We start from the raw sequence: 144179 nt of genomic DNA on the forward strand, positions 1-144179 counted from the left end.
GTAAAGTTTTAGCTTCTGGTTACCTTTTCACATGAATCTCATTTCCCCCTCATTCTCTAATTTTTCCTGTCTACAGACAGAATTTCCAATTTTCTATTTCCCAATTTTCTATTTTCCTTCTGTGAAAGAGTCAGGGCTGTCCTAAGAGCAGAATTAATTTGACCAAAGTTCATTTGGTGTCACTGGGTGATTAAGAGAAACCATTTATTAGGAAATTTCATGCAAACGAAAAAAGGATTTTTCCAAAATTCAAGTTCATTTTATTATATTCAAATCCTTTAACTTTATTTTTTGTGTATTTAAACTCCACAAAAATCATCTTTTTTTTACTTACAACTAGGCTAAGTCCCTTTGCAAAATCACTAAACCCATAATCATTTCTACTACCACACATTAGCCCTTTAATAATTAGCAAGTCCCATGCCCAACTCAATAGAGACTTCACATTTATTTGAGAGAGAGGAAAGAGGTGGCAAAACCTCCGTTTCTGAAGCAGCTGGATCTTGTAGGTCAGAGGGAAAGGAGGGAAGCCACAGTAGAGAAGAAAAACGAAGAATAAAAGAACAAATCCAAAGAGCTGCAAGTTTTGCTGTTCGAGGCAGAAAGACTGGGACTGAAGGCAACAATATACTTCTTGAGAGACATGCATGGAGAGAGAAATTTGCCTAACCAACCTTTCAAAAAAAAAAAAAAAAAAAAAGACCAGGGATCCCAGTAGTGTTTTCAGAATGGCAGCTAACAACTTCCTGAGAATAATTTGAGACAAACCAGTGTGCTGTTATGGAAGGGTCTGCACTAACCACACATGAATTCTTTCAAAAACTATTAAGTTTGATGGTGGTGGATAGAAATAATCTACTGGAAAAATTTTAAGGAGCTATAACCACCCAGTATTTGTTAATTCAGGATGACTCCAGAGAGCAATTCACAAGCTTGTACATTTATATTTTTAAGGAGGTCATAAAATGTGAACTTTAGTAACCGTTACAGCCAATGAAACTGCCATCAATCCTGGCTCGGACTACTGTAACACCAGTAATTACCTACTAGAATTACTTTAAAAAGCTTATCTACACCTAGCACTTAAGTATTTAATCTTATAAAGATCTGCCACTGACATCCCATACACTGTCAGTTTTTAAATATTCCATACTTTGTTTTCCTACGTTACTTGCTTAAGCCCTTACTATTTAAAATTGTACATATAAAAAACAAAGTTCTTTCTCTCTCCAAGTTCTTTTATTTCTCTAAGATAAAAAGCAAACCTTGTAAAACTCAGTATATAATTTAGTGGTTTTGGGGGTGGTGGAGGAGAGAAGAGGAAGAGAAGAGGAGAAAAAAGGAAGACAAATCAATCAGTATCTCCTGAAGGCAAGGTACTCTGTACTAGTAATGAAAAAAGTCCCGAAAGATGTAGTGACAAACCAAAGACATATGTGGACACACTATATAGGGGACACAGTTATACTTCAAAAATATACAGCAGAAATAGTTACATAGCTTTTAAATATTTCTTTAATATAAAAAAGTAACAAATATCCCAATATAAAAATAAAGTAATACAAGCATTTTTGTAGTAAGTTTTTAATACAAGGTTGAAAATACTAATTTATAAGTAAATGATATTGTAGTAACAAAATACAATGGTGATTTCTCATGTAAATTACATTTTGGGATTAAAAATATTGAACTATAAAAATGTTATCTCTCATTTTATCATGTTTTAAAGATTCTGTTGAGGATAGCTTCTTACACCAAAATTGTTTTTCTGTAATTCAGAGCAGGAAACAAATCTCTTCCTACTACTAGGTCTGGCAATCAGCCAAAGTGGCCAGCTTCCCACTACCTCCATCACAAAAGACAGAAATCAACACCACTCCTACTGCTCTGATCTCTATCTTTCATGCCACTTTATTTTTAGAAAAAGGAGGAGAATCTGGTAGCACTCATTTCTTCTATCAGTAAAAAACAAGCATAACTACATAATATGAGGCTCAGATTCTGAAAAATGGGAAATCCAAATTTCAAAGCAAAAAAGTGCCACTTCTAGGTTATCCGATTCAAAAATCCATGCAGGTAGGCTTTATCAATTGACAAAAGTGAAATTTTATGAGATGAAAAGCAGCCAAGGTTCAGTAGTTCATAGCCCTGTGTGCAGGTTTCTTTACAGCAGAAAGAGACTCACCAAGATTTTAATGGAAATTTTAATTTTTCAGAAACTAGATGAATGAATCTCTGGAGACAGCAGTACTAGCCTCCTCCTCCACTCCATATAAATATACCTTACTAATTTTGAAAGACTAACAGTAGGTCTAAAGACTAGGCTCGGAACCCATATTAATTGAATCCTTGGCCTGTTTACTGACAGTGTCAACAAGAATCTCAATTGTGTTTTTTAAGATCACAGTAAAAGTATGACATAATATTGCTTTGGTCAGTGATTCTCAACTTTTTTCATATTGCAATCCTACATCAAAAGAAGAAAAAGGCTTCTGTCCATTTAGCCATGGGGTGGGGGGGAGGAGATGGTCATGACCCCTATGGACCTATTCTCATGGCCTCCAGGTTGAGAACCCATGGCCCTGGGTATCAGATCCATACAGTAAGTTATCAGGCCAGTAGACAGTCTTACTGCAGTTGAGCACAGAATTTGGGCACTGTGTTACCTTGATTTTATCCTGAACTGGCAAAAATTAAGGCTGCAAGATTTAAAGTATGACCCAACATTCTCCTCGACTGTATGTGCATGAGCAATTTATTCCCAGGATACGCAACACTGCAATTACTGAACCATGGAGAGTCTAACCTTTGTTCATGGGAGATTATACAGGAAGTTATTTACGTTGCATGAAAGAGGCTCTTAAGTAGGAACACAAACACTACCATAAGGAATCGCAGACACACGTGTTAAAATGGCAAGACCATAAAATGACAAAAATGAAAAAAAAGAAGTGTGGGCAACTGATGAATTGACCTCTGAGAATTCCAGCTGCACTGCACATGACGAATTTTGTTATCTGTGGTGGGTCTTTGGGAGCAACTAGGGCAAAGTCAAAAACTCAAAAACATATCAGTGTAGCGAACAGAAATGCTTTGTAAGCAGAAATAAGAATTACCAGGGAAGCTCCTTATTCTGCCTTCAAAGAGCTACATCATTTTTATCTATTATATTCTCAAGAGGACAGAGATTATACATTAAACATTAAAGCAAAGGATGCATGAGTGTATATGAACACAGGATATCAGAGAAGTTCAGAAACAAAAATAGCTAAGAAATCTGTTGAAGTTTCAAATTTTACATGGTTGAGTAGCTTTTGCCTTGCATCATGGAAGTTGCCATCTCACAGAAGAGAGAGAAAAGTGGGCCATAGCTTTTTCCATACATGGCCTCCCTTTTGATCGGTCTACTCATACCCCTATTTTCTATCAAGTTACATTCCACTCGTTACTCTCTTTGCTACCGAAGTTGAGATCACTTTTTGCAGCACAAATTTTATTAGTAGTAATATACTACTGAGACACCCAAACACTGTGCTGGATGCTGTAAAAGAAAGGGAAAAAAAACAGATAAAACATACTGAAAGTGCCTTACAATATAAACTGGAATACTGAGCACAGTAGTCTGACTAGTTTAAAGACATTAACTAGTCCCTTAAGGAATCTCTGAGCAAAGTTAAACTGTGGGGAAAAAAATCCTTAGTCCTTTTTATATTACAGCTTCTATCCCTGCTATCACTGGTGCAGTTCCACTGGTGGTGTATTATACATTCATTTTTTGCTGTTGGCTGCCAGAAAGGGCACTGCTTTTATAGAAGTTTGCTGAAGCTGAGTGAAGCCTGGGGGGCATATGGAGAAACACAGAGGCCATGTTTCTAAAATACTGTTAATGCTCAATGAATGTGTACACCAAGCTCCACATACCTGATTTATTTGGATCAAGAGAAATATCCTGGTAATACACCAACAATTTCAAGTCCAACAGCAAAAGGTAAGAGAACAGGAACTTAAAGGTGAGATCAGTCATGACTCCTTTAAAGAGATTCTCTGTGCTGTAGATCTAGTCATGTTTTCAAAGGTTCTGAGTCCATGTTGCACGGTACATATTTGGAACTCCAAAAGGTAGAGATCAGTGGAGAACCAGGTTACATAGAACAGCAACATCTGAATGAATTTATGTCATATTACTGCATAGTGCAACATTCGCAGAAGCGTCACTAGAGTTAAGAAATGGTTACTTAGCGTAACTGTAGTTCTCTCTCTACCACCTCTGTTCAACTGATGGTAACTGATCTTCCAGAGCCTGAATGCAGAGTCCTCAGGCTTACTGGTGGTAGAGGTACTTGAGAAGCCTTCAGCCTCGTGGGTACTGAGTCAGAGAGCAGTGGGTGCTGAGGTGGTAGATCTGGCCTGAGATTGTCTCTGTGGTAAATTCTCTACCCAAGGGATTTGAAGCCCGCTTCCTAGAGTGTTTTTGAGAGGATTCCATTGATTTCATCTTTGAAGCTATAGAGAAGTGTTTTGCCAAGGAAGTTGACATGGTCAACCTAGCAAGGGGCCGTTGTGCACGAGGGAGGTCTCTGGGTCAGAAGTTGGTCAGAGCAAACTCTCCATCTTAAGTAGAAGCGGTTTCAGTTCTTGGTTCTTTCTGGCTCTCGACTTTCATTTAAGGCAGAAATTAGACTTCTGAGGGACATGTGATTCCCCAAGAGACTATAAAGTGGGAATGTCCCTCACTGACCGGGATAGCCTCTTGGCATGAAAGACAACCTTTAAATCCGCTTTCAATTCCCCTGAAGGGAATAAATTAAAAAAAAAAAAATAGATGAATGGGCAACAGCTAGTATCCTAATAAGAAAAAAAAATTTTAGATTTTGCCGTACTTTTGTTCATAAACTAAAGAAACAAAAGGATTACTACCACCAACTAATGGAAACTCTAGGAACTAACCCTATCATGAACAAGAGGAAAAAAATATAGCTGATGTAATCTCAACTTGGGCGCTGCTCAAGCTCTGTCTCAGGCTGGGGCAGTTGAGAAAGAACGAACAGTAGTTCATCCATGCAGCGTTATATAGCCCTGGTGAAGGGCACAAGATGGGTAGAGCACATGTGTGGGCCAAATGGACAGTGCTATCTAAAATCTCCAATCTGAGGAGCACAGGATGCAAACGCACCTAGAGTGGAGCACCCATAGGGACACTACTCGAAGAAGAATCATAGTAATAGTAAGTAACTGTGGTGGTTTCTTTTTCGAGTAGATGCAACCATGTATTCCACATAGGTGATGCACAAGCAGTACCCACCCCAGGAAGCAGGGCTTAGAGTCTAACTAACCAAGGATTGCAGGACCATCCTACCAAAATTTGAATCCGCTCTGGCAGATATAGTAATGGCATAGCGGTTTGTAATGTATGGATGGCTGGCCACGTAGCAGCCCTGCAAATGTTCAATATTGAGACGCCACTGAAGAACGCTATTGACAGTGCTTGCATTCTCATAGAATGAGCTCACACCTGATGAGGTGTAGCCAAGTGATTTCATATACAGTCTTGATACAGAATGTTACCCATTTTAGAGATTTGAGAAGAGACCACTTGTGCCTTCATGTGATCTGCATATGACAAAAAAAAGGCAAGGCAAAGCATGCAACAGTTTAATCCCGTCCAGATAAAAGGCTAGAGATCACAAGCACTGCCTCAACCATGCCAGGGCAATGATAATGAGCGCGACCCGATCCACCTTCAGCTTGACCAACAACCTGTGGGATGATAGGGTTTGGGGGGAAAGCATACAGGACAGCCAACTGCCAGCTAAGGTGGAAAGTGACAGACAGGAAACCCAGACTCAGGCCCCCCTTGAGAGCAGAATGGATGACATTTCTCGCTGTTCCTTGGAGCAAACAAGTCGATCATCGGAATGCCCCAAGATGACCCAGAGGACACTTGGCTTCAGGGACCACTTATGACACAGGAGAAAGTTCCTGCTGAGATGGTCCATAAGATGATTCTGTACCCCAAGCAAGTGATCAGTTACCAGAGTGATACTTTCCTCAATGTAGAACTGTCACAACCTGATTGCCTCTTGGCAGAGCACCCTGTAGTATGCTCTCCTTTGCCTGTTCATAATACATCATGGTGATATTGATGGTAAGTATGTGAACCACTGAGCCCAATATGGCCCAGAGAAATGTGACAGGCATTGTGGATGCCCTGAAGCTCCAGCATGTTGATATGCAGTGAGGCCTCCTGTTCTGACCATGAACTTTCAGCAACCCCAGATGTGCTCTCCAGCCCATCAAGGAGGCATTGGTGACAACAGACCTAGTTGGTAAGGGCTGGACGAAAATAGGTGTCCTTAAGGCCCAGAACAGCAAAACAGTCATTTTGAGGCAATGTTGGGAGGACAGTCAGAATCTCATGTATCTGATATATTTGTTGAGGCCGTGAAGGTCAAAAGTTGGTCTTATACTTCCCTTGGATTTGGACACCAGAAAATATCAGGAATAGAAGCTGTGACCCTGGTGTTCCAGCAGAACCTCCTCCACTGCTCCCAAAGCCAGTAGAGAGCAGACCTGCTTGAAGAGAAGTATCTCATGAGCGGGGTCCCTGAAGAGGGACAGGGAGGGAAGGAAAGGAACTGGATGGCATAGCCCAATCTGATGGTGTTTAGGACCTAGCTGTCCGTGGAGACTGAGACCCAAGCACTGTGAAAGCAAGCAAGCCAGCCTGTCCCCAAACAGAGGGGATGGGGAAAAAAGGAACCACGACTAGACCACTGCTCTGGATCAGGGAGTCAAAATGGGCACTTGGGGAGTGCCGGTGGGGAAAGCATGTCAATTGGCCAAACCCTGTACCCAAATGCCTCTTCAGCTGGGACCTATGCACCTTTCTGGGATAGTCCCATTGTCTTGAGGGAGGGAAATGCTGCCCAAATACCATAATGCTGCTGCTGACCACTATAGTGGCATCTCTGCACTCCTGGCATGGACACATCTAAGGACTGTAGGGTAGCCCTAGAATCCCTGAAGGAATGCAGAGTCCTATCTATCTTGTCCAAAAAAGCATTCAGACATCAAAGGGCAAATACTATCTATTTTGCTGCACATCAGGAGCAATACTCAAATTTTGCAGCCAGGATGCCCTTCTCTTGGTCATTGCTGAGGCCATCATTCTGGCCAAAGTATACACGATGTCCAGCGTAGACTGCAATGACGTTAGCCACCAAGCAGCAATTGGAGATAACCATCCGATATTCCTCCCTCAAGGTTTTGGACAGCTGGTCTGCAAAGTTAGACACTGCTGTCCAGTTCACAAAGCTGTATTTGGATAGCAATGCCTGGTTATTTACAATCTGCATCTGAAAAGAAGAGGTGGTGTACATCTTCTTACCTATCAGATCCATCTGTTTAGAGGCTTTATTCTTAGAAGTTGACTTAAATTTTCATTGCTGGGCTCTATTGTTCACCATTATTACAGTCAGGGAATCTGGGGTTGGGTGCACCAGAACGAAGTAGTGTTTCTCCAACTGCTTCACAGTAGATGGTATTGAAGCCAGCATGCTCCACAGAACCTTAGCAGGCTCTAGGAGCATATTGTTAATAGGGAGGACGACTCTTCCAGGACAGATGGCTGCAGGATACCCAATAATGTACGGGTATTGTCCTGCAGGAACTCCACTTGAATACTCAGGGAAGCAGTCACATGCTGCAAATGGTCTTCATATGCCTTGAAATCCTCCTGTACGGAAGGAGAGGAAGAGCCAGCCATTGCAGAATTGTCTAGGGATGAAGACAAAGCTGTTAACTGTGCCTGAGCTGGATCCTGGTCCAGGACTGACAGATCTGGACAGGAAGACTCTGAAGACTCGATGAGGGAAGGTTCAGCAGTGCCTGGGCCTGCAGCAAATTGACAGACACAGACCTGCTCGGAGATCTCGCCTTAGAGCAAGATGAGGAGTGGGACTTCCACAACCAAGGAGTGTCCCCTGGATGCCATGGGGATCACTAGTAGTGGCCATTAGGCACTGGGCCAGGGACCCCTGTCCCAAATGCTAGACGACTGTCAATGCTGGTACTCACAGAGCTCCATGAATAGCCCTCAATGTGGGTCAGGTGACGGAGAGCAGAAGGAGGAAGATCCCAACCTGGACACCAAGGAATCCGATGCTTCAGAGGATAAAGAGTGGAGCCAGCCCTGCGGGTATGAGCAACTGGTCTGCCTCATCCACAGCCTAGAATGGAGAGATCCGACACTGATGGTGGAACTGGTACTCCCGGCACCAAGTACACAACCATTGTTTCTGGTGCCAGAAGCAGTTGACCCCGAAATCAGCAGTGGTACTGACGTGACTTGATGTCAAAATGGTAGGTGGTGAGTGCTGTCACAGTAACATCAGCAGCACGAACAGCAGGGTGCTGAGGAAGTTCCTGGTGCTAAGGTGGTCCTTTGGGCCTGGCATCGGCATCACTTTCACTGACTGGAAGGGAAACACTGGTGTGCGGTGCTGACAGACCCACTGGTTCAACAGTCCATCCAGACAATGGCGCTACAAATGACACCGCCCTGGAAAACTCCTGGGCCCAGGGAGGGGTCAGGACATAAAAGCAGAGTACCATTGCTTCCTGATACACTGCTAGCACAGAAACAGCCAGTGCTGGCATGGCCCTCATTGGTACGGGACTGAACGGACACCCCAGAGCCGGAACCAGAGACCACATTGATGGAGATTTCCCTTATATCAGTAGCCTGGCTCGTTGTTCCTTCCGTGTGGTTTATATAAATACTTTGCACAAAGCAATCATTGTATATGTGACCTCTCAGTCCTCATCCTCAAAAGAAACCTGCACACCTTCAAAAGATGAGCCAGGGAGCCTAAATTCATAACTTTGCTAGCCACCAAAAATCATGGACTGAATAAAGACGCTGGATTTATGGTTTATTACAATCTATAATCTCCTTTCCCAGCCTTCCCCGCAACCTTTTTCTCCTCTCCCCCCTATGACTGGAGAGATGTTAACTGGCCACTTCACCTGGAATGATCCCTTGAAATGTGTGTTAATTACTTAGCTGAACAATCTGTTCCACCTTGTATATAGCTGTGGTTCTGAGCACATTCCCCAGAGCTGATGAAGAGCTCTGTGTAAACTCAAAAGCTTGTCTCTCTCACCAACAGAAGTTGGTCCAATGAAAGTTATCACCTCATCCACTTTGATTCTTTAATATCCCGAGACCACCAGGGCTACAACAAAACTGCACAGACAGACAGATCGTACTTCTGGTTGGGATGTGACTTTTAGTTCTGTACTCACTGCATATGTATCTACTCCAGGGCAGGCTTACAGCTGATTAAATAATTAGTTTACAAAAAGCCTTGACTAACTGGAGGCAATTGCCTAGCCTATTATCTTACTGCAGTTTTCATCATGGTCTCTTCAGAAAAAGACAAATTCATTTACAGAAAGGAAGAGGGTAAGTGTCCTGCAAGATGGGAATATTTCTCAGTCTTATCCAGATTTAAATATGTGGGGCCACATTTGATCACTGGTGTTTAAATAGAAGCAGATGTAACCAGTGTCCATTCACAAAAATAGAATTTCTGTTTCCCTGGTAGCAACGGACACTATCTTCTGCAAGAACTGCAAATATTAGTATGAGCAGGAATAGCTTGAAATGACAGCATATTACTTCCAATTTTTGGCAGTTTCACTTGTGTACCTATAGTGCCCTCTAGCATTCAAATGAGAAAACACTGTGCCTTATCCGAGCCTTAATAAAAAAAAAGTTTCACAACCTCAGAGGAAGGAGACTTGAAAATGTTTTGAAAGGACATTCTTCCCATGTTAAAAACAGGGTGCTGTAATGGAAATACTTTCCCAGCTTTTATACAGCACTGTCCTGCAGAGTTTAGAAGCTCTGCAGGATGAATTCTTGTGCCCTTAAGGCATTTCTGCACTTTTCTACACCCCACTTATAGCAAATGTGAATTAAGATGATGCATTCTCTTGGCACGAGACTATGGACTTTTACATGCAATCCAAATGGACTGCATATCAAGATACATATTTGTCAAATGTCTTCTATTTCCACACACAGAAAACAGAATTTGGCTCAAATATTTTTTATTAAATAGAATTCTATATAAACTGAATAATTTGTGGTCTTTAGTGAGATAAGACAAGTTTCATAGATTGTAGAGAGCAAATTTTTGTACAGAGAGAAGTCTTAGTTTGCCTCAGAGAAAAGAGACCTTCCACTTAGCTGAAGATTAGGAAAACATTTTGGAGAAATCTCACAGCACTTCCTTCTTCCTTTACAGTTCGAAGGGCACTATGGAAGTCTATGAAAAGCATAAGTCACCATTTACTGATAAAACAGAGGAACTGCTTTGATGCCCATCCAAGACCTGAAAAGAACCAGCATCCAAATGATTGAATATTACATGTGCAATCCACTTCAAAGTGAGTTGTTAAAGATAGTCCTACCATTGCTTATCAAGAGGGGTAATACCTCTAGTTTAATGTCCTCCTTTTTCTTAATAGATTTGGTGAAATAAACAGATCTACTTTTTATAATAAAATTAATTGCTGACAAGCTTCCAACAAAAATTCACATGTGAGTCAGCAACCTACAACAGAGGGGTGGTCTGAGGATTAGTCTTTGTAAAATGGATTGAATAAATGAAGTATTATTAGTGACTTCATGAGAAACATTTTTTCAATATATGTTCCAAAAAAGGCTGAAGAATGAGGGAAATTGCTGCAATAGATACTTCCTTCTTAAAAGAGAAATCATGTCTGAAGAATGACTTCCTCAATTTTGTCTCTCCCCATCTGCTGATAGGAAAGGGTAATATACTGTTCATACACCTGTGCAGCTAATCTTGCACAACCTTGGTCAGAGAAAGGCAAAAAGCTGAATTACTCTATTGGAGTACGGTGGAAGTCAGGAACATGTGACCACGTCAGTAACAAAGTAATACAGGATCAGGTAATATGCAGTTCCAAAGACATCAATAGGCTCTCAGCAGTACAAGACCACTGGAAAAATGAAATCCTGACTCATCTGAACAAAGAAAAGAAAAAAATTCAATATTAACATTCAAATAACTTCTGATTATCTAATAAATGCTAAAAGCTCAGACAGCATGAATTTCAAAGCAATTATCTATTGGGAAAAATATACAAAGATGAATGACTTGCAAAATGTTTGCTTGACAATTAGGTCTAAATGATTAAAGTGAAATTTATAAATGCAAAATCCATGATACTTGGTGGATACAAATTCAAAATGCGGTTAAAAATAAAATGAAGGATGCAGAAAAAGACATTAAGGATAAAAGCTGAAAAATGATCTATAATACTTATATAGCACCAATAAACATAGTATCCAGGCAGCAATCCTGCTGAGCATATTAAAAATCCTATGAAGATACATGCATAAGCCATACCAGGGGTTCACAATGCTTAAAGAGCTAATTTCCACAAAGAATCAGATAATCAGTTTGATTTTTCAAAGAAAAGCTAGTAAACCATATTGATCTTGAAATTTGTTCTGAAGAAGTACAAAAAGAAATCTTTTTTCTTTGTCTTAATAAAATAGCTGCATGTGAAGATGATAATGGAGATGCTACAGCAGCAGCACACTTGCTGTAAAAATCAACATCATTCCAACTCAAGAAACAGAAGGCTAAATATCAACCAAAATTAGGGTAATGATCTCTAAATTAACTCCTGTATTTTCTGAAGAAACTTCAAATTCCTGTGCTATTTATTCCATTTGTTTTAACCACAGTAATTTAACTGGTTAACAAGAGTAACCTAGGATCTGCTGTACTGGGTTACATCTAATATGCTGCCTTCTCCAGTGGCCAGTAGCTGATGGTGGAAGGTGGAAAAAAAAATCAATGCACCTGGACAATTCAGTAATACATCAAATGAGGTGTACTGATGGAAACTTATGCCAGTTCCTGCGATCACTTTGTGGCCGAAGCGGGAGAAAATCTGAAAATCCCAGTCAATGATATCAAGTGAGCTAACTATAAAGAAAACAAAAGCAAATTAATAAGAGGTTTTGGAATAATTTTTATTAGATCCTTAGTGGGATTAAAAGGGTCAGGGAACTGGTAATAAACTGTGTGACATTTCACTTCCAGGTCATTGATTCACATCAGGGCCATATCAGTGGAGAATGAAAATTCTTTGTATCTGATGGCTTTTTGACGTGCATTGCCTCGTGGACAAATATCCATGTTACAAAACCAACACCACAACTGACGAGAGGAGCATTATTGTTTGCAACCAGAGCAAAGATGCAAAAGGCCAATCTATGAAGATTAAGCTACCACTTCACCTTTAGAAGTGGGTCCTTCACAACAAGGTTAAGATATATTAGCAGATCTGTACAAAGAGGCTTCCTCTGATGTTGCTCATGCTGTACATACAAGATCTTAGAGGATAAATATGTTCATTAAACATTAAAACGTTTAAATACTGAAAAGATTTCAAAAGGTCATTCTTCAACATCAACTATGTTTTCTCCCCGATGCTTTAAACCAAGTTTTCACTTGTTAATTTTACTCCCCTTCTGTGACTCAATTTTTATAACCCTGGCTTTAAGAGCTATTTAAAAGAAACTCTCACTGGAGGTCTTTTGTACATGGCTTGTGAGACAAAGACAAGTTACAATTTCTTGGATTTTCTCTTCCTGCTAGGAAACCTATTGAAGTTGTGGGGTATTTTCTTTTAAATCAACGTTTTCAATGAGTTATAGCTTTGTATTTTTCTGTCTTAAGTCCTTCGTCATTGAACATCTAACAAAAGAGCACCTTAAAGAAAGAAAAATTTACCTTTTTCCTTAGAAGTTGGGAAAAGCTTTCTGGAAAAAACAAGGTAACCTTTCTCGGTGTTTCAGATTAGCAAAATTCATTTGCAGAACTGTTGGATACAAAACAGAGCAATTTAGCTAAGCACACGTGCATACATGAGCAGAATCACATTCAGGAGGATCAACTCATAGGGGAATGAAAGTTGTGAGATGTATGGCTTCTTAGATAAAAACAGAAGGATGCTCCACCAGAGAGAGACTTCAAGTGATGACTCTTTCAACAGTATTCAGACGGTGTGAAAGGAAAGGACAAAGAGGACACTGGTGCTAGGCAACAGGAAGGAACCAGGAGGATGGCAGACATACACAGCATGTCGGTTGGAGCAAACCATAAGGTGTCAAAAAGCAAAAAGGGCAGCTTGAAAATGGTTTAGAAATAAATGGGAAACTAGTTTAGATTGTGAAAGGGTCTATATTCTTTTATGCTGCACAGAACTCAATCATTACTATTATAACTGGGGGGGGGGTCTCTGGGCACTAAACACAAACAGTGGCACACTGGTTGCAGGATGAAATGGCTGTGCTTCTTTCTTTAATGTGTGAGAAAGTGAGCTGAAGCATTGTGATTCTGGTATCCTTCAGTAACTGGAAGAGATACGACAAACAGACAGAGTACAAAATATACTACAGCAACAATTTTTTCATTTTCACCCTAATTTTGGAGGCACATAATCCTAAATTTTTCATAGGATGACCACAGGGATGAACAGGAAATGGAATCTCACACAGCTGTGTCACTAGTTTGAAGTCAGTCCAACTGAGCAACCACCAAAAGTTGCGACCATTTGATATCTAGGTGAAGTGACCTAGTTTCAGCTTCTTTGGACATGGACCCATATAAAAACCTACACCCTAACAAGCGTCACTAACTTTCACTTAATCTGGAAGTCAGTGAAGAGGAAGATTATATCATCACAGAACAAACTACTCAGTCTAGGGAGCATGCACAGTCCTCATCTGCAGTACCTGATATGTGGAAAAACACAAAACTTCAGTCTCCAACATTTCAGTCTGGCAACCTTCAAACTGGCACCCTTCAGAAGTACTAAATAATTAAAAAATACAAGTTGAAAAGTTTTTATTTATTCAATGAACCAGAATAGCTCATCTAGAACACTGGAGAAATAGGATCTAAAATTAATTTATTTTGCCTGAAATTCAGTGTAAAAAAGTCAATTTCCCTAATAAACAGTTCAAGTCCCTATGATAAACATTAGAAGTTACCATACAAGCAGACAATTGTGAAATTTCAATATAAAACTAAGCTCTATACAAAAACAGAGCACATTTTTGCAACAAGGTGTGAGCACACACAGAGAGAAAGAGAGCACACATACATAAACTGAAAAAGAACTGGGATTCAGGTCTACAGAACTAACATGAGAAAAACCTCATACCACAGATTTAGAAAGCTGAGGGACACTATAACCTCAGGGATGATACTACTTCCATTTCCCTTCATCTCTTATCTTACGAATAAAAAGCCTGCCAGCAGAGTAATGATGTTCCAAGCAAAGACTTAAGGGGTGGCGGTAATTTGCTCCCAAATAAATGAAGAGTGCACAGTGAAAAATATTACGAGATCCAACTACCACCTCTGCACCTGTCTGATGAGAGGTGTATTGGATTTATATTACATTTATTTGTGGGTTAGGGGATACACCAGGCTCCAACAGCTGATATGCCTACCAAAGACCTGAGGAGGAGACAGAATGCTACTTCAAGGGATATGAAACACTTTCTTTTGGGCATAGGAGTTTCCATATTTCTACAGGGCTAAGTCTTAGGGTTTTTTCCCTGCTAAGAAGAGAACCACCACAAACCTAGGAAACCAATGCAGAACATAGTTTCCTGTGAAAAAGTGCATATTTAGTATTTTTGCAAGCTCACAGTTCGATTAGCATTTCCCACATTTATACATGTTAAGAACTAAATGAACAGACCATAGTATGGACTGATCATTTTGCCAAATGTAGTTTTAAAATGGGAAAAAAAAAATCTTTGCAAGGACAAAGGAGATATATTAATATATAGGCTCAAAGTTCTTAAGACTATAATACCTACCATTCACTTTTCTTAATATATTCTTCTGTTACGTTTCTTTAGTGCATATATCTTCGTGGGATCACGTTTTCTTCTATAGGTCCACAGTATATGCATACAAATGCTCTTCTTATTCATTAAATGTTATTCTATTTGAAGCAGTTTTGATTTAAATTACGTTATGAGTTTTAAAATTTAAAATATGTTTCCAAGGCTTTTATGCAGCAAAACCATACACTAAAATACAATTGTATATCACCTAAAAATGAGACTTCACAGTTCAAGTTATCAGTTTTTTATATATTCAGTATGACACTGATGTAAAAAAAAAAAAAAAGACAGTGATTATAGCTCCTTTTGTGAGTATGGGGGTGGGGGGGTCACCATTTGGAATGGTCTTTTTTCTTTCCTTTTTTATTTTTTTCCATTTTCAAGGACCATTGTCTTAGCTTTTTTGGTTATTGCTTTTTTTCTTTTTTTTTTCTTTTTTTTTTTTAAGACCATTCCATTTCTTTATTTTTTTAAACATCTTAAAGTCATAAGGACTTATATGCAAAGCAGTCATACACTGTATCATTAAAACCCATACGTAAAATACGTACACAAATCCAACAAAAGGCTAGTACATAGTAAAGCCTAAGCATACTACTATGCAATATTATGAATACATAACTTTAGAGACTTCAGTTTAGTACTGTTATCTATTCATTTCTGAAAACATTCACAAAGATTTTAAATGCAAATTTTCATTCCATATCTGGAATAGAACAAAAATTATCTATGTTATAACAACTCTTGGTCTTTTTTTTTTTTGACCAATTCATTAAATTACAAAGAATCCAAAGAATTCTCTAACTTTCAGGAGAAGTATGTAATAAAAACATTGCATATGTTCCTAATAAGATGTCTTTAGCAATCATTTACTGAAACTCAAACATGAATCTGGCAAAATACAGGATTGATCAGCTGCTTTTTAGTCTATTTCTGAAATCCAACTTCATCACATTTACCAAAAAACTTTTTAGTACAAACAAGCAAAAGTACATTAGGTAATACTAATGCAATGTAGGTACAGTTCCAGCACTTTCTCTGATCAGTTGAATCATCTTCTCCATGAACGAGATTCATTATCCTCTTCCTCTTCATCATCATCTTGAAGCAATGAATCATCCACCAAGGATTCTTCCTGAAACTTCAAAAGAAAAATGTTAGGCTCCATTTCAGAAAAGTCAGAGAATGTAAAAGATCAAAACAAAAAGTAGACTTCTGCTACACAGACTTAAATGAGGAGAAAGATTATATGTGGACATTCCCTTTTATACGTGAAACAGAAAATGAAAGTTACTTCTAATCTGAGTTCTTCAAGATTGACTTCATATTCACACTTATGGTACTGTACCACTTGGTGGCACCAAAAGGTAGAACCTTTTGATACAGTATCCCACAGTATTCTTCCCAGCAAGTTAAAGAAGTATGGGCTGGATGAATGGACTATAAGGTGGATAGAAATCTGGCTAGATCATTGGGCTCAACGGGTAGTGATCAATGGCTCTATGACTAGTTGGCAGCAGGTATCACGCGGAGTGCCTCAAGAGTCAGTTCTTGGGCCGGTTTTGTTCAATATCTTCATTAACGATCTGCAGGATGGCGTGGATTGCACCATCAGCAAGTTTGCAGGTGACACTAAACTGGGAGGAGTAGTAGATACACTGGAGAGTAGGAATAAGATACAGAGGGACCTAAACAAATTAGAGGATTGGGCCAAAAGAAATCTGATGAGGTTCAACAAGGATAAGTGCAGAGTCCTGCACTTAGGACAGAAGAATCCCATGCACCGCTACAGACTAGGGACCGAGCGGCTAGGCAGCACTTCTGCAGAAAAGGACCTAAGGGTTACAGTGGACGAGAAGCTGGATGTGAGTCAACAGCTTGCCCTTGTTGCCAAGAAGGCCAATGGCATTTTGGGATGTATAAGTAGGGGCATTGCCAGCAGATCGAGGGACGTGATCATTCCCCTCTATTAGGCATTGGTGAGGCCTCATCTGGAATACTGTGTCCCATTTTGGTCTCCACACTACAAGAAGGATGTGAAAAAACTGGAAAACGTCCAGCAGAGGGCAACAAAAATGATTAGGGGGCTGGAGCACATGATTTATGAGGAGAGGCTGAGGGAACTGGGATTGTTTAGTCTGCGGAAGAGAAGAATGAGGGGGAATTGATAGCTGCTTTCAACTACTTGAAAGGGGGTTCCAAAGAGGATGGATCTAGACTGTTCTCAGTGGTACCAGAAGACAGAACAAGGAGTAATGGGCTCAAGTTGCAGTGGGGGAGGTTTAGGTTGGATATTAGGAAAAAGTTTTTCACTAGGAGGGTGGTGAAGCACTGGAATGGGTTACCTAAGGAGGTGGTGGAATCTCCTTCCTTTGAGGTTTTTAAGGTTAGGCTTGACAAAGTCCTGGCTAGGATGGGTTTCAGAGTAACAGCCGTGTTAGTCTGTATTCGCAAAAAGAAAAGGAGTACTTGTGGCACCTTAGAGACTAACCAATTTATTTGAGCATGAGCTTTCGTGAGCTACAGCTCACTTCATTGGATGCATACCGTGGAAACTGCAGCAGACATTATATACACACAGAGATCATGAAACAATACCTCCTCCCACCCCACTGTCCTGCTGGTAATAGCTTATCTAAAGTGGTCATCAAGTTGGGCCATTTCCAGCACAAATCCAGGTTTTCTCACCCTCCACCCCCCCCCCCCCCACACACACACAAACTCACTCTCCTCCTGGTAATAGCCCATCCAAAGTGACAACTCTCTTCACAATGTGTATGATAATCAAGGTGGGCCATTTCCTGCACAAATCCAGGTTCACACACAAACTCACTCTCCTACTGGCAATAGCTCATCCAAACTGACCACTCTCCAAGTTTAAATCCAAGTTTAACCAGAACGTCTGGGGGGGGGGGGGGGGAGGAAAAAACAAGGGGAAATAGGCTACCTTGCATAATGGCTTAGCCACTCCCAGTCTCTATTTAAGCCTAAATTAATAGTATCCAATTTGCAAATGAATTCCAATTCAGCAGTTTCTCGCTGGAGTCTGGATTTGAAGTTTTTTTGTTTTAAGATAGCGACCTTCATGTCGGTGATTGCGTGACCAGAGAGATTGAAGTGTTCTCCGACTGGTTTATGAATGTTATAATTCTTGACATCTGATTTGTGTCCATTTATTCTTTTACGTAGAGACTGTCCAGTTTGACCAATGTAAATGGCAGAGGGGCATTGCTGGCACACGATGGCATATATCACATTGGTGGATGTGCAGGTGAACGAGCCTCTGATAGTGTGGCTGATGTTATTAGGCCCTGTGACGGTGTCCCCTGAATAGATATGTGGGCACAGTTGGCAACGGGCTTTGTTGCAAGGATAGGTTCCTGGGTTAGTGGTTCTGTTGTGTGGTATGTGGTTGTTGGTGCTCGGCAGCTCTCCAACACCATTTTCTACGAGCCATTACCCTATCATCCCACTGAGAGTTACCAAAAGCAACTACAGCATTTGCTCAAGAAACTTCCTGAAAAAGCACAAGATCAAATCCGCACAGACACACCCCTGGAACCCCGACCTGGGATATTCTATCTACTACCCAAGATCCATAAACCTGGAAATCCTGGGCGCCCCATCATCTCAGGCATTGGCACCCTGACAGCAGGATTGTCTGGCTATGTAGACTCCCTCCTCAGGCCCTAGGCTACCAGCACTCCCAGCTACCTTCGAGACACCACTGACTTCCTGAGGAAACTACAATTCATCGGTGATCTTCCTGATAACACCATCCTGGCCACTATGGATGTAGAAGCCCTCTACACCAACATTCCACACAAAGATGGACTACAAGCCGTCAAGAACACTATCCCCGATAATGTCACGGCTAACCTGGTGGCTGAACTTTGTGACTTTGTCCTTACTCATAACTATTTTACATTTGGGGACAATGTATACCTTCAGATCAGCGGCACTGCTATGGGTACCCGCATGGCCCCACAGTATGCCAACATTTTTATGGCTGATTTAGAACAACGCTTCCTCAGCTATCGTCCCCTAAAGCCCCTACTCTACTTGCGCTATATTGATGACATCATCATCTGGACCCATGGAAAAGAAGCCCTTGAGGAATTCCACCATGATTTCAACAACTTCCATCCCACCATCAACCTCAGCCTGGTCCAGTCCACACAAGAGATCCACTTCCTGGACACTACAGTGCTAACAAACAATGGTCACATAAACACCACTCTATACCGGAAACCTACTGACCGCTATTCCTACCTACATGCCTCCAGCTTTCACCCTGACCACACCACACGATCCATCGTCTACAGCCAAGCTCTGCGATACAACCGCATTTGCTCCAACCCCTCAGACAGAGACAAACACCTACAAGATCTCTGTCAAGCTTTCTTACAACTACAATACCCACCTGCGGAAGTGAAGAAACAGATTGATAGAGCCAGAAGAGTTCCCAGAAGTCACCTACTACAGGACAGGCCTAACAAAGAAAATAACAGAACGCCACTAGCCGTCACCTTCAGCCCCAACTAAAACCCCTCCAACGCATTATTAAGGATCTACAACCTATCCTGAAGGATGACCCAACACTCTCACAAATCTTGGGAGACAGGCCAGTCCTTGCCTACAGACAGACCCGCAACCTGAAGCAAATACTCACCAACAACCACACACCACACAACAGAACCACTAACCCAGGAACTTATCCTTGCAACAAAGCCCATTGCCAACTGTGCCCACATATCTATTCAGGGGACACCATCACAGGGCCTAATAACATCAGCCACACTATCAGAGGCTCGTTCACCTGCACATCCACCAATGTGATATATGCCATCGTGTGCCAGCAATGCCCCTCTGCCATTTACATTGGTCAAACTGGACAGTCTCTACGTAAAAGAATAAATGGACACAAATCAGATGTCAAGAATTATAACATTCATAAACCAGTCGGAGAACACTTCAATCTCTCTGGTCACGCAATCACCGACATGAAGGTCGCTATCTTAAAACAAAAAAACTTCAAATCCAGACTCCAGCGAGAAACTGCTGAATTGGAATTCATTTGCAAATTGGATACTATTAATTTAGGCTTAAATAGAGACTGGGAGTGGCTAAGCCATTATGCAAGGTAGCCTATTTCCCCTTGTTTTTTCCTACCTCCCCCCACCCCCCCAGACGTTCTGGTTAAACTTGGAGAGTGGTCAGTTTGGATGAGCTATTGCCAGCAGGAGAGTGTGTGTGTGTGTGTGTGTGTGTGTGTGTGTGTGTGTGTGTGTCCCGGAAAAAAAAAGGGGGGGGGGGGGTGAGAAAGCCTGGATTTGTGCTGGACATGACCCACCTTGATTACCATGCACATTGTAGGGAGAGTGGTCACTTTGGATGAGCTATTACCAGCAGCAGAGTGAGTTTGTGTGTGGTTTTTGGAGGGGGATGAGGGGGTGAGAGAACCTGGATTTGTGCAGGAAATGGCCCACCTTGATTATCATACACATTGTGAAGAGAGTTGTCACTTTGGATGGGCTATTACCAGCAGGAGAGTGAGTTTGTGTGTGGGGGGGTGGAGGGTGAGAAAACCGGATTTGTGCTGGAAATGGCCCAACTTGATGATCACTTTAGATAAGCTATTACCAGCAGGACAGTGGGGTGGGAGGAGGTATTGTTTCATGATCTCTGTGTGTATATAATGTCTGCTGCAGTTTCCACGGTATGCATCCGATGAAGTGAGCTGTAGCTCACGAAAGCTCATGCTCAAATAAATTGGTTAGTCTCTAAGGTGCCACAAGTACTCCTTTTCTTCTGGCTAGGATGATTTAGTTGGGGATTGGTCCTGCTTTGATCAGGGGGTTGGACTAGATGACCTCCTGAGGTCCCTTCCAACCCTCATATTCTATGAGCCTTCTCTAAGCAGTGCCTGCTGAAGCACACGTGCACCCCTCCCCCACTTCTATCCCACCCATTGGTGTCTCTGATCATTGAGACAGTGAGGCCACATAAAGTGCATTCAGCCCTCTACTACCGCAGTTCCTTCCACCACCAACCCAAACAACCGTAACAGGACTCTGAGGATATGACTACACTGCAATGTAAGCCCAGAGTTCAAACTCAGGATCAAGCCTAACCCCTTTTATCATCAACACACAAATTGTGCTAATCCAGGGCTTGGACTCAAGGTCACAAGACCCCATGAGGGTGGAGGGGTCAAGCCTCATTCAAGCCAGGTCCCAGGGTTCAAGTCCTACTGCTTTGCATGTAGACAAAGACCCACTGGACTTGCGCTATGACAGTCTGCCAAAAACATCCCACAATCCCACGGGCCAACTTTATTTGTCCTTTGGACAGTCAAGTTTGGGGGACAGTCAAGTCTTCTCACACTAAACCATGAACAAAAGGCTAGAACAGCCACCTTTTTGGAGGGTACTAGGAAGTCTTGGATATGGGTGGCTGACCTAGGGTCCCAACCTGGGGCTCCCACCTCTGCACTGTTTTGGGGACCCAGAGTTCAACATTTCCTAACTTGGGATTACCAACAAATATAAAACAGTCAAACCCTAAAACAACAAATCCAGGGTCTACTAACTCTAATTCTACTAACCTTGGGTTTACATTGCAGTGTAGACATACCCGGAAAAAGAGGAAAGGTGGGCAAGAATTGTGAATAAGCAGACTCATCTCATAGAAGTCTGGTAACAAGTAACCAACCTTCATTTCTTTTTTGAATGGCTCTTCATATTACTACTTAGCAGAAGTTTAACAAGTAACGCTGAAAAATCCTAGACATAGGAATGGAGTCTTAAACAACGATTGCAACACTGCTCTGCCATATTTGGCATGTGCTCCAGAAGAAAGATTCAGCATGTTTAGTGAAAGTGTGCACTGACTTCCAAGTGGCAGCCTTACAAATTTCCCTGATAAGAAGATGTCTGAGTGAAGCAAAAAGACATTGCTACAGCTCTAGCAGAACGAGACTGCACAGAGGGATCAGGAATTTCAAGTAACTCATAACACTGCACAATGCATTGTTTAACTCATCTGGAAACCCAACTGAGTGGACACACTATGGCCCATATGATAATTTGCATAAGAAACGGTCTAGATGGCCTCTTAACACTTTTAGGTCTATCTAAATAGTATGCAAGAGCCCATGTAGCATATAAAGCATGTAACAGACTCCCATTTATTAGTATGAGGTTTCAGAAAGAAACTGTCTCATTGAAATGGATCTCAGACACTTCCATAAAAATCTGGGAGCAAGTTTAAGAACTGCCCTATCTTTGTGAAAATTTGTAAATGGCAGCTCAGCTATCAGGGCATGCAACTCACTCGCCTTCTGGCTGTGATATCAGTGATGAAGACCATGTTAGTAGATGAGCATAATAAAGAACACTTCGTCATGGTTCGAAGAATGACCTCACAGGCATAGATGAACAAAGAGTAATGGTCTCAATTTGCAGTGGGGGAGGTTTAGGATGGATATTAGGAAAAACTTTTTCACTAGGAGGGTGGTGAAACATTGGAATGCGTTACTTAGGGAGGTGGTGGAATCTCCTTCCTTAGAAGTTTTTAAGGTCAGGCTTGACAAAGCCCTGGCTGGGATGATTTAGTTGGGGATTGGTCCTGCTTTGAGCAGGGGGTTGGACTAGATGACCTCCTGAGGTCCCTTCCAACCCTGATATTCTATGATTCTATTGTCTCGGCCAAGCTGGAACAATCAATGTAATTTTTTTCCTCTCTTGTCTAATCTTCACTACTTTCTGAATCAATGGAAAGGAGAGAAAAGTATACAGAAGGCCCTTTCCCCAACGTAGAAGAAAGGCTTTTTGTTGATTTCTGTCACAAACAAGTCTATTTCAGGTTGATCCTAATGGGAAAAGATGTCATGACAACCTGATCCTTCAGGGACTGTTGTGAATCTGACAGCTGTCCCTGCTGAGATGATCTGCTAGCACACAGCCTTCCCCTGCTAAATGTGGGGCTACTGGATAGCGCTCGTGACAAATGCATCAATCCTATAACCTAACTGCTTCAGCACATAACTGAAGTGAGTGAGCTCCCTCTTGTTCAGTCATGTAAGACAAAGCGGTTGTATTGTCCATTGCTACCTAGACTACCTTCCCTTGTATATGAAGAAGGAATGACTTGAGAGATGAATGGCTCTTAATTCCAACACACTGATGTGCAAACTTTTCTCTTGAAAAACACAGAGTGCCCTTGGATTGTACACTGAGCTGTATATGGGCTCCCCCATCCAGTGTTGGAAGCATCTGTTATTGTCAATGAAAGCGAAGGAGGACTGAACAGAGCACCTCTGAAAAGACTTGTTCCTCCATCACCTTCTGGTACTGACAGGCTTGAATTTAGGAAATCACTTGCTCTATTTTTAAAAACCTGTCTTCTGGAAGAAAAGCTTTTCCTGCTACTGAGATGTTGTCTACACTAGAAAATTGGGTCAGACTCGAGTGTGAAAAATCCACAACCCTGAATGACACAGTTAAACCAACTAAAACTTTGTCATAGACAGCTCTAGGTCAACGGGAGAATTCCCCCGTTGATCCAGCCACCGCCTCTCGGGAAGGCAGATTACCTAAGCCACTGCTGTGCCATTGCACCATTTTAAGTGTAGACAAGCCCCGAATCCAGTACGGAACCTATAAAGGTAATCAGCCTCCCTCAGTTGATAAGTTGGGCTAGTCAGTGTCTGAACCACAGAGGAGAATGATCCTCACTGACTAGTCAACAACTCTTGATCCTCATAAAATCTGAGGCATGGTGTTAGCTGAAGATGAAGAAAAGAGATCTGGTTGCCTCATCTTAGGTCTAGATCTGAAAGACCTTCTTATGCTCAGTCTGAAACAAAGACTGGGATTGCTGCTGCTGACACCTCTGGCTACATGCAAAATAAAAATGACGACTGTGGGTAATACTGTCTCTAGTATCTAAATGATGGAGTAGATGGTCTCTTCCTGATCGTGAGACTCAGACCCAGAGTGCGAACACTAGAGCTAGTCTCCTTCAATTTTTCCAAAAGGTCATCTGTCTCAAGTACTGAAAATACAAAAGTCCTGTTGCAGCCACGCTGGTCTCAGAACTCTGGAGACACACGGTGGGTGAGGTAATATCTTTTATTGGAACAACCTCTGTTAGAGAGAGAGAGAAGCTTTCAAGCTTATACGTTCTTCTTCAGATCCAACGTAGATACCTCACCCACCATAAGCTCTGCCTCAGAGCAGTTAGCTTATAGCACTGAACATAAATGCAACTTTAGAAGTTACACACTATTAAAAGTTGTTTAATATCCTTCATTTTGTACTCTAAAGATCTTCTTTTAAAAATATGGTGAAAATATAAAAATCAGCACCTTGCTCTGTACAGCAACTCCATTCTGCAACATTAATGTGACATCTGCATAGTTCATGAACAGAAACTTCATGAGATTTAAATTACCTTTCCTTTTCATCTAAGTGTATTATGCTTAATGCTCACCTTTTTTGGTGTTACCAAATGCATTTTAAAAAAAATAGCTGAAGATTCCCTTTAAATTGATAATGTATCAAAAAACATTACACATGAAGTGCATTCTGGCAAGGTAATTGGAACAGTGTACAGAAATTGAAATAGGTTGTCAAGTTAGACTTGTGCTACAGAAAGTAAAAATGAATTTGGGATAATTAGACACTGTAAACAGAGAGAATGGGTTGAAGAATGAAGAAACAATGAAAGAAAGTAAGCTTGCAGTAAGCATAAAGACAATAGGTGGTTTGGGACATATGTTCATTCCTTCCCCATAATTTTTCTCTAGTGTTGAATTCATTTGTCTCAACTGCAAAAAATACATAATTCTTAAAGGAAAAGCTTTTTAGACATCCTAGTAATTATTTTTAGGTATAGACATATTCACCATGCCTATCTAGTTCAATTTTGAACTTGATTGTAAATTGTTGAAGTGTAAAGTCTCATTTTAGACACATTGATTTGAGGGAGGAAAAATATAAAATGGGATAGATTAAGTACCTTTTGTTGTAAAGAGGCAAAGTGACTATGAACATATGAGTTAACAGATTATTTTTCAGTATACTGTCTTAAAGCTCATGGCAGCATAATACAGTAACTCCTCACTTAAAGTCGTCCCGCTTAACGTTGTTTCGTTGTGACGCTGCTGATCAATTAGGGAACATGCTCGTTTAAAGTTGTGCAATGCTCCCTTACAACGTCTTTTTGGCAGCCGCCTGCTTTGTCCACTGCTTGCAGGAAGAGCATCCCGTTGCAGCTAGCCAGGCTGGACCGGGTGACCTGGCAGTCCCCCATCAGCTCCCCGCTCCCCTAAGTTCCCTGTGCAGCAGCCACCCAGAAGGCTATCAACTGCCCGCACTTCAGCTGTCCCTCCTGCCACTGCCATGTGCTGCTCCTGCCCTCTGCCTTGGAGCTGCTCCCAGGAGCCTCCTGCTTGCTGGGGGGTGAGGGGCGGAGGGGGCTAATGTCAGGGTGTGCCCCTCCCGCCTGCACCCCACTTACCCATCTCCATAGAGCGGGGGGCACACACGACAGGGCTCAGGACAGAGGGACCTTCCTGGCAGCAGCTGCTCTGGTCTTAGTCTCAGCTTGCTGATTAACCTAACAAGGTAGTGTACTTAAGAGTGGTATCAGTGTACTTAAAGGGGAAATGCACATCTCTCTCTCTCACACACACACACACACACACACACGGTGTGTCTCTGTCTCCCCTCCCTCCATTCGTGCTGCCTTATAGAGTGTGAGATTACATTAACAACGAGTCAACCCTTGAGGGCTCAGCTAATTGTTAGTTCATCATTTAGCAGTAAGGCATTCCCTGGGAAATATCCCACCCTCTGACTCCACCACCTCAACCAAGCTTCACAATCATCATCACCACTGTGTACAGTATTAAATTGTTTAAAACTTATAGTGTGCGTCTGTCTGGTCTTTTGTCTGGCAAAAAAAAGTTTCCCTGGAACCTAACCCCCCGCCCCCATTTACATTAATTCTTATGGGGAAATTGGATTCGTTTAACATCATTTTGCTTAAAGTCGCATTTTTCAGGAACATAACTACAACATTAAGTGAGGAGTTACTATAGTCTGGACACATGTAATATGTTGAAGAATCATAAGAACTATTAAAACACGAGATGTACATCATCTGGTCCTCAGAGAGTCTCCCATTTTTATGTTGCCCCAACAGAGAAAGTTCAACTTCATTTGCGCCTCCCCCCCCCCCCTTTTTTTTTTTTAAATAAATTACATTGGAAAGCTTTTGTTCAAGTGGCTCTGCACATTTCCATGTATGGATATTTCTCCATACAGTGCCTGCTGGAGTGCACATGTGCTCCATCCTACCGCTCCTCTCGGTGTTTGTGAACGTTCTGAGGGGGAGGCTATGTGAGCAGCACTGTGCCCTCTAGCAACTCAGTTCCTTCCAACCACCATGGAAAACAGAAGCAAGCTGCCCTGGTCCTTTAGATATGGGGCATTTGAAGTGCCTTGTTAGATTTATAGTAGTTTATTCCTAGTACAGTTAGTATAAGGCAAGTGTATAAACTATCCGTATATAATACTATTAAGGTAGGTTCTTTTGTGTTATGGCAGAACCTCAGAAGAAAAACAACTTGAGCTTTGAGATTTTCTGGGTGTCAGACAAGCATGAGAGACTTTTGAAATGTCTGTGCGAGGTACATTTGCCTCTGGGTGTTCCGTTTGCCAGACTAGCTTCCTGAATGTGTAAGGATAGGCAGACCAGGCTTCAAGTACTCTGGCTCAAAGAAGGTCTGGCCGCTAAACTAAGTTCCGGAGGTTCATCGTGACTGCAAATGAAGAGGACTGATTTGGCTTCAGTAGCTTCCTTAAGTAAGGAAACCTCAAAGTAGTGCAGATTGCTATCTGTGCAGGGTTCTGATCTTTGGAGAAAGCTACCAATGCTTCAAAAGGCACTGGAGAGAGCCTGTCAGGAAAGTCACGGAACCTAAAGCTATGTTGGTTCCAGCTACATGAGAACAGAAGTAGCAGTTGTGGGAGAAGGCAGCCACTGTTAGCAGTGCCAGATCCCACTTGTCAGACTTATCAGACCCCTCCATTGCTACTCCAGTTACAACAGTAAGCTTAAGTCTGTTCCAGGCTCTTTCAAGCCCAGTGCTGAGCGATGGAGTGTTTTCCCGGATCAGTTAGTTTCCAAGTTTGTGGAGCTGGGCCAATCCTCTGCTCCGGTTCCCAGGGCCACCATCAGATCAGAAGAGGATAATAGTAGTGGCTGATGTCCATTTTCCTCTGCCTGAGAGTCCCTTAACTTTGACTGGCAGGAACTTGGCAGGGGAAGAAATTATCTTTATCAGTTCCACAATCTGCTTCATCTGTATCTAAATCTCAGCCAACAGACTAGGACTATTAGAAACTACAGCCTATTGCCATTGTGGGGTGTTGGTTCAGTACTGCCTCAGAGGAAAGAGTGTAATCTACTGAATTATCTACCCACCCTCTTTGTCTCTTAGGGTATTACTTGTGCCCATCCAAACACACACCCTGCCTGACCCTGTTTAGCCTAGACTTCCTTAGATGAGCTGAAGTGAGTCATGAGGAAAAAAGGGGGATTCTCCATATCTGTTATGGACAATGAAGCTTGTAAACAAAAAGTCAAATACTTAGGTGAATTTAGTGGCCATAGACACTACTAAGGCAGTCAGGTATTTTCAGTTTATAAGAGATAACAAGCATGAAAGTCAGAACCATTTATTACAGAAACAATGAAAAATTTTTGATATTGGCTGGGATAAAAGCAAAACTGAAAGGAAGAAGCTGTGGACTTCATGCAGTTTGATGACCACTGCATTTTCTGAAATGTTACTCTAGACCAGGGGTCGGCAACCTTCGGCACACAGCCCAACAGGGTAATCTGCTGGCGGGCCGCGAGACATTTTGTTCATGTTGACTGTCCACAGGCACGAACCCTGGAACTCCAAGTGGCTGCAGTTCGCCATTCCTGGCCAATGGGCGCTGCAGGAAGTGGTGGCCAGCACATCCCTGCGGCCCGCCACTTCCATTGGCTGTGAACTGCGAACTGTGGCCACTAGGAGCTATGGGGGGGCCGTGCCTGCGGACAATCAACGTAAACAAAATGTCTCGCGGCCCAACAGCGGATTACCCTGATGGGCTGCGTGCCAAAGATTGCCAACCCCATTCTAGAATTTGTCTACTTAAGATCAGCGTATATGTTTCAAATACTCAGGAGTGCATGGGCTAGAAGTAATACAGAAGTTCTCTTCAAGGAAAAGCTGACATTTAAGAAATGCAAAATGCTCTTAAGGAACTTTGATTAGAAATTCATTATGTATGGGAATTTATTGAAGGAAAGAGGGGACTAGTTCAGTAATCATTAGAGAGAATGTAAATTAATGCAACCTGGTTAAATAAACAAGATAAAAGGAAAAGATAAGCCTATATGGTTGAGAATATGACAGGAAAAAATAGCATAAGAAGTTAGATTGCTTGAACATACATATACCAAAATCATCCTGGTAAGAAGATAATTAGGAAATTTATAAAAGATCCACCCAGTTGGAAAAATTATGAACAACAGAAGACACAATGTAAAATTTCAGAGAATATTTCAGCAATGTATAGCATAAAGATTTTAGGAAGCATACAAGAGCAATGATCCACTAGAACTTATGAAAGAACAGATTTGATCCAAAACCTGCTGCTACCCTCCCTCCCACAAGCACCACCATTGTACTGATGGCCACAACAGGACTCAAAAACAAAAGTCAGACCCGAAGGGGCTATTGGGGGGAAAAAAAAAAGCTTAACAAAAAGTTAACTCCCAAGCTACAGTTTCAGTTCCAGAGAAACAAATATTCTGCATCACACCCTCTTCACTTTCAACTATGAAAAGTCAGGGAGAGTCTCACCCATTCACCAGGGTTTCACACAGTTTGTGAATTATGTTCACAGGGAAAATGCCAACATGTAGCTAGCTGGTCCCTAAACTTTTTCCCCCTTACATTAAGAAAACCTGACCAGTATTCCCACTCGTTATGTGGATAAAAGTCTGTAGACAGAGCTTCTCTTCCCCTCAAGGAAGCCCCATCTGAGGTCCCTTTTCCAGGCAGGCAGCGGTTCTCTGGTACCTAGTTCTTTCCAGGACTATGAAGGGTTTTCCCCTCTACCAAGGCATTCACCACATCCAAAAACCTTCTTCTTTGCTCCCAACTTGTGTTTTCCCCCAACCCCACATCACTCTCGAGAGGTGAAGGCCCTGATTTCCAGGCTTGATGTTTCAGCAGGAGTTGTAGAATGAAACTGACTGCAGCCCATCTACAGGACAGATAATTAATCATTTTCCTGCCTCTGCTCCAGTGTTTGTAAAACCTCATTACACCCCCTCACTATGTAAACTGTAGATTACTTTACTTGCCTTTATTCTTTTTCTCAGAAGCGACTAAAATTACTGTTGATCTACAGGGTAATATATCCAGACAACTTCAGATTTCACTTTTCCTCCTTCAAGAAATTTCCTCAGCAGATCCCCACTAATAAACTAGCAAGCACTGACTGCTTTCAGGAGAAAGACAGAGAACCAAGACTGAAGCCTTGCTTTCCATATTCAAGCATCTGATCTGGCTTTAAGAATCAAGAAAACAATGCTTCATTAAAATATAAATTGAAATCTAAGTGGCTATTTGCAAATTTCAATTTTGGAGGCTCCAAGAAAACACAGTCTGAACTGAAGTGGTCTCGCCTACCCCTTTTTCTAAACCTCAAAAGATTTCATCTGTTTAAGTAATGAGTACATGGGGAGACACCAATATGATATGTAAATCTGACTTCTCCTGGAAATGGAGAGATAAATGAATTAGTATCTGTCAAACATACAGCTAAGAGTATCATAAAATTCCTCCTTTACCTATAAGGGGTTAAGAAGCTCAAATAACCTGGTTGGCACCTGACCAAAAGGACCAATAAGGGAAGTAGATCCTTTCAAATCTGTGGGGTGAGGTTTTGTTTTGTGCTCTCTTTGTTCTCTCTTGAACATAGAAGGACCAGGGTAGGAAAAACCATCTCCTAAAATTCTACCTGAAATAAACATCCAAGATTACAAAAATTGTAAGTATAGCAAGGAAATGCGTTAGCTTATCTTTTGTTTTAGCTTGTGAATTTTCCCTAGGCTAAGAGGAAGGTTTATTCCTGTTTTTTTGTAACTTTAAAGTTTTGCCAAGAGGGAAATCCTCTGTGTTTTAAATTTTAGTACCCTGTAAAATTACCTTCCATCCTGATTTTACAGAGGTCCTTCTTTTACTTTTTCTTTATAATAAAGTTCAGTTTTTAAGAATCTGATTGGTTTTTAGTGTCCTAAAAACCCAAGGGTCTGGTCTGTGCTCATCTTGTTTACCTATCTGGTTGGTATAGGATTCTCAAACCTCCCCAGGAAAGGGGGTGAAGGGACTTGGGGGGCGGGATATTTTGGGGAAACAGGAACTCCAAGTGGTCCTTTTCCTGAATCTCTGTCTAGCTCACTTGGTGGTGGCAGCAGTACCATCCAAGGACAAAGTAGGATTTGAGCCTTGGGGAAGTTTTTAACCTGAGCTGGTAGAAATAAGCTTAGGGGGTCTTTCCTGCAGGTCCCCCAGAGTTCAGAGTGGGGAGGGAACCCTGACAGTATCAAATGAAAATAGTAGAAATGCTGGGTACAGCCATAACTATGAAACAGTTTATAAGAAGGTCTAGCCATGAGAGCTTCGATCTCAGACTGCCCTAGCTTAAGTTCAATTTACTTGGAAACACAGATCTTGTGGAATCTTTGAGAAATATTTCTTATTAAGGTCTTAGGCCTATGAAAAAAAATCTAAACCTAGAAAACAACCAAAAGCTGATTCAGTGATTGTACTGGTTGATAGAAAAAGGAACCACCTGATATCTAGGGAGCAGGATCTTTCTTTTATCCTCTAGGTCCCAGAAGCAACGTGCATTTGGGCATACCTACTGCTCAACAAGTTTATTGCTATCAATGGTTCTATGACCCATGAAACAGAACACATGACTCAAGAAGGTGCTTTTTATCCTTTAGATTAGTTGGATTAGATTTAAAACTGAACCAGGAAATTAAGTGGAATTAAGAAGGAAACAGAACTGTTACAACCACAGTGAAAACCGCTGCACAGCAATTGTGTAGACCTGGAAGTACATAATGCAGGAGGAAGGGTCACGAAGTATGGATATGTGACAGTCGATTGGACTGAAGAGAGGAGATTAGGTAACAGTTTACTGACTGTTACAAGTCCTTTACGTGGAGAAAGATCACATTAATGTTAACGAATGAGCTAGCTATTGGTCACGATGTAGGTAAAAAAACATTTACGGAAAAAAAGTACACCTTTACGGTAGGTAAAATTCTAGCTCTGCACAATAAATGAGTTCGGTAGGAAAGAAATTAGTCAAGTCTCAAATAGTCATTTTTAGTTGTGATTGTAAATCCACTGAATTATAAAATATCAGAATACTAAAGAAAAGAAATGGGAAATATCCAAGACAAAAATACCCGAGTTTGTGGAAATGTTGAGACTGATTCAATTTGAAGGGAAAAAAAGTGTTGCAGCTTAAAAAAAAAAACCCAAAACATTGGAAAGCCAAGGAATTTACAAGAGACTACTTAATTGTAAATCCACTGAATTATAAAATAATCTCCATTGATTGTCCTGGGCATGACCCCTGGGTTTCCCCCGCACCTTAGTATGAGACACTCCTGTTTTGATAAATTACTAAATGGACCATCGAAGTTTTGTTTTTTGCTGTGAAAGAGGTACAATGCTCCTGATAGGATGTGATGGAAGATTTGAACCAATAATAGGTTCACAGTGGCAGAATGGAGAAAGCAAGCTTAGTAGTAGCACAGACAAGAAAGTACACATTATGTAATCAAACTACAAATTCACGCCCCAATGTCAAGTCACCGAAAGTATATGGTACGGGAACAAAGTGGGAATCAACAGATGTTACCTACTTTTAGAAAAAAAAAAATCTATATTCTTTCATCTCGCCAGAAAATCAAAAGAAACAAACTTACTTCCTCTTCATCTGGTTCAGCTTCTTCTGTTTCAACAGCAGACATATTAATAACTGGCTTATTCCATGCCAACTTCAAATCCTGTCCTTTGAATCGAGATCCGTGAACAGCAGCCTGAAGCAAGTTAGAAAGTTCTTAGTTTCACATTTCTTTGTGAAAGGGAAATAAAATAATCAACAGTTGATCAGAGACCAAAAGTAAACCGATACTAAGCTTTTACTGGGGGGGAAAAAGGTGATTTTTACACATTTGTGAAACAGATTTATGAGTTATTACGAATAGCTTAAAATTAAATAGATTTACTGAATATACCATTTCAGCATATAATAGTTCAGGACTTGATAATCAAATGTATTTACCTAGCTGTTCAGGTAAGAGTTTACAAAAAGTAGTAGATACAGTATTAATCAAAATGCAAGAAAAGAAAATAAGCTTAGCAAGTCATGGATCAATTCATGACATGGATAACATACGGTCATGAACACCTTATTGAATTTTGATCAGTGTTTCACACCCTTGAAAGATTGACACAAATTGAAACAACACTTAATACATTTACTTACTACAAAAACCCAAGCATCCCCCAAATACAAATGATTCAGTGTAACAAAAATTAAACTTTGTGATTATAAAACTTATTCTACTGGAAAATGCTCCACTTCCTGCAAACCCTTTGTAATTGAAATGTAAAAATTTTAACTTATGGGATATTCATGCCTTTCTAAGTACCAGATGTATTAAGTGGCTGCTTTGGAAATAGTATGTTCAAATTAAAGTAACATGAACTAGCATAAATCAGCGTTAGCAACATTTCGAAATAACTGTCACAGTCACAAAAGATTTATAGTACAATCTGAAAGTACAGCATAATGTGAAATGTAGAAACAATTACATGTTCAATGACATCTGAACATGAATTGTGTGATATTAAAGTCCCCAGGTATAAATTTTAAATCTGTACATATAAATTTATGATAAATTTAAAAGATTCCATGCCTATTAAAATGCAGCTCAGGAGTTTTTTGTTCATGGTCTCATCACAATGTCACACAACTAGAATTTTTATAAGTACTTATACATGACATTTAGGTTCAGAAACAACTTGTAATCTTTTGAAGAAATTACTGCTACATAAAAGTGCAACATTTTATAGCTAGGGAATCCTCCTCTCCCTTCCAGACTAAAATGTCCACCATCATAAAACTTAAGCTTTTTTCAGCCAAAGGTAAAATATTACATTTTCTTCTGAATAAGCCCCAAAGAAAGCTTTCATGATTCAACTAGTTCTGCAACTAATCTTCATTACCAATTACTATTCTTAAAATCTGATTTACTAGCAAGCACCAAACAATTTGTAATCCAACATGTTTTGAATTATAAAATGAATCTGATTTCTTTGAAAGTTCTACATTTAGTTTTACAAGTCATACTAGAATGTGTGAGGGAAACCATGTAATAGCAAATTCCTATTTCATCTTAAGTCCAAATGTCTTCTCTCCATCATTATGAAAAAATATTGCCATATGAGCGTGGAGTGAAAAAGGCGCCCTCATGACATTTACTGTATAGGTGGAGTTTCTCTTCAGTTAACATTATATATACTTCGTATTGCTTACATGTAAAAGTTGTGTTAAAAGAACATGAACATTGCAAAGTCAAGCACTCAAAAGTTATGAAATGCCAAAATTAAGGCTGCAAACAATTCGGCTCCCTTGTGAGTATGCTTTATGATACAGTCTTTAGTTACAAGATGATGTGTCGCCCCCCCCCCCCAGAACACATGACTTGTTCAGTGGACAGCTTGGAGGGCACTCAATACATGGATAACCATTCAATATTTACTTTTATTTGAATCAAGTGGTTGTACACACTGTTATTGTGCATAAAAATATATCAAGGTCCTTTATGAAAGCTTGTAATGTTCTGACCTTGGTGGTCATTAGGAGATACGTATACAGACTGTGGTATGAATTTATCTTATTGTGTATATATAAAGCTGTGCTCATAATCTATGCTGCAACATTCAGTTCCACCTCACAACGGGGAGGGAAGCACAGAGTACCTTTTAAACTAAGCTAAAAACAAGTGATGGGCCATTACATTAATGGGAAAACACTGAAACAACTTGCAACTGAAAAGAAAACCCCAGTCTTGAAAACTAAGAAAGGAAGGAATTTCCCCCATTATGAATCACCATAGTCTGAGAAATTTAACAAACAACCAACCACCCACCCCTGCAAACATTGTTAAAAGAAAAGGTATTTGAAGTGAAAGATATCCAGAACTGAGGGACAGTCTCAAAGGTGGGGGACTGTCTATGAACTCTAGATCCCTCCTCAGGGCTATGGGATAAACCGGGAATCTGAGCAAAGGCAATAGGTAACTTGTCTTAAAAGGGATTCAAATGTGCAAGTGTAAAACCTGACGTTGCATCTATGTTTATTTTCTCCGTAACTTGTATGGTGTTTGCTTTCCTTATTAATTCGTCTTTGAATCTGTGATTTTTCCCTCAAACAAACCTTTTATTTATTTTTACCCCGAACAGGTCTCTGTTGTGCAGTGTTGTCCCCCGCAAAATGAAGTAATAACTGGGGTGCAGGTTTCATTCCTTTGGGAGTGACAAACCAAAAGGGAAAAGTCAGAGTGTCTGGTACTTAAGAGCTCAGGGTAGATGAATTTGGGGAGACCTGAGACTGGAAAGGCTGTTGAAATCATCCTGCAATGAGTATTTAGGCAGGCGGAAGCCAGGATGAGACCTTTATGCTTGTAAACTGGCTACTGGTGTCAAGGTTCTGAGGCTTGAGAGCATAACATTAAGGCACACAAAGTTATACAGCAGATGGTAAGAGTGCCCCGATCCCCAAAACATCACAAATTGCATATACCAAAGGGTCCAAATCCAAGGGTAATCTTAATGCTGGCATTTCCTAATTTTTGAGTGCCTGACTTTGCTTAAAGTTATTTTGTAGGCAATTTCCTAAATTTTTGAAAAAAGTTAAATCCCATCACATGGAACCATATTGACACTACACGGATCATTACTCTGAGTAAGCGTGAGTTTCCTATACATTCTAACATATTTACCTGTCCTATGTATTTATATGACCCCCATTATAGCATCTGAATGCCTCACAATCTTTAACGTATTTATCTTCAAAACCTGTTAGGTAAGCATCCTGCTCAGCATGCTGTACTGGATCCACTGGAAGGCGTTCACCAGCGAGTAGAGGCTGAACATGGCCAGCCCGGGCAGCCTGCGCCAGGAGAGGAGCCCATTGGGCTGCGGGGCATTTCCCCCTTTTCATCTTCCTCCTCCGCCCCGTCCCCAGCCATGGCCGTGCCTTCCCCACCCAGCTTCCCACGCCTTATGCCCGCTGTGCCACTTGCACAGCCCAGGCCCCGCCAGCTTGCTAGGAAGGATGAAGTGAGCTGTAGCTCACAAAAGCTTATGCTCAAATAAATGTGTTAGTCTCTAAGGGGCCACAAGTCCTCCTTTTCTTTTTGTGGATACAGACTAACACGGCTGCTACTCTGAAACCTAGGTAAGGAAGTGTCATTCTCATTTTACATTGGGGAACTGAGGCACAGACCACTTGTTCAAGGGCAAACTGGAAGTTTGTGACAAAGCAGGGAATTGAACCCAAGTTTCCCTGAGTCCCACTTATTAAAGCACTGCACTGGCATGCTTCCTCCCATTTAATTAACAAATTAACATTTAATAGTTTCATTAAATGTTTAGAAAGCAGTAATATTTAGGGAAAAGTTTCATACTGATACATTATACCTTAAGCAAGCACTCTAATTTCATTTCAAAGTGAACTTGATGCTCTGAATGTATTAAATGTAACTGCCTAGTAAACACAAAGAATAATGAATTAGTTCCCAAATTAAATTTCAGTAATCACAACCTGTATCATCTGTTAGAAATGTTGGTGAATTGAGAAATTAAAGATACGTAGTCAAAACAAACTTCTAGAACCTACAAATTCCCAAGAAATCAAATGTCTATAAAAATAAGGGACATGGAAAAATACATAAAGAAAACCCTTTGAATAACTTGTTTCATGATTCTGCATTTCTGATGTAAACTACAACGAAAGGGAAAACAATCAAGCCGTGGGGTACTGAGGTAACTCTTATGGGCAAAAATAAGGAACAATGAACAGGTAGGGGGGTCCTGCCAAAGCCAGACATCCATTCATGAAATACCACTGGGGGGATGTCTTGTTTTGACTCATGCAAGATATACTTTAAACTAGCTCAGAATTTCCTCCCTTTTAAGGATTTCAGTTAATAGGCTGGTTTGAAAGATTTTTTGGGAAAAAGAAAAGGTTACTCAATAACCTAATTTAATCTAAAATCAAACCTATTCCTCTTTGATAATCAACTCAAAAGCAGTCAACATAAGATTTAACTGTTCTGAAATTATACTTAATTCTTAAATTTAAATTTAGTTCAGATTACATATGACTAATGAGATATCCTCTTAAAGTACTTTTAATATGAAGAATATACTTACAGCTTCAGCTTCTGCTCTTGTCTTAAAAGTAATCACTGCATGGAGAGAAGAGTCGTCTATCTGGCAATCTTCAATTTCACCATATTGCTTTCAATAAGAGAAAAATGTAAACTAAACTGAAAGATTCCTCTTCTATGCAAATGCTGTACTAAGGGCTAGTCTACACAGGCAACGCTAAAGAGCTGCCGCAGCAGCGCTTTAATGTGGCTTGTGTGGTTGAGGCGCTATGAAAGAAAAAAAAACCTCCAAGAGGGGCGTAGCTCCCAGTGCTGGTGCATTGTCTACACTGTCGCTTTACAGCGCTGAAACTTGCTGCGCTCCAGGGAGTGTTTTTTCACACCCCTAAGCAAGAAAGTTGCAGCGCTGTAAATTGCCAGTGTAGACAAGCCCTAAAGAATCACACGGACTTGAAAATTATATAGAACTGGAAATGATGCACGCTAAAGAGACCTTAATGGTTAACTTGTCTTTGTGAGAAATACTATAGAATTTTTATATGCACTTTAAAACACTGAACACTATAGTATTTGGACTCCCCTTATAAAAATTTACTAGTGCATACTATAAGGATGAATCATGGCTCTCCTCTTCTCCTTCAGAGCCACTGACTCCATCAGTCTGCCAGGAAAATGTCTGCACAAAGACTAATCTTGCAATGTGCCAAGACTCAAATTCAGTCTTATCTCAGCAAGTTCAAGTGACAGCAAGTTCCAGAGCTGAAGGTCCTCTACCAAGAAAGCTCTGCTCTGGTCCCTGTGGAGCATACTTGGCTACATCACCTACAACATCCCTGACAATCACATCTGTGTAGTTAGAGTGCCGAGAGATGTGGTCTCAGAGCTCACAATTAGCTCGAGCTCATGAGCTCTAGCTAATTCAGGGTTTTACAGAAGTGGACCATAAAATATTTTAAACTGTAGCAGATAATATACATATTAATACAAACTGCAAGACAAACTTTTTTCAAATTGCTGTGCAAGAGAAATCTGATCTCACCATTTTTTTCCTCAACTGGAAGTATTTTGGTCTGAAATATAGTTGCAAACACAGTAAGAGCAAAGCTACTAAAAACAAACACTGATGTAGAAATCCATAGGCTACTGACAAAGTACCAGAGGACTCTGCACCAATTTTTTGATGTGTCATAATATTGATGTTTATGTTCAAGGTGTGGTTGGTTTTTTTTTCTATTTTTATCCATATTCAGTTGCACAAAAGTATATATTTTAATCTTTTCCCCCAAATTGTTATCAATTTGAATTGTCACAGTTGCAGGAAACTACAGATGGGGATGTCGTCAGAAAATTATTTATTGACAGTGGATGTTGAGGTTCAAAAAATTAAAATGTTATAACCTTAAAATACAAACTGTCAACATTGCTTGTTAAAATATACAAAGTAAATATCCTTATATCAAACAAATTCTCAAGCAGCATTTTTCTTACTTTGCCTATTTGCACATTTTTATTACTATCGAGGGAAGTTCCCCCCCCCCCTTTGGTTGGCGCATATATGATGAAATCGGCATTTACCAACATTTACAGATAATAATCGAATCCTTCCAATCATGTGTCATCATGGGCCACCAACCCAGCACCCACCAGCCAGCACCTGCGCATTAAACTCAGCAACCAAAATTAGACCAAAGTATTCTAGTCCACAGGAGACTAACCTATTGTGTGTGACAGGCAGAGAATAGTAGGGCCCAAGGTGCACCAATACCAGAGACCTCTGCAATGGCTGGGAACTGGATAAGTGAGATATATCAAGACGATCTCGGCAAGTTACTCACACCCCATGCCGCGAAAGGAGAAAAAACATCCAAAGTCACTGCCAATCTGATGTGGGGAGAAATTCCTTCCCATCCCCAACCACACTTATTAAGAAAATAAAATTAGTTAAATGCAACATTATCCTCAATTAAACCCTTTGAAACAGGGAATAGCCAAGTTATGGAAGATGTCATAACCATAAACCAATGCCCACACAGCACGTTTCCACTGACAGATGGAGACTCTGCCTCTTCACAAGGAACTTCCTTCTGTCTCCAGATAAGAGACAATAAACACAATATATTAACTTCCCTCATACTAGAATGCAAAATCTTAAAGATGACCTTGCAAAATTTTTTGGAAATGTTTTTAATGGTGCTAGTGTGAGCTTATGTTTTTAAATCCTAAAAGATATTTACAAAAAAAAGTTGGTGTTTTTGAACACACACCTTTGCTTCTGCAGTTTGTGTAATTAATTTCTGTGAAAGTGACATGCCAAACCCAGGTTTAAAGACATGTTAATTACTGACTGCAGTCTGAGTTCACCCCCTCTCAGTCTCTCTGTACAAAGAGGCAGCTATTTAGCTGTATTAACAATATAATCTAGCATCATATAAATTAAAGGGGATTATTATTTGCATCCACTTGCCATGCAAATAGCACTGATATCAGAAAGGTTGGAGCTCAAGTTCTTCTCACCCTGGTTTCTTCAGAGGAAGGGGGCAGAGCCACTATTTAGTTTTTTTAAATATGATGAAAACAGAGATTGTCAAAAGCAAAAGCAGCTCTTCATGGATCATAAATTAGTTGAAAAAGTAAACTCAAAAAAGCTTTAGAGGTCCACTTTAATTACAACTTCAGTAATATCAGCAAATATTCAGCCTTGACATATATGCACAGATTAAATGTGAGGTCTAACTTTCCAGAAACTTAACTCTTTACACTAAAAGTGGTATAATTATTATGAATTCTGATTTACATTTATTTTAATGCCTAGCAGGAGTTTAAAATATTGTTTTAACTGAAAATCTAAATGTAATGTTGGCTGAAGAGTCTTACCAATATCCTTATAATAACTAGACAAGTTTCCCAATAATAATAAAAAGTTATTTCAATACACCTATTTTTATAGCCATATTCTGCTGCTGGAAATGTGACTGCTATAGAAGAATAAAAACTGACATAAGACGATATGTCTTATCCTCTAAGTCAACCACATCTTGAGAATTGTTGGACCACAGTTTGTTCCTGTTCCTGGTACACAGGCTGTACCTGTTGTGGTGAATGTTCAAAGGCAAACAGAAGGCAGACCTGACTGACTGCTCCACAATCTCACTTGTGACACTGCCTCAATATATCTTTGAGAGCTCTGTACCATCACCAGTATCCACGCTACAAATTCAATAGGTTTCTCCTTCATTGTAGGCTTCAAGAGAAAACACATAGATCAGACAATTTTCCCTTCGTTTGATTTTCAGTCCAACTAAATTATATGCTGATATTACGGACTGCTGACAAATATAATCCCAGTACCAAATTTTGAACTGCAGCCCTAACATTAAGAAGTTAGGAAAAGGGAATTCTGTTTAAAGGGAATTCTGGCTTTGCGTGTGCGCCATTTTGGGGACGCACAGACTTCTGGGAGTGGTATTAAGATCCTGCAGTTGTTGTACAGTTCTGGCCTCTACTCTCAAACTCAAAAAAGTGGGTATAATTCATTGAGATAGGACTGTCAGGCATAAAGAAAGTTGAAGCAAGCGTATCTTCAAAAAGGCAGTTTGTTCACACATTATCCTGTTTTGTTACAGGATAACAATATGGTATTCTGTGGTTTAGAAGAGTGGTCCAAGATTTCTTTTCGTTCTTATACTCCTCCAGTTCTGGCAAAAGCCCATTACCAGTTGTTCTGCATGATTTCTACCCAAGGACTTTCTACTACCACCACTTTAACAGTAGCTTGCTAGGATATTGAATAACTGACGATAGGAAATTTTACCTGCAGATTCTCTCCCTGGTGTACACAACATCCATGTAAACACATAGGGAACAATTTAGCATCACTTATGGTTCTTTCACCCTTTTGCCATGCTCCTTTTCTTTGGCAATGACTTTGGATGGTTTTTCTCCTTCTACAGCATGGAGTGTTAGTCACTTTGCAAGATCATCTTAATACATCTCACTTAATCAGTTCCCTGCAATTTAAGAGGCCTTGGCGTACCTTGGTCTGTATCATTTTCTGTCCGTCAAACAGCTGTTTCTAAAGAATGCCACTAGAGTTAAGTAAAAGTTCACTTTTTTCCTTTCCCTACCTTGTATGAAATCCTTCTATAGTTTAGAAACAGAAAGCTCTTTTTAAAGGTAGAGAACCTACTTTAGGACTCCTTGGTTAATTAAATACTGGATTCTAGTTGATTGGAATCACCCCTTGGAAGTTTTTCCCTGCACTTCCACAAAACTACTAAATACAAGGAAAAGAAATGTTGAAGTTACTACATACCGCAAAATGAGGAAGAAGATCTTCTCTATCACTTTCTGTGAATGCAGAGATCTCCAGTGCCCTCGGTCGATGATCCACTACTGCATGACCTGGAACCCCTCTTCCACGACCCCGGCCTCGTATTCCTCTGCCTCTGCTACGTGATGCACCCCGACCTCGTGCATTAATTCCTCTACCACGACCTGAAGAAAGAATCCCTCGTTTGGCAGCCTAAAAAATTTAAACATAACTTCAGTCCACAACACATATGATCTAAACATTATTTTCACAGAATTAAAATAAAATCATGTTCCAATCACCATCTTTGTTTAATGTCAAATTTTGAGACTTCTTCCTAGCAAGAGGAGCAGATGTGGGTTTTGTTTCAAATAAAATTAAGCATTTTAAGATTTCGCCTTCAAAATTCAAGTAAACTAACTCTCACACTTGTCCTCAGGAACCATTGTGAATACCTTTATGATTCTGAAAAAAAAAAACCAGTTACCTTTGTTATATGAGACAAGAAAGTATAATCTCTAACCAATCCTATTTCAGATTGAGTATGACCTTGTGTATGAGTGGTACTTGAGGAAACTCATACATCAGAGTTGACCTCCAGGGAAGGAGGAAAGCATCTGAAAGAGTACCTGGGCTCAGACTTGCTCTGGAACAGAACTGATGGCACGTTCTGTTCTGTCTTGTTGCAAACTGGTTCATACCGATAATCCTGCACTTGCAAAAAAAAATAAATCTGAGTATACTGGCCTTCAATGGCCAGTCATGATTCTCCCAAAAGTCCTGCTGAGGTGGTCTGATAGGACATTCTGAGCTCCCAGGTGAAATGCTGACAGTGATTTCATTCTTGATGCAAGAGTTATATAGGTGGATGGTCTTGTGACATAACAGTATGGATATCGCACTTCCTTGCCTGTTGACATAAAACATGGGCGTCATGTTGTCCTGGAGGACTTGGATAGTTTGGTCTTTGATTTAAGGTAGAAAGACTTGACAGGCTTTGTGTATGGCTCATAGCTCCAACACACTGATGTGGAGTGATGATTCTTCCTTTGACATATAGTTTGTGTTTGAGGCATCTCTAAATTAGCTCCCTACCCTAGGAAGGATGCATCAGTAGCCAAAGTCATGGATGGAAGAGGAGTTGAGTAGGGCAGCACTACTCTATAATCACTAGTGGGATTCTTCCAGCTGTCCAGTGAGGCAAGTGCTCTGGCAGTTATGCCAACTGTCGTGTCCAGAAGATGTTTGATTGGGGGGTAAACAGGCTTCATCCATCCCTGCAAACATCTGAGGCAAAGTCTAGCATGCCAAGTCACATAAGTGCAGCATGTTATGTCCTCCAACAATCTCAAACAAGATCTCATTGATGTGTTGGGGGTAAGACTGTAGACTGTTGAACAGGTCCAGGATGACCTGAAATCTGTCCTGAGGCAGATATGCCACTGCTGTTATAGAATCTGTATCCTCTCACCATTAACTAGGTTCTCTGAATGGAAGTAAAAGTTGACTTGACTTTGTTTATTAACAGGTCCTGCTGAGCAAATAAGGGTTGAATCTGCGAGATGCTCATCTCCATTTGCTGCCTGGAACTGCGGCAGACCAATTGTCCAGATAGGTGAATATCTGGATGTCCAGCCTCCTGAGGTGGGCTGCTACCATCCATTTGGTAAACACCCCTGGGGCAGAAGGAAAGACAGTACACTGGGGAATGCTGGTCCGCAATCAAATGTCTCAGGTACTTTCTGTGGCCTGGATGGTTTGCCACACAGAGTAAACATCTTGGAGAGCCAGAGACTGCTAGGAGTGCATGTGGAACCTGATATTTCTGATTAATTTGTTTAACTTCCACAGCCCCCCTGCCTTCTTTTAGAAATGAGAAAACGCACAGTAAAGCCCTTTCCCCAGCATGAACTTCCTGAGCAGCACCCAAATGAAGAGTTTGCACTTCTTGTAAAAGTACAAGCTTGTCCTTGAAAAGAAAAGAGGAACGAGGGTGGGTATAGACTTGAACTGTGATTTGAGACCCTTTTTGACAGAGTAAGAATATCTAGGCTGGTAGAAAGGTTGTCATAGTTGTTGCTGTGGTCTGTATTGCTTCTTTCAGGGAGCTATCATGTAGATCCCTAGTGAACAGTGTGGCAAGTGAGTCCTCTAGGCTATGTCCGGCCTCATCTCCTCTCTTATCTGACAAAAACGACCACATATCCCTCGAAGGGCAAGTCCTCAATGATCTGTTGCACTTCTGCAGGTATGCACAAGTTTTGAAGCCACAACAATCTTCTTATGGTGATCACGGTAGCCATTACCACAGCTGCAGAATCTGGAGAGTCCAGAGCAGCCTGAAGAGCAGATCTAGCAATGAGACAGCCTTCAGGAACCAGAGACCTAAAAGCATCCAGAAATCTGCCCATGAATTTACTCATGGAGTCCCAATAAATATCATATTTAGACAGAAGCGCCCCATGGTTAGAAATGTGCAACTGTAGATTTGAGTAGAATTATATTTCCTGCCAAATAAATCTAGTTTCATTAGCATTTTTTCTTATGGTGTAGTATGAAGATGACTTTGGCACGATCATCCATTTGCAGCTGAGAACCAGGGAGCCCAAGGTTGGATGTGAACACAATTGCTCATAACCCTGAACAGCTACCTGATAGCATCTGTTTGTTGTCAGGGTAAGGGTGGCTGGAGTCATCCAAAGGGACCTTCAAAATCTTACAGTCATTCAAAGGGACCTCATTAATAGGCAGGCTACTCCGCCTGGACCTGAGGACTGCAAAATATCACAGAGTTTGAGGACAGACTCCAGCACAAGCTTGGCTTTCACTCTTACAGCTGCTTCCACCCATTCTCATAAGATCTTGGTAAATCAAAGTTGTCTGGTGCTGGTGACAAGGACTCAAAGAAGGACCTGATCAGGAGAAGAGAAAGTATAAATGGGGGACAGCTCTTCTACTTGATGAGATGGATTCCCATGTGAACTTTAGTCTGCAGGTTGGATCAGGACAAACTCAGGAAGGTCTAGCTGTTGAGAGGCCTGAGAAACCATAGAAGCCCCTTGAGCAGGATGGGGTGGAGAAGATCTGTGCTGAGAGAGATAAGTAGCGCACTTTTGATGGACTCCTCAGGGTGCCCAATAGGGCCACAGAGCAAAGCATAGGTGGCCAGTGAAATGAGTCCCAAGAACAACTCTTGCAGTAAACACAGCTATAAGTCCACTTGGTACATGATCTTGACATCTCACCAAAGATTAAGTAGACCAATAAGATTTTCTGGATCTGGTACGGGGGGGGATCGCCCCAGATATATTCAGAGTCAGACACTAGTCAATCATGTACTCCCTCAATTTTTGAGTCCTCTTTTTAAAGGAACGACAGATGTCACTCCTTTCCCTAATATGACCTTCACACAACCACAACAAATAGCAGTGTTAGGAATAGAAAAGTGTGGCAGTGCTTTAACATCGTTGCCCCTTTTGCCCCCTCCCACCCCCCCCCCCTCCTCCCAACAGGAGGAGAAGAGGGGCAGCTGCTCCGGGGCCAGCAATTTAAAAGGGCCTGGGCCCTGAGTCCTTTTACATTGCTGCCAGAGCCCAAGCCCTGTCCCTTCCGCGGGCCCCCGTACTGGTAAGTGTTTAATATGACTTTCATCCCTGGCCTTTGTCTCTAAATAGGTCAATGGCGTATAGGCTGATGAATGGGGCAAACTATAAGATTTTCTATTTATTCCATGAACCCAGAGACAAGTAGTTTGCAGCCTTTTAATCCAGTTTCCTAGAGAAGCTGAGAGAGTATGTCATTGAACATAAAAACACAAGAAGATAAGAACGGCCATACTGGGTCAGACCAATGGTCCATCTAGCCCAGTATCCTGTCTTCTGACAGTGGCCAAGGAGAGGTGCTTCAGAGGGAAGGAACAGAACAGGTAATCATCAGGTGATCCATCCCATGTTGCCCATTCCTAGCTTCTGTCAAATAGCTTCACACTTCATAGCATAGTTTTGTATCCCTGCCTACCCTGGCTAATAGCCACTGATGGTCCTATCCTCCAAGAACTTATCCACAAAGTTGTTACAAAGTTTCCAAGACTTATTGTCCTAGGACACCTCAGATACTATTGTGACAACATCTTTAGTACAATGGCCTTTACCCATGGCTTTACACTTTGCACTCTTGGTTGCTCAATCTCAGGAACTACTCACACACAGCTGATCACACGCTGGAAATGGAAACATGAAGCATTCCTCCTATCTTGGGTTTTCTACTATCATATCGAAACTAAGATTAGAATCTACTCTGGCTCCAGACAAGAAGCATAAACACAGTAATCCATTTCAATACCCAGTAAATGCTAGTGAATCCTCCTCAATAAGAGACCATGGCAAGTCAATCTAGTGAGTTACTGACCACACAAGGAAACCCATAGAGATTCTGGCTCTGAAACATCTACTGCTTCTTTACTAACCTCACAGCTCTCCATAATTCTTTGATAACTGCAAGAAAGAAGGAAATTTAAGAGTTTGTTGCTGCACTCTGTGGCAAGGTGGGCTGGTGCCAAAGTAGGGAGGTACATGTCATCTATCACCCTACCATAGTTTGGGAACCTTGTTGCTGAAAATCCATCAATTATGTCCTGCACATTGCTGAGGGAAACTATTAATGGCCTTACACACTTGCATGAAAATGACCACCACTGTGGATTTTCCAATTCCAAAATGATTTCCCACGGACTAGTAGTAACCCAACGTTGCAAGGTTCCAGAGCGTGATGGCCACTTGCTTCTCCCCTGTCAATGAATCTCTTTCGCATCCAGAAGTTCTGCAGCCACTGCTCATCGTCAAACTTGTATTACAATGTAAGCCCACTAGTCAATGCTCATTTCTTGGGCCCAGACGTGGCACACCATCACCACAACTGCTCCATGAACACAACAACCTTGAATTATTTGTAATTGTCATGTCCTCTCATTGTTGGAGAACTTTCTGCAGGTCTGCAAATACAGGAGAAGCATGAGTCCTGCATTTGCAACGCTCATGAGAATTTATACCTCTTCAGGTTCCATGCTCTTTGTCAAAGATACTGGACACTGAAGTGCCATGCAGGTTTGTGGAATATAAAAAAAAGACAAAAATTATGGTATATGGAGGACATTATGGGATGGAGAAAGTTGCATGCTGAGAACTTGATCACTAGCTCTCAGGAATGCCTGCATGACTCATTTCTATTCCACACTGTGAATCCAGATGACAGCATGTTGCACACTGGGTTGGTTACCTATCCATGGTGCACCGCTCTTTGCATCGACACAAGCACTCCTAGTTTGTACATGCAGGGCTGATGCAAGCAGCTAAATACGCACATACACAAGTGACATACTAACTTTGGTAGCTGTACGCTGATGAAACTTGTGTCAAACAGTTTGTAGTGTAGACATGGTCTTAGATACTGCCAACATGCTACAGCCCTGTTAATCATGAGTCAGGCCAAGACATGGAACAGAGCACACTGGTGACTCTACAGAATGTTCTCCTGGTCACGGGCATAGGTCAGACGACTACTCTTTGCTGGACACCTACAGTATTTGATACAGTTGACTACGCAATGTGCTCCTTTTACACCACTCAACCTGAGAATAAGGGGGGATTCTGCTCCCCAGCCTCCAGAACCCTCACCTGTGGGTCCCAAAGTCATAAAGGGAGATCATGAAATAGCAGGGACTAAAATGTGAGCAATATGCAGAAGACATCCAGTTCTACTCCACATGCACATAAGATGCAAGCAACATCCCTCCACACGAGTTTTCCAAGGAAAGGGCCTGTCTGCGATCAGCAACTGACTTAACTGCCTAGAACTGAATCCAGAAGAGCTTAAATTAAGGTAATGATGATGGGATGAAGGAAGCACTCCAAAAAACTTGCCTCCGCTATAATATCACCCTCCACCCTACTCTTCTGCTTTGGTGTTCACCTCGATTCCTCATTTCTATAAACCCAAACAGCCACAGTCATACAAAATGCCCTAGTCTATTCATGGATACCAAGACAAATGCCAGCTCCAGTCAATTTTAAATTTAGCCACAATGATTCATTTACCCCTGGCCTCTAGGCATGATTACTCTAAGTCCCTGTACCTAAGAATGAAACCTTGAATCTAAAAAAATACAGATAAACACAGGACACTAGAAAAAAGTCCTCCACTCTCCACAGAGGCTTCAAACAGGGTCAAACTCGAAGTTCAAGTCCTTATCTTCAAATCTCTCCACGCTCTGGCCTTCTATGATCATGACCTCCCAGAACAGCTGTGTTCCACTGAGACAACGGAGTTATCTATGTCAAGGGTGAAACTAGTGTGTAAAAAATTACAAATGGGAAGTACAACTCTATGGGCCAGAAGTCACGACCATATGAACACCATTGTCTTTAGATTAGGCTGCAACACAACTCTTTGATTTAGCCTTCCTGTATTAAACACTAATCTCCTCTCTTGAACCTGCAAAACAGAGTCCAATTTCTGGAGACATGAAGGAAGAGACTGACAGATTTAACAATACATTTGTGTATAATTTATAATTTTGTGAAGTACTCGTAGCACAATGATGGGTGCCAGAGTAAGAATTTGCACAGATCAATCTTGTAAGCACCATACTGAAGTCCCAAGATGGAAGAGATTCTGAAGCTGGTGTATACACATAGAATCATAGAATATAAGGGTTGGAAGGGACCCCAGAAGGTCATCTAGTCCAACCCCCTGCTCGAAGCAGGACCAATTCCCAGTTAAATCAACATCAGTGCTTTCAACTATCTTGTAATCCTACAATGACTGAAGGCAGAAAAGCTTTGTACTAATGGATGGTAAGCAGAAATGGCTGCCAAGTGCACTTAACAATAGCAAGACTGTCTTACCTTTTTTTTGCAATCCAAGAAAGGTGACAATTTGACAGGCAAGATCCATAGCGAAAATCTCATTCAGTTTAGAACACATTTTCTTGTAAATGGCTTTTGAGAGTGTAAAAATATGTTGTGCACTTCCTCAGAACACCTTCATTTCTAACAAGGTACCATGATCCAAGCAGCCCAATGATGACAGAGAATTTGTCCTTATTCTTAGACAGAAGATGCAGAAGTACAGGAAGAATTAGAAACTGAGGACAGGCCCGGAAGATCTGAATACCAGAACTGATACACCCAGGGAATCCAGTAAAGTATCTCTCATTGTTAATATTTATATTTCAGTAGAGCCCAGAGGACCCTTACCAGCACTGGAGCCCCATTTTACTAGGCACTATACAAACGCAGAAATAGACACAGCCATTGCTTCAAGCATCTTGAAGTCTCTGTGGAAATAGGGATAATGGAAGATAAACTTTATAGAAAGTCCTGATCCAAATCAAACAGGAAGATATCCTTCAGGAAATCTGGATCCCTCTTCACTTAAGTCATGAACAGTATATACATTTAGTAGTCCTTGAAACATCAGTCTATTTACCAATCACTCCACTTTCTGAATAGAGACTATACTACCAAGTCTTTTAGGGACCACAATGCCGCTTGTGACTCGGCCTATAAGAATGCCTTTCCCTGACATCTTGAGGACTATTAGATAAATCTGAACTCTAATATAACAATCCTAAAATATCACTGCTGAGCAAAGACAACGTGATTCCTTGTTTCCTCCTGTAATATTGGAATATTGTTAACAACTGCATCACAAATCCTCCTTTTCCCTGAAGGAAAGACTTCAGAACCACTCATATTGATTGAGATTCCAAAACATGTTTTCCTTTTCCATAAATTCCAATCATCATGCTTGTGAATCCAAATATTTGAAGCAGATCAACAGTTAAGTGGCCACGTAATTAAGCATACATATTTGACATAATGTGTATCTTATTTGTCTCTGCAATTTAGAAGCATATTATAGGTGCAGCTGGTTGCACCACACACAGTGAAGGTGACTTGACACTTCCTATAAAAGAACGTGTTTACAGTAACTTTTAACTTTCCACTTTTTAAATGGTCAAGATGATATTTCCCAGGCCACATGTCTGCCCTCAAGCTAACTTATTTGGGAAAGTTTATTTTTATAGATTGCAAATATTTTTTCCCCCTAAAACTACCTCCCTGTTGAAATTCATAAGAAAAGCCTCAAAATATTGCAGTGTATGATCCACACATCTCTCTCATATGAAATGTAAATAAAAGTGACTATTTTTGCTGCAGTAAGTACTTCAGAAGTATAAGTTTTACAACTTAGCAGCAAGGCATTACAAGGCCATTTGGAAACGAAAAATGTAAGGAGTTAACAGTATTGTCTCAGCATAAGTGAAAGAGAGGCTTACAAAAGTGAATTTTCTTTTTGGTTATAGAAATTATTTTAACAAAAGGGAATTGTCAGAAATAGTTTACACAGTGCAAATGAGAGCACCAATAGGAAAGCATAGAGTCAGCAAGAAACTAATAATCAAGATGCAAGTAAAGCACAATAACTTCTTCAGTTTGTTAAAATCTAGTATTTCGCATATTGGTAAGCAGTTGAATTATGTGAAATTTCTTTCACAGCTTTAATGTACACTCCTAGTACATTTATGAAAGTACATTTATTTTCCTTAACACTTAAAAATATATTCTTTGAAAATGTATGCCATTTCCATGTGGTCTGCTCAGTGTAACTACAGAAAGACATGTTATCAATGGTTAGCATTGCCCAGCAACTATAGTTAAAGAGCAAGCTATATTCTATCTCGATACACACACTATCAGCAAAACTTTCAGTTAATTTTTAATTGCAGACAATTAAGCCCCATAAACTTATGGTAAAGAAAAGAATAAATATATTCAATATATAGATATTGCACATTCCAGACCATTTTAATATTTATCAATTAGTAATCCTGAATGGCACATAAGTGCTTAAAAGTAAATAATATGAAAATCAAAGACTTTTAAAAGCTGGTATGACTATCCTTCAAACAAGCCTTTCTAAAAGAAATGCAGGCATATATTTTTGTACATGGGACATTTCTTGAACCAATTCTATTTACATATTGTTTTTGTAACAGAATTTTAATCTCAGGACAGGAGTTCATATACAACCTTTTAAAACAACTATTAGAGAAGAACACTGTTTATCTCTAGTACTTTTAACACTTGTTAATATTAGGCTATTTTTAACATGCTGACGTTCCTTTAAAGAAAAGAATAAGCGAGGACAGCTTTAGCCTGTATAAACACCCACAGCACCACCTTCAGACACAATTTTAAAAATGCATGCTAACAAAAGTTACCTCCTGCAAATCTATAAAATATCAGTTGACAATATCCTTTAAAAATCTTTACACTGAATCAGCAGCTGAATGATCAAAACGGAAGACAGCCAGAATGGCATACTTCTGAGTACTGTCCGGAGACTGAAGATGTGAATTATCCCTGCTAACTGCCCTAAGAGGAAACATTTGCAGTGTTGTAGCCACATTGCTCCCAGGATATGACATACACAAGGTGGGTGAGGTAATATGTTTTATTGGACCAACTTCTGTTGGTGGAACAGACAAGCTTTCGAGAGACCAAGAGCTTGCCCTCAGGGCTGGAAAAAGTAATCAGAGTGTCAGAGATAAATGCAAGATGGGACAGATTGTTAAACATAAGCATTAACATGTTGCAAGAGAGCAGTTAAAGTGAAACAGACAATCAACAATTTTTTATGATCTCCCATGTGGGTTCCGCTGTGGGGTGGTTGGTGGGTTGCATTTTTTCCATACCGAAACCAGCTCTATTGAGGTATATTGAGGTATTTGTGTGGCCAGTTCCATGACATGATCTACGTCTCTGGTGGAGTGTCCTTGTTTGGTGAAGGCAGATTTAAGTGTCTTAAGGTGTCTATCCTGGACTTTCTCCTCAGAGCATAGGCTGCAGTAACTGAGTGTCTGGCTGTAGATAACAGATATTTTGGTGTCTGGAGTGGTTCCTGGATCCAGAGAAGTAAGCATGGGATCTGTGGGTTTCTTGGATATAACTGTCTATAGTTAAACTTTCACAGAAAAATTATAAAAGACAAAAACACCCTATCATCTGTGGGCAAACACTTTTCACAAAGTGATCACTCTTCATTGGATCTCTCGGTCTTCGTCCTCAAACAAAACCTGCACAACACCATCAAAAGATGAGCCTGGGAAGTTAAATTCATAACTTTGCTAGATACCAAAATTCAGGGGCTTAGAGACACTGGTTTTAGGACTCATTACACCAATGTGTAACCCACTAATTCTCCCTGGCCCCAGTACTGCACAGGTGTTAATTGCCCACTGTCCTTCAACTGGTCTCCTGTAACTTGTTAACGACTTATGCTTAACAATCTGTCCCGTCTTGGATTTATCTGCAACATTGATTACTTTTTGTAGTTTTGAAGAGCCCTGTGCAGCTCAAAAGCTTGTCTCGTCCAACAACAGAAGCTATTCCAATGGAAGATACTACCTCACCCACCTTGACTCTAAGAGAAAAGGGTTGTGTACTACTTACCAAAAGAAGATTTTTTTAAAAACTACTTTAATTGCACAACAGATTGCATGTTACTTTACAATGTAAGTTAAGCAAAATATACTAAAGGAAAGTTTTTGTAATACATGGTTAACTGAAGAAATAAAAACCAACGTACTTCAAGCTGCAGTTCTGTGTACTTTCTTCTTAGTTCAGCCACTTCTTCCCCAGCCTGCATCTTCTTATACAAATCAAGCTCAGTATCCAGTAATTCTTTCTGCATCTAAGAAATTGTCAAGGTGAAGTTATTAGTTTATACATTCCTTACTCCTGAATGGGGAAAATACTCCACTGATAATGACAAAGGTTTTGATAGCCTAGAATAACACTGCTAATAGTGGGCAGTCGTGACTGGCTATTTTAAAAATAAGCAGGGCCTCCAAGTGAGTTAGATTACTCTTAAGGCAACAGAAAGTTTCCCCTTTCTCGCTGTACCTGGAAAATAGAAATTCAGAAACCTGAGCCAAGACAGAAGAAAATGGTTGGGAATCTAGATGATGGGCTTTTCATTTTTGGCTTAAGTTATACTATTGTTGTTTCTTAGTAGTACTTAATACTGGTATTGTGAGCAGCATCCAAAGAACACTGCATGAGGTTAGGAGGTTAAGACTGGAAGGTGAAACTCAGTGTTTAATAAAGGGAAGTCTCCGAAAACTTTATGTTGTCATTGCCTCCAGTACTGATTTAACTGCCAACCATGATGATGGAATTTGGTGTTTCTTCTTTTAAACCAGGAGTTACCCCAACTAATGGGTTGCAACTTGTGTGGTGGTGGGAAGATCCCCAACAATCTAAAAAGTTCTGCAAAACATAATTCAGTACATTTTAAATGACAAATGAATACACAATACACACTCTAATGGCAAGTTCTTTTAATACCACAATATTTTCATAATGTGAGAAAGCCAAATGGTAGCTCACTGCAGACTAAGGCAGGACACAAATATAAGCAACTACTACTAGCACCTCTGCTAATAAAAGTCAGCCTCTTTGTGTATGTTGTTTTTCCTTCCGGAACACAGTATATGAACCATTAAAAAACTGTTATATACAAACACCAATTGCAAGTACCCATGCACACAAATCATAACAAAATGTGTCACTGAACTGAAATCCACACATGTTGGCTGCAACTTCTAAGGTCTGAGCGCACAAATGAGCTTCATATGATCATGTCAGTCTTCACTGGAGTTTGGTTCCGATTAAGGGGTGATTTTAAAACATGGATTGGTTTCGTGAGGAGGACCATGTCCAGATGTTCCAAATCATACCTCAAAATAAAAATAAAATGCACAAATAACAAATAGTTTCTGAAGTTACAGTTCATGCAGTGATTACCAAATTGAAAAACAGTGCTTTTGATAAATATTGTTTTGCAGGTGTATCAGCGATATGGTTGTGGATGTCCGAAAACGACTGCTTTCAAAACTCATGAAAAGTGATTATTTAGCAATTCAAATTCCTTCGTCAGAAACTCTGGTGCTTCAGAACTTCTTAAGTTTGTTAGGTATATTGCTGATGCTTCTATTGAAGATTCTTTTGTAACGTTGTGCAATGTCCCTCAAGAAGAAAATGATTACTTGACATATCAGGAGACAAAGATTTCCACATTCAATAGGAGCAGTGTATTGTAATCTACTTAGATTGCACCAAGGCAAGAACAAGCAAAACTAATGGCCTGGTCACATATATGCAATGCATTATGCTTTCAGGACTTCATGCATGACCAATCTTTAACTGTTCAGAAAATGCCTGAAAACCTGTGGCCAAGACCTTCATGAAGCTGTCAAAGCAGTGAACTTCACCAAAGCTACACTAAGAAAGCTGGCTCCCCGCTCCGCCTCCTCTCCAAATCGCTCAGATGACACAGGTTTCTTTCACCACCTTGTTCGCATTACAGCATTCTTACAAGGCAGACTGCTAACTTTCCTCTTTGAGGTAAGAGTGGAAGTGCAGGTTTTCCCTCATGATGAAGTCTCTCCATGCTAATATCTTCAATAATTGTCTGTGTGACAAAGCTTAACCTACCTTGCAGACATCTTTGGACACCTAACAAACTGAACTACTCTCTTCAGGTGAGAAATACAAATGTTCTGTCCATGCAAAACAGTAAAAACATTCAGCAAAAACACTTGGAAATAAGTCTTCTTGAGGTGCTTCATTTTGTTTCAATCTTCAAGGAAAATGAGGAGCCAGTCAAGCACTATCAGAATCTGATCATTCAGTATCCAATCTTATTTCAGACTTACTTGTAGGACGAGCTTCTTAACTACTTGCAGAACTCACTGAATCAGTGCAAGACAAACTGACATTTCTCCTGTAATAGAACTACAGGAATATAGTATAGTATAATGTAGTATACTATAACAGGATGTTTTCTAGCCGGGAATAGAGCAGATTTTGGCTGTTTATTCTTAAGTTTTAGTCAGATTGTTTTTCAGCTGCAGTAACAAAAAAATCCCCAAAAGTGCTGGTATCAACCACCTAACAAAAACTATTTAAAACTATTTCTGCAAATCAACTTCATTGAACATCATTCATCAGCAATACAGTTCAATCTGACAAATATTCTTGTAATTTATCTCCATAACAGAGATCAAATTCCAAAACCTGTTATTTCTAGTATGAAAAAGTTCACCCTATGGTTGGGGTAGGTGGTTTTGGGGGAAGAGAGGTCATAAAACATTTCCTGATCTGAAAGGGGTTATCAGCTCCTAAAAGATTAGGAAAACCCTGTTTTACAATTTCTATCCAAGAACTAGCGCCACCAAATTAATCCTTTTCTTAATATAGCGGTCTCAGGAGTTTAATAGAAAGAACTCAGGTTGAGAACTAAGATGTGTTTCAGAAGTAGTCACACAGAAGCGTAAGTCCAACTGCCAGTCCCAATTATTATTTTATAGTTACTATTTTTCATCATCATCTGCCTATTAAGTAAGGCTGCCTTGTATTTTCTCAAATATGATTGCAAATTTAAAGCTGATGATCCTTCCTAGAATCCAGTCTAAGGTGAAGTCATGAAGTCTTCGGAGTAGCATTCCAAAACTAAAACTTTAGAAGGGAGAAATAAACATACTAAGGGATTGGCATTCTGAACAAACTGGAACAGATGAAGACTGGCTGTGGTCTTCCAAAGAAGTATCTGGTAAAACACTCTACACTACACTATTTTTTTTAAAAACCCTTCCCTGTTTTTTTTTCCTATATGTTTTTGTGTCTCAGTAGGGTAGAACAGAAAATGTGTGATTTATTTGTTTAGAATGACTTATTTAGAGGATCATTTTAATGCCTTAATATTGATACTTTTCCAGGGCTTTTAAAATTGTTCATTCACTCTAATCTGGGGCTGAAGATCTCACCCTAGAGATAACAAAATATCAGGGTCATAAAAAGGTCATGTAATTGGATCAGAAAGCAAAGGTTTACAGACCAAGTCTAACTCTGGAAACGACCGAAGGGAGTAATTAGCCTTCTGTAGCATCAAAAAGAGAAACCACTGAAGAGAAACTTCTCTCACAACTAAAACCTCATTATGACCAGTGAATTCAAAAGACTGACAATAAATACATTAACATTGTTTCCAACCTAAAAAGTATGGCATATGGGACAAGTTCACAGTGAGAGATTAATGCAGTACTATAATTGCCCACCCAAATGACTATTTAGTTGATAGCACTGTATAATACAATCAAAACATGACGGGACAGCAACTTAATTCTAGTGAGTTTAAGTAGTTATTTGTTTCTTATTCTAAATCTAACCCTTACAGTGAGAGCTTCCTTTTGTTTAAAAAAATATTCCTCTCCCCCATTGCTGCTGGAAAGACCCACAATGAAAAGGAGAACTTGACTGACTATTCAGGAGAAGCAGCGAAACTAACAAAGTGCTGTCAAAGGTAAGAGAAAAAAAAGTGAAAAATATTTTTCTTCTGATATATTTCAGATGATGTACTAAATTTAGGTATACAAGTAACAATACGAGGTAAAAAACAATTTCAGACAGCTACCTGTATTTTAAATTGACAACGTCCCTTTATAGTGAGGGAAACTAATAGAATAATCTTACTTACTTAGACTCACAGTGGTGGGATTTTTTTTAGCTGAGTGGCATCAGCACATGACGCAATTATATAACTTATTTAAAAAAAAAACAGAAATTGAGTACCTGAGCCTTAGTTTTCAAGCTTTTCAGAGGAGCACCTCCAGATGAGACACCTTTTAATTCATCCTTTAACTTGGTAATGCTATTAGTCAAAGTCTCCAGTGTTTTCATTATTTCTGCTTTGTCTTCTGACTTCATCATGGGTTTATTCTTCTCCAACTTTGAAATCAGCATCTGTCCAATTTAAAACATTTTTATTATAGTTGGGAGGATTAATGTATCTAGTATTCTAGACGTAATTGTGGGTTTTCCTAGATATGTTGATTAAAATGTTAGAACAGAGAAAATACACTTGGCTTTCAAGATCAACATGGCACCTTAGAGACTAACCAATTTATTTGAGCATAAGCTTTCGTGAGCTACAGCTCACTTCATCGGATGCATACTGTGGAAAGTGTAGAAGATCTTTTTATACACACAAAGCATGAAAAAATACCTCCCCCCACCCCACTCTCCTGCTGGTAATAGCTTATCTAAAGTGACCACTCTCCTTACAATGTGTATCATAATCAAGGTGGGCCATTTCCAGCACAAATCCAGGGTTTAACAAGAACATCGGGGGGGGGCGGGGGGTAGGAAAAAACAAGGGGAAATAGGCTTGAATAGAGACTGGGAGTGGCTAAGTCATTATGCAAGGTAACCTAAGTTAATTGTATCCAATTTGCAAATGAATTCCAATTCAACAGTTTCTCACTGGAGTCTGGATTTGAAGTTTTTTTGTTGTAATATCGCAACTTTCATGTCTGTAATCGCGTGACCAGAGAGATTGAAGTGTTCTCCAACTGGTTTATGAATGTTATAATTCTTGACATCTGATTTGTGTCCATTTGTTCTTTTACGTAGAGACTGTCCAGTTTGACCAATGTAAATGGCAGAGGGGCATTGCTGGCACATGATGGCATATATCACATTGGTGGATGTGCAGGTGAACGAGCCTCTGATAGTGTGGCTGATGCTATTAGGCCCTGTGATGGTGTCCCCTAAATAGATATGTGGGCACAGTTAGCAACGGGCTTTGTTGCAAGGATAGGTTCCTGGGTTAGTGGTTCCTGGTGAGTATTTGCTTCAGGCTGGGGGGCTCTCTGTAGGCAAGGACTGGCCTGTGTCCCAAGATTTGAGAGAGTGTTGGGTCATCCTTCAGGATAGGTTGTAGATCCTTAATAATGCGTTGGAGGGGTTTCAGTTGGGGGCTGAAGGTGACAGATAGTGGCGTTCTGTTATTTTCTTTGTTAGGCCTGTCCTCTAGTAAGTGACTTCTGGGAACTCTTCTGGCTCTATCAATCTGTTTCTTCACTTCCGCAGGTGGGTATTGTAGTTGTAAGAATGCTTGACAGAGATCTTGTAGGTGTTTGTCTCTGTCTGAAGGGTTGGAGCAAATGCGGTTGTATCGCAGAGCTTGGCTGTAGACGATGGATCGTGTGGTGTGGTCAGGGTGAAGGCTGGAGGCATGTAGGTAGGAATAGCGGTCAGTAGGTTTCCGATATAGGGTGGTGTTTATGTGACCATCGTTTATTAGCACTGTAGTGTTCAGGAAGTGGATCTCTTGTGTGGACTAGTCCAGGCTGAGGTTGATGGTGGGATGGAAATAGTTGAAATCATGGTGGAATTCCTCAAGGGCTTCTTTTCCATGGGTCCAGATGATGAAGATGTCATCAATATAGCGCAAGTAGAGTAGGGGCGTTAGGGGACGAGAGCTGAGGAAGCGTTGTTCTAAGTCAGCCATAAAAATGTTGGCATACTGTGGGGCCATGCGGGGTACCCACAGCAGTGCCACTGATCTGAAGGTATACATTGTCCCCAAATGTAAAATAGTTATGAGTAAGGACAAAGTCACAAAGTTCAGCCACCAGGTTAGCCGTGACATTATCGGGGATAGTGTTCTTGACGGCTTGTAGTCCATCTTTGTGTGGAATGTTGGTGTAGAGGGCTTCTACATCCATAGTGGCCAGGATGGTGTTATCAGGAAGATCACCCCCCTCCTCAGACGTTCTTGTTAAACCCTGGATTTATGCTGGAAATGGCCCACCTTGATTATGATACACATTGTAAGGAGAGTGGTCACTTTAGATAAGCTATTACCAGCAGGAGAGTGGGGTGGGGGGAGGTATTTTTTCATGCTTTGTGTGTATAAAAAGATCTTCTACACTTTCCACAGTATGCATCCGATGAAGTGAGCTGTAGCTCACGAAAGCTTATGCTCAAATAAATTGGTTAGTCTCTAAGGTGCCACAAGTACTCCTTTTCTTTTTGCGAATACAGACTAACGCAGCTGTTACTCTGGAAGATCAACATGGTTGTTCATATAGTTTATATTCAGGTAAATGGGTATATTTAACTATTACTTTTTGTAATGATTAATGAGGATCTTTTCAAGAGAGAATTCAAATTCTGCAATAGATAGTTTTTCATGCATTCTACCCAACCTAAATTATGACTTTGCCTTTCACCTCCTACCCCGACTGTTCTATGCATCTTTTGTTGCGCTCATGTGATAAATAAAGTGGGGCGGTAGCTCCCTTTGATGGGCACCCAGCCAGCCAGCCAACTGTAAAATCCCTCTTGGTAGCTGTTCTCTACTTGCTTTACCTGTAAAGGGTTAAAAAGTCCCCCAGGTAAAGAGAAAGAAAAGTGGGCACTTGACCAAAAGAGCAAATGGGAAGGCCAGAACTTTTTAAAATAGGGAAAGAAACTTTCCCTTTGTCTGTACTCTCTGGGCTGGAGGGAGCCATGCTATAAGCAGCTTTAAGCCAGGTATGATCATAAATCATCAGATCATACCTAGAACTACTTATCGGAACTCCAAATGTGTAAGTAGATCATAATGTTTAGCTAGACGCGATCAGGTTTACTTCTGTATTTTTTCAGGCTTGTGGAGGTCTTCTGTGCTAACCTTGATGCTTTTGTTTGCTTGTAACCCTTAAACTGAACCCCCAAGAAAGCTGTTTTGGGTGCTTAAATTGTGTAAATTGTTTCTTTTAAGATCTAGCAAAAAGCCTAAGTTCCAGACATAATCTTTTCCTTTTTGTTTTTAATAAAAAATTACCTTTTTTAAGAACAGGATTGGATTTTTGGTGTTCTAAGAGGTTTGTTCATGTTGTTTGATTAGCTGGTAGAAAACAAAGGAAATTAACTGTCTTTCTCAGCTCTTCCCCGGAAGGGGTGGTGAAAGGGCTTGAGGGTACCCCACAGGGAGGAATTTCCAAGTGCTCCTTCCTGGGTTCAAAGGGGTTTTTTTGCATTTGGGTGGTGGCAGCGTTTACCACGCTACGGTCAGAGAAAAGCTGTAATCTTGGGAGTGTAATACAAGCCTGGAGTGGCCAGTATTAATTTTTAGAATCCTTGCGGGCCCTCACTTCTGCACTCGGAGTGACAGAGTGGGAATTCAGCCTTGACAGCTCATCTCACCAGCTTTTAGGGGCAGGAACTGTCTTTGGCCATGCCATTAGTACAAAAATAGGTGTTTTCTTAACTTGAGTTATCAAACTCAAGTTAAAATCCTAGTGAAGACAAGACAGTTTGTAGTTTGCAAATGAGATAGTAGGTCCAGTTAAAGACTTTGGGGAAGACTAATTTAACTCAACCTGCTAACTCATGTAAAAATTACAAACTGCTTAGATTTTTACCAGGATTTTAACTTGAGTTAGCTAACTCAAGAACACACCTTTCTTTCATACTGAAGACACGAGTTAAGTTTGTTTCTATGTAGTGCCATGCACATCATTGGTGAATGTCAGGTTTAGATTTTATATCCTATTACCTCAGTATTCCTGTAGATCAAGGTTCTATCTATAATCAACATGCCAGTTTCTACCACCTTCAATTTTAACCTCAATAGCTCATGTTTGTATCTACTGATTCTGTGTGTTTGAAAATACTATTTTAGATAAAAACAAGCCTAACTTTGATCACTAGTGTCTAGTCTGCAGTAAATATAGTGCTTTTTTTTTTTTTTTTTTTTTAAAGATATACCCCCAGTTTACAAATAGACTCCCTTTCAGCCTTCCCAACAGCAATGGAAAACGACCACATGGGGAAGTGTGATGATGCAGGAGGTGTCAACACCAAGTTCCAGGGCTCAGCAAAAATGACTATACTCAGGCGTTCATTTTAAAGCATTCCAAGCCAGGTGCTGGCTGAATTTATGTTTCCCATGAGTATTTGGGGTATTTGATGGATCCCGTACAAAAGTAGACTGCTCTGGGTGAAGTTTCCAGGCGTACTTGACAACCTCGCATGTCATGATCAATTATGAGGTAAAAGATGTAGCAATCAGGTTAAACTGTATTACAATTTTTTGCCCCAAGCACATATCTTGGAACCACTATCCTAAAATTTCCGAAGATGAACAAAGGAAGCAGAAGAAATGATCCTTCTTGAACAAAGAATACATCATTAGAAAAAGATGTGCCAAAGTGCTGAGGAGCAGTGCCAGAGCACTTGAGTATCATCAAAAAGCAGCACCACAAAAATGCACTAAGAAACATGGAAGTGCCAACAAAAAAAAAAAACTTAGCATACAGAATACAGAACTCCAATATACTGAGCAACTAGAACAAAATGCCAAACAATTCTGGAGACAAAAAAAAAAAAAAAAGAGCAGACAGACTTGGTACTTCAAGAACAAGCAAACCAGAGCATCAATAAAAGCACAACAGCACTTCTTCCTCTCTCTTTACAGAGCTGACTGCAAGGAAGGACACCAGGAAAAAGATACCTAGAGAACAAGGCTGGCAAGATGGTCAGATGCAGCAACAGGTGGAAGTCCACATGTGGCTCCTTCGCTGACCACAATCAAGAAAGAACTGGTTAGATGGTTCTAGGGATTGAGGGATCAGCAGTGCATGATAGGGAAAACACGGGAAGCTCAAACACTGGCCCCCACTAACAAAAATCTTAGAGATAAAAGAATCCCACACTGTTTAATAAGGGAAGCATGAGAACCAACAGTCAGAACACTTTGTGATAGTGACCTCTTTTGCACTGAGATTTATGGATGAAAAGCACAAAAAGCTAGGTATTATTATATATTTACATACCATTAATTGCAATTTATGATTACGACAAACTATTATAATGATTTTACAACTCATGCTGTCAACTGTTACTTTTATTATCTCTGCAGAAAGCTCCAATCAGGGAGCATCTAAATACTTTACCTTTTGTGTTTCAATGTGCTTTTCTAAGATCTCCTGTTTTTTCTTTCTCACATCTTGTTGAAGTCTTAGTGCTTCCTAGGGGCATAAAATAAAATTACAGAAAGTTCCTAAGATTTTTGGAATCAAGAATTCATCAAGAGAATATTGTGTCACTGAATAAACTAGTCTGCCTACTGTAGTAAGTGATTACAAAAAGAAATTCTGACAAAAATAAATTCTAGTAATAGAAATAGGCTCACCTGACGTACAAAAAGAGGGTTATCAAAGCTATCCTTAGCGTATCAAACATCAGGGTTAGTGATAAATCTGAAAACCAGACTTAGTTAAATAGATGCCAGGAAAGCGTCAATCTTTATCACTTATCTAGGACTCGGGTAACCATTTTACAGATCACTATTCCAGTGTGAAAAGCAGAATATTTTACCACCACATTACCAGAGGAATTTTGGTATTCTTTATAGTGCAACCATGATTTTATTGCAGGAGTTCGGACATATAAGGGAAGTATCCTAGAAGCAACCGTATGTTGAGTCCTACAATAAATTAGACATATTTCATAGTACAGTCTCAGGCCACAAAAATCAAAAGTTCACAGGAAGTTCTTAAAAAACTTTGATAACATCACCAAAAACTTGCTACCGGGAAAGTAACATTATGATTGGCTAGTGTAACTTGTAAGGAACATAACTTTCAATTTTTGAAGTGGAATCTTGCCACATATTTATGAATACAGAAGTATGAAATGTAAATTTGTCCATTTCAGAATTGTATTACTGTATTTCTAAAATACTGTACTTGGAGGAGGGAGCAGAAGAGATGCCAGAGCTTCTATTCAGCTTCTGCTGCAGCTGCTGTAAAGAAAGCAATCACTTCCTGCTCTCAGGCACAGAATGGGAGCAGAAGCTCATGATTCAGCACATTTTCAAGAAGAGCTAAGGAATTTTATACAAACATAGTTGATGAGGAAGAAGGAATATAAGAATCTGCCTGCATTTCTGGGTCAGCATTTCCATGTCAGCCAACAGCTAGACTCAGACTGCAAGGTAAATTACCTTATACAGAATGCAAATGTGTCGACAGCTACAAAATACTAATATTAATACTAAGCTATGTTTGTGTCTCTCTCCTCCCAAACACCAACCTGACTTCTGCTTGCTCAGAATGTCTTATTTGCTATAGTGTGTGATCCTGTTCTCCAGTGGCTGCAGTCCATAGAGGGATTATAAACACAGGGGAATGAGGAAAGGAAAGGGAGATGGGGAAAACAAAGGAAGACAGGAGGAGGAGGAGGAAAGGGGAGCTACCTTTGACATCCGTCCCAACGAGCCATGAATTTCTCACAGGTATTGTATTATAATAATACCCATCTCTTCAGACAGCAAAAGGGCAGCAGAAAAAGTGAACCAGCAAGAGGGCAAAATTTGTTGTTTCTCTTTATCTTTAAGACTTATTCAATAAGTCTGAAGTCACTGGAAGCTACAGGTGCTCACATCTTCCAAAAAGTCAGGTTATAGCTGTATAATGTTGGAGACCCCATATCAGAGGCAACTTGAAAATCTGACCCCATATTACAGGTGAGACGCAGTTACAAAGGCATATGTGTTAAATTTGAAGATCTCTATAGTTAGTGTCTATTAACTTAAACCCTCTATACAGAAGTTATGTCATCCTCAATGCTTTTTTAGGAACCTAAATTGGATGGATTCAGCTCATTTGTTATGAACTGAAAAAAGACAGTTACCTTTTTCTGTAACTGATGTTCTTCAAGATGTGTTGCTCATGTCCATTCGACTGAGGTGTGTGTGCGCGCGCACCTGCACACACCACATGCACCCGTGTTGGAAGTTTTCTCCCTCAGCAGTAACCGTAGGGGACAAGCTCTGGCACCCCCTGGAGTGGCGCACACATGCTGTGGTACGTAGGGCACCGTCGGCTCCCCCCACCCTCAGTTCCTTCTTGCCGGAAATTCCGACAGTGGGGGAGGAGGGCGGGTTGTAGAATGGACATGAGCAACAAATCTCGAAGAACACCAGTTATGGAAAAATGTAAATGTCTTTTCTTTGAATACTTGCTCATGTCCATTCAGTTTAGGTGATCCCCAAGCAGTACCCCGTGGAGGTAGGTAGGAGTTCACAGACGTGTAGATTGTAACACAGCTCTGCCGAACCCAGCGTCGTCTCTGGCCTGCTGAGTGATGGCATAATGGGCTGTGAATGTGTGCACCAAAGACCACGTTGCAGTGTGACAGATGTCCTGTGCCAGGAAGGCCGCCGAGGATGCCTGCGTTCTGTCAAGTGGGCTATGACGATTGGCGGCATAGGGACTCCCGCCCACTCATAACAAGTCTAAATGCAAGAGGTGATCCAATTAGAAATCCTCTGTGTGGACACTGGGAGGCCCTTCATCCTATCAGCTGCAGAGATGAAAAGCTGAGTCAACTTACAGAAAGGCTTTGTCTAACCTAGGTAGAAAGCCAGGGCTCTTCTAACGTCCAAAGCGTGAAGGTGCCTCTCTTCACTAGTCTCATGGGGCTTGGAGCAGAAGACCAAAAGGAAGATGTCCTGACTCACGTGGAAAGTAGACACCACCTTGGGAAGGAAGGCCACGTGGGACCAGAACTGAACCTTGTTCTTATAGAAGACCGTGTACGGCAGCTCTAAGGTCAAGGCTCGCAGCTCAGAGACTCGCCTCGCCAATAGGTGAGAGAGGGAGCACAAGGCCAAAGGCTCAAAGGACAGGCCTGTGAGCCTGGACAAAACCAAGTGAGATCCCACTGCGGGACTGGGGACAAAACTTGTGGAAAAAGTCTCTCAAGACCTCTGAGGAATTGGACTGTCATGTCATGGGAGAACACTGTCTGACCCTGGATTGGCAGATAAAAGGCAGAAATGGCTGCCAGATGCACCTTGATAGAGGAGTGTGTCAGGCCCTGGTTCCTCAAATGAAGCAAGTAGTCTAAGATTGACTGCATCGAAGAATGCAAAGGGGAGATGCCCCGTTTGGCTGTCCAGCGGGAGAACCTCGTCCACTTTGCCAGGTAAGTCTATTTAATTGAGGGCTTCCTACTCTCAAGGATGACCTTCTGGACGCCTTCTGAACAGGCCCGTTCCTCAGGGTTCAGCCACGCAACACTCACGCCGTGAGGTGGAGGGACACAAGGTTGGAGTGCAAGAGTCTACCGTGATCCTGTGACAGCAGGTCCGGTCGGTTTGGCAGGGGCCACGGCGGGATCGCTGCCAGGCTCGACAGCATCCAGAACCAGTGCTGGCAAGGCCATGCAGGGGCGATCATGATAACCTGAGCTTTGTCTCTCTTGATTTTCGCTAGGACCTTGCTGATGAGCGGAATTAGATGGAACGCATATATCAAGCTTCCTGCCCTCAGCAGGAGGAAGGCATCAGAGAGGGAGTCCTTGCCCAGTCCCCGTCTGGAGCAAAACCTGCGGCACTCCTGTTCTGCCTAGTGGCAAACAAATCCACCTGGGGAGTTCCCTACCTCTGGAAGATCGTGCTGGCTACCTCTGGGTGGAGCACCCACTCGTGGTGAGAGGAGAAATCCCTGCTCAGGTGATCTGCTAGCATGTTCTTGGCACCCAGAAGGTGACACGTTTCTAGGTAGATTCCATGGTAGATACACAAGTCCCAGAGATGGAGTGCCTCTTGGCAGAAGGCCGTGGATCATGCTCCCCCTTGTCTGTTGACGTAGAACAGCGGTTCCCAAAAACTTGTTCCGCCGCTTGTGCAGGGAAAGCCCCTGGTGGGACGGCCGGTTTGTTTACCGGCCGTGTCCGCAGGCTCGGCCTATCGCGGCTCCCACTGGCCTGGAGCAGCGAACCGCAGCCACTAGGAGCCACGATCAGCTGAACCTGTGGACATAGCAGGCAAACAAACTGGCCCGGCCCACTAGGGGCTTTCCCTGCACAAGCAGCAGAACAAGTTGGGGAACCACTGATGGAAAACATTGAGACTCTGTTGTCCGTCAAGACTCTGACCACTCTGCCAAACAGGTGAGATAGGAAGACTGTGCACCGCCCTGAGCTCTGATGTTTATGTGTATTGTCATTTCCTCTGGGAACCACATACCCTGGGTCTGGAGAGTGCTGAGACGTGCCCCCCTGCCAGTCGAGGTCCGAGGCGTACGAAACCAACTCGACTGAGTGAGAAGTGCTGACGAAGGGAACTCCTTCCAGGACTTTCCTGGGGTTGGTCCATCATCACAACGAGGTAAGTACTGCTGCGGAGATGGTAACATCCGGAGCTTGGCGTGGCGCACCACCCATGTACACGCTGCCATGTGACCTAGTAGGCTCAGGCAAACCATGAGACTTCCGCGACAAGGTCCATCAATGCCCTGAATCTCTCCAGCAGCACGGGCTGCTCTGATGAACTCTATCCTCTGTACCAGAACTAATGTGGATTTTTGTTCTTCTTTACCAACAGGTCGAAGCAACTGCAAGTGGCTAACAGCATCGCAACATCTCTTTGGACCTGGAGCTGCCTATGACTAGCCAGTCGTTGAGGTTCGGGTAGCTCTGGACACCACAACGTCTGAGGTAAGCAGCCACCACCGACATGCACTTAATAAATATCTGCAGTGCTGTCGCTAGGCCAAACGGGAGGACAGCAAACTGATAGTGATATGGACCTACAGCAAACCAGAGGAAGCATCTGTGTCCCTTGAAGAGGGCAATGCGAGAGTATGCATCTTTCAGATCCAGCTCAGCGTACCAGTCTCCCGGATCCACGGAGGCCAGGGAGACCATGCTGAACTTCAGCTTCACTAGGAAGCGGTTCAAGTCTTGCAGGTCCAGGATAGGTTGTAAAAATAGCAAGAACAGAACCCCTTGTTCCTGTACTCTGGAGGAATGACCTCCACCGAACCTAGCTGCAGTAACCCCTCTACCTCCTGCACGAGGAGACTCTCATGAGAAGGGTCCCTAAAGAGGGGCAGGGAGAGGGGGTGGAAAGGAGGAGTAGAAAGCAACTGAAGGGTGCAACCCCGCACCACCGTACTGAGAACCCATTGGTCTGATGTTATAGATGCCAACACAGGGAGGAAAGGAGAAAGGCAACTGGCAAAAATAGGGGAGGACGGATCCTGGAACAGTCCGGTAAGTCACCTTGGGCGTACCCTCAAAATGGGCATTTCTCCGCCTGCTTATTGCAAGTAGAGCTCGACTGAGAAGCCTGCAAAGGCTAGTGGCTAGGCAGCTGCTTGTAGCCTCTGGATTTCTTTTGGGGAGGCTCCTGGCGAGGGTGGCTTCCCTGGCCCTGATGCTGCTGTGGCTTGAACGGCATGCAGGCAGGGTCAGGAACACACAGGCCCCTTTTAAGAGTTGTGTGGGAGTCCTTGAGGCCATGGAGCTTATTGTCCATCTGTTCTGCAAACTGGGCTTGCCCATCGAAGGGAAGGTCTTGCATCGACTGCTGAGCCTCCGTGGATAAGCCGAAGAGGAGCAGCCAGGATGTCCGGCGCATAGCAACGGCCAAAACCATGGTTCAGGCGGCAGTGTCCGCCGCATCCAACGCTGCCTGGAGTGTCGCCCTGGCCGCAGTTATGCTCTCCTCCACCTAAGTTGGATGGACATGAGCAACCACTTGAAGAAGAACATTTATTCTACATTTAGTTGACATAAATTAGAAAAGTTAACTACAGGAACCTAAAGCGTTTTTTTAAGCCTAACTTTAGCTGAGACGGTCTGACCCATTCAGAGATTAGCATGCTTTTTTTGCTTTATTTTCTGTAATCTCAAAGTAGAATTATAAGGACTCCAAAATTCAGTTTGATTTAAAAATAAAAAAGATTCTGGATGAATGAAGTGCAGTTAAGAAACTGTAGAATGAACAGCAGGACAGTTTTCAGTTGAGAATATACTTGGTCACTAAGAATCCAGAATGTTGCAAAAAGGCAGGTGAGTTCTAAATGGTTTGGAAGATAAAGTTAGGGTTGTTCTGTACTTCCTTCTCACAGTTTATCTCCCAGTTTATGTCTCAAACTGGAGATTCTATTTCCATGAAAGATGCTTCTGATTTTGAGTTCCTATAGGATCTTAAGTCTACCGTATACTTATACTGCTAGAAAATATACTGAAAAAAGTAAACAATGGGAACAAATGCTGAAAGCATTTTTTTGTTCTTTCAACACCAACTACACTATTATTAGTGAAGGTAATTTGATTAACTTGTTCCATTATGCTGTTCTGAGGAAATATGTTGACACTGTCTCTATCAAATACAGAACTCCTCAATGTACTGTACCCATTTTATAAAGAAGCATATTTACTTTACCTGTTTTTTCTTCTGTGCTTCATTAGAGTCTAGAATGGAAGTGGAAACAACAGGCAAAGATTTCTGTGCTGCCTTCAAAGCAGCAGGATTGTATACAGTTTTAGTCAAGCCAGTAGACGTGGACAATACCTATAGGAGGAAATCATTTTATTATGTCAATTTTTAGATTTTTTTTTAAACAAGAGTGCTTCAAAATGCATTGGCTTTTCCACAATATAGACACCTTTTGCCTCCTTTGATTATAATTCATTACCATATCAAAATTAAAGTAACAAACATGTCTGGAGTAGATTGGAGTTAAATGATAAACAAAAATGCAGCATTACATCAACTATCTGCTTTAGCTAGTTAGGCTACTTTGGAATGGTCATACCCATGTTTAAATAAATACCACAAAAATGCAGGTATGACCTTACTTGCCTCATTAGGAGGCCACTGCATCTATATAAAGGGCATTTAAATAGCTTCAATATAACTTAGGAGAAAGTTAAAATTAAAAGCTGCATACAGATTGCTGGTGAGTCCACTGGTCAGCCATGTATGTACTCCATAAAAAAGATACCAAGAGAAAACAGTGACAGGAAGGAAACAGCAAAAAGAAATGAATTAGAAGGTCAGCTACAAATAAAAGAGGGATTTACAACTGAAATGTATCACAAAAAGGGCATTACAACTTTTTTCTACTATTACCTCTACTCCTTCCACTAGAAAAGTATTTTCTAGAGTGGATGTGTTGAGAGTAGAAAAAAATCGAAGCTTTATTATCCATGTCAATTGTGAAAGCCCATAAGAAGTGCCTTAGTAGGCCAATCAGAGATGAGATGAAATGCTGCTTTAACTAGTTACAAAAAATTCCACTCCTCCAAACTGTACTTCTACAAATGCCTTCAGGACAGTCTGCTTCACAAACAGCAGGAAACCAATGAACGAAAAAAATGCTGATATTTGCCTTAAATCCAGTCTTATCTCCTGAAGTTTTGGCTACTACTGCCATGACACACAGAAACAAAGATTAATCAGAAGCCATTTAACAAAAAAGGAGAGACCAGCTAAACTACTTAAATATTACTTAAAAATGTATTTGCAATTTAAGTTCAACCAAGTAACATGCTAACAATTTAGGCTCTAGAATAGATATTCTAGAAGGAGTTCAGACAAATCGTTGGTAGTAGAAAGCATACAACCCAATATCTGAAGTTCAAAATGTGAAATAGTAGTACATGCCCCATTGCATTTTATTCCCATTGCAATTTAACCATTCATTAAGCAAAGTATACTTGCTGTATACTTTCTCTGAGACTACTTTTAGCAGTTAATTGCAGGGCTTTGGAGCGGAGCCCGCGGAGCAGCTCCGGAGCAGTGGAGCCGCAGGTTTTTGCCTGGAACTGGAGCGGAGCTGGAGCACAGCTCCAAAGCCCTGGTTAATTGTGTTTCAATTAGGTATTTATGATAAGGACAAAGTTCAAACAAAATTAAATTTTGTATCAAGGATACAGCTGATATACAAATGTGAGTAGAAGGAATAATCAGACATGCATTTTCTTACCTTCTCTGTTGCTGGAGCAGGCAGTTTTGACACAAAACCCAGTCTATCTTTCACAGATAATTTAGTCACATTCTAACAAGAAGAAAAAATAATTAGTTCTTTTCTAACCCTGTGTAATTGTATAAGATTATAACTAAGTGCTAAAGTTTTAACTGTACAATGCTGAATGCAGACTATAACAAAAAGGGTTCTGCGAAGTCTGGAGGATTTTTTTTAAGATCTAAAAATTATCAGATTTTAAGTGTGACAATCCAGTTAAAATGGTATAATGGTATATTCCTTGAATATAAGAGCTGTCTGGTAAGATAGGCACTGATTCCAAAATGAACTGCCATGACAAGGATTTGCCCAAACGCATCCAACTGTAGCATCAGGGGGCCTTATTTTGGAAAAAGTATGTTTCACACTAGCAGACCAAGGAGTATCTCTGTAGGCACTTACAAATAAATCACAATTTAAAAGGAAATCCTGCTCAAGTTAGAACATTATAAGTTGCAGTTTCCAGATATCAATTGCAAAGAGCTGCTTTCAGGACTTCTGCATTTTCTGAATTCTAAACTAAGGTTTTCGGATAAAGTAATTGTCCGATGCTGAAAATGTCTACTTATAGACATGATCCAATACTTGAAGAGTATTTAAAGGTAGAGATTAATCTTGCAATCTTTCAGGAATCATAGTGTGTACTATGGTGCTTTGCCTCCTTTAAAATTCTTGGAAACATTTCCAAACCACAAGCTGACCATCTGTTCGTAATGCTGCTGGTGAGCTGGCAAAGATATTGACTGTCAAAAGCCTGAAACATCGATTAGATCTGTTGATTTTTGGCAGGTGAAGATTCTAACTGCTTCTGCAGACAAGTTAAGCACCATATGAACTAGAATCTGACCTATCTCTGCCACCTGTTAATGACTAGTCCCCTAAAACAGTGCTCCAAGCAGTCTAACTGTGAAGATAGACAGGACAAAACCCACCACAGGATAGCACCTCATACCATTTTCAATGCAGGTTCAACAGGAGCAATTACTGACAACCATCATCATCAAGAATCTAAGTATGCGACTTCAGAAGGAGGAGACAGTTAAAACCCAAAGATAATGGTTACTGAAGGAAGTTGGCAACACTAATAGCCCATCTTCATTCAGAAAGCTCTATCTCCTCTAAGGATATTCTGCATTAGCGCTCAAGTTACGGAACAAAGATCTTACATTTAGATGCCCCATCCTTTTCCAACCTGCACAGGTATGAGTTCTCCCATGTATTTGGTACAAAATGAAAATACATGCTAGAAAATACATGTTCTCTTATTTAATGAGAAAGCAGCTGTCCTAGACCTGCTCCACACTTGAAAATTAGATCAGGCTAACTATGTCGCTCAGGGCTGTGAAAAATTTCATGTCCTGTGCAACACAGTACGGTCAACCTAACCCACACTTTAGACGCAGCTAGGTCGACAAGAACTCCTCTGTCAACAAAGCTACCCCGTCTCAGAGAGGTGAATTAACTACATTGATGGAAAAACCCCTTCCATCGATGCATGAAGTGTCTACACTATATCGGCATTGCTGCAGAACTTGTGGAGTGCAGACGGGGCCTTACTAATGTGTTTAAAATTTTGCTCATGCAGACAGTTTGGGTCCAGCCCTGCAAGTCAACAGGGCTCTATGAAGGCACAGTGAATTCCAAGAAAGTGGACTCAATAGTTTCCACGGCTTTTACTACAGTGGACTGACATTTAGGAGATGAATTGGACAAGTATATTTGGTTTCCTATTTATCTTGATTTCTACCACATATTTTGCTACCTAAAATAAATGAGTGAATATTGAAACAAAAAACGTTTAAAGTGACAATTCTTAACAAATGCTACACTGTGCAAGTATTAGCTGTTTCACAATTTAATGCAAATATTAAGAAAATACTTGTACAATCAGAACAGGATTATATACAACAAAATAAAAGGATATCAATTGTATGACCTATGTTTGCTCCAATACATTAGAAATTTAAAGGTGAAAGCTTTATTTGGTCAAGCTTTTCGTTAACCTATTTTAATAGAGGTGTTTTTTTTTTCCTGATAATATGCAAATTATTCTGTTGTGAAATCTTTATACTACTGTTTTATTATTCTGTGAAAGATTATTTTTCATGATGTGCCCGAATGCTTTAGCAATGGGAAGGTAGAAATAGCTCAACAAATTTAATCCATTCCCCAGAACTGTGACAAGATTTACTCTGTCCAACATAGCAACATAAAACAAAAATTAGGTATTCAGCATCTAAAAATTGGTCTTTAAAATGAGTTCAGAGGCACTGCCATACCAACCACTATGTTGCAACTCAGGGTGATGCAAGAGAGATAGCTAGGTTTTTATCAAAAAACAAAAGCTGATTTCAAAATGCTGAAAAAAGTAGTTTCTTTATTAAATATATAACATGGACAGAAATGTTTTCAAGTTTTTAGAAAATTTCATTGAAAAACTAGGAGATAATCTTCTGCAGTGCTGCAAACCCAAACAGAACTAGCCAAATATCATTAGATTTAGAAAGACTCTCCAGAAATGTTACTCATACAAAAATACAGATACATTCATGTGATAAATGCACATTTTTATATGGTGTCCTCTACAACTACATTATATCTATGCATACATTTTTGAGTTATGAAAACATTACAAACATATCATGAGGAAAGATATTATTTTAATTACGTATCACAGACATTTCTCTAGGCAAGCTATACATACCTGAGCAATTTCTGTACTGGCACTCTGAGCCTCTGCGGGCTCAATATTACTTGCAGGTACAGGACCTAATCGCTCTTTGACCGACTGCTTCACTGGTAAACTGGGTTGCTGAACTAAAGGCTGTATTACCTTCAAAAGAAGAAAAAAAAAAATCTTTTAAATCAAAGCACACTAACATACTAACAACAGGGGATTGCTGCCTATGTAGACCAATAAAGGTACAATGAAGCTGCTACTGTTGCCTTTTAAATTTACAGTATTTCCTTTCTACCATTATAAAATTTTACCCTTGCTACCAAAAGAAGCACCTTCATTGAGTAATTGCATAGTATTTACAGTAATTGGACTTATCACTCAAGGGATTTTTGTGCATAAATTCATATTCATGGATACCTATATACCTCAGACTCAGACTTTAATGCCCAGAAGGAACTATCGTGATCATCTAGTTTAACCTTCCCATCATAGGCCACAGAACCTCACCCACCCTCTCCTATTATAGATCAATAACCTCTGGCTGAGCTACTGAAGTCCTCAAATCATGATTTAGAGACCAAGAATTCACCATTTACTTTAGGTTAAACCAGCAAATGACCGGGGCCCCATGCTGCAAAGGAAGGTGAAAACCCCCCAGGACTCTGCCAATCTGACCTGGGGAAAAATGGTTTCCAAACTGCAAATACAGCAATCAGTTAGATTGTTAGATCTTGAGCATGTGGGCAAGATCCACCAGACACGTACCTGGAAGAGAGTTCAGTGTAGCAACTCAGAGCCCTCCCCATCCAGTGCCTCATCCCCAGCAGTTTGGGATATTTGTTACTAGAAGTCACTAGGGTAGGGTGTCTCCTTCAAGGAGTCCCTGTGCACTTTTTTCAAACTGTTCTCCATGAAGTGTGCTGATTTTATAAAGATATTTTTCTTTTAATATACATGCTTGGGATAATGTATGCCCTTTTATTCTATATTTAAGAGTAGTTTATTTCAATGTATCTCAGAGCTATTCACACTGAACGATGATGTCCCTGCCCACTGCCTGAAGTATAGAGTCCTGTCCTTTCTGCTGTTTTTAGGGTTTATTTCTCTGTTGTTAATAGCTGCATTTCTATTCACCACTAATCATTTTGGATACAATTTTCTTAACTTTGATCTGTTAAAACTGGCAAGTGACATTGAAAAAATAGTAAGAGCCATACTTCTGTGCCTCTCATGAAGTTAGATTATCCTCTTCTACTTCCACTGTTTATTTGCTAAAAGACAGGGAAAAAAACACCTGCAATGACAGATCTCTGCAGTTTTGATAATGACCTTGGTATTTATACACCAATTTTTATCCCTCAGCTGTTTAGATTACAGAAGGATAAAAAGGTGGGGAAAAAGTCTTCCCCCTGCAAGAGCAAGTCTACTAGGACTTTTTTGAACTAGACTGCAGCACAACGAACTGGTCTTTGAAACACATGATGATCACTATCCAAACTCTCTCTGCTTGGTATGGCCAAAAAAAAAATTCAAGTTGTATAAGACTGAAAAGTGTTTCTGAGCATGCTCACAGGCATTTGATAAGAATTATTTAGCAGAGCCCGAATGAAAACCATCATTATCATCAGTAGCATTTCTCCCTGTGGGCACAGGAGGCTGAGTGGGACAGGAGCTGCTGCCAGGACAATTTACAAGACAACAGGTCATTGAAAAACAAACCACTTACTTTTAATTCAAAAGTGCCTTTTTCATATATGGAAAAAATTGTGGACCACACAGTTACAGATACAGAAAAAATTACCACAGAATCTGGAGGCATCAGAAATCTAGATAAAAATCTGCATTTTGTAAAAGGGAATATTTGTTCTGATATAAATTGCAGATATGAGACCAGATATTAATTCAAATAAACAAAAGATACAGATATTCATGGTCCTGAGGTCCAGATTAAAGAGTACAAAAATCTGAGGTTGGAGGGGAGCTTCTGAGACCCCATAACCACTGGGAGGGTCTACTTGGCAGACACTCCATCCCCAATCTGCAAAGCTTAGCAGAATCCTTATTAGGCTGATCACACCTCCAATCAAGCCAAACATTGGCTCACCTGGTGATTAACAACCTAACAAGGCTTGTAAATTATCACTAAGGAGAACCCTAAATCTCACTTTGAGTTCTCCCCATTCGATGAATTGAGCTATAGCTCACAAAAGCTTATGCTCAAATAAATTTGTTAGTCTCTAAGGTGCCACAAGTCCTCCTTTTCTTTTTCCCCATACGTGTGGAACTCAGGGGGTCCATAAAAAGCGAAGTATCCCCCCCATCACTTCCCTCCAAATCCCATGTTCTCTAAAAGCACACGTCTGATGTACTCCCTTCCTACAGAAAGCGTACACTCCTATATTCCTACAGGAGCACCTCTGTACAGAAGTACATTCCACCACACTTTCCTACAGGAGTGAGCATGTACATCAGGAAAGAGGGCAGGGAAAACAAGGTCTTGGGGGGTGTTTAGCAGAACAGAGATATTCTCTCATAAAAACAAGATGCAAAGTACAAGAAAGGCGGTCTATTTATGCTACAAGAAAAAGGCTATGTCACGTAAAAACAATTATGTCATTTAGCAGAGCAGACACTAGTTTAGATCCTTGCTTTATCTCAGAAGAACAGAAATTACATGGATTGAAATATTCCACAAGTCGTATAATAGTACTTAGGAAAGACTATTATGTAAGATTTAATTCATATTTTCCTAATCAGCTCTTGAACCTTATACCTGAGACCGAAAAGCAAGGCTCTGTTATAAAACTTCTAAATAAAATCAAAAGGAGTACTTGTGGCACCTTAGAGACTAACCAATTTATTTGAGCATGAGCTTTCCTGAGCTGCTGGTAATAAGGAGAGCAGCAGGAGAGTGAGTTTTTGTGTGTGTGTGGCCCAACTTGATGATCACTTTAGATAAGCTATTACCAGCAGGAGAGGGGGGTGGGAGGAGGCATTGTTTCATGGTCTCTGTGTATATAAGGTCTTCTGCAGTTTCCACAGTATGCATCCGAGGAAGTGAGCTGTAGCTCACGAAAGCTCATGCTCAAATAAATTGGTTAGTCTCTAAGGTGCCACAAGTACTCCTTTTCTTTTTGCGAATACAGACTAACACGGCTGTTACTCTGAAACCTAAATAAAATCAGTTACTCCTAGTGTTAGTAGTTACTGTTCTTTTAAAATTTATACTATTAAACTGTCTTGTCTATATTCCAGTAATTTAATTGCAATGACCAATTTTAACAACATTTAGATAAATTCCAGTACACAGACTTAACTCCTTTACCTTTTGCATGGTAGCTGACATTTGTGGAGCACTGCCTTCTCGATGCCAATAGACTTTAATAAAGCGATTATTTAATACTGCTTCTGTGCTTGATATAGCTTTCTTTGCTTCTTCATGGGTGGCAAACTGGATAAGGGCACCTTCTGGATCACCATGATAGGCAACCTAAGATTTCATACTGAAAAGTCAAACTTACACAGCAGTTCCTACAAAACATACTTAAACTGACATGTCGGTCAATACTACCATGAAACCATTATTTTCAGGAACTCAAAAGCTTCCAATTTAAATGCAGTATCAGTTAGGTATTTGGTGTTCTTAACTTTAAACTTAAAAGATTTATTGTTGGTATTAGTTTACAGAAGTCAGTTTGGCTGTTATTAAAGACAGGGAGTCAAAGAAAAGATATGAGGTTACTTACATACCTGTAAATTAAAACACACCAATTTTAAACCAGATACCTTCATATACAAATAGTCCTTACTGAAAATTAGTGCCTCTTGCTATTGAACAATTAAAAAAAGAAGTACAAACTAATCTTATGGGACACAATATTATGGGGTTCATATACATCTGCACTCTGATTTAATGTGGTTTCTGTATATATAATTGTATGCGAGGACACCCAAGGATAACAAGCCTGCTCTCTTTTCAGTCAATTACAAATCTATGTGCAACAAATCAAGCCTAAGAAAAATTTTATTAGTATCTTCCCAATGTATTATTAAAACTTCACCACCATCACGCCTTCCAAGATTGCTTTTTTGTATTTTAAATTGAAATATCCAGCACACAATTGAAATATCTCAAGTTTCTACAGTATATATAGCTTACGGATGCCAAGATATATACACAACATCGCAGTATAAAAGTAAACCAATATACTGGTCACAGTATACATACACATGTAGACCAGTGAGTAGTCACTTGGCAAAAAATCCTATATCTTCTGTATCTTCCAAACAGCTGAGAAAAATGACTAATTATTCCCTCTTCTGGCATAACAGAACTTATTCAGTAGCAGCTTCATAATGATGGTTATAATCAGAAAACTATGTATGAAAAACTATACAGGCAAATTTTTGAAGAATCAAGTGTGGATGGAGCCACGACTACAGTGGAGGTGAGAAGATATAAGAAAGCAGAATGGCCCCAACCAAAACACATGGAGGTTAGTTGAAGAGATGAAAGAACTAAAGAAGAGAATTCAGCACGCATGAGACCATAGTAAAAGAGCTATCCTGCAATAAGAGCATGCAGACAAAGACAAGGAAGTTAAAAGATCAGCCAGAACAGATAAGAAAATGGATGGAAAATGAAGCAAAAGAAACCGAGGTGGTGTACAAGGCAGGGTATTCTAAAAATCTTTTTCAAAGAGCTAAACAACAGACATCACAATTCTCAAACTGTTGTGGCATCATGAAAGCTCGAGATGGTACAATTTAATTGGAGAGGAAGGTTTGTGAACAGATTGAATGGAATATTTCGAGACTGTGCTCACCCAGCTAGAACCACTAACACACTCAAAGAAGTGAAGAAATAGCAGACTTACCTATATCACTAGAAGTAATTGCCTTTGAGGAAGTAACTGAGGTCATAAACCAGCTGAAGAGTGGTAAAACATCAGGTTATGATAAGACAGATGATGTTAAAAGCAGGAGAGGAAATTATGGTGAATTACATGGGTAGCTTGTATAGAATAGCTTGGGGAAAGGAGATCTGTCCTGAAGACTGGAGAAGATATGTCATCTATGAAATCCTTAAAAAGGGGGACTAGCTTATTTGTGATAACTGCAGAGAGGTACCACTCCTATCGGTATCCGAAGAAGTGTTTTGCACTACCATTTTGAATAGGATGAAAACTGCTTTTGAAAAAGTACTTTGGGACAGGCTAGATTTCAATCTGGTAGGTTGTGTTCAGACCAGATTTTCACACTGAGAAGAGCTACTGAGAAAGATTTAGAATACCAGAAGATTATTTTAAACTTTTGATTTTACTAGAGCATTTGATAACGTCCACAGAAAAGCCCTCTAGAGGATACTCAGACACTATGAAATTCCAGCAATGATTGTTAATTTGGTAAAAACTGTGTGTGACAAATGGAGACAGAATAGTTTAAAATTGTTACTGATGTACAGCAGGGTTGCATACTATCCCTGTTACTCCCGTGCACTGTCACAGACTTTGTGATGAGAAGAGCAACTGCTGCTGCCAAAGACACAGGTATTGTTTGGATGAGAGATAAGCTGCGAGACTTAGATTTTACAAACTATATACAGTAACTCCTCATTTAATGTCATCTTGGTTAACGTTACGTCGCTGATCAATTAGTGAACATGCTTGTTTAAAGTTTGGCAATGCTCCCTTATAACATTATTTGGCAGCTGCCTGCTTTGTCCACTGCTTGCAGAAAGGGCAGCCCGTTGGAGCTAGCTGGCGGGGGCTTGGAATCAGGGTGGAGCAGCAGCCCCCGCACCAGCTCCCGTAAGTTCCCTGTGCGGCAGCCACCCAGCAGGCTATCAATTGCTGAGCAGTTCAGCTGTCCCTCCCCCAATTGCTCCTGCCCGCTGCCTTGGAGCTGCTCCCGGGAGCCTCCTGCTTGCTGTGGTGGGGAAGTGAGGGAGGGAGGGAGAGAGAGATAGGGGTACTAATGTCGGGGTGTCCCCCTCCCCCTGTACCGCATCTTCACAGAGCAGGGGGGAACACACAACAGGGCTCAGGACTGAGGGAGCTTGCTGGCAGCAGCTGCTGTCTCAACTTGCTGATCTACTTAAAAAGGCAATGTGGGGTCAGCGTACTTAGAGGGGCAATGCGCGTCTCTCTCTCTCACACACACACGTCTCTCTCTGCCATGCTGCGTCTCCTCCCTCCATTAGTGCTGCCTGGTAGAGTGTGAGACTACATTAACAATGTGTTAATCCTCGAGGGCTCAGCCGAGTGCTAGTTCATCATTTAGCAGTAAGGCATAATTTCCCTGGAACCTAACCCTGCCCTATTTCCATTCTTATGGGGAAATTGGGTTCGCTTAACACAGTTTCGCTTAAACTGGCATTTTTCAAGAACATAACTACAATGTTAAGCGAGGAGTTACTGTAGTCATATTGGACACAAACTTGGATGGAATAAAAAGAATTGTTAATGAGCATAAAAGCAGAAGCTGCTAAAGTGGGATTCATTCAGTATGCAGAAGACCAAAACCACGGAGATAAGAGAGAGCACTGTCAAGAGTTGATGACTTCTGTCTATCTTGGAAGTACAATATCTGCTAATGGCCAGCTCACTAAAAAACTGAAGGCAAGAACTGAGAAAGTAGTGGATCATTTTCTCATATGTCAAACATCTGGGGAGTAAGATGACACAGCTACACATTAAAATGATATTATACAAAGTTACTGTTCTTTTGACAGTACAGTATGCCTCAAAAACATGGCAGATGGTGAAAGTACACAACAGAAAGCTGAATATATTCCACCAACTTTATTTAAGAAGAATCTTGGGAATTTATCGGAGAGACTGTGAAAACAAAGTGGAAGTGTTGTGCTGCATGTGTCAGTAGACTGCCTTCTCAATAATTAGACAGCTACGGTGGTTTGGCCATGTCATCAGGCTATCCTGTGGCAGAAGTACAACATAAGTCTTACACTGGATTCCACCTAGAGGGAAAAGAGCATGCAGGACAAAAGACAGACTAATCAAAGGACAATCAGAAATAATGCTGCCATTATGGAGACAACTTGCGATGGAATCAAACATCTTGCGCTGGACAAGGGTGGGAATACTGGGTTGCCTTACGTGCCACTAGGCATACGAGATTACGTCCAAGTCACTCAAATAAAAAAGCAATTAATAGATCAAACAATTTATATTACAGTTAGTTTAAAGTTATATTTTGAAATTTTAGAAGTTTTTGCTGTCTAGCAAAAATAGCGTATCTGGAAACATTTTATATAACTAAACATAGTAAAATGCAATGCATAGGCCAATTTTAACAAAATGAATTGTTTTAAAGTCTGCCTTGTCCAACGTAATGATGTGCATTAGGCCTAGGTATATTTTATAAATACTATACAGGGCAAGGAGAGGTGGAATCCTTGTAATGATGGAGGAATTCAGGCTCCTGAGAAAACTTGAAGAGCTGTACAAGCTTCCAGAGACCAGACAAAGCCAGCAAAGCATGTACGTAAGAGTTTCTAAGGAGAAGTGTGGGGACGCAGCAACAATGCAGAGCTCCTACATTCTGCAGGCCACGAAGAGATGGGGACATTGCAGAAGTTCGGAACTCTACTTCGGCCCAATGTTTTGAAAGCCACAAGGAAATTAACAGATAAACATCCTTAATGTCAAGAAGCAACTTTACCTGAAAGCTGAAGTAAATGTACGCATACCAAAGATGGTTTAAAAAAAACTGAACAAAACAAAGAAGGCTGCTAAATGGTCAAATACCCTAATATTTCACACAGTTTTAAATAAATGTACAAAACAAATGTAGCCACTGGGAAGGCTGAGGGGAGATTACCTCACAGTAAGGAAGATTCTATACATAGTCATTACAGGAATTACGTGGAAACTCAATCTCTTTACCAGGTTTTGATGTTTGGCTATATAAGACCAGTTCGATTTTTAATATATTTTGCACACCTTGAAGAATAAAAGCCAAAGCCTTTAGAAGTAACATGAGCAGCCAGAAAGACTTGGGTTATTCATCTTGCTGAATCATACTACTTGCTTAAACTACGGTACTCTGATATATAAGATTTTAAGGAAGAGAGAGTTAGGATAAAGGCAGCTGCATGTTATAGTGGAGTTTCCTGTATGTATAGGGAGAATGGAGAGGGTAGACTAGGCTGTCTACCTCGTAGCAGAAAGGTGGATGGAGAATATTTTTTCTAAATGGCACCACTATATAAAAAGATAAGAGTATGTTGTGGTCTCTTCACAATGTGAAGTTGGGGCAAGGGAGTGTCTGTACATATAAAGATCTGGCACCTCAGGTTAACTAGAGGATGGTCTGTGTACCATGCATTGAGTGTGCAGTCAAACATGATGGAGGGCAACAGTGAGCATCTCTGATCTAGTCTGAGAGACCGGGTACAAGAGCAAAAAGTTAATATTGATATTTCATATGTATATTTCTAAGCAGCAATTGATGTGACGGTACTTGAATATTCATCACATATCTACACTCCATTGTTCATATTTTCTATTTTTAAATATGCTTGGTTAAAAAGTCTACCAGTCTTCTGTGTACGTGTCAATGTCAAGAAGAAACCATAAATTAATTATGGAAGTTGAGAAATCCAGGTCTTGTATACTCAGATTATCCTGAAAAACTGTGGAAGGTTGGGAAAATAGCTTGATTATTACAGTTGAAGAGGGAAAGGACTGTTTGGTCAGACTGGTTTTAAAAGTTTTAAATTATTTATCTTAAGTGCCAGACAAAATAGCTGAGGGGAAGATCTTAGTTAAAATATAAACCCCTGGAACCTTCGTTTAAGGACTGAGGAAGCTCTCGTTTTTGAGCTTACAAGGAGATTTCCATGAAAAACAAAAGAGAAGACTTTATATTAATAATAATTTGAAAGTAAAAAAAAAAAAAAAGGCAGAAAAAATGCAAAAGCTTTCAGGCTTTCATTAATTATAAAGCAGCAAAAAAAAAGAGCCCACGCTTATTTTATTCCCATTTGTGAGTCCCTTTAATATAAGAAATTATCACAGAACACTGAATTTTGTGGCTTTTACCTGTAAGTTGACTAAGTTTCCAAATTTGCTGAAGTGCTCATTAAGTTTGCTGATATTGTTAAGTTCTGGAGGAACTTTCCTCAATTCAAGCTTCGTATTCTCATTTCCAAACTGCACCTTCTTCTGAAAACCTGGATTGTTTGTTCTGTTAAAGTTTTGCCTGCAATAAAATTGAAAATCAAGTCAATCAGAATTCAAGACATTTTATAGACTTTTAAGCAACAAGTGGTTTAAAAAAATTTGAATCGTTGGCCAGATGCAAAATATTCTAATCTAATTTTTTCACTCCCAAGTATGCAAAATCAAAATCCTGACTGATGTATGAAGAATCCGACACTACTACACTCCTGTCATTAAAGAAGAGTTTTTGTGTGGAAAAGGTGATAGGTTGGCTAAAAAGAGCAGAGTGATAAGTTTTCAATGTTTATCTACTCAAGTCAATATTTAAGTCAAAACAATATCAATTAGATATGTAAATCACATATGTAAATAAGAGCATCCCACTTGGAAGGTAACTTTTCAGACCTCTCAACTTTATCTCACCATTAAAAGGAAGGGAAATAAAATGGAAACTCATGCTGGGCTATCACACTTAGTGTCTCATCCCTCTAACATGAGTCATGTTAAATCACCTCATTTTTAAGATATTTGATCTTCTATGCCAGCTGTACAAGCTTGAGGGCCTACAGAATGTACGGTTACCTCAGAGGCCCGAGAACATTCCAACCAGTTCATTTCAGAGCAGGAAACAAGAACTCCCCTAAAGTTCAATAGCATTATTAAACTGAACATAGTTTTAATGACGAGCACTCACTTGTCAAACCAAGCCTTCTTTGTAGGAATTCCTCCATCTCCTGCACCAATTGATCTTTTCCTGGACTCAGAATCCACCACAATTCTCATACTGTTTTTATTCTGAGGTTTTTCTATATGTAAATGGGAGATTGCATAAATTTTTAATTTATATTTTCTGTGCATTTTGTTGTCGTAAGACTTTTGTTGTTCATAACTATTAACTGACTTCACCCTGAGATTACAAGATGCCTTTTGATTTTTAGATCATAAGAACTCCTTTACTTGCTCAAAATAGTGATCTCAGCTAATCCAGCATTCTGTTTAATTCCCATATTGACAATTAAAGAAAGATTTCATCTTGCCCATACAGAAAGTTTCCTCCTAATCTCAGTTTATCACTGTATCATAAAGAACCTAATCTCATCTATATTGCCTCTATTTGAGAAATTTTTGTACGAACGCTAAATGAGGCAGAAGGCATCTGCCACAGACTGGACCCATCCTGTTCACAGCATTCTGTGCACTGCTCTGATCCTGCCACTATTTTTGTGGGAGCCTATATTACACCATGAGGTAGCAGATAATTGGAGAAGGGGCTAATGGTAAATGGGGCACTACTGAGAACCAAAAAACTAGGCACTAGCAAGGGAGTGGAACTTGTGACGATGAAAGAGAAGCCAAAATGCGAAGCCCCACCCCAACCCCACACCAAAATGTACAGATCTAAATTTGGATTGTATCCATCACCTCCCATTCTTTGTATTCCCTTGTCTTATTGGACAGTAAGACCTTTAAGCCAGGATTGTGCCTTCCTACGTGTGAACAAGTACATAATGGTTTACTTGTTTTATTTGCTATAAAATGGAGGAAAATTATCTGAATTTGTCTCATGATGTATTAAGCGGACACTTATAACAGCTAAAAAATGTGAAACCTCTACATTATCTCAATAGGTTTCATAGTACTAGCTTTCCTGAACCTTCAAAATAATGGATCAGTAACACGGAAGTCCAGATTATTCACAGTTTACCTATTTATAAACTGGTTTTAGTAGAAAAACAGAAAGAGCTTTATAATATTGCTATGATTTCTAACATTATAACTCTGTTTAGTTACCACTATTTGTATTAGCACTAGAATACGAAGAGTATGAATACGAATAGTATAAAAATCTTTTGCAGTACCTCTGGGGGGCAGATCCATATCACCTGATGTAAGTCCTATCAAATTAGGCCTTTGGGCATGCACTCTGTGCCTGTACATGGGCCTTGAAGTGTTCGTTATACTTGGAGCTTCAGGATTATAGGCATCTGTGTCATATGTTTCTGGTAATAAAGAAATTGTTTAGTTAAAATTACCTGCAGATTTAAAAATCCAAGTTCTCAATGGCTTAACGCTTTCTCAGATTAATATGAGAAATTGAAGAGTCAATTGTATAATTATAGCACTCTAGCAAATAGCCAAGTAAAGAATTTGTAAAATAGATTAAAATAGATTTTAAAAATTCTTCCCACCCTGACAACCTGAATGCAAAGTTTCAGGACAGAGTTAACAAAAAGCAGGGGGTTTCAAATTGATAACACAATGTGACCTTCAGAGGTACGAACCTATCTTTCCAAACAAAAGCATAACATCAAGCACCACCATACGATTATATTATTAATGAATGTTATTCTATTTTGCAAACACAGAATGCAGTGAATTTAGAAAGTTATTTCTGACTGAGAGCGAAGTGTCAGTACTACACCTGTTGCAAAGAGAGAGGGTGGAGCAGGAGGTGGCTGGTGATGAATACCAGTTGTAACAACAGTAGGAACGGAACTGGTTGCTGAGTTTGGAGGAGCATCCATGCCAGCAGGTTGTAAAGGTGGAAGTGGAGGAGGTGGTCCTGTCAAACCAGAAATAAAGAAAAATACTACATTAATATTTTTATTTGCTTGATAATGGTCTCAGCTACGCAAGGCCCCAGCTACCTCTGCAAAGAAATATGTTTGAAAGAAGGGGTTAAGAACAGTTCAAACATTCTATTGAATTGCACATAGTAACCGAAACTGCAATCAGTACCTCGTTATCTGTCGAAATAAATTTTTGACTAGTCAAATTGTTATGTTCCATAAAGACTACAGAAGCTTTATTTTACTGAATTTGTAAGATCTAACTTGTCTTTTCTCTCTTTTGTGCAACATAATGTTAGGAAGATTCAGGCCTTATGAACACTTGCAGAGGGACAAAATTTGAAAGTTTATTAATCTATTCACATGCTTTTCTCTGCAAGGTGGATTCTAACAATTTCGAGTGCTAGTGAGGATGGTTGTAATATGATATTGGCCCATCAATTCATTTTTAGTATTAAAATTGGATCTGGCAAAAAGACACTCATCAGAAAAGTTATCTTTGAAAAAAGTGAAATAGTAAGATTTATCATGAAAAATTACACCATCAATTTGAAATTGAGACATTTCAAGAGTTTAAAATAATTTCAGGTACTAATTGTTCTTGAATAGTTCTCCCAAATTATTGTGATTTGTACTTTGTTCTGTTTTTCCTCTTACTCATCAACAGAGGGAAAGTCACAAAACCAACAACAAGCCAAAGCTGAATATTTCAAAGCTGCCTAAAAGGTTTGGACACCCAATTCCCACTAAAATGAAAGAGTAACAGGCATCTAAATCTTAGACAGGCTTTGAAAATCTCAGCCAAAGCACTTCCAAATGCACACTTTTTTCCCCCTCTTTTCCCATTCTATAATGTTGGGCATCCCTAGTAAAAACAGGTTCAACATTTTTCAGACAAAAGTTTAATTTTTGAAGTTGCCTGTGTTCCTTTAATTTTGATAGTTCAAATGAAGTGCTCCATGTGTTGTGGATTCTAAAGTTTTCTCAGAAGCTGGCAACTTGAGCTTTGGAGATCAAATGTTTCAGGGATAGTATCATTAGAGCCAATAAAATGAATCCACTTTACCAATATTAACACACATATGCTGCAGGACTCACAGGTTAAGATGTGCAAATTAGAGTCCTAAAAGCACTTTAGAAAAAAAGCTACTTAAGGCCATTTTAATCTATTCAATACTAAATACAATTAGAACAAAGGTATTTTGCATCTTAAGAAATTTTATTTATTTTTTACCTGTAACAGGTGGAAGACTAGGTGGTAAAGGGCCTGGAGGTGGCACTGGCGGTCTAAGATTAACAGGTGGAGGACTTAAAATTGGTGGCGGGGGAGGAAGTCCAGGTGGAGGTGGTCCTTCAACAACAGGGGGCTGTGCTGGAAAAGGCAGGATGCCAGGAAGATTGACATCTTCTACAACTACTGGGTCACTTCCATGATCAAAGGGACACATGTCTCCTCTCATACAGAAACCCTTTTCTGAGAAATGAAAAGCACAATTAAATGTAACCAGCATTTAACAGGTGATGTTTGATCTTTAAGCAGATACTAAATATTCTGCACATAACGTAGCACTTAGAAATGTGAGACCTTTACATAACAATATAAATTACTTAAAAATTAGGAAGTGAACATCTGGTCATTTAGCATGATTTCTACCTACTCAATTTACAAACAGGCTTTGTTAGAGAGAGAGCCAATTTCTAACAAAGAGGCAAAAGAGGGGAACTTGGATGTTATGAAGTAGTATCCGAAAAGAGCAAGTTCCAGACTTTTGAAGTATAATCATGGATTTTTCCATGATCAGTAAGTTCAGTGCAAACTTGGGGGGTAGGAGGGAGTGTTAACTAAGTGCAGAAAAAACTGGGATTGACAAAACATCTCCCTTTGAAAATATTTAGTATCTAATTATTGAATATTCAACACTAGAAATATTTTTATACTTGGACCATTGACTATCCTGCAATATTTATCCAAAAGCATCAAAATTCTTTGTTGCACTTTACAATGTACTTGCAGGAGAGTAAACAAAAACAGTTTTTTTGTTTTGGTTTTTCTAATAAGTACAGTACGCAGTTAAAGCAATTCTCTTCTCTTTTTACTGGTAGCTACAATGTTACTGGGTCTAGCAATATTCTCCATAAACATTATAGGAACACCTGCTAAAACAGATAATATCCACAGGTAAAATAAGAGATACAAGCTTTAATTCTTCTCCATCCTTACCATTAGCAGATAAGGGTAGAAAAGGGTACAGTGGCCCGGCCTAGTTTCAGGAAGAATGATAGAACAGAAACTGGAAAACTCAGTTAGTAGGATTTCACTGTTTTACTAAAGTAGTTAGACTAAGGAGAAGAAATGTGTCTGGTAAAGATAATAAGGGTGTCAATTAGATTTAAAGAGGCAGAAAAGCTGCTCCAGGTGGTAAGGGCAGCATAACATAACAATCTAACCACTGAAGGAAGAGAGAGGAATGTAGGTAACAAACATCAGAACAGAGAGGGAGACAACGCCAAGGAAGATTCTGAAGACTGAGATCTTAGTATCAGATTTTGAAATGGACAAAACACAGGATGATTTAAAGGATAATAATTTTCAGACAATGATTAGGCGATCTTTGATATTTTCAGAAGACTGAACTTTGTAAAGTGATATCTAGGTGACCATAGAAAATGAGAAGAGAAAGAATCAGGTTTCAGCAATCGCAACTGATGAAGATGATACTTCAGAAGTGGAAGTACATAAATTCATGCACCTGAGAAATATGGAAGTTGAGTAGGGGATCAAATCAAACTTCTAGGGCCTAGTCCACAATAGAAAGGTATACAGGTATACCTACACTGACAAATGCTCCTAGTTTAGAAGCAGCTTAGAGCTACAAAAGCACTTCTTTGCCAGGATAACTGCATCTACACTAGGGCTTTTGCCAATATAAAAATCTTGCAAAAAAGAATCACACCTGTAACAGACGTTACTACTTCGGAAAAAGTTTTAAGTGTAAACCTGGCCTACATCCTCAACAGCTGTTGCCAATGTGAGATTTGACATGAGAAAATAGCTGGGACCGGTGGAACTCTGGCTAAAAACGCAATTCTTATTGGTTAAGAGGATATCTGCTTTGGATCAATCTGACTCACCAAGACAAATGCCAATTGTGCCAAAAAGATGAGTTGATAGAGGCAGAAAGTGTGCAAAATGATTAAATAGTGTAGAAGATATAGATTTCAGGTATTGCCTGTATAAACACAGCACTTAAGTTGGAAAAAAAAAAAAAAAGAGTGGTGTACTGAGAAGAAGAGCCTAAAATGTGAAGTTTAAGGTGGTCACTGACAGTGAAAAAAAATAAGCAGATAGGTAAGAAAAAAACCAACACCACAAAATGTCCAAGAGTTCCGTGAACAGGATCATGCCATAAGGTGGTGATTATGCTCAAAACTATTAAATACCGAACTAGGTTTGAGAGTGGTACCGAGTAAGAGATCACCACCAATAAGTTCATGTAATAAAAGAACAATGCCAGTAATGTGGAAGGGACAGAAACTATGCTGAAAACAACCAATGAGGTTGTTTAAGGATAAGTGATTATAAAGGTAAGTTTAGCTTTTAAGAATTTTGCTAGAAAAAGAGATTGAAAATGGGATGTAGAAGGAGACTGCTTTTGGGGTGGGAGTGCTAAAAGAAGGGGGCAGTGCAGATGTGAAGGGCAAAATTACATCAGTGACTGGCCACTATTGTTGCACATATGTTTAAGTATCTGAACTTACCATCATAATCTCTGCAGCGTTTCTTTGGCAGTGGAGGTCTTCCATATGAGTTGTGGTCCAACTGTTCTTCGTGGAACTCTGACCAACTTTCAGTAGTGTTATTACCATGATGAGTAGGAGCAATAACTGTAATAGTGCTACTCAGCGTAGGGACAGGGTAATGGCCAGATGAAATGTTTGTTACAGATGGAACTGGAGTATAATTGTTTTCTAATGGATCTGTTCTATCCAAATCATATTTTGGCTTTCCCAAATCTCTTTCTGTAAGAAAATAATATACTTGTTTAAAAGTAACAATATGTCGAAGATTGTAAGCTCCAAAATTAGGCCAACTGTTGGATTTGTATGTGTCTGTAAAATGCATACAATTCTTTATATACTGTTTCTTTCTTCCCCACCCTTGGGTTGATGGGGAGAAGAGGAAGAAAGAGGGAGGGAACAATTTCAACGCATGTTTGTAGTCAAGAAATAAATGTATTGGGGTAGTTCGTGTTAGTCCACAAAAAACAGCAAGGAGTCTGGTGGCACCTTAATAAATAGGGAATAAATGCATCACCAACAGTCTAGCACTCATGAGCAACTCTAAAACAAACCTGTATACAATGCTAGGAGAAAATAAATATGGAAAGTAAATACATAGTACTTTCAAACTTTTAAGGAATTATCAATCAGAAAAAATTATGAAGTTATCAAAGCACCTTGGCTAGGGTGTTTTAGATCTAAGATCACTATATACAGTGATGTGGATATACACCATTAAATGGAGAATTTAATTGTCAGTTGGAGTGGGAGTTTCGTGGGTGAATACTGTAAGGCAGAACTTCACATAGAGCTATATTTGGGCCTTACCAAATTCACAGACCATTTTGGTAAATTTCACGGTTTTTATATTAGTCAACTTCACAATTTCATCTGAAATGTCAGGGTGTTGTAACCGTGGGGGTCCCAACCCAAAACGGGATGGGGCGGGGGTGAAAATTATTGGGGGTGGGGGGGAAACAGGACACAGGATTGCCACTCTCACTTCTGTGCTGCCCTCAGAGCCCAGGTCTGAAGGCAGCAGCCACCAAGCTTCCTGAAGCTAGAGGAGGTTCCGAGAGATGGAGATGGGTCCAAGCTGCTGGCAGCACCTCAGCTGGAGGCTCCTAGCTGCTAGTCCCCTGATTAATGCAGGGGCCCTAGCCAATTTGGGGGACCCCAGAAAAATGGGCACCTATGCTCTGGCCAAAATTTCCAAACCTAGTACCGAAAAATTAAGTTCCTAAATCCATTTAGGCACATAAATAAAAATAACTTGAATTTCAAAGGTGCTGAGCACCTCAAGCTCTCATTCACTTACATTTGTTGACGCACATCAGAACTCTGAAAAAAAAAATCAGGATACTTGGTGCCTAAAATAAGGATTCTATCTTTAGGCACCCAAGTTTTAACATTTTGAACAACAGTCTTGTAGATACATGTATTAAGTAAAGAGCTGTTGTACTTCAAGACAAATACTGTTTTTCATACTAATCAACCCATATTTTTAAAGATTAACAAACACCTACCTCTGCTTCGTGTTCTGCTTCTACTTCTGCTCCTGCTCCTGTCCCTATCCCGGTCCCGCAATCGTTCCTTACTCCAACTTCTGCTTCGACTCCTGCTGTAGCTCCGACTCCGCCCTCTTCTTCTGTTGTACCTGTCTCTATATGAATCCCGTCTAGGGGGGTTACGGTCATAATCTCTCTTGCGAGAACGTTCATCTTTTTTTCTTTCCTCACGGCTTCTAAATATTTGGGGAATTAATTGTTATTTAAAAATAAGAACATTTTGAAAAGATAATTTAAAATGTAAACTCAAACCTTACAATAGCTACTAAAATCTCATCAAAACCATACTCTAAGAAACAAACACTGGAAAAATTCTGAAATGCTTAAAGCAGGAAATGAAACATTGGAATTTTCTGTACTGTAATGTAAAACTTTTAATAACTGCAGGTATTAAAAAGCCCAGTTCCCAGAGAATACGAGCACATACACATCTGGAGCTGATGTTACATTTGTTATGGACTTTTGGGCAGTTCTGATTGATTTTGAATGCATGCCTCTCACAGAGTATGAAATCTTTAACTATTAGTCCTCCTTTCTTACAAAAGGACTTGTTCAATCGTCTGATTGTGTAATTTTTTGTTGTATGAAAGCCTACTACCATTTCAGAAAAATGTAGGTAAAATACTGATTTTGTGCCAGGACTTATTGTCCCAGTACGGCATCTTCACCAAAGTAACAGCATAACAACTGAGAGTTACGAAGAGAATGACAGTGCTGTATTAAACAAAGTATTCAGATTAAATTTCAAAATTAGATGGGATATAGGTTGTAATATAACCAACCATTAACACTCAAATCTGTTTTGTAAACATTTCTTAAATTGAGTCCTGGTGATTTTTAGTTAATAAAAATCTGAACATAGTCTGCATTTTTACTTGTAAACTGTATTTATGTCAAGATTGCATATAAAAAAGCAATCCACAAAAGAGCTTGCTTCACAAGTACTCTATTAACATTTAGAAGCATATCACTACAGCAAAATGAAACACTGGACATGTCAACACCGCAAAATGAAAATTTCAAAATTTAAGCCAATATAATTGGTTCTTGATATAATGCAAGAGTCAAACTAAGTTTATAATTACCTAGTTTCTCGGTACCGAGAGCTTGACTGAGGAGGGCTGTGATTTAGTCTTCTAGAAAACTTTTTTTCTCGCTCTTCCTCTTTAATTATCTGGATTTTAAAGTGTAAACAGGAAATCAAAGACAAGCACAACACACAAGGCTTTTTTAAACAGACATAACTAGAATAAAAATCTGAAATTCAGTTGTAGCTAAGTGAAGCGAGGCCTAACACTCAACTCGATGGCATCTCTATAACATGCTTTTTGAGACTGCCCGATCTATTCCAAAATTTCAGGAAATATTCTGAGCATCAATTAGAAAACCCTATTATTTTGATGACAGTTGTAAACTGGAACACCAGAATAGTCTAACTCCCACAAAGCCCATTTAGTGGAACATTGTGACACTCCCTCCAGTTTATCTGCATACTTCAATCCCATTGCTTGAAATGAATCCGGAAATAACATTGCAGGTCAGGACTGAGGTGATTGGACAGAGTTGGGAGGCACAGGGTTTGGGACTGGAATAGCAGGAACTGCTTCAGATCAGATGCTTATATCGAACAGGTTTAGGAGATCTGCCCTTTGTGTCGACACTATGTCTGACTCAGGAGTAGCAGTTACGTTTACTGTTACAAAATGAGCACTGTCAACGGGAGAGACACCAAGGCAGGCAGGAGTGTTAAAGGTTAAGGTTTTCTCCAGGTCAAAACAATTTTTTTGTTTTGTTACTTTTTCATTTGCTACAAGTTTTAAAAATATTTATTTTCAGGTCAACCCAAAATGAATTTTGGTTTCATTAGGGAATTAACAGCAAACCAAAAAAACAGTTATTAGCATAAGTCTAGTGATGACTGGCTGACCTACCTCTGATGTCACAATGCTACTGCTCAGGCTCCTCTGCCTGTAGCACCAATTGGCACTGAAATGGGGAAGTTGTTAAGAAACTGATAAAAGAGAAGCAGCGTGGATGTCCAAATGAAATTTAGATTTAGTGGAAGTATCCTGTAAAACTGCTACAGGTTCAGGGATACAAACTGCACTGCAAAGTATGATTTAAATTTTTACCTCTTCCTTTTTTATGTCTTTTTCTTGGTGTTGAAAAAATTCAACTTTTAGGCTTCCTGATGAGGGCTGCTCTGGTGGTGGTAGATAGCTCTTCGTATTCACAGCATCAAAAAGTTTTTCAACAAATATCTGGGTCTCTAAAGATTAAGGGAAAAACAAAGATACCAAGAAGCCATGAACGAATTCCTCTAACATCTGGCTATTTCAATCCTCTGCAGTCTGTTTAGATATAATGCAACTCTTCCCTTTGCTTACATTTACAAACCGCTGAATACTAGTCAGAAATATTATGCTTTTACTGGCAATGAAAATAATGGATACCAATTAATCTTCCAAATATATAGCTCACCAGGAACTGTTTCATAACAGTATGAACTGCATTGTTGAAAGTTATTTAACTTAATTGAAGATAGGGAAAAAAGCAGTCTGCTACATAAACTGTTTTTAATTGCTACAGAACATACTACTCTAACATACTGAACAATTTAGGCAGTGCAAATGTATTTAAAGATCAGTTTTGGATATCTTCCATTCCTGGACAACCAAGGGACAAAGAAAATAGAATCAAGATCATAAATATGGTTTTAATAGGACCATATATACACATGGTACTTTAAATAAGGCACTGCAAAACATTTAGAGATGGATTTTTGTACTAGGGCACTTACTCTGATTAAAGACATTAAAAAGTAGATCTTTAATACAACTGGTTTAAGAGCAGCGGCACAGGTGTAGCAAACAGAGCTGTAAACAGGGGAGTTTGAGTGGTAGTTCTGTTGGAGAAGGGAGGAAACAAGCTTCCGGTCCTTAAGGGCAGTGAGTGAGTTTTTTGTGGTTGTAGTATGTCTTTTTCTGCTTTGTGCCAGTGGCCTTTTCCCCCCCTTCCTTGTTCATTTTGTAGAGGCTGGTAATGGGCACTGTGCTATGAGAGAAGCAGAGCCCTGATTAGGGGACAGGGCTTCCATGATTAGGGGGCTTATAAAGGTAACCAGTCAGCCAGCCAGTGGCTCAGGAGAAGCGAACAGATCTGTAAACAGGGGAGTCTGAGTGGGAGTTTTGGAAGGGGGGGGGGTGGCATTCTGGTTTTGTTTTGGTTTTTGATTGTTTTTATTTTTCCCCCTTGGCAGGAGTTTAGGAAGGAAGGCTATGACAGGTGCAGTGACAACAGTGGTAGTGACTGAAGACATGGAAGAGACAATGAATATGACTGGATGTGGAAGCTGCAGGATGTACATGATCCTAGAGCAGGTACCTGAAAAAAGCTTCGTTTGTATGAAGAGCCACTTGATAAAGCTCATGGAAGAGAAGACTCGAGGCTTGGAGACGCAGGTGGAAAGTATGGGTGAGTTTCGAAGGGGTTTTGAGTAATGATGAAGCAAAGGCAAGAGAAAGCTGAAGGGAAAAGTCAAGACTAGCACGTGCAAACTGGACTGAAGAATTCAGAGGGGAGACTACTGGGTGAGGAAATTGGTTAGTGGAAGGATGTGACTATAAGAACCAGGCAGAGGAAAAGATCAGTTAGTGAAGGAGAAATAGAGCTCAGGAACAGGTTTTCTGAACAGGATAATGAAGGAGCACAACAGGCTGCAACTGAAGGAGGGAGGGAAAGGAAGAAGAGTAAAACAACTAGTCCTGTAAGAAAAGGGGAAGAGCTAATGGAGATACCCAGAGTTCAGAGCCACAGGAGGATACAGGATGACTTGGAGAAGATTGTAAGGGAGAATAAAAGATAAGAGGACTTGCAGCCAGAAAGAACAGGAGGAAGGCCAGCAAATCATACTATCACTAGTAAAAGGTAGGTCTATGTGATTGCGGACTCCCTGCTAAGAACAGACAGGCTTGTCACCAGAGCTGATGCAGAGAACAGAAGGGTGTGCTATATACCAGGAGCTAAGACATGGGATGTGGACCTGAGGCTGAAGAGGATCCTAACAGGAACAGGAAAGAATCCACTGATTACCCTTTTTTGTGAATATGCCAGGATGGGGAAGATACTTAAGGAAATGGAGGCTCACATGATCTTCAGTGGGATTCTGCCTGCCCCTAGAGGAGGAAAACAAAGGCGAGACAAGACTATGATGATCAACAGATGGCTCAGGCAGTCATGCTCTAAGGAGGGCTCTGGGATGTTTGACCACCAGGAGGTATTCATGGATAAAGGACAGTTCTCATGGGATTGACTCCATCTAAGTAGGGAGGGAGATTGACTTCTGGGATGGAGGTTGGCACAACTCATTAAAAGAGCTTTAAACTAGGAACTCAGAGGAGACTTCAACAAATAGTTGCTAAAGCAACAAGAGGTGATGCCGTTTTATATGTGGTATTGGTGAGTAGAGGATAACCTTGGTTTGAGTGATCATGAGTTAATTCAGTTTAAACTAAGTGGAAGGATAAACAAAAACAGATCTGCAACAAGGGTCCTTGATTTCAAAAGAGCTAACTTAAAAATTTCCTCAATTTTTTAAGGAAAGTGGACTGGACTGAAGAACTCAAGGATCTGAATGTGGAGGAGACTTAGCATTACTTTAAATCAAAGATGCAGAAGCTATCTGAAGCCTCCATACACCAAGCAAGGGGAAAAAATTCACAGAGAAGGGTTTCAGACCAAGCTGGGTGAGCAAATATCTCAAACAGGTGAAAGCAGAAAGCCTACAAGGACTGGAACGTAGGAGGGATCAGCAAAGAAAGCTACTTCTTGGAGGTCAGAAAATGTAGGGATAAATAGAGAACTGCCAAAAGCCAAGAAGAGTTGGACCTTGCAAAGGGAATTAAAACCAATAGGAAAAAGTTCTACAGCAATATAACTACGAAGAAAACAAGTAAAGAAGAAGTGGCACCATTAAGCACTGAGGATGGGGTGGAGATTAAATGTTATCGCGGCATGGCCCAACACCTAAACCAATACTTTGCCTCAGTTTTTGATGAGGCTAATGAAGGGTTTAGGATTAGTAGCATTGTAGCTAATGGCAACAAAGATATGGAGTTAGAAATTACCACAGTTTAATGGGACTAAATCAGGGGGCCTGGATAATCTCCATTCTAGAATATTAAAGGAACTGGCACATGAAATTGCAAACCCAATAGCAAAGATCCTTAATGAATCTGTAAACTTGGGGATCAGACCTTATGACTGGAGAATTACTAATACAGTTCGTATTTTTAAGAAAGGGGAAGAAAAGTGATCCACAAAACTACAGGCCTGTTACTTTGACCTCAATTGTATGCAAGATCTTGGAACAAATTTTTAAAGAGAAAGTAGTTAAGCACACAGAGGTGAAAAGTAACTGGGATAAAATACAACATACTTTTACAAAAGGTAGATTGTGCCAGACCAACCTGATCTCCTTCTTTGAGAAGATAACTGATTTTTTAGACAAAGGAAATGCAGTACATCTAATCTACCTGGATTTCAGTAAGGCATTTGATACAGTTCCACATGGGAAAATTATTAAATTGGAGAAGATGGGGATTTCTATGAATAGGGCCCTATCAAATTCATGGCTGTGAAAAACGCATCATGGACCGTGAAATCTGATTGTGTGTGCTTTTACCCTATATTATACAGGTTTCACAGGGCAGACCAGCATTCCTCAAATTGGGGGTCCTGACCCAACAGGGAGTTGCAAGAGGTCACAAGGTTATTTTAAGGGGGGTCATGGTATTGCCACCCTTACTTCTGCACTGCCATCAGAGCTGGGGGGGTGGGGGGAAGGGCGGTGATCTGGAGAGCGGCGGCTGTTGGCCAGGTGCCCAGCTCTGAAGGCAGCACCCCACCAGCAGCAGCGCAGAAGTAACGGTGACAATACCATACCATGCACCCTTACTTCTGCGCTGCCGCCTTCAGAGCTGGGTGGCAAGAGAGTGGCAGCTGCTGACTGAGGGCCCAGCTCTGCAGGCAGCAGTGCAGAAGTAAGGGTGGCCATACCATACTATGCCATCCTTACCTCTGTGCTGCTGCTGGCAGCGGCTCTGCCTTCAGAGCTGAACTCCCAGATAGCAGCAGCCACCACACTCCAGCTGCCCTGCTCTGAAAACAGGGCTGCCAGCAACAACAGCGCAGAAGTAAGGATAGCAGTACCACAAACTCCCCCACCCAAATCCTTTTTGGGTCAGGACCCCTACAGTCACACCACCATGAAATTCCAGATTTAAATAGCTGAAATCATGAAATTTATGATTTTTAAAATCCAGTGACTGTGAAATTAACCAAAATGGACCGTGAATTTGGTAGGGTCCTAACTATGAGAACTGAAAAGTGGATAAGGAAATGGTTAAAGGGGCAACTACAAAAAGTCATACAGAAAAGATGAACTTTCAGGCTGGAGGGAGGTTACTAGTGAAATTCCTCAGGGATCAGTCTTGGGATCAATCTTATTTAACATTTTTATTATTCACCTTGGCACAAAAAGTGAGCGTGCTAATATCTGTGGAGGACACAAAATTGGGAGGTATAGCCAATAAGGAGGAGGAATGGAATATCTTACATGAAGATCTGGATAATCTTGTAAACTGGCATAATAGAAATGGGACGAAGTTTAATAATACAAAGTGCAAGGTCATGAATTTAGGGACTAACAAGAATTTTTGTTATAAGCTAGGGACTTATCAGTTGGAAGTAAGTGAGGAGGAGGTGTAGTTAGTCAGTCACAGGAGGACTATAAGCCATCAAAGTGATGCGGCTATGAAAAAGGCTAATGCGACGATGCATCAGGCGAGGTATTTCCAGTAGAGTCAGGGAAGTGTTAGTACCATTATACAAGGCACTGCTGAGACCTCATCTGGAATACTGTGTGCAACTATGATCTCCCATGTTTAAGAAAGATTAATTTAAACTGGAACAGGTGCAAAGAAGGGCTACTAAGATAATCCAAGGAACAGAAAAACTACCTTACGAAAGGAGCCTCAAAGAGCTTGGCTTGTTTAGCCTGACCAAAACAAGGCTGAGGGAAGATATGACTGCTCTCTATAAATACATCAAAGAGATAAATACCAGGGAGGGAGAGGAGTTACTTAAGTTAAAGTTAATGTGGATACAAGAACTAACTTCTATAAACTGGACATCAACAAGTTCAGGCTTTAAATGAGACAAGCCATCAGAGGAATGAACCTTAACCATCAGAGGAATGAAGTTCTGGAACAGCTTGTCATGGGGAACAGTGGGGGGAAAAAAAACTTAACTGGCTTCAAGACTGAGCTTGATAAGTTTATGGAGGGGTTGGTATGACGAGATTGCCTACTGTGGCATGTGGCCCATTGCCAACTGTCAGTAACAAAAGTCTTCAACTGCTGGAAATGGAACACTAGATGGGGAGGGCTCTGAGTTACTACAGAGAATTCTTTCCCAGGTATCTGTCTGGCGGGTCTTGCCCACATGCTCAGAGTCTAACTGATAGCCGTATTTGGGGTCAGGAAGGAATTTTCCCCAAGGTCAGATTAGCAGAGACCCTGGTGGTTTTTTGCCTTCCTCTCCAGCACGGGGCACAGGTCAAACTTGCAGGTTTCAACTAGTGTAAATGATGAATTCTCTGTAACTTGAAGTCTTTAAACCATGATTTGAGGACTTACGTAACTCAGCCAGAGGTTAGGAGTTCATTTCAGGAGTGTGAGAAATTCTGTGGCGTACAACATGAAGGAGGTCAGAGTAGGTGATCATGACATTGAACTTTATGAGTCAAGATGGTGAAAATATTACCAAATGCTAGCAAGTATACAATCACTGAAGTCCATCTCCATATAAGATGGCCCATGGTGCAAACATTTTGGAATGGAGTTTTAAAGACGACTTGTCAACTAACACAGCTAGCCTTGTGATTGTACAATAGCCTTTTATTTCTGCTATTTTTTTTTGAAATCTGAAGTATTCTTTCGTAATAAGGGGGGAATATGCAGTGTGCTTACACTGCCAAACACACAATAGAAATATGATCCCCAAAATGATGTAATTTTAGTGATCAACCAGCCTACTTGGAAGCAATAATAGAAGGCTTATTGTTAACTGTACAATAAAGTACAATATGCCCTCATATTGTATACTGAAGGGGAAGATGTAGTCCCTGCCCCAAAGATCTTACCTTATAACTCATACAGCATGCTGACAAAAGAATGGGTAAACAGAAATCTGTTTTAAGGAGAGACTTTAACAGAGGCTAAAAGGTTGGCACATGAGCAGTACAAAGGATGAAAACTTGGAAAAATTAAAAAAACTGAAATGGGTGGATAAGATTGTCTGAGAGTTGCCCTCTGTAGTTATATCCTGAGAAAGAACAGAATTAAGGTTATTTAGCTGTCTTATAACGGCACTGCCATAATCAAAAATGTTTGTGTTTCTTTTAAATTTAAACTTAATGACTTGCTTGTATTTCCAAACCATTTTAATTAATACAATCTTACCTCAATTTACCCTAAAATTAGTGATGTATGCTCTCAATCTTATCTCAAGTTTAAATTTTTTGGGGAAAGTAAAGGGACATATATTTCACACTCCCAAATACGTACTCGGTTCCAGTATATCTATTATGATAAACTTTAGTGTCCTTATTTACATAGTTGGTGGAAAATTTAAGCTGTACCCATGATATATATAATACTGATATCATACAATACTGCTGTTTTTTGTTAAAATTTTATAAGTTATTTTCTTTTATATAAATTTTATAAAAAAATTTATAAAAAAAATCTTATAAAATATAAATTTTATAAGTTATTTTCACGCAACTCAATTAACTGCACTTAACGAAGGCTCATAAAAAAGATAAACAGCAGTTAATCCTAAATTAAGTTGAGTACACGAACATTAATAAGCAAAGCAAATCACTGAAGTTTTATAGTCACAGTGAAGACTTCTTACCCTTTTGAAGAAATACATCCAGCTGATCAACACATAATGCCTTCAGCTCTTTCTCACTTTTATCCTTCTTTACCAAGGCAAGAACGTATTTAGCTAGGGCTGAGGGATCTGCATCACATCTGTAAATAATTGATAAAAATATAGAATTCAGTAATGAAAAACACAAGACTGCCCGAACCTGGCACAATACACACATCTAGGGCTCAATTCTGCTGCTATTAAAGTCAATTAAACTTCCAATCAATTTCAGTAGGAAATGATAAGATTGGGCCACAAAAAACGCCACCAAAGTTACCTTAAAATATCGAATCTTTTGGATATTAGCAATTAATCTTCATCTATCTACATTACACAAGAAGATGTCATTTAACCTCCTTCACAGAAAAATAAAGGGAATGTATATTACGTTACACTTTTACTGATGCAAGTAGACAAAAAATATTAATAATCATGTTGCAGTTCATCTCTAAATATAAGATTACAGCAGGGGATAATAATTTACACCTGGTTAGTATAAACTTTTCTGAGGTATGCTGATATGAACTATAGCTGCTATTTCTACCTGCTCTCCAAAACATGGACTGCCCCTTACTTGAATCAGCACTGACCACAAACACTATTTTGGACCTTCTGCCATCTAGATATCAGTGTTGAAGTGTTACCAGAGTGAAAAATTTGTGCATAATTACGAAGGCAACATGAATTGTAATGACAAGTAAAGGTTAATTTTGAAATATGGATACTACTGAAGTTAAAGGAAATTTTGCCATGGACTTCAATAGTGCCAGGATTTCATTCTTGATCCCTATACCAAAAGGGCTGAAAATGCTAGAGAGAGAACACCTCCCACGCAACCGAGACCTTGGGTCAGTTAAGTCGTGGCATGGTGAAAAAATTTCTATTCACTCCTCTTCAAATGTAAGGGAGACAGAAATGTTGTCTTGGACAGCAAATGTAAAGCAGGAGAGATTCTTGGTATTCTAAGATCCTTTAGTTCCATCATATTGCCAAAGGAGGACTGTTCCCTAGAGCAGAGGTTCTCAAACTGTAGACCACAAAGCTCTTGGTAGCAACATGCAGAGTTAGTCAGTCAACATTGTACCAGATCTTTGTTTCCAGCTGCTAAATGGCCTTAAAAGAAACTAAAAACACAATAAAAACTCCCCTACTTTTTCACATAAGAATTGCTGAAGTTGCCACAGGGAAAGTCAAGTAATGAATGGGAAGAGAGAGGATCTACATAGTCACAAATGGGTAGAATGGGGCACCACAATATTTTATTAAAATTATTTACATTTTGAATACATTTGAGAACCCCTACCCTATATTTTCTAGCACTTTATCTAGTCTTATTTTGTCATGTATTTGGTAACAGATTGAGTTGGCTAAAAATCGGTTTTCAAAACCCTTGGAAACAGTGTTCATACACGATTATTACATAAAGGCAAGTGCACCAACACATGAGAAATGCGGTGTTCAAGTTTTAGTGAAAGCTCAAAATGCCAGAGCAGGAAAAGAAAACAAAAAAAGGTTTCAAGGAAGAGCATTGAAGCACTAAGGCAAAAATAATCAAAAACACTAATGCAAAGGCTACAAAGCATGAAAGCTCAGCCTTCAAGTAAAGCACTCGAACGACAGGTCTATACTAAATATGTTAGATTGACACAGCTATGTTGAAAGATCCAGACTCTGAGCAATGTTGGTAAGCCGACCTAACCTCCACTGTAGATCAGCACAGGAGCGATCCCTCAATTAGAGGATGATCTCTACCACAGATGTATATATGGGTCCTGAGATGACTCAGGAGTCCAATCCTGGAAAACACAAATCCACCCACTGTAGTTACAGACATTTCCTGGTGGGCCAGCTGCCTGCTGGGAGAAAGTTCTTTTTCCTTCCTTCTCTCTTTTTCAGCTTCGAGGGCAGGACACTTCTTAAAGCGGGCCACTGCCTGATGGGAGGATGTGGTGCCAGTGGGGTCGGTCGGTGGCTTGATCCTCCTTGCTTATGATATCTGCACACAATGTCCAGCCCAGCCAAATCTCTACATCAGGTGGATTTTACATACATATTTTAAAGGCTCAGCAAAAAAATCAACTAAACTGTTTCCAAGAAGGAGATTAGAGAAAAATAAATTGTCAGTATTAAACATTTCTTTCAACTGTTTCTCTGAGATGCTCTAGTGCCCCCATGTTTTAGAGCAGCAACTTGAAATTTGACAGGAGGGATGACCTCTGGAGGAAGGGATGTCAGTATGGTTCCACATAATGAAATCTTGACAGGTCTCAGAGTAGCAGCCGTACTTTGAGGTTTTTTTTTAATTTTTAAAAAACTAAGGAAATACATAAAGCTTAAGCTAAAATAATGATGCTAGAGTTTGCATGATCAAGCACTCAAAAACTGGGAAATGCAAAAATTAAAGGTGCTCCTGCAAACTTAATTCAATACCCTCAATGACTATGCATAATGATGCAGTCTTTATTTACATCATCACACACTACTTGTCCTACAGAACGTGTCTTCATTCAATGGATAGACTGTGATTAAGAAGAGATGCTCTTAAACATCTGGCTTGGCATTTAGGAGAGTTTAATAGTTTTCCAGGCTTGACCACAGACTTTCTATATGATGTTGGGTAAGGCTATCATAATACATACACACAATGGGGCTGAATTAAGACTAAGATAGGTAGGTTCTTATACCACACATCACTGTAGGATATGAGCATCGTCCAGTATTATATTAAGTGAGATGACGAACGTCTGTGATTTATTGTTTTCTCTCTCATCCTCTCACCAAGGGGAAACATGTATACTGTACAGCTATGGTTTTCAACCTTTTTTTATTTGAGGACACCTAAAAAGTTTCAAACGGAGGTGCAGACCCTTTTGGAAATCAGAGACAGTCTGCGAACCCTGATGGGTCCATAGACCACAGATTGAAAAACACTGTTCTACAGTAATGACCAAATTTCACAGATCCCTTAGTCATAGTGTGCAGACCACCCCAGGGTCCACAGACCACAGGTTGAAAACCACTGCAGTAGAGCATTATATTTTGTTGCTGCTGGATTTGGGGGTTTGGTTTTTTTTAAATATATAAACAAGGTTCTCTTTGCTCATATTTGAGAAGGCAAGGTCAAAAAAATGTGCCTTCCACTTGGAGTGGACAATGGAGAGATTTGTTGTGGTCCTTAGTTACTGAGGGAGTTTGTTTCACAGTTTCAGGCTTGCCCACAAGAAAATTCTGTCTCCCACACAGAACGAGCTTACTCTCCTCGTAAAGCGTTTCATTGTGCCAGAAGAGGAAGGTGTCAACTCCAGTCTTCACCATGAGGCATCAGGCAAACTTTTAGATATGCTGGGCCCAGGACACTGAGTGCCTTCAAAATAAGGACCAAGTGCTTGAACCTGACTCCGTATTATATAGCAAGCCAGTGCAGGGAGTGGAGGCCAGGTCTGATGTGTTCACTGTAACCTGTGTTGCTCAGAAGACATGCTCCAGTGTACTATGGAGCTTCCTACAGAAAGTACTATGGAGTTGGAGCTTCCTAAGTGCTGAAAGCTCCATGCTCAGGTATATTGCATTGCTGTAGTCCAGTCCACGGGCAACAAAGGCATGAACAACTGAAACCAGGTCATGGTCTCCCAGGATAAAAGTCTCCTGGCCAGCCAGGGATGGTAGAAAGTATTACTGAAGCATATTAATATTTAATAACTTATGTCAGAGGGAAATCAGAGCACTCCCAAACTACGGACTGAATTGACTAATTGTGGCTATGTACCTTCAGCCACAGGAGACTGCACAGTGGCTGCAAACTTCAGCTCTGTGCAGCAGCATCACTTCTATCTTGCTTCAATTCAGCTTCAACTAGCTGTTCTTCGTTCATAAGCAGATTTGGTCCAAACATTGGGCCAGCTTGGTTGTAGTAGCATGGTGCACTGCGCATGCGCAAAATTCATTTCCCAGCAGATTTCTTTGTCCCCCCGCAGAAAAATGACTGACAGGGAAGCAAAGGGAAGTCACAAAAGTGGTCATGCGACCCCCCCACAGTATGTTTCGGGTGCCCAGGGCAGCGGCAGAGAGGTATATCACTGTGGGGCGGGACTGGAGAAGACGCGGCACCTACGCTGCGCTGGGCGCAGCTGCTAGGCCTGGCTGGACTGGGGAGGACGGGACTTCCTCTTATCACAGAATCATGGAAAATGAGGGTTGGAAGGGACTTCAGGAGGTCATTTAGTCCAGCCCCCTGCTCAAAGCAGGACCAAGAACTAAATCATCCCAGCCAGAGCTTTGTCAAGCCTGACCTTAATCATCCCAGCCAGAGCTTTGTCAAGCCTGACCTTAAAAACCTCAAAGGAAGAAGATTCCACGACCTCACTGGGTAACACATTCCAGTGCTTCACCACCCTCCCAGTGAAAAAGTTTTTCCTAAACCTCCCCAGTGCAACTTGAGACCATTACTCCTTTTTCTGTCATCTGGTACCACTGAGAACAGTCTAGATCAGCGGTTCCCAAACTTGTTCCGCCACTTCTGCAGCGAAAGCCCCTGGCGGGTGGGCCCTGAGGACGCAGCAGATAAACAAACTGGCCCGGCCCGTCAGGGGCTTTCCCTGAACAAGCGGCAGAACAACTTTGGCAACCACTGGTCTAGATCCATCATCTTTGGAATCCCCTTTCAGGTAGTTCAAAGCAGCTATCAAATCCCCCCTCATTCTTCTCTTCTGCAAACTAAACAATCCCAGTTCCCTCAGCCTCTCCTCATAAGTCATGTTCTCCAGCCCCCTAATCATTTTTGTTGCCCTCCGCTGAATGCTTTCCAATTTTTCCACATCCTTCTTGTAGTATGGGGCCCAAAACTGGATACACTACTCCAGATGAGGCCTCACCAATGTTGAATAGAGGGGAACGATCACGTCCCTCGATCTGCTGGCAATGCCCCTACTTATACAGCCCAAAATGCCGTTAGCCTTCTTGGCAACAAGGGCACACTGTTGACTCATATCCAGCTTCTCGTCCACTCTAACCCCTAGGTCCTTTTCTGCAGAACTGCTGTCTAGCCATTCAGTCTCTAGTCTGTAGCGGTGCATAGGATTCTTCTGTCCTAAGTGCAGGACTCTGCATTTGTCCTTGTTGACCCTCATCAGATTTCTTTTGGCCCAATCCTCTAATTTGTCTAGGTCTCTCTGTATCCTATCCCTACCCTCCAGCATATCTACCTCTCCTCCCAGTTTAGTGTCATCTGGAAACTTGCTGAGGGTGCAGTCCACACCATCCTCCAGATCATTAATGAAGATATTGAACAAAACTGGCCCCAGGACCGACCCTTGGGGCACTCCGCTTGATACCGGTTGCCAACTAGACATGAAGCCATTGATCACTACCCGCTGAGCCCGACAATCTAGCTAGCTTTCTATCCACCTTATTGTCCATTCATCCAACCCATACTTTAACTTGCTGGCAAGAATACTGTGGGAGACCATATCAAAAGCTTTGCTAAAGTCAAGGAATAACACGACCACTGCTTTCCCGTCATCCACAGAGCCAGTTATCTCATCATAGAAGGCAATTAGGTTAGTCAGGCATGACTTGCCCTTGGTGAATCCATGCTGACTGTTCCTGATCACTTTCCTCTCATGTAAGTGCTTCAGAATTGATTCCTTGAGGACCTGCTCCATGATTTTTCCAGGGACTGAAGTGAGGCTGACTGGCCTGTAGTTCCCAGGATCCTCCTCCTTCCCTTTTTTAAAGATGGGATCCAGGACCTCCCCTGATCGCCATAAGTTTTCAAAGATAATGGCCAATGGCTTTGCAATCACATCCGCCAACTCCTTTAGCACTCTCGGATGCAGCGCATCTGGCCCCATGGCCTTGTGCTCGTCCAGCTTTTCTAAATAGTCCCGAACCACTTCTTTCTCCACCGAGGCTGGTCGCCTCCTCCCCATGCTGTGCTGCCCAGTGCCGTAGTCTGGGAGCTGACCTTGTTTGTGAAGACAGAGGCAAAAAAAGCATTGAGTACATTAGCTTTTTCCACATCCTCGGTCACTAAGTTGCCTCCCTCATTCAGTAAGGAGCCCACACTTTCCTTGACTACCTTCTTGTTGCTAACATACCTGAAGAAACCCTTCTCGTTACTCTTGACATCTCTTGCTAGCTGCAACTCCAAGTATGATTTGGCCTTCCTGATTTCACTCCTGCACGCCTCAGCAATATTTTTATATTACTACCTGGTCATTTGTTCAATCTTCCATTTCTTGTTAGCTTCTTTTTTGTGTCTTCCCACGCACGGCATCCAGGGCCAGGTCAAACCCATTTCCAGATTTCTCCCCCAGCTGTAGGAAGCTCTGCAAACTCCCCTCCCCACAGGCTTCCTGCACCCATTGCTCCTCAGCTGCAGCAGGAGGGATCCGTGTACAGGGAGCTGCTCCCACATCCGTCCAACCCCAGTGCATCCAGATACCACCACTCAGCCTCACCCCGCCCAGCACCCAGAAACCCCCCCCAACGAGCCCCATTCCCCCTGCACCACCCTGATGAGCCACCCATACCCAGATCCCCACCCTACCGAGCCCCAACCAGCTGCACCTGGATCCCAACCCTACTGGGCGCCACTCCCCCAGCATTTGGACCCCCCCACTGAGCTCTATCCCCATCCACACTCGGACCCCCCTGCTGAGCTCCAACCACCTTCACATGGACCCCCCTACAGAGTCCCATTACTGTTGCATCCAGAACATCCCCAACAAGCCCCTGTGCATCCAGATCCCCCCCTCTTGTACCCAGATCCCCCACTGAGCCGCCCACACAGAACCCTTCCACCCACATCTGGATTCCCCCCACACTTGGATCCTGCCTTGCCGAGCCTGCCTGCCTACAACTGGTACACCTGGCATGCAGGGGCAGGGCTCTGGTGTGTTTCTGGGGCAGGCATAGTACTTGTGCTGTGTTAGGCCACACAGTCGTCATCTCCCACCTCTGTGCAGCCAGTAGCCTGGTCTCCCCAGTGCCACGCTGAAGCTACCACATTTATTTGACAAATAATATTTTCAAAATTTTAAACTATTGTGTACAGAATTGTAAATGTTTTGGCGCAGAATGCCCTCAGGAGTAATGGTGAGAGACAAGCAGAGCGGTATCTCATCTGCACGTAGCTGGCACGTGAGTCCACATCACCTGACCAGTTCAACGAGTGGCTGCATCTAGAAGTTGAATAGGGCCGAAGGAAGAATTGATCTTTGTGGACCTACACAAATGAGGAGTCTAGTGGTGGAGATGCAGTTTCCCTGAGCAATCTTAATTCTAGTATTTCCTACCTTTGGAGTGCTTGACTTGGTAAGATTAATATTTTAACGTTCCTTAATGCAATTTTCATTATAATGTCACTTCACATATAAGCAAGATTCTTTTCCCTCCCTCTTCAAAAGGTGTATACCAGTTACTTTTAAGAGAAATAACTGTGTGGGGATAATAAGAAACACACCAGAATATTTTTTTTAATCTTTATTAGTACCTATCCTCACTAGTCTTAATAAAATTACAACATTTTTATATAGAATCAGAGAAAATGCTCTTAAGCAAACTAAGCAGTCATGGGATAAAAAGGAAGGCCCTCTCATAAGTAGGTAACAAAATGCAAAGCAATGCACTGGAAAAACATAATCCCAACTATACATATAAAATGATGGGGGGGGTCTAAATTAGCTGTTACCTCTCAAAAAAGATCTTGGAATCACTGTTTTCTCTGAAAACATCCACTCGATGTGCAGTGGCAGTCAAAAAAGCTAAAAGAATGTTGGGAATCATTAAGAAAGGGATAGTTAATACTACAAAAAATATCACATTGCCTCTGTATAAATCCATGGTACATTTTGAATACTGCATGCAGATGTGGTCACCCCATCTCAAAAAAGATACATTAGAATTGGAAAAAGAACAGAGAAGAGCAACAAAAATTATTAGGTGTATGGAACAGCTTCCATACAAGGAGAGACTAAAAAGACAGACTGTTCAGCTTGGAAAAAAGACAAATAATGGGGGATATGATATAGATCTATAAAATCATGGTGTGAAGAAAGTGAATAGGAAAGTGCTATTTACCTCTTCACAAAACACACAAAAAAGGGGTCCCCAATGAAATTAATAGGCAGCAGGTTTAAAACAAACATAGGGAAGTACTTCTTCACACAACGCACAGTCAACCTGTGGAACTAATTGCCAGGGAATGTTGTGAAGGCCAAAAATATAACTTGGTTCAAAAAAGAGTTAGGTAAGTTCCTTGAAGATGGATCCATCAATGCCTATTATCCAAGATGGTCAGGGACGCAACCGCATAGTCTGGGTGTCCCCTCTTGAATGCCAGAAGCTGGGATTGGATGACAAGGGGTGGCTCACTCAATAATTGTCATTCTGTTCATTCCCTCTGAACCATCTGGTACTGGCCACTGCCAGAAGACAGGATATTGAGCTACCGGTCTGACCCAGTATGGCAATTCTTAGATTTTTTTAAAAAATACAAGAACATGTTTTAGGATGCAAAACAATCTATGAGAAATTGTATATACATGAGGAGTGTTACGACTACACTCCCAATTAACTGTTGTATTGCTGACTTAAGTGTTTCACTACACAACTAACTTTTTTTTTTATCAGTTTTGTGTATGAAATTTTCTTGGTTTTATTTAACTAAATAAACTATACATGCACCAAAAGAAGAAGATTAAAAGGGAAGAAATCAAAACTAGAAACTCAGTGCTTCAGTCTAAGAGGCTTAAAAGCTTTGCTGCCTCTGACTTGCTACATGTTGCCAATTCTTGCAATTTTATTCCAAGTTTTGAGATATTTTTTTCTTAAAGCTCCAGCTCCTGGAGCAAAGACATAATATGAGCAACTCGGCTTCAATTTTTTTTTTTTAAAGTAACTTTCTAGCTCTCACAGTGGCAGTGAAAAGCTGAAAAATGTATCTCAAGTGTACCCTAAAGACTCAGAAACCAAAGGTAAATAAGCCCAACTTTAAAAAAAAAAACAAAAAAACCCAAAAGCAAAAATGCAAAAAAAATAATAAAACCACTAAATTTTTAATGTAGTCATGATTTTTGCGGACCTGCCCCACTGTTTTTGAATACTTGGTTTTGGCAATACTGTTCAAGACATGAAATAGCCAGCAGGTAATCCGTTACTGGTGCCAGCCCACCCTGTCAGACCACCAGCAATCCTTCCTAGTGGAGAGAAAGCTTATTCCAGCAAGAAAGTTCTTTTGCCGGAACAACACATACCAGCTCAACAAATGAAATAAACTATACCAGTGAAAGCACTTTTATGTTAGCATTACTGCATCTACACTAAGGGCTTTTACCTGTATAGAGATGTCTCCAAAATACCACACCTAACCAACACTGGTATACTGGCAAAATTTCAAGTGTAGACCAGGCCTAAAATTTAATTTTTTAAAAATTATATTTCTAGCCCTTATGGGTACAAAGCTAAGTTGCTTTGAAAATTTGAATCAAGCATAAAACATGCAGTAATCTCTCCCCAAGTCGCAGACAGCATGGAGCAATAACTCTAAAAGATATATAACTGTTCCATTGTTTAACTGGACTGTTAACCCTGATACCTAAAAAAGGACAATTTAATGTCAGCACTTAACTATTTTACTGCTAATCATTTCAGAAGTATCAAAATAATGTGTTTAACCACAATACCAAAATGCCTCCTCTGCCTTTCCAGGTACCAAAAGCCTCATATGTCTCCTACTCATTTAACAAAATCTCCAGGTTTCCCCTGACTGTTCCCACATTGCAGTTAAACACTGCTAGTACAGAACTTGCTGCAGCATACCAAAACTAAAAATTTTGGGAAAATGTGAAATAAATTCAGTTATCAAAATACAGAACACTGGATTGCATTATTCATTTTCATATTACAGTAACTCCTCACTTAATGTTGTAGTTATGTTCCTGAAAAATACAACTTTAAGCAAAAAACAATGTTAAGCGAATCCAATTTCCCCATAAGAATTAATGTAAATAGGGGGGTTTAGGTTTGAGAGAAATTTTTTTTTTTTGCCAGACAAAAGGCATCCTATACATTTTAAACAAGCAATTTAATACAGGTATAAGTTTTAAACAATTTTAAAGAAAATTTAATATTACGATCATCATTGCTGATTATGAAGCAATGGGAGGTGCCCCTGCCTTACTCCACACAGGCACAGCTCACTGGTATTGCAGACAATGAGGCAGGTAAGGAGGCCGAAGGTGCCGTAGGCTAGGAGAAGCACGTTGCGCAGCAGCAGTGGCTGCTTCCCCTACTGTGAAGCACCAGGGGAGGGGGGCTCAACCCTCAGCCTGCCCACACCACCCCTTCCCCCAAGCCCCCCGCTTAACCCGCCTCTTCTCCCCCCACACCTCCTCCCCCTTTATTCTGCATGCCGCGTCCTTGCTCCTCCCCCCTTCCTCCCCTGCTTCCTGCCTGTGGCAATCAGCTGGTCTGCAGTCTTCCGGAGGCAGAAGCGAGGACTTGGCACGCAGGCTCCCCCTCCCTTCCCTGCCCCCTGAAAGCCACAAACCAGCTGATTGCCACGGGCAGGAGGAGCAAGGGAAGGCACTGATCTGTGGGGTCTGCCGGTGGGTGGGAGGCGCTGGGGGGCGGGGGGAGCTGATAGGAGGCTGCCAGCTGTGGACAAAGCAGGCAGCCAAACGATGTTATAGCGGAGCACTGCACAACTTTAAACGAGCATGTTCTGTAATGGAGCAGGGACGTACGATCGAAACAACGTTAAGTGAGAGGATGTTAAGAAGGGAGCATTATGATCATCTAGTCTGACCTCTTGTATAACAGGTCAGCAAAAATTTTCCCAATTATTCTTGCACTGAATCCAATAATCTGTGGTTGAACTAGACTATGGTTTCTCAATTGGTGAGTCATAACTGGCAACTGGAGGTGGAAGACATCGAAAGATGTATTACAAGCTAACGCAAAGAAAATCTCAAGTCCTGACTTCCGGCATACTCTTCCACTTTAAGGTAAGTATTCTCTGTCAAAATCATATAGGCTTATTGTTATTGATACATATTTAAATATTACTTTTATAATAAACATAAGGTAGCAATGAACATTTTTACTTTGAATAAAGGGCCTCAAACTAGGGGTATAAATAACGTGCAAAACCAGCAATCATGTAACCGATTAAAATTCTATCGGTTACACGGTTAAACGTTTACCTGCAGCACCCCAATGTTTTACGTGAGGCTCCGCTGCCATCCCTGGGGTCCCGGCTGCCAGCCCTGTGCCCGGGGTCCCGGCTGCTGGGATGGACCCTAGGTGTGTGGCCAGCAGCCGGGAGGGACCCTAAGCAAGCGGGGCGGCAGCTGGGATCTTGGGCATGGGTCGGCAGCTTGGACCCTGGGCGGAGTTTAACAGTTACCAGAAAGCTTCAAGCTTATTGGTTAACCAGTTAAACTCTTACATCCCTATCTCAAACCTAAAAAGGTTGAGAAATACTGAACTAGAGCATAACTTTTATCAAGATACCCAATCTTGATGTTAAAATGAATACATCAGAAAGGGACCAGCATGTCTGGCAGCCTCTGTTGGACTGGATACAGCAAACTGCAAACTTTCAGGAATCTAAGCCCCACAGATACAAACTTTGAATATGTAGGCACCAAGACCCAATAGGAAGACCACCAGAGTGTTGAGCCCCTCTGATGCATTCTTAAGGCAAGGTGTGAGGGAAGCAATTCAGGGAATTTGAGAAAGGACAGGCCAGGATGCAGGAAAGGTCAAGAATGGTTCTGTTATAGAGATTCATTTAATAAAAATGGGCATATTTAGTCTTGAAAAAAGAAAACTGAGGTGAGACTAATAACAGTCTTCAAATATACTAAGGACGGTTATAAAGACGACGGCGATCAATTGTTCTCCACGTCCACCGATGACAGGACAAGAAGTAATCACCTTAATCTGCAAGGGAGATTTAGGTTAGATATTAGGAAAAACTTTCTAACCATAAAGATAGTTAAGCACTGGAATAGGCTTATAAAGGAGGCTGTAGAATCCCATCATTGGAGTCTTAAGAACAGGTTGGACACCTGCCAGGGATGGTCTAGGCATACTTGGTCCTGACTCAATACAGGAGGCTGGAATAATGACCTCTTGAGTCCCTTCCAGCCCCACATTTCTATAATGCTATGAAACACGCATCCATTAAAACAGTTATGCCAAGTCTACATTATACCATTACAACAAAAGGGGATACAGTTGATAAGTACTTAAAATTGTTACAGACAGTAACTACTCCTGGGGGAATTTTGTGGCAAAAAATTAAAAATTATGTGCACAATATTTTAAAATTCTGCATATTTTATTTGTCAAAATAATACAATAGAATCACATCAGTTTCAATTATTTTGATAATTTATTTCAAAATACCTGTCAGCAAGTATGTCTGTAACAATACAGACAACAAAAAAGATTCCGGAAATGATTTTTGACAAATAGATTAATATTCCTTAAGCATATTAATAAACAACTGAGTAATAATTCATTTAAACTACAATACAGAAAAGTATTTACTGTACCACTCAGAAGCAGTGCAAAGGCTTGGTGGAGTCAGGGCTAAAGGAGGAGCTGAGGGAGAGCGAAGAAATTGCTTGGAAGAAGCCTGGGAGTGAAACTCGAAGGTGGTTGGGTGTGGGTGGGAGAAGTATAGAACAGGATATTGGGTTTTTCTGGGGGACGGGATGGGGGGGGGAGCTTGAGCAGCGGACTGTTAGGGAGCCTCCCCCATGCAGATCCTCGCTGACCCCTAGCCTCTCCTATTCACTCAGGCACATCTGCTCCTATCCCTCTGTGTTCCTGCACCCCTCCTTCTCTCCATCCCCACTTGTCTTTGCACCCCCCATTCCCATTCAGCCCCGGCTCAAAGCTGTCACCCCACTAGCTCCTCTGTCCGTCTGTCCCCCTCCCCACTAGCCCTTCTGAACCCCAGTCTATGTGACCCCCCTCCACCCCCAGCAGCCCCACGTGTCCCACTCTGTCCATTCACGCACACACACACACATATATATATATATATATCCTGTGTGTCCTCTGGCCCTGCGAACAAGGTGCTGTGAGGAAAGCAGCATCTGCTCCCTCCCTTTTCATAGCTGCCTGCTACAACCTTGAGCCTGCTACCTCTTTTCTGGTGCCACAGAAGGCCCTGTTGGGTGAAAGGTGTAATTGCATCACCTCCCCAGCAGAATCTATTTTCTGCAGAAGTAAAATAAAAAAAATCTGCGAGGGAAATTAATTCTGTACTTGCGCAGTGGTGCAGAATTCCCCCAGGAGTACACACTGAATGAACAATGCACTGTTCTAATTCCTTTGTAACTATTTCTCAAGCAAATTTTTTCTAACCTGGAAAAGCATGGAGGGAAGCAAGGACACAGAAACTGACCATGTACATACCAAGCTGAAACATTTAAACTACTATTTAAGTCATTACACGAAGAAAGGCCTGAAACATTTAGATGGACAGAATGTTTTCTCAGTTTCCAGCTCAGACTGCAGCTTCTACCTGCAAAGGAGAGGGGGAATGGGTCATCATCAGCCTTTATCCTCACAACTGTCAACACCTCTGAATTCCACAGCTTATGAGTACTATAGATCATCACTTCATTCAATTATTCATTCCTAATGTAATCTCAGATTTGCCCAAGATTTGAAAATATGAACATCAATAGTTTTCATCTGTTGGTCAAAATTCCTCCAGCCTCATTTTCCCCTTAACTTCATCTACCTGATTTTGTTCTTGCAACACTTAGGGAAACCTGCTATTAAAGTGCAGCAGTAGCTGGTACAAAGTTCATTTTTAACAGGAGCTCTCAACCTTTATTTTGCTAAAATCTCATGGAAATGGCAAAAACTAGAACCAGAATATAAACTTTGGACACTGTTTAAATTTTTTAATGGTGTTTTTATAAAAAACAAAGTGATACAGAGAGAATAATAGGACAATGAAAGCCACCTCTTGGGGCAATTTTGAACTGGATTATCTCACTTTTCTTGTACCCTTCTGTAAGAAACCTAATGTTCTGGGACAGGCCCATCTGGCCACACTGTTGCTCCTTCTTAATTAGATTCCTAGAATAAGTTATACATAAGTAATGTTTGTTTACAAAATATTTTATAACTTTTTAGCCATCACAGAAAACATCTGCCAAACTGAATCTAATTTTCATTTGACAAAAACTCTGCCACACCATGAACACCGTCACTCACTCAGGAAAGTAGGAGAAGAGACAGACAGATTCCTTCACCACATACCCCTGAACTCTAGAGCTAACTTTTTAAATTGCAATGCAATTCACTATAATTATTATTGACTAAGGTCAAGAACCTCAACTCAGAAAAAAAGGAATAGGTACTGTACAGTCCCCATTATTTTTAAAATTAGTTTTCTTAGTGTAGGCGCAACGTGCCTCAAGGAGGCCCATGATCAGGATTCATCACTGAATTTGGTCCGCTGGATGGATCATTAGTTTCCCCGGCTCAGGCCAGGAACTGACAGGGAGTGCAACATGAATGCTGATCCGTACCCATCAGAGAAGTTACCCAGGTCTCTAACATGAAAAAGCCAATCTTATCCCAGTGCATCTGATTTTCTTTCAAAGTCACTAAAGCAGTGTCAGTTAACTTACCTCTAACCACTGTAAATCCTACACTTTCCCAGAGCCAGTGATAGAATCTGGGGTTCTTGATCACCACTGTTCTACTGCTAACTGGTAAATATTTGTGTAACACACTGGGAATGTGTGTCAATCTTCCCACAGTGGCTGGCCTACAAAGTGCCTCACTTGTCAGAGTATGCTTGCATACCACTCTGTGCCCAATCCAGAGGATGAGACTCCATGAGAGTGTTTTGGTAGAAGAGCAATGACAGATTCCTTCACAAAGGTTCCCTCCAATTGACAAGTCATGTTGTCAATGCTCAAGTGCAGGGCTGTTCTTGTTGTGCTCACTTTCAGTAAACTTTTAAAGGGGGATAAAGTGTTATAAACAAAGAATTAAAACTTTTATTAAAGCTAATATTTAAAATCAAATTTACACAAGTTAAGAGGGAATGTACTGTACATCTGGGGTCAGGCTTGAGTTATGAGGGATTACAAGTGTCAGTTACAAGGTTCACCAGATACATACGTAGTATATAACCAAGCATAGACCCAGATTACTAAATCACTTCACAGCCACTCTCACTCTTCAGGAGGGCAAACTAGCAGCAACAGCAGCAGTTTCTCCTGATTCCCAAGTAGGTACAGGTCCCTTTTTCCTGATTCTAGAGAGCTGTCCACTGAGGTACACAAAACCAGGAAATCAGCAAACAAAAATTATCTTCAATGGCAGTTAAGATTGCAGCAAAATGTTAGCTCAACCCTGCTACGTCACTCAGCAGTGTGAAAATCAACACACCTGAGCAAGGTAGTTAAGACAACCTAAGGCCCCGTGTACAGCCAGCATTAGGTCAACAGACAAATTTCTCTGCTGATCTGGCTACCACTTCTTGGGCAGGTAGATTACCTACACTGAAGCACTACAGAAGCAAGTAAAGACAAGCCTTGAGACAATCAGATGTGCTGATCTGTTGCTAGTATTGATATAAATGCACTGTTTACATTAGAATGTAAGTTTGACAAAGTTGGGATACATAATCGCTTTTCGGTATCTATTAGAGATGGAAAAGAAAGCTTTGTGGCATTCTAGAGTTAGTTGATTGTATTACCTACTATGCTATTAATTAACACTAAGGTAGAAAGGATGCACAAGTCTTTCATTTTAAGACTGTCCAATCTTTTAATGTTTTGGGTGGTATCCAGCCACAACCTTAACGGTCACTAAACAGTTGACTTGCTCATTCTATTAAGCAACAGAGTGGGACAGACCACACCACTCACCTAATTTACGAATTTACAAAAGAGTTGGGACTGAGCAAGAATTTGAGTACAGTTAATTGAGAAAGCTAGCAATATAGAATTGGACAAGAGTAAAATGATGGAAAGAAGGAAAGACTGTTTAGAAACTAATAATGGTTGGAGTGCTTTGACAGATTCTTTGCCATGTAATATTGTAAATGAAAGTATTATATATATTAGTTAGAAATGGTGTTTAAACAATTTGTTTTTTATTCTCTTTGTAATAAGTAGTTACAATATGAAAATCCATAGCACAGTGAAAGGAACACTTCCCATTTTAATGAGGCTTTGCCTTTATGGCATATAAACTCTTTAATTCACATTTTAAACAGTAAACTTTTTCTATATATCTGAATTAGCAAACCAAGTAAGCCTGCACAAAGATCCCAAACCAAAAGAAAAAAAAAACTAAATACCGTATATACTCGTTCATAAGCCTAATTTTTTTTAGTAAAAAAGGGAAGCATTAGAGAAGGGGGTCGGCTTATGAACAGGTATAGAGATGGAGAGGCGGGACACAGCCCCTCCCCCCAACAGAGGGAGCAAGAAGAGGCAGCAGAGCCAGAGGGGAAGAGGTGGAGCCAGAGTCTCTCCGCTTCTGGCCACGCTGCTCTCCCCCCAGCTGCAGCTCCGGGGCTGGCAGGCTGCAGCCGTGCCGCTCGGCCCCACCACCCAAAGCAGGCTGTGGCCATGCTGCCTGGCCTGCCGGAGCAGGCTGCGGCTGTGCTGCCCAGACTGCCAGAGCAGCTCCATCCAGGCCAGAGACATCCTCGCCAGATAAGGTGGGAAGGGATGGGATGGGGAGAGTGTGGGGGTCCCAGGCTACGGGTAGGGTCACGTGGGGGATGGTCACAGGGGTTACTCACCTGACCCCCAGCTTCTCCCCCCAAAAAATTTCCCCACCAGTTGCTGCCCAGCCCATCAGGGTAAGCAGCTGGCGCGCCGGGACACTTTGTTTACTTCGGTTTACCTCTATGCCTGCGGACGCTCGAGGTAAATAAACCATCTCGGCCCGCCAGCGGCTTATCCTGATGGCCCGGGAGCCAAAGTTTGCCAACCCCTGAATTATAGGGTCGACTTATGAATGGGTAATAAAAATTTTCTATTTTTACTTATCCATCTTTTGGGGGGGCTGGGGGAGAGTAGGCTTATAAACGAATCAGCTTATAATCAAGTATATACGGTACCTGGGAGTCTTAAACCATGTATGGAGGAAAGTCAATGTGCCAACAGAAGATGTTTAACTAAGTTTGATTTACAAGAAGGTAATTAAAAACAAGACATTTATGCTATAAATAGGTGAAAATTAAAGAACCACAGTTTCACCTAAGTACTACCACTGTCACTGATGTTACCACAAAGCAGTGTTTTCAAAACCAGGAGACTAGACTGTAGAAACTTCCTGTTACAGACTGGTGGCTCAAACTCAAGGAAAATGAAAATAAAAATAAAAAACTGCTTAGACCTTTGCTAAACCAGAACTTGGTTCTAGTGAATGTTAAACACAAATGATGAGATCCTCACCTGCACTTCAGCCCCTTTACAAAAAATGAATAGGGTGGAATGACATAAAGGGACTCTAAAAGCCAGAGATATGGCCTGGGGAGGAGACTCTCCTGGCACAGGAACTGCAAATGTCCAACCTAAGGCTGTTTTCTGAAGACCCCTTTGCAAGCCCTGTGTAGAAGATATGCCAGGGACACAGTATTTCCATTACAGAGACCACGCAGTGCTGTACTTCATAAGCAGGTGGAGACAAGCTGCATTTGTCACAGCATATGTCTGCACTACAGTTAGCTCAATATATCTATGCCCAAATTAATCCCTTTATTAGTCCAGTTTGAATGAGAGCAGCCACACCCGGAAATACTGGAGCCGCTGTGTCCACACCGGCACTGCACTCATTCATGTGTGGCACTAAGACTTCTAGGAGGACATTCCATGGTACATTCTTTGCACTGCAATAAGCTGAGATGCTCTAGGAACTCTTTCTCAGTGAATTGTGGGAGAACTTCCGTCTTTCCTGAGCACAAAGAGGGAATTGCTGGAAGACCTTTGTATTTGTGGATAATCCAAGCACTATATCCAGATGCACAAACACTCATTTCTCAACCTGTGTATTATATGATTTTAACATTAGCTTTAATAACATTTTTATTTCTTTTATTAGGTCACTTCTATGGGCAGGGTTATATTTGAAATGCCGCATCGGCGCAGCTGCAGTGTTTAAGTGAAGATGTGCTATGCTGACTGAGAGCTTCTCCTGTAAGCTTAGTTGACCCACCATCATGAGAAGTGGTAGCTATGTCAACCGGAGAAGTGAGTGTGGATTTTTCACACCCCTGAGCAGCGTTATTATACCGACATAAGTCTGTAGTGTAGACATGTCCCAAGAGTTCCACCTTCATATTGCGTACAACACAGCTCCGGGCTATGGGGTTTTTTTTCGCAAGGATGACAAACTCCTTTGCACCATTTGAATTCTGGGCAGCTCGACAGTTTTGGCATAACTCGACAGTCCTGTAAGTCTATCTAAGAGTGTCTCTTCATCGCAAAATTAACTTGAATTAAAACTTGATTGCCTCTAACTTGAGTCCTTTCCATACACATAACCTCTTAATTACCATGCAATGGTATTTTCAGTTCGGATTGGATGATTTGTCAGGGAGTATAGGCTAAAGCTTGAGGTAACACAGTTCAGCAGCTGCTACCATGACCACATTTGCGTTGTGGACATAGAATAGCCCCACTTGAGTGCTACCAGTCCTCACAGGACTTCCAGCAATTCCCTCTGTGTGCATACAGTGTCTCATAACAGAATTATGCATCATTTCTCCAGCAAAAACTTTTGCCCCTTTTTTAGAAATGTTCACACACAAAATAACTCAAAACTTTAGCTTTTAACCATTCCTAAATTAAAATTAAGCTTCTTGAAAAACAGAACTCAAAAATAAAACAACAAATCTTAACTCCAGTGATACATTTTTCTAATTCTTTTCTACACTTAAGTTGCTGCCTGTGGTACACAACTACATGTTCTGCTTAAGAACTACCCTCCATCTAAGAGCTTTCAACCCACATCTCTTATACTTAGAATTTTTAAAACCCACTGACCATTTGTAAAAGCGCACCAGCTCAGCGGGGGAGAAGACAGTGTTTTAGGAGACTTATCCCAGTAATTCCCACAGGCTCTATAGGGGAGGGGTGCAGAATGCTGCAAGGTTTACCCAGTTACTCACACGGGCTGTTATAGAGAAGATGTTACCCTGGCTACTCACATACGCTCTGAGGAGGAAGGGAGGGAATTATCCCAGGGGGTTACCCCAGTTACTCACACGGGCTCTGTGGGGGGAACGGCGTCCCGGGAGGGGGGAGCGGTGTCCCGGGAGGGGTAACCCCGGTTACTCACACGGGCTCTGTGGGGGGAGGTTTACCCCAGCTACTCACATGGGCTCCAAGGTTTTGCTGAGCCAGGATTTCAGGGCCTCGAAGTTTTCTATGATCATTTTCGCCACCATCCAGAGCGGCCCGGGCCCCCCGCCTCCCTGGCAGCAGCAGCGGCGGTTCCGCCCCGGCCGCAGGCCGGGTCCCAGCTCCTCCGCGCCCCTCGGCCGAGCTGCCTGCCCAGCTCAGTCTAGATCCCCGGAGACGGGACAAGGGCCCGACGCCGCGGAGGGCTCGGAACCCGGCGGGCCCCCGCTCTCGCCGCAGCCTCCCCAAAGATCCCGACCGCACGGGGAAGATCCCGGACAAACGAAGGACCCGAGCCCGGATCGTGGCTCCCAAACGCGCGGTCCCCGCCCCTCCCCCTTAGCCGCAACACGAACAGGTAAGATGGCGGCCCTGAAATGTCGCGAGAATATAAAAGCCTCGCGAGGAAAGAGAGGGCGCTGGGAATGAGCCCGAGGGGCGGGGCGCCGAGGAAAAGCCGGGGCGGGGCGAGAGAGGGAGACGCGGGGCAGCGGGGATCCGCCCTGTGGCGCTCGCGGGGCCGCTCAGGGAGAGAACGGGCGGGGCGGTGGAGTTTCATGGGGCTCACTGCCCAGGCCCAGGCCCTGCGGAAGGTGTTGCTCTTAGGCTCTGGCGGGGAATGGGTTTTGTTGGTAGCGTTCCACCAGTGTTTCCCCCCAGGAATTGAAATGGCGGGGGGGTTGAATATACAGAGGGGTGAGGGCCAAGGCGTGGTGAGCCCGTGAGGGGGAGGATGAGCTGTGTGGCTCCCTTGTACGTTTTGCGGCCATTTAATTAGATTTAGTTCGTGTTTTAAAATCACACAGATTAAAATTGGCTACTCAAGCCTATTGTTGTGAAGCACTACAGCTGCATCCTTCTTGGTGTCTTGTAATTTTGCACAACTCTGTTCATGAACATCTCAAATGCAGTGCCTACGTCTTTGGTGGCTTCTTGTGTCTCCGGTATTTCCAGTCCTTCATGACATGCTCATGATCAGGCAGAATGTATTCTATTTTTTCAGAATACAGAATTCTATTCAATGAGGATGAAGAACACTCTACTTGTGATGGGGAGTTGCAAGAGATTAATCCCTACGTCTTTCATTTTAGGAAACCTAGCACAAAGAATGGGTTGAACCACTAGTGATGATAAAGAAGTTGTTGAAGTCAAATCTTCATTCGTTCATCATATGATATTCCACTCTGTGTTCAAATTCTCTATTCTGTCCTGATCACACAGCAGCCCTGTCGCTGGCAACACTTCACTCTGCTCAACTGTCAGTGTTTTATAAGTTTCAGAGGGATAGCCATGTTTTATGACAGTCATCTGTAAAAGCTTTATGTAGAGGTTGAGTAAAATCCAGAAGTCGCTGTTGTCGATTTGTAAGAATGAAGTATGTGTGCTTTTTCAGATGGCTTAACGAAGACTTCTTTTCCTCTTCCCTTGAGTCAATATAAGTGCCTTAATTAGTCAACTTCTGAACCAAGCCTTTGCTTCTTCCAGTATGTTTTCAATGGATTTCTCTCTGATTGAGCCAAGTGTTGTTTCTATTGCTGGACAAAGATCTACTACTGCTGTAGCAGATGTGTTGTTTAATGACCCAAGTGGTTTCAACGGTAGAGTTATAAGAGACAGAATGGCGATAGTCTTCTCTGAACTTAGTAGCAAAAGTAGTCCACCAGCCTCACTACTTAGATCCGTCCCATCTTGATAGATGCTTTCCAAAGCCAGTAGTAATGGTTGCAGTAATTTTAAGACAACAGTCATGGATCGCTCATGAAAAAGCCAGCAGGTTTTGCCAAATTGGACTAATTTGTACTTTATTCCCAGTGTATCTTCTATTTTTTCCAAGACGTTTAGTCCCTCAGAACTCTTGCTGAAAAAAAGAGTATAATGAAGATGTTAAATGTATGGCTTTTTTAATGTCTTTTGGAGATTCTGCAGCTCATGCTAGTGCTAGTTGGAGTAGATGGCTTCTGCAGTGTATATAGGAGACATTAGGGTTACACTTTCCTCTGAGCAAAGCTTGTACTCCACTATGTCTTCCAGAGAAGTCTGGAGCTTCATCAAATGCATAAGCAGCCATCTGTTTGAAGTCCAGTTTAGAAGCATTTAACTCTTCTATAATGCGAGTTGTCACAGGTGCAGCCGATATGTCTTCTAATACCTGAACATCTACAAATGCGTCTTCTGGACGGCCACTGACATCAAGATAATGTATGCAATGACGTAATACTTGACGCCAATTTCTATCGGTGCATTCATCAGCCCACGTGGGCACATTTTTTGAATGTGAAGAGAGAGTTCTTAACTTTTTCAACTGCTGAGTCCTTCATTGTTGTATTGCATGCTTCTAATCAGTCAGCTAAGTTTCTTGCAGAAAGATAGCGAGCATCTGTTGGTGTTGTTAGGAACCAATATTGAACTTCAGGATTAACAAGTGACAATGGACTTAACATTGGCCTCTGGCTTGTAGCATGTGGTATCTCTTGCTTAAATAGAAAGTATGATGCAACAGCGACATTTGTTTGCATAAACTGTGTTCTGTCTCCAGCATTCTTAATAGCCTTATTAAGTACTTCTAAAATTGTCTTTGACAGTGACTGTCTTATAAGGCTTTCTGCATGTCAATGCAGTTCAGAGGCTTGGTGTTTTGCAGCCTTTTCACGTAGGCTCTCATCATTGGCTTTGCTGATTAGTCTGGCTGTCAAGATTCCTTCCCCACTCTGAACTCTAGGGTACAGATGTGGGGACCTGCATGAAAGCCCCCTAAGCTTATCCTTACCAGTTTAGGTTAAAAACTTCCTCAAGGTACAAACTTTGCCTTGCCCTTGAACCCTATGCTGCCACCACCAAACATGTTAAACAAAGAACAGGGAAAGAGCCCACTTGGAGACGTCTTCCCCCCAAAATATCGCCCCAAGCCCTACACCCCCTTTCCTGGGGAAGGCTTGATAAAAATCCTCACCAATTTGCATAGGTGAACACAGACCCAAACCCTTGGTTCTTAAGAATAATGAAAAAGCAATCAGGATCTTAACAGAAGAATTTTAATTAAAGTAAAAGAATCACCTCTGTAAAATCAGGATGGTAAATACCTTACAGGGTAATCAGATTCAAAACATAGAGGATCCCTCTAGGCAAAACCTTAAGTTACAAAAAGACACAAAAACAGGAATATACATTCCATTCAGCACAACCTATTTTACCAGCCATTTAACAAAAGTAAATCTAACGCATTTCTAGCTAGATTACTTACTAACTTAACAGAAGTTCTGAAGAGCATTCCTGACATGTTCCCAGCAAAAGCATCACACAGACAGACCCTTTGTTCACCTCCCCTCCAGCTTTGAAAGTATCTTATCTCCTCATTGGTCATTTTGGTCAGGTGCCAGCAAGGTTATCTTAGCTTCTTAACCCTTTACAGGTGAAAGGATTTTGCCTCTGACCAGGAGGGATTTTATAGTTCTGTATACAGAAAGGTGGTTACCCTTCCCTTTGTATTTATGACACTGGCAAACCAAGTTCCTTCACTTTTACTATATAAATCTATGGTATGGCCACATCTTGACTTCTGCCTGCAGTTCTGGTCACCCCATCTGAAATGAGATGCCCTTCTCTGTACCTTTCCCATTTCCAGTGTATCTAAAATGATTAGGGGTGTGGAACAGGTGAGAAGATATTAAAAGGACTGGGACTTTTCAGCTTGAAAACGAGAAGACGAGGGAATATGATTGAGGTCTATAAAATCTTGACTGGTGTGGAGAAAGTAAATAAGAAAATATTATTTACTCCTTCACATAACACAAGAATTAGGAGTTACCCAATGAAATTAATAGGCAGCAGGTTTAAAACAAACAAAAGAAAGTACTTCTTCACACAACGCACAGTCAACCCGTGCAATTTTTTGCCAGGGGATGTTATGAAGGCTAAAACTATTACAGGGTTCAAAAAGAACTAGATAAGTTCATGGAGGATAGGTCCATCAATGGCTACTAGCTAGGATGGGCAGGGATACAACACCATGATCTGAGTGTCCCTAGTCTCTGTTTGCCAGAAGCTGGGAGTGGATGATATGGTATGGAACACTCGATAATTACCCTATTCTGTTCATTCCCTCTGAAGCATCTGGTATTATCCACTCTTGGAAGACAGGTGTCAGGGTTCCCTCCCCACTCTGAACTCTAGGATACAGATGTGGGGACCCATATGAAAGCCCCCTAAGCTTATTTTTACCAGCTTAGGTTAAAAACTTCCCCCAGGCACAAATCCTTTGTCCTTGGATGGTACACTGCTACCACCAAGTGATTTAGACAAAGAATCAGGGAAAGGACTACTTGGAATTCCTATTCCCCCAAAATATCCCCCACAGCCTCACGCCCCCTTTCTGGGAAGGCTTGAGAATAATATACCAACCAAAGAGGTAAACTAGATTCTTAAAAAACAGAACTTTATTATAAAGAAAAAAAAAAGTAAAAGAAGCACCTCTGTAAAATCAAGATGGAAGGTAACTTTACAGGGTCATCAGATTCAAAACACAGAGGATTCCCCTCTAGGCAAAACTTTAAAGTTACAAAAAACAGGGATAAACCTCCCTCTTAGCACAGGGAAAATTCACAAGTTGAAAACAAAAGGTAATCTAACACGCCCTGCCTTATTTACTTACTCTTTTTGCAATATTGAAACTCACTTTAGGATGGTTTATAGGAGAAGGAGGTTTCTGACCTGGTGCGTCTCTGCTTCCCAAGAGAACACACAGACAAAGAGCACAAATAAAGCCTTAACCCATCAGATTTGAAAGTATCTTCTTTCCCCATTGGTCCTTTTGGTCAGGTGCCAACCAGGCTTCTTAACCCCTTACAGGTAAGGAGGAATTCTGGGCTACCTTTAGCTGTATGGTTATGACAACAGGATACTGGGCTAGATAGACCATTGGTCTGACCCAGTATGGCCGTTCTTATGTTCTTATGTAAAAATTAATTACAGTATAATAATAAAAATGTTTAGTGCAGAAACTCCCCAAGATAACAACCTCTCAAGACAACAACAATGTGAGATAATGACCTTTGAAAATAATGTATTTTAAAAATCTTGGCCTCATAGGAAATGTATATTTATATCAGTTTCCCAGTCACAAATCTAACATTCTGGAGCTAAGTCACTAAAACATAGTCCAAGAAGCAAATGTCCCTTTAACATGCCCCCTCTCTTCTCCCTCCACTACATCCCACTTATAGTTGTTGTCCTTGAGACCCAGAGTTCAGAGGTGCTTTCACATGAATTCACCTCCCACCCTGGAGAGTGGAGGGGAAAAGGCACCTTGCTTGCTCCTCCAGCCACTCACCACTCGCTCTGACCGCTCGCTCGCTCTGGCTGCTGTTATTTGACATGCCACCATTCATTCCGCTGCTCTGTTGCCGATGGCCATGCACCATCACTTTCTGCAGCCACCTGCCACTGTGACCTCTGAAAGTCAGTCTCTTGAGGTTCCATCCAGCTCTCAGTGATTTCAGATCTCAGTGGGGAAACCTAGCTGCTAGTGAAGGCTGGGCTGTCTCTTCCACAGAAACACTGTCCTGCCTATGACACTGCACCCCATATTATTCACAGTGATATTATTATGATTATGATGTATTTTATGCAAGATAGGTCATGAGAGATGTCATTGGAAAAGTTATGATTTGCTGAATATGATTATCCTATTTGTATGCATGTATCATTTTTGTATCTGAAGTTATGAATATCGACGATGTATCTGTATTTCAAATGTGGTTACACCTGGGTAATGCCCACTGAACAAGATGCTTTCAGTCTAGATAATGGGTGGGGAAGGGCCTATTCAGAGCAATGGGCCATTAGAAAAAAAACAATAGGCCTTAGAAGAAGCTTATCTCCCACTTGGTGAGCCTTCCCGTGAACGCTCCAGACAACCTCCAAGTAATGGCTGCTATGACTCTACAAGGACATGTGACCAGACCACATGTCTCTGGACTCCATCTTGGGATATCAGTATTTTTCCACAGACTGGTCTGGGAATCAAGCTTTGGAACAAAGTGTTCCCACCATATGCAAAAGTTATATAAGGGAGGGAATGACATCAGCTGGTGTTTTTCACTCCCACACACAAGAAGACTCCTGGAAACACCTGAGGAACAAAGACTGAAATGGGTGAAGTGCTGGACCCAGGCTAAAGAGATTTCTAGCCTTTGTATGAAACACCTGGGGATTCCAAGCTGTAAAGCAAGTGCAGCTTGTCCCTTAAGAATCTGCAACCTGCTTGTATCATCTGTTAGGGTGAGAATCTGCTCATTCATTTCCAATCTATCAAGTATATTAGGCTGTTGGTGTTTTTTGTTTATTTGCTAAATAATCTGCTTTGATCTGTTTGCTGTCCCTTACAATAACTTAAAATCTATCTTTTGTAGTTAATAAACTTGTTTTTGCTTTATCTAAATCAGGGAGTTGGAATGAAGTGTTTGAGAATCTTAGCTTAAGGGGTAAAGGCTGTTGCATATTCCTCTCCACGTTGAGGGAGGGGGTGAACTTTATGAGCTTATTCTGTACAGTTCCCTGTGCAGTGCAAGATGGTATAATTTTGGGTTTATTCTCCAGAGGGGGTGCGTGCTTGGGGAGTTGGGAGTTGCCTTAGCTGTAGCCTTTCCATTGTTGATTCATTGCAGGGGCTAGACAGAGAGCCTGCATGTAACTGCAGCTGGATATGTCCCTACCTATGTGAATGCTGGTGAAAGTGTAGGCTGGAGGGCTTTGCAGCTTGTCACAGAAGTACAGTGTGAAAACCGAGGCTGGTGGGTCAGGGGACTCAATGGCACCCCAGTTCCAGGTGGTACCCCAGGGGGGAACCCATCACACCGCAGCAGATCTACTAAGCACTTAGACCTGATTATCAGTGATTTCAGCTCCTGTGATCATTTAAAAAAAACAAAAGACTCTCTATGGAGCCTAATCAGCTCTATCTTTTAACAGGAGAGGGAAGCAGGTCAAATAGTGCCTGTGACTCTTAGGCAGAGCCCACACCACAAGCAAAACACCTGTCGTCCACCCTCTCTCTTTCTTCACTGAGATCAGGCATCCAACACCCCTGCTTAGCGAGTACAGTTCAGTTGAGGGTAACCAGTGCTTAATTTGTAATAGAAGAGGTGCTGGGGCTCAAGCAATTAAGTGCTAGGGCTCAAGCAAGTTTTTTACTTTCATAACTCATATGGTAAGCCCAGAGGTCCTGGGACTATGAACTGCCAAGCCTAGAGGTGCCGGGGCTCAGCTCTGGCAAGCGCTGGCACAAATTAAAAGCACTGAGGGTGACCCCCCTCAGTCAGGACAGCCTAAGTACAGTTCTGCTGCCCTTTACTCATATTGTAAGGACAACATTCCATTACCTCCACACTCAAATTTAAACATTTTTATTAAAGCTAATGTTTAAATTATCTAATACACAGGTTTAAGGAAAGAGTGCCTATACATCTGAGTATAATGCTTAAATTATCCAAAAGTACAAAATTTGGTTTGAAGGTCATAAAATACATATAGTACACAAACAACAATATCCCAAATTAAGGTTAATCAATTTAACAATACGATTGAAAATATTAGCATCCAAATACTCGGGTACATCACTCATAAAATTTTATAGTAAGAGTAGCTTGTAGAAAGCAAATGTAGCAGTGTAGATTGTCCCTCAGTAATTGAGACTTTAGGATAGGTTGTTCCTCAGTAAATAGACTCCACCAGAGAAGTATTTCAGTTACTTCCCTGACTTTGCTTCTCAGTGGCACTCCAGTTCATCTCTCCTGCCAATGTCTAGTGATGTGTTCTAAATAGATTATTCTAAATAGATGTGTTCTAAATAGATGGATCTAAAGTGATTTGTAAACCAACACCAGCCAGAATTTATCCCTTGGGCAACACAGCTCTGTTTGTTGGATACCTAGGCAGGGTAGGTGTGTTCATGTAAATACAGTCTGGTCCTGAAGCCTTTTCCTCCCCTCCCCGTGGCTCATCTCTAGCTGTCAAGGGAGAGTTCATTCAGTCCTTGCTTACAAATCATAATTTGAAATTATTGGGTTGACCAACATCGCTGAAATGAATGCACCAACATTGTCATAGAAACCAACAGCTGTGTGAGGAAGCTAGTCTTTGTTCATACTTCTCAAACTTAGCTTTTTCAGATACAAGTATTTTATCATATAGTGTATATGCTTTTAAAGTGTGTATTAATGTTTCTATTTCCATTCAGATTTCCAACCAACCACTAAATAGACAACACTGCATGTAACTAGTTGAGCACTGGGGGAGTGATGGGGAAATTTGGGGGTGTAGGGAAATTCTTGAAAGCCCTTTTCCCGGGAACATGATGGTACCAATGGCAGCAAACCTAGAACATGCCTGTAGCTATATTTTGGAGAAAATGTGTGACCGTCACCTTTTTTATTAGTTACACTTGAAGACACAGGTATGTGAAATGAGCAACTCACCCTAAGGTTAACTGTGGCTGGCAGTAGTACTGTGTTATCAGTTACTGCTCAGAGCATAAGACCCATAGCCGACACGTAGGGGAGCATGCAGGAGCAAGTGCCCTGCCCCCTCAGCTTTCTGCTCGGCCTGCTGGTGGCGGAAAGAGCGGATCAGAGACCTGGAGCGGCCAGCTTCAGCCAGCATGAGAAGCAACTCCATCCCACTCCCCGCCCGGGCCAGGCTGCCAGGAAGAGCAGCCGAACATGCTGGGGGAAGGCACAGTCAGAGAAGGACAGAACTACACCCCGCAGGTAACTCTGGTGGGGATGAGGAGAGCACAGTGGCCCTGGGCTAGGTGCAGGGCAGAGGGTCTCTGGGGAAGGCACTGGGAGCAGTTTTCCTGGCCTCTGCTCAGCTGGAGGTAGGGGCATTGCCTGTGCCCCTCATCTGCCCTGCTGAGGTGTCCGCGAGCTCCGGGGAGACACTGGTGCTGTGCATCTTCCTGGGCTTTGGCTGGCCCCAGCTGATCCCAGAGGCACATGCTCCCTGCTCCTGTGCCCCACCCCCACCCCAAGAACCAGCGGGATTGGCTTCCCTGGCCCAGAGACATGGGGCTGGAAGTTCCTCCCAGAGGCAACAGGTGGGCCAATCACATGTTTCCCCCTTTACATTGTGCCCTCCCGGTATAAGGAGGCACTAGTCGTCCATGATGAGACCTATTTTTTTTAATGTGACAGATTAATGTACATGCTGATTGGCCATTATTGGCAAAAAAATAAGATATTCAGTGGTAGATTATCATCTTTGATTATGATGCCAAGTGAGTTGTAATGAGGCACTGGTTAAGATGTCAGCATTCAGTCACACTCAAATACTTGTTGCCCTTCAAAAATGCTTCTTAGATGTCTTCTTTGCATTTCCCAAAGGGTACAGGACTTGCAAGACGGGTTCCACACATCCAGTGTACATTGTGCTGTCAAAGACCTACTGTGCATGATGGATTGCTGCAATACCACAGACCAGATCAAGCAATTTGAGGAGGTTGAATTGGTGAGAGAGCCAATTTTCAGGGTGGTGTGATGTTGCATGAAGATAGTTGAGTCTTTGCTGTCCATTATTCGATCTGTCAGGTCTGTCAATTGGAATTTGCACCTCATAGCACTGGAAGACTTTGTGAAATCTTTTTTGCTTTAGAGTTAACAGATTATTCTGTACAATTGCCTGATACCTTGCTGAAATAAAAGTTGTAGAAAAGTCTGACCCTGACATGGGAAGAATTTCAAAAAGGAAACTCGTTTATCAAAAGGTTGCAAGTTGCCTTCTTTGTACTTGGTTCAGACAAAGACCTAGAACATGAATACAGAACAATGAAAGTCATTGGGGGCTTGGTGGGCATAACACAGCCTCCAAATGATCTTTCCCAGTTTTTCCTGACAATACCAGAACTCCATCACATTTCAAACAAAACATTAAGCTTGTCTGGGATGACTTCTTCAGAAGTAACCAAGTACCAGCAAGACTCATTCGGTGTTGTTAAATGCAAAAAAAGGGGCAATTTAAAAAATACAGGATGAGCTTACTCACAATTTCAACCCATTCACGAATGACTAACTGGAGCTCATTAATATGATGAAAGCAGTTGTCAGTGATGAGATAGCTAAAGATGTCTGTCAAATGGATACTTTGGATCATGACTTGTATGAAGTCTTCAAAATCCAAAGAATTATCCAAAGCTCAGTCAATCTACAAGCTCCAATCAAGAAGAACAGACTAAAGCTGTGCTCAAAGACAAGAAAAACGTCAGAGTGAAGGTGGCAGGGACTATTACAGAACTAACCACACAGGCAGGTCATTGTTTGCTCTTCTCCTGGTTATGTCCAGATCTCAGTGTGATGTTGATCTATGTGATACTTTGGGAAAGTATGAGTTATCCGTGGTACCATGATCAATGTTTGAATGTGACAAAACAATACATATGTGGAAGGCAAAAAGCAAACAAATGCACATCTTGTATGATCTTCCTAAGCCAGCACCTACTGCCAATGTGATCAATACTTTACGCCAACAGAAGCCTTCCAAAGTAGCAATCATAGATGGCATGGCTGAGGTACAAGCTATAAATTATAAACTTAATACCTGCCAACATTTGGCTGAACACTTCATTATGAGGCTACAGAGAAAATACTGGACTTATGATGAAGTCCACCTAGTGTTTGACATGTATGCAGAGGAATCAATTAAAAATACTACCAGAAAGAAGAGATTCCATGGTATTGTCCTGTCCAGTACCAAATCCTTGACTCCATGAACATGTCCAGTCTCACAGTGAAGAAGCTACTCTGATACTTGCACAAAGGACAAGTTAACTGCATATCTTGAAGGAAAAACATTCCAGTATGTGAAAAATTGCTCGGATTTCCTCATCACATGGTATAATGAAGCTACTGCCTCGCACTGTTCAATTGTCTTTCCTCATAGTTCCCATGAGGACGCTGACACTAAAATGATTTTGAATGCCATCAATGCCACACAGGGAGGTTCTATAAACTCTAAATTTTTGCACAAGACACAGATGTTCTATTGTTTTCTGGGAGACCTTGCATAAGACTTCCAAAAAATTCTATTTTGGTGCTTGCTGCTGGGCAACAGAATCACTGTATATCCCTCAGAGATGTGTTCCTGTCATTTGAACCATTAAAAGTCACTGCACTGCTAAGTTTCCATGCCCTTTTAGGATGTGACACTACTTGAAGATTGGCTGGAAAGACCAAATTATCTTACTGGAAAGCTTATGATTCAGCCTCCAGACTCTCTCCTCACTCTGAGAATGCTCAGAATGGCTGAGACCATCACTGATGGGGTCATAAATGCATGGAAGGTTTTCATATGCCGAGTTTACCACTTCAAGACCAGCATTATGACACTTGCAGAGCTACGTTGTTGGATGTTTTCCAAGAAGCAGACAAAATGGAGGAAAATTGCCTCTGACAATGGGTGCATTTATGCCTGCTATCCAGAGGGCAAATTATCAAGCAATGAAACTGCTCTGGTATGATCAAGGACATCCAAAACTATCCTCCCCTATCAGGCATGGATGGATTTTGGAGGATGGACTGATCACACCAGTTATGTGTGAAACACCATGTGCTCCCGAATCAGTCCTTTAGTTAATCAAATGCTGGTGTTCAAATACCCATTTTATGAAATTGTATTATCAAAATTTCTACCAACTGGAGAACCTGGAGCTGGCATAGGTGCTGACTGCGTGGGTGTTCCGGGGCTGGAGCACCCATGGGGAAAAATTAGTATGTGCTCTGCACCCACAGGCAGCCAAGCTCCCCTCCCCCCACCTCCTCTTTGAGCACGGCGCATCCCCGCTCCTCCGCCTACCTCCCAGCATTTCCCACCTGTGATTGTGGTCATGATTACAATCACTTTTTGTCTCTTTTTCTGAAATGCTTTCCCAGCCTTCAAAACCTCAACAGCTTAAGTGTGTAGCCCCTAGGATTACTTTGCTAGCTATTATATCCTACTAATCCAGCCAGCGTATCAAATATGTTTCTCTTTCTGAATTAATCTATTTTATTCTTACATTTTATCAGTATTAATTCCTATGAATTTAGGATGTATGGAGGCATATGATATGTGTTTGCTAATATACATAAAATAAGTTTTACTGAAATGCAAGAAGCCTACTGGCCTGTATCCAGTAAGATCCACTTTATAGCTAAAAGTATAATCAGTTAAGAGTAAGTCAGCATAAAAGCTGGTAATCTTTGGCACAGAGAAGAATGGTCCCTGAACTTTGGAGAACAAAGAGAGGAACTATACACAACACTGAACATGTTTATCAGGCATCTACAACCGGCTGGTAACTGCAGGGTATAACACAACCTGGAAGTCACCAAGAGAGCCTAGGTAGGCAGTTTTTGGAATGAGATAACCCTTATTAATATATAGAGAGTAAGTACTATATATTATATCATAATCCACTAACCTATAGGATAAGGGTACCCATACATTTGTTAGGGTATGGAAATAAGATTTGGGTATAGTAGGTTGGGCCTGAATTACATAGTGTCAGGATCCTATAAAATACCTTGTATGGAAGAAGTCTGGAGCTCTCTTTTAGCTTTCTTTTAGTGGTCTTTCAGTCTTTAGCTCTTTCTTTTCTTTGTTCTCCTATATTCTATAGACTATCTTTTTATCTACCTATCATTCTATCTTCTATCATTCTATCAGCTCAGCTTGTGTAGTATAGTATAACTACTAAACTAAACAATCCTGACAGCAGGATTGTCTGGCTATGTAGACTCCCTCCTCAGGCCCTACGCTACCAGCACTCCCAGCTATCTTCGAGACACTACTGACTTCCTGAGGAAACGACAATCCATCCGTGATCTTCCTGAAAACACCATCCTAGACACTATGGATGTAGAAGCCCTCTACACCAACATTCCACAAAAGTTGGACTACAAGCCGTCAGGAACAGTATCCCCGATAACGTCATGGCAAACCTGGTGGCTGAACTTTGTGACTTTGTCCTCACCCATAACTATTTCACATTTGGGGACAATGTATACCTTCAAACCAGCGTCAGTGCTATGGGTACCCACATGGCCCCACAGTATGCCAACATTTTTATGGCTGACTTAGAACAACGCTTCCTCAGCTCTCATCCCCTAATGCCCCTACTCTACTTGCGCTACATTGATGACATCTTCATCATCTGGACCTGTCATAAATATAAAGGGAAGGGTAAACCCCTTTAAAATCCCTCCTGGCCAGAGGAAAAATCCTCTCACCTGTAAAGGTTTAAGAAGCTAAAGGTAACCTCGCTGGCACCTGACCAAAATGACCAATGAGGAGACAAAAGCTGGGAGGAGGGAGAAAAACAAAGGGTCTGAGTCTGTCTGTGTGATGCTTTTGCCGGAGACAGAACAGGAATGGAGTCTTAGAACTTAGTAAGTAATCTAGCTAGATATGTATTAGATTATGATTTCTTTAAATAGCTGAGAAAATAGCTGTGCTGAATAGAATGAATATTCCTGTCTGTGTGTCTTTTTTGTAACTTAAGGTTTTGCCTAGAGGGATTCTCTATGTTTTGAATCCAATTACCCTGTAAGATATCTACTATCCTGATTTTACAGAGGTGATTCCTTTTTACTTCTATTAAAAGTCTTCTTGTAAGAAAACTGAATGCTTTTTCATTGTTCTAAGATCCAAGGGTTTGGGTCTGTGGTCACCTATGCAAATTGGTGAGGATTTTTACCAAACCTTCCCCAGGAAGTGGGGTGCAAGGGTTGGGAGGATTTTGGGGGGAAAGACGTGTCCAAACTATGTTTTCTCAGGAACCCAGATAAAGTTTGGTGGTGGTAGCGGCCAATCCAAGGACAAAGGGTGGAATATTTTGTACCTTGGGGAAGTTTTAACCTAAGCTGGTAAAAGTAAGCTTAGGAGGTTTTCATGCAGGTCACCACATCTGTACCCTAGAGTTCAGAGTGGGGAAGGAACCTTGACAGGACCCATGGAAAAGAAGCCTTTGAGGAATTCCACCATGATTTCAACAATTTCCATCCCACCATCAACCTCAGCCTGAACCAGTCCACACAAGAGATCCACTTCCTGGACACTACGGTGCTAATAAGCGATGGTCACTGTCAAGGTTCCTCCCCCACTCTGAACGCTAGGGTACAGATGTGGGGACCTGCATGAAAATCTCCTAAGCTTATCTTTACCAGCTTAGGTCAAAAAGTTCCCCAAGGTACAAAATATTCCACCCTTTGTCCTTGGATTGGCCGCTACCACCACCAAACAAATACTGGTTACTGGGGAAGAGCTGTTTGGAAACTTCTTTTCCCCCAAATACTTCCCAAAACCTTGCACCCCACTTCCTGGACAAGGTTTGATAAAAAGCCTCACCAATTTGCCTAGGTGACTACAGACCCAGACCCTTGGATCTGAGAACAATGAAAAAGCATTCAGTTTTCTTACAAGAAGACTTTTAATAGAAATAGGAGTAAATAGAAGTAAAGAAATCCCCTCTGTAAAATCAGGATAGTAGATACCTTACAGGGTAATTAGATTCAAAACATAGAGAATCCCTCTAGGCAAAAACTTAAGTTACAAAAAAGATACACAGACAGAAATAGTTATTCTATTCAGCACAATTCTTTTCTCAGCCATTTAAAGAAATCATAATCTAACACGTACCTAGCTAGATTACTTACTAAAAGTTCTAAGACTCCATTCCTGGTCTATCCCCGGCAAAGGCAGCATCAAGACAGACAGAGACCTTTGTTTCTCTCCCTCCTCCCAGCTTTTGAAAGTATCTTGTCTCCTCATTGGTCATTTTGGTCAGGTGCCAGCGAGGTTACCTTTAGCTTCTTAAACCTTTACAGGTGAGAGGATTTTTCCTCTGGCCAGGAGGGATTTTAAAGGGGTTTACCCTTCCCTTTATATTTATGACAGTGACATAAACACCACCGTATACTGGAAACCTACTGACCGCTATGCCTACCTACATGCCTCCAGCTTTCATCCAGACCACACCACACGATCCATTGTCTACAGCCAAGCTCTACGATACAACCGCATTTGCTCCAATCGCTCAGACAGAGACAAACACCTACAAGATCTCTATCAAGCGTCCTTACAACTACAGTACCCACCTGCTGAAGTGAAGAAACAGATTGACAGAGCCAGAAGAGTACCCAGAAGTTACCTACTACAGGACAGGCCCAACAAAGAAAATAACAGAACGCCACTAGCCATCACCTTCAGCCCCCAACTAAAACCTCTCCAACGCATCATCAACAATCTACAACCTATCCTGAAGGATGACCCATCACTCTCACAGATCTTGGGAGACAGGCCAGTCCTTGCTTACAGATAGCCCCCCAACCTGAAGCAAATACTCACCAGCAACCACACACCACACAACAGAACCACAAACCCAGGAACCTATCCTTACAACAAAGCCTGTTGCCAACTGTGTCCACATATCTATTCAGGGAACACCGTCATAGGGCCTAATCACATCAGCCACACTATCAGAGGCTCGTTCACCTGCACATCTACCCATGTGATATATGCCATCATGTGCCAGCAATGCCCCTCTGCCATGTACATTGGCCAAACTGGACAGTCTCTACGTAAAAGAATAAATGGACACAAATCAGATGTCAAGAATTATAACATTCAAAAACCAGTTGGAGAACACTTCAATCTCTCTGGTCACTCGATTACAGACCTAAAAGTGGCAATTCTTCAACAAAAAAAACTTCAAAAACAGACTCAAATGAGAGACTGCTGAATTGGAATTAATTTGCAAACTGGATACAATTAACTTAGGCTTGAATAAAGACTGGGAGTGGATGGGTCATTACACAAAGTAAAACTATTTCCCCATCTTTCCCCCTCACACATCCCCACCCTGCTCTTCCTCAGACATTCTTGTCAACTGCTGGAAATGCCCCCCCTCGTCCTCCCCACTCTCCTGCTGGTAATATCTCACCTTAAGTGATCACTCTCCTTCCAGTGTGTATGGTAACACCCATTGTTTCATGTTCTCTGTGTATATAAATCTCCCCACTGTATTTTCCACTGAATGCATCTGATGAAGTGAGCTGTAGCTCACGGAAGCTTATGCTCAAATAAATGTGTTAGTCTCTAAGGTGCCACAAGTCCTCCTTTTCTTTTTGCAAATACAGACTAACACGGCTGCTACTCTGAAAAAAAAATATGATACTTCACAAGAAACAGCATATGAAAGATAAACTGGATTCCTCCCTGAGACACAAAACACCCACTTACAGACTCTTATTTAACAAATATATACCAAAATACAAAATAGGAGATTATATATGCCTGTACGCTAAATAAGGCTTGTTTTATCATAGGAAAAAAATTGGGGGAAATCACCATTTTAGTGATTAAAAAAAGCCCCAGAGTTATAGCTCATTTCATAGAACATCATAAAAGGGACCTTAATGTAATGGAGAATCTGTACAGGAAAGTGAAGCAATTTACGAAAAGTTGCAATGTTATATCTGCATGCCAGAAGTAGGGGAAAAGACTTGGTCTCTGAAGTGGTAGATCCCTATCTTATCCACTGCACTAAAGTGACGCAAATTGTTTCAAATATCTGCACTTAGGTCCACTGTAAAATGGGGATAATAATGCTCACCTATCTTAGTAAACTGCTTTGAGATCCATGGATGAAAAAGTACTGTGTAAATGTAAACCACTAGTTCAGGGGTGGGCAAACTTTTTGGCCTGAGGGCCACATCTGGGTGGGGAAATTGCATGCAGGGCCATGAATGTAGTGCTGGGTCAAGGGATTGGTGTGTGGGAGAGAGTGTGGGGTGTGGGTGGGGGTGTGATGTGCAGGAAGGGGCTCAGGGCAATGGGTTGGGGTACAGGAGGGGTGCGGAGTGTATAAGGGGGCTCAGGGCAGGGGGTTGGGGGCAGAGGGGGTTGGGGTGCAGGAAGGGTGCGGGGTGGGGCAGGGGGCTCAGGGTTGCGGGTTCAGGGCAGGGGGTTGGGGAGTAAGAGGGGGTTGGGGTGCAGGAGAGGTTCAGGGAGTGGGCTCTGGCCCGGTGCCTCTTACCTTGAGTGGCTCTGGGGTGGTGGCAGCGTGCAGTGGGGCTAAGGCAGGCTCCCTGCCTGCCTGCCCTGGCCCCATGCTGCTCCCAGTAGCTGCCAGCACCACGTCTCTGCGGCCCCTGGGGGAGGGGAGGCAGAGGGCTCTGTGCGCTGCCCTCACCTGCAGGTACCTCCCCCAAAGCTCCCATTGGCTATGGTTCCCTGTTCCTGGCCAATGGGAGCTGCAGGGGGTGGTGCCCGCAGGTGAGGGCAGCATATGGAGCCCTCTGCCTCCCCTCCCCCAGGGGCCACAGGGATATGGTGCTGACCGCTTCCGGAAGCGGCATGGGGCCAGGGCAGGCAGGGAGCCTGCCTTAGCCCTGTGGCGCTACGCAGGTGGCAATCCCGTGGGCCGGATCCAAAGCCCTGATAGGCTGGATCTGGCCCACAGGCCGTAGTTTGCCCACGCCTGCACTAGCCCCTTTTTTCAGCCAGGGTAACTATCACTTAGAGGGATTCTATAACTTGGATGAGAGGCAGTTTGGTTAAGTACACTGTGTCATGAAAAGATGCAATTACATATGCACTTGCTTAGCTTTATGCTATGAGTTCATTTCTTGCGTTTGTATAATGAATACATACAATGGATAATACAGAGATCTACCACCTTGCGGAATCCAGGAATGAAATCCTGGCCCCAGTGAAGTCAGTGGGTGTTTATGTCATATTCATTGATTATTTTTAACATTTTTATAAGTACAATGTTAGTACAAGATTCCCCATGTTGCCCTGCTAATGCCTCACCCTTGATTTGGAGGGACCGTGTTAGGAAACCATTATAATCATCTAGTCTGATCTCCTGTATAACACAAGCCATAGAACTTCCCCAAAATAATTCATAGAACATATCTTTTAGAAAAACATCCAGTCTTGATTTAAAAATTGTCAGTGATGGAGAATCTATCATGAGTTAGTAAATTGTTCCAATGGTTAATTATTCTCACCATTAAAAATTTACACTTTATTTCCAGTCTGAATTTGTCTAGTTTCAACTTCCAGCCACTGGATCTTGTTTATTCCTTTCTCTGTTAGACCGAAGAGTCCATTATTAAGTATTTGTTCCCTGTGTAGATACTTATAGACTGTAATCAAGTCACCCCATAACCTTCTCTTTGTTCAGCAAAATAGATTGAACTCTTTGAGTCTATCCGTGTGTGGCATGTTTTCTAATTCTTTAATCATTCTCGTGGCTCTTCTTTGAACCCTCTCCAATTTATCAACATCCTTCTTGATTTTTGGGCACCAGAATGGAACAGAGTACTCCAGCAGCAGTAGCACTAGTGCCTAATATAGAGGTAAAATAACTTCTCTACTCCGACTCAAGATTCCCCTGTTTATGCATCTGTGACACATGGCCAGAAAGGGTTAAACATCCTGCAAAATAAATGACTCAAATTCAACCCTTAAAGACATGTGGGAAGATAATGTTTGTGTTTTCGTGTATTTACTTATGTATGGGTAGTGGTCAACAATGTGATCGACAGTCCCTGTCTATGTTGTATGCTGATCATTCAGAGATCAAAAGAACATCCTAGCATTTAAATGAAGTGTAAACATGGGATATCTCTGTATTCATCTCTCTTTGAAATGTATAATAAATCATCGGTGAATGGTGGAGGAACAGGCGATTGTCTTATTTTAATTCGTATAGCTAAATACCTGTGATGGACCCACTTTAAAGCTACCTATTGTTCCCCGAGGGGCTCCAACTTGTCAAAGAAGACCTGAAATTGTACAAAAGATTCTTGGGTCCTAATCCTTTTTATAGCAGATCTGCTTGAGGTTTCATGCAGGGGAAGCCTAAGCCACAAGGACTGAGATCCCAGTTCTGACTGGACCGCCCTGAAATATAAACATTGGACTATAACCTACATACTATTTTTGAAATAACTCTTTGCAACTACAAAGCTCACCATCTCTGCTATGAATCTGAACCTCAGGAATTGAACTCATGTCTGTATGTATATTGATCTTTTAACCATACTCTCTCTTTTGTTTTTTAATAAAGTTTAGTTTAGTTAATAAGACTTGGCTGTATGTGTGTATCTGGGTAAGATCTGGAACATTCATTAATCTGGAAGGGATTGGTAGAATCTTTTCTTTTATATGATGAAATAAGATTTTCAGAACTCTTCATCATATTTGACTTGGGTACCTGGATGGAGGCCTGAGGTTGGGTTACTTCAAGGGAACTGTGTTGTTGGCTTCTGGACAACCAGTGAGGTTATAAAGAAGCTGTTTTGTGCTGGCTTGGTAAATCTAAGTATTGAAAATATCCACCATTTTGGGGGATTATCTGCCACATTCTTTGCAGTTCATCCTAATTGCATGACCTCAGCAGGCCCCCACTGGGACCCTGGTCACAGCATCCAAGGATTGCAGTAGCTCTTTTGGGCACATTATCACACTGGGAGCTCATGTTCAGCTAATTATCCACCAAGAACCCCAAATATTTTTCAGAATCACTGCTTCCCAGGATAGAGTCCCTCTTTTTGTAACTATGGCCTACATTATTTGTTCCTAGATTTATACATTTACATTTAGCTGATGTGATCCAGATTTCACTGAATCAGTGACCTGTCCCCTTCATTATTTACCACTTCCCCGGTTTTTGTGTCATCTGCAAACTGTATTCGGGATGATTTTATGTTTTCTTGTAGGTCATTAATAAAAATGTTAAATAGCATAGGGCATTTCAATCTCCAGGTTGATTTAATCCTACTCATACTACAGCCAAGGTTGTCTATTAGTGCTAAATGTAGTGTTAGTTTTATGATGTGGACATATATCTACTTGGAACAGACTGAGGCCTCTAACTCATTTTGCATAAACCCCTAATGAAAATATTTAAATGCTCCAGACTTGGGATGGATCTGGACTGACAATCTAGAGAGCAAAGCCTCCATGTCCTTTAAAGCAGTGGTTCTCAAAGCCGGTCCGCCACTTGTTCAGAGAAAGCCCCTGGCGGGCCGGACCAGTTTGTTTATCTTCTGCATCCGCAGGTTCAGCCGATCACGGCTCCCACTGGCCGCGTTTTGCCGCTCCAGGCCAATGGGGGCTGCGGGAAGTGGCGTGGGCCAAGGGACATGCTGGACGCCCTTCCCGCAGCCCCCATGGGCCTGGAGCGGTGAACTGCGGCCAGTGGGAGCCACAATCGGCTGAACCTGCGGATGCGGCAGGTAAACAAACCTGTCTGGCCCACCAGGGGCTTTCCCTGAACAAGTGGTGGACTGGCTTTGAGAACCATTGCTTTAAAGTATCAGCGCTGCTACCAACAGAGAGCATTGCTAGAGTGGCAACTGCTTGTTATTAGAGAGTGTGTGGAACTTGGTGGCAAGGATGGTAGTTTGGAATGAAAGAATTTCGTTTTGTTTTGATTTTATTTTTTTAAGTGCGTGATTTTTGGTTTTGACTCCAGGCTGGTGGCTGATGGTGAAGTGTAGGAGTACATCAGAACCAAGGACTGAAGATGCTGACCATGGGTCCCATTCTGCTTTGTCTTTCTGTAGGTATACAGTGGGGGGGGGGGAGGGAGGGAGGGCAGAGAACACAGAGACTTCTCCCTCCTTGGGTAAAAGATAGGCAGAATTATGTCTCTGCACTCTGGAGAGTTCAGGGACTGCTCTGTCCCTGCTCCCTTGGAAGCACAGAGGGCCCCATATGGTGTGAAGTAGGTTGTGGAGGAGGCAGGGTCATGTCACTGACCCTTCTTACACAGCAAATTGAGGGCAGAATGTGAGCAAAGTTAGAGGAGCACTCCTCATAAGTAGCAGAATTCTCACTACCCCTGGATGTTTTAAAGCTTGAGGAGGCATTCTGACTCCCAGGACCTGAATGCCTCCCAGTGATACCCTAATGCAGTGCACCTACACATTACCCCTTACTTGACTGCCTCAAAGTCATATCTAGCTGTGCATGTATGTACATTCCCCAGTGCTTCTCTTTCTCTGGCTGTACATATTGGCACCTATGTGGTAAGTCACTTGGCCAGATCCACCTAGCTCAAGTTGTTGGGCTAGATGCAGCTATCACTCACTGGGTGAAATCTGTGGTCTCTATTATGCAGGAGGTCAGACTAGGTGATCCCTTCTGGTCCTAATATTTCCTTCTGATCTTAAAATCTATGAATCTATGAATCCTTAATTGTGGTGCAGTTAAGGGAGGATAACTCCAGTAAGGATGATTTGATTCCCCAGTAGTGTATAATGGACACGGGGGATTCTGTGCCATTCACCGTCTCTGCTGCTTGAGTAAAAGGAGAAAGGTGGCACAGCTGGAGAAATGAGGGTGTGGTCAGAATTTCTTTATGCCAGACTGATCTTAGGCTGCATTTCAGCTCCTGTGAGGTGTACTGAAAGGGGGCTTTCTCCTCCTGCCCCTCCCTGGGATCCAAGCACATATGTGTTCCCTGAGCTAGCCCCCGCAAATGGGGCAGAGTTGGCTGGGAAGGAGGTGAACATGACCCTGCCCCTATCCCACACCAACCAGCAGAGCTCCACTCTCCTGAAGGTAGCACACGCCCTTCTAGAACTTCCCTGGGGCAATGCACATTTATACCACCTTCAGCATGGACTCATGTCTTAATTTCACAGTCTGGTCCTCGGGGCAAGCAAACAAACATAGGATATGATTGTGACATGTGGTATATGCTTGTGCCTGGGAGCAGAGGCCTAAAGTGCTCCCATACTCAGAGGTGCAGGAACTAGGAATGTGGGGGGGGGGGGTGCTGCAGCACCCCTGGGCTCCCGGCTGCCGCCCTGTGCCCAGGGTCTGAGCTGCAACCCTGCTCCCGGGGTCTGCTGCCACCCCGCGCCCGGGGCTTTGCTCCCGGCCTCAGCTGGGGCAGGAGGAGGGGGTGGACAGGGGTAAGGGGGCTGGCTTCCAGCACCCCCACTATTAAAAATGTTCCAGCTCCACTGCCCAAACTCCCCTGTGCTGTCTACCTGTGACACAAGTGACAGCAATTGAAGGAGAGCACTCTCTACAAGGCTGTTACACCCCAAGGTGAATGGGCCAGGCTGGGGAGTGGGCAAGGCCTGGATTCTGCCTTCCCTCCCTCCTACCCAAAATGCTGTCAGACCATCTGGGTTGGTGCAGAGGGAGAAATAATCTTTACAAGGTATGGTTGGTGCAGATTACGTCCCCCCTGGAGCAAGAGGGATACTCCGTGTCACAGTATGGTCCCTGGTCTGCTCCTGGGACATCACAACTATATAAAGCCATAATCTAGCCCCATTAAAAAACAAACAAACCAGGAGCTATCACAAACTGTACGCTGTTCATTTATTTTAAAACTACTATTTTACTTTTGAGTATTGATTTTGTAAGTAATTGTTTAGTTGAAATGTAATACAGAGAAATCAGCAACTTTAAGTGACCACTCAGAAGAGCAACATAAATCACTTATTAGCGGATGCAACAGAGATGTCCTTCTACTATAGATGGAGGAGAACTATACTCAATACATGTAGGGATACTTTGAAAGGGGTTGGGTTTTTTTCTTTTTCAAGTTGCCTGGTAAGTATGAACTCTGTTAGAGGTTAGTCTTCATTGTATTTCATACTAATCCATTAAGTGTACATAATTATAAATCAGTGAAGTCTTTGAGACTTTCCTATGGCACCTTATGAATAAATTACTGCTGAGAAGTGGGCTGATACTTGCTATTTTTTATTTAGGTTAGCTGTTTGTTTTGTGGGAGTTACTGGGTTTGTAGACTAACCAAACTGAGAATTGAAGACATTATTTTATAGTTCTGGTTAAAATATTCTTCATGAGCAATTTGGCAATTTTAGTTCTCTATTTTGTTTACAAATTGTCCACACAAATCATTATTTTTATAACTATGTTCATTTATTCAAAATTGTTGAGAATCGTTACATTGGATTTAATACAAAAATATTTAAAATGTCATTTATCCTCCACTTTGTTATATTTTTTACTCTCAGGTGTTGGAAAAACCTTCAACAAAGTTTGTAATTGTTAAGCCCTTTTATCACTTTTCATTTGATATTGCTTTTATCTTTTCCCTTTATTTATAATGGAGTTGAAATGAACATGGCTCTTAAAGTTTATTTTCTGATTTATGCTCAGGCCCCATTCACAATATCAGTAAATCTCTGGGAAGTGTTTGCTTAGTGAACCTCTGCTCCAGAGCCAGCAGAGGGAGCTCAAACATTGTTTAATGTTGGTGATGCAGTAATGCTTGCTGGGTTTATTTACTTGTTCTGCAAAGGCAAGGTGGTGAGGAGGTATTACGAAAAAATCTGAAAGTCATCCCCCATCATATTATAACAAAGTATATTTTAGGCAAAACTGGTGGTTGGATGAGACAAAATTGCAGAACTGAAAGTATCCTCATAAAGTATAAAATCTGATGGTGTTTTTAATGAACAGCTAGCATGATGATATTAGTACAAATACAGCGTTCTCACTTTTATCATGTGATAGTTTTATTTTCGAATGCTTGCAGTTTTGTTATAAGGAGGTGATGGTGTAAGGACTGGAGAATACTACTCTACAAGTGTGTATTATTGACCTTAAACTATTACAATAAGGTGCCTTTTACTATGTGTTATTAACCCTTTCAATTCTGGGCTATTGTACCTTGAATTTAAACTACAGATTCTTAATTAACTCAAGATATGCATATTGACAACCATTGTGATTTTTGTTTTGTTTTAAATACATAAAGGAAAATACCGGTATATCAAAATCCTCCAACTGTTGAATGATTGTTTTTGTAACTTCTTATACTGCCAGAGGTATGCTTCTAGTGAAAGTCATCTGCTGGGGTTTGTGACCAATTAAAATCCTGTGACTGGCCATCTCTACTAAGTCCACTGAGTCCAGGACAGAAATTAGGGGCCTGAAATCAGGGTTATAACAATGTTCATATATCCTTTTCTACACTCCATGTAGAGCCAGTAATCTTCTCTGTACTCTTTGCCAATCAATTATTTTCATATAACAGATTATAAACTTTAACAACAGTGAAACAACTGTGAAACTTCTTTATAAAGACTTCCCTAAGCAAAATTAAAAACATAATCTATGTGACTCCTTTGCACTGTTGAAAAGAGATTCACTGTGTGCCTTTGATTATGGCAAGCCTGTTTTTTCTTTAATAAGATTTATCATACAGCTGAACCATCAGATCAGCTCTTGCACTTCTGAAGTGTAATCCATTCTGTGCATTCTATGTAGTAGACAGGTTGCTCACTAATCGCCAGATTCTACCTACCTTACACTGACTGAATAATATTTTATTCTGTGACTAGCCCCATCAACTTTAATGAAACTACTCATGGAGTAAAAAACTATTTTATGTAATTAAGATGGCAGAATCTTCTCCTAAGCTACAAAACTGTACAGTGGTTCAGTTCTGTGCATTATACAAAAAAAAGGACAGAACAATAAACAGCAATTGTGATGCTGTCTGATTGAAATATGACCATTTATATCATTAATATTGCCACTGGTAAACAGTTGCAACAAATCTTGTACAAAGTATGTCATATACGGTATCAATGGAAAAGTTGCAGTCTATCAAATATGATTATCCTGTTTGTATGCATGTATCTTCTTTGTATCTAAAGTTATGAATATTGACTATGTACCAGTATTTCAAATGTGTTTCCTCTTGGAGTAACACCCACAAGGTAGTTTACATTCAGTCTAGCCACCACACTGTGAATGAACCATTCAAGCTGATGGCCTATTGAAGAACACAGTGGGCCATAGAAGAAGCTCGTCCACGCCCGGTTAGCCTTCCTATGGACGTTTTAGCCAGAATATGGGTAATGGCTGCTCCTCTGAGGGAAGCGGGCCACCGCTTCCCGGAGCTCCCATTGGCAGGGAATAGTGAACCGCGGCCACTGGGAGCTGCGAGCGGTTGTACCTGCGGACGCTCAGGTAAACAAAGTGTTTCACAGTCTGCCAGGGGCTTACCCTGAACAAGCCGCAAACCAAGTTTGGGAACCCCTGGTCTAGAGTGTAAGCTCCTCAAGGTAATGGCATAGGTACTCTCTATAAATAATAACAGTTTGAAAGAGGACTTTTGGTTGACATCTCAAGGAGTGTTAGAAAGGATGTTCCTCAAGGACTTTTTCCTTTTATTGTATTCTGTGTACAGTATTTAATGAACTATGGTGTTGACAGTCATACTCCTGTGAGATTGCAGAATAGACATATTCACAAACTGTTTTCTTACCTTTGTTAATTTCACTGGGCCAAATTCATCCCTAGTGCAATTCCACTAAAGTCAGTGGAGTTACATCAAGGATGAATTTGTTCTTGAGTCTATTCATCCCTGCTGTAGTTCTACTGCAATGAAATTACACCAGGAATGAACTTGGCCCTGTCTCACTCTGCACCCATGAAAAAAAATTAAAAACACAATAAAAGGGGGACATAGTACATGCTTATCAAGTGTTATTGTCATGATTAGATCCACTGTCTTCAAGCTCACCGAGTGCTTGGCTAAGACCAACATGTAGATGAAGAACCACTGGTCAAATCTGAACCCAAGCATGATGTAGTTTGTGTTGGTGGACAAAAGAAGACATTTTGAGGAGTCTGCAACTAGAGTGTAGTGTCTTTTGGTTGAGAATACACATCCACAACTGGTCAGTTGAGTCAGTAGTTTAGGAGTACTACTGGATGCTCTGTTGATGCTGAGCTCTCACACAGTAACTATTCTACCTGGCCTAAGTTATACATGTTTTCATCACCTTCCAACTGGACTGCAGGAATACTAACCACCTGGTAGTGAAGCCATCAGCCCTTAGAAAACACCAACACATAATTATGCAGCATGGGTTACCATGAGCACATCAAACCTGCCCTCCATTCACTACATTCACTTCCCAGAGAATATCAAGTCAAATTTAAGGCCTCAGTCTTTATCTTCAAGGCTGTCAATGGCCCAAACCCAGGTTACCTAAAAGATTGTCTAAAGATTAAGGACAATGACCATGATCAACAGCTCCACTTCTCAAGCACAGTGGAGCTTACTCAAGGGAAAAGATCATGTATGCCAGAGACAGAGTTTAGTCAGTGCTGATCCAAGAGTAAACTCCCACAGGAGCTCCTATAGGAACTAAGAACCGGCAAACATCTTGTTGCATTCTGTTTATACTGCAAGGTGCATTTCCGTGACTTTGTCTTCAACAATAAAACATGTAACACATTAGACATAAAATAAAAATTAACTTAAAAACTCTCGTAATTTTCCTCGTAGGGAGAGGAAGGGAAAAGAAAGAAGAACATGTGACAGATCCTAGTCACATCAGTTAATGCACTTCTGGAAGGCACTCAGATACCAGGGTAATGGGAATAGTAAAAGAAACTGAACAGAATCTCTTTTCCCAGGCTTTTGCCTGAGGCATGAAGGTTGGGATCATTGGACTGATATTATTTTCTTTCTGCAGAATGTGGATTCTTCTTTTGTTGTGTTTGTTTAGGATAAAACAAAAACATATGAAATTGGCAGCATTTTAGAAACCTAAAATTGAATCAAATATATGCTGAACTAAATGCTATTTTGTTGTCACTCAGTGACATACTCAGAAAGTTGGTGGTTGTTTAAAGTCTACTACAGGGGTTCTCAAACTGGGGGTCGGGACCCATCGGGGGTCACGAGGTTGTTACATGGGGGATCATGAGCTCTCAGCCTCCATCCCAAGCCCCGCTTTGCCTCCTGCATTTATAATGGTGTTAAATACATAAAAAAGTGTTTTTAATTTATAAGGACGGTTGCACTCAGAGACTTGCTGTGTGAAAAGGGTCACCAGTACAAAAGTTGGAGAACCACTGGTCTACTATGTTACAAATCTGAAACTAAACACTTGTACTAGAGCTCAGTAGATAGTTCAACTAAAAATAGAAATTACCTACCTCAGTGAAGGGTTTCCATGAGGGAAGATATTTCCTATTAATATACTAAGATACATGTGGCTTAGTTTAATCTTGTGAAGAAGATATACAGTCCAAAGAACAGAGCTCTGAATGTGAGGCAATGGAGTGTGTTGAAATGTCACAAGAAAGCTAGTGTGCCAGTTAAGATATTACATTTGAGAAAGAGATATATTTTGTAAGTCTCCTATAACAGTTGTGTAAAATGTATTCATTAAAGAGTTGGTGAAATCCTGGCCCCATTGAAGTCAATGGCAGTTTTACCATTGACCTTAACAGGTCAGGATCTCACTCTTAGTGCCTCACTTTTGAAGATGCAGGCTATAATAGCTGTAGTTAGGAGTTGTGTGAACAATTTACAATGAATATTATTTTCCCTTTTCAGGTTTCCAAAGTTTCTGCAATCAGAAAATGATTTTTAT

General features: G+C 41.2%; 1 protein-coding gene across 1 annotated transcript; it reads right to left on the reverse strand.

The window, feature by feature from the left end:
* Nucleotides 1–15291: 15291 nt before the first annotated feature.
* RBM26 (RNA binding motif protein 26) lies at nucleotides 15292–117098 on the reverse strand. The gene is made up of 22 exons (XM_048852920.2): nucleotides 116722–117098; nucleotides 97322–97440; nucleotides 90475–90611; nucleotides 89428–89516; nucleotides 88301–88518; nucleotides 86754–87014; nucleotides 84229–84468; nucleotides 82847–82987; nucleotides 82284–82424; nucleotides 81119–81230; nucleotides 80305–80464; nucleotides 74565–74729; nucleotides 71264–71392; nucleotides 68521–68592; nucleotides 66975–67103; nucleotides 60688–60762; nucleotides 55535–55705; nucleotides 51489–51593; nucleotides 40842–41051; nucleotides 36573–36659; nucleotides 32054–32167; nucleotides 15292–16115 (listed from the first exon to the last, which is right to left on the reverse strand). Exons 1-22 carry the CDS (start codon nucleotides 116790–116792, stop codon nucleotides 16026–16028), a joined length of 3036 nt encoding a protein of 1011 aa, XP_048708877.1. The 5' UTR covers nucleotides 116793–117098; the 3' UTR covers nucleotides 15292–16025.
* Nucleotides 117099–144179: the final 27081 nt, after the last annotated feature.

This window comes from Caretta caretta, chromosome 1 (genome assembly GCF_965140235.1).
Source record: "Caretta caretta isolate rCarCar2 chromosome 1, rCarCar1.hap1, whole genome shotgun sequence".
Classification (NCBI taxonomy): Eukaryota; Metazoa; Chordata; order Testudines; family Cheloniidae; genus Caretta; species Caretta caretta.

Excerpts from the sequence above, each read along its gene's own strand:
- RBM26 (XM_048852920.2), bottom strand. The coding sequence starts at position 116,792 with ATGGTGGCGAAAATGATCATAGAAAACTTCGAGGCCCTGAAATCCTGG. Across the intron at positions 97,441-116,721 it reads AGCAAAACCTTGGAGCCCAT|ATGTGATGCAGATCCCTCAG; the intron begins GTGAGTAGCTGG and ends AATTATTTACAG. Across the intron at positions 84,469-86,753 it reads ACGCTGCAGAGATTATGATG|AAAAGGGTTTCTGTATGAGA; the intron begins GTAAGTTCAGAT and ends TTCATTTCTCAG.